The 144179-nt window shown below is 41.7% G+C and overlaps 1 protein-coding gene across 1 annotated transcript; it reads right to left on the bottom strand.

Annotated features, from left to right (window-relative positions):
- Positions 1 to 81397: 81397 nt before the first annotated feature.
- On the bottom strand, positions 81398 to 141378 carry OSTF1 (osteoclast stimulating factor 1). Its single transcript, XM_033926848.1, has 11 exons — positions 141230 to 141378; positions 132692 to 132838; positions 115287 to 115333; positions 111789 to 111839; positions 107132 to 107195; positions 105885 to 105938; positions 103760 to 103867; positions 100639 to 100688; positions 91932 to 92010; positions 86976 to 87074; positions 81398 to 82378 (listed from the first exon to the last, which is right to left on the bottom strand). The coding sequence occupies exons 2-11, from the start codon at positions 132723 to 132725 to the stop codon at positions 82320 to 82322; spliced, it is 645 nt and encodes a 214-aa protein (XP_033782739.1). The 5' UTR covers positions 132726 to 132838; positions 141230 to 141378; the 3' UTR covers positions 81398 to 82319.
- Between the last annotated feature and the right edge of the window lie 2801 nt (positions 141379 to 144179).

Here is a 144179-nt window from a genome sequence, read left to right as displayed (position 1 = left end):
CAAAACAACTCAAAAATCATTCGCAATCATGAGAAACCTGAGACAAGTACGGAAATTCTTTGAAAGCACACAATTCCTACTTATAGTACAATCCCTAATACTAGGAATACTGGACTACTGTAACATTCTCTTCCTCCCATGTCCGGCAACCACGATAAAACAACTCCAAACAATCCAAAATACAGCCTTAAGACTCGTCTATTCATTGAAAAAACACGACCACATCACTGAAGCCTACATCAACTCACACTGGCTCCCAATCCAAGAAAGAATCCAATTTAAATTTTACTGCATATTATTTAAAACACTACATGGAGACAGCCCATCATACCTGAACAATCGCCTCATCCAGGCAACCAGCACCAGACACAGAAAAACGCACTCCCCATTCATACCCCCCCCATCCAAAGAAGTGAAAAGAACAAAACTACATGACGGCCTCCTAGCCACACAAGCTGCAAGACTGGATAACCAAATCTCCAACCTTCTGATGACCACCCCAGACTACAAGACGTTCAGAAAAGAAATAAAAACCACACTTTTCAAGAAATTCCTAAAACAGAAATAACAACACGACCACTGAAAACCCTTAAGATCTTCATATTATCTCTCTAGCTATTCTCTACAATTCATATAAATCTGTCATTCAGTAACACTGTAATTCTTTATTCATTGTAATTCTTTATTCATTGTAATTCTTTATTCATTGTAATTCTGTCCTTAAACTAACCTTTTGTAATCCGCCTTGAACCGCAAGGTAATGGCGGAATAGAAATCGCTTTAAATACAGAAAACATAAAAAACTGGATAACAACAGAAAAACTCGACTGCTTATTCCTCACTGAAACCTGGCTAACCTCAGACACAGACCCTAGAATAAAAGAAGTATGCCCGTCGGGATACAAAATAACAGTAACCTGCAGAGAGAAAAAAAGAGGAGGAGGTCTAGCAATAATATTCAAGAACACCATAACTCTAAACATACTCGAGAAAGTATCCACTCCACAATTGGATTTCCTAGCGTGCCAACTCACAAACACAACACAAAAAAAACGCTCTAAACTGCCTGCTCTGCTACATAACACCAGGAAACTGGACCACAGTGAAGCCCGAATTTGAAAACTTCATCTACCAAAACTCACTAACAGCTGACTACAACCTCATACTAGGAGACCTAAACCTACACCTAGAAGATCAAACCTCCACACCAACAAACAACTGTCTATCCTTCCTCAATGCATTATCCTTCAAGATCCTAAACCCACAAACCACTCATGAAAAAGGTCATCAACTGGACATTGCAGCATTCATGACTCACCAACCAACCAATCAAGAAATCCAAACTCCTAACGGAACATGGTCCCCATCCCTATGGTCAGACCACTACGTCTTCAATTTCAACATCAACTGGACCAAAACCAAACACACACCTCAAACAAAAAAAACCACATATACCTCACGCAAACATATCGACCCAACCATCTTCTGGGCAAAGGTAGACGAAACCATCCAAGACTGCGACCCAAAAAATTTCATCTCCCACTGGAAAAATGCATCCACCAACATACTTGACAATCTGGCACCCCTACAAACCAAAACCAGAATCAGAAGGAAATCAGACCAATGGTTTGATAATGAATTACTCCAACTCAAAAGACAGTGTAGAAGATTAGAAAGAAAATGGAGAAAAAAGAATCAAGAACAAACAAAAACCGACTGGAAAAAAATCAACAAACAATACAAAAATCTACTAAAAGACAAGAGGAAAAGTTACTATACCAAGCTCATAGGCACAGAAACACAAGATTCCAAAAAAATCTTCCAAATACTAAAAGAACTAACAGACACCAAACCATACACTACCACCACCAACACACCTCCACCATCACCCACCATCTTAGCAGAACATTTCAAGAATAAAATCACCAACACCAGAGCCACACTCATACTCAACCCATCCAACCAAAATCCAATCACAATCCACCCCACAGGAAAAGAAGCAATCGCAGCAGACAGAACTTGGTCTCAATTCCCAAACATAACATGGCCAGAATTTAACAAATTATACAAAAAATACAGCCATGCCTCCTGTGACCTCAACCATTGCCCCTCATATCTCCTTACCACCTCTAGTATAAAGTTCCGCACCATAATTCTACAATGGATCCAATTCACACTCACAGAGGGCACATTCCCTGACAACCTCAGCGAAATTGTCATCACCCCAATCCAAAAAGACCCAAAGGCACCACAAAACCTCCCTTCCAACTATAGACCTATAGCCTCAATACCGCTATATGTCAAAATTACAGAAGGCCTAGTAGCCAAACTCCTCACCAATTACATAGAGGACCACAACCTACTACACCCCATGCAATCAGGATTCAGAACAAATTTCAGCACAGAGACATTACTAGGCTCCCTCATGGATACCGCCAGACAACAACTTAGTATAGGGAAAAAAATGCTACTCATACAACTGGACCTATCGGCAGCATTTGACCTAGTAGACCACAACATCCTTCTACAGATACTAGATGCAATAGGCATCTCAGACAAAGTATACGCCTGGTTCAAAGGATTCCTAAAACTCAGAACCTACAGTGTAAAATCAAACAAAGAAAAATCAGAATCCTGGTCAAACCCATGCGGCGTACCACAAGGATCTCCACTGTCCCCCACTCTCTTCAATCTATACACTGCCTCTCTAGGAACCCATCTGGATAATCTAGGCATAACATCCTATAGCTATGCAGATGACATCACCATCCTCATCCCATACGAGCATTCCAAACCTACCATGACAGAGGAACTTCACCAAACACTAGAAGCGGTCACAACCTGGATGGAAAATCACAAACTTAAACTCAATCAAGACAAAACCAAATTCATCCTCCTAGAAAACGACAGGATCCAAACCACAACCATCCTAGAAATAAACACAACCAAATATCCCATCCAAACAACCATAAAACTACTAGGCATGACCATAGATAGATGCTGCACAATGCAGCCACAAATAAACAAAACAACTCAAAAATCATTCGCAATCATGAGAAACCTGAGACAAGTACGGAAATTCTTTGAAAGCACACAATTCCTACTTATAGTACAATCCCTAATACTAGGAATACTGGACTACTGTAACATTCTCTTCCTCCCATGTCCGGCAACCACGATAAAACAACTCCAAACAATCCAAAATACAGCCTTAAGACTCGTCTATTCATTGAAAAAACACGACCACATCACTGAAGCCTACATCAACTCACACTGGCTCCCAATCCAAGAAAGAATCCAATTTAAATTTTACTGCATATTATTTAAAACACTACATGGAGACAGCCCATCATACCTGAACAATCGCCTCATCCAGGCAACCAGCACCAGACACAGAAAAACGCACTCCCCATTCATACCCCCCCCATCCAAAGAAGTGAAAAGAACAAAACTACATGACGGCCTCCTAGCCACACAAGCTGCAAGACTGGATAACCAAATCTCCAACCTTCTGATGACCACCCCAGACTACAAGACGTTCAGAAAAGAAATAAAAACCACACTTTTCAAGAAATTCCTAAAACAGAAATAACAACACGACCACTGAAAACCCTTAAGATCTTCATATTATCTCTCTAGCTATTCTCTACAATTCATATAAATCTGTCATTCAGTAACACTGTAATTCTTTATTCATTGTAATTCTTTATTCATTGTAATTCTTTATTCATTGTAATTCTGTCCTTAAACTAACCTTTTGTAATCCGCCTTGAACCGCAAGGTAATGGCGGAATAGAAATCCCTGATGTAATGTAATGTAATGTAATATAAATATTTACATTGGATACAATATTTTATTGGCAGCCAATACGATGCAATCAGAGCAGGGGTAATGTGTTCAAATTTTCTGATGCCACATATTATCTGGATAGCTGCATTCTGCACTATTTGTAAAGAATGTATCCACATAATAAGAAGCCCTAAATATATAACATTATGATTTTTTATTATTTTTTTAAAAAAAGGCAATTTCACTGATTGCCACTATTCTAAAATTCTCTAGCTCTGAAGCTGCTTTAAATAAAGAACTATTCTTAGTTCATAAAACACTGCCTGAAATCAAATAATAAATCTGCATCAAGGGTGACCCCCAAATTTCACTTCTGTAGTTATTCCTATATTTTCTTTTTCTTAAGTAGAATACAGTATTAGCTACAGCTTTTCTACATCTTAATGGCAAAACTCATCCAGCTGGTATATCACATCTCTTAAAATTCATGGCAAGTTTTTCATTGGAACCATTTGTAAGATTCATAACCATTCCAGCTACCAAGAAAAATATATTTCTACACTTCCTCTGATCTGTGACTTGCACACTTTCATGAATACAAGAACATATTGAATACAGTATTTGCAAATCCTGGAAAAAAAACTCATTTAATATTTCTGAAACTGCAACATACTAAAGATTTATTACACTATGGGCTCCTTTTATCAAGCCGCGCTAGCGGTTTAACGCGCCTAATACCGTGCGTTAAATCGCTGGCCGCGCTAGCCGCTAACGCCTCCCTTGAGCAGGTGGTAATTTTTAGGCCAGTGCGGGGGTTAACACTGATGAAAAGTCACGCGCGTTAACCCCGCTAGCGTGGCTTGATAAAAGGAGCCCTATATAACACTTTTTTTTTTTTCTGGGCAGTAATGTAATGTAATTTACTAATTGCTCATGCCTAAAATGTATAGAAAATTAGGAGCATAATCAAAAAATTAAAATGTCCCAAAAATCCGTCTAAGTCGACACTTGGATGTCCTAATCGCCAGGACATCCGAGTGCCATTAATCGAAATCGGTTTTCTGGACATCTAGCGGGACGTTTGTCCTGATGTGTGTCCAGAGTTTAAAGGGGCGTGTAGGGAGGTAGGCTATGGGCCAGCTTAGACTTGACCGTCCTGTATATATAATCAAACGTTTTGCAGGACTTTTTAGTTAACTAATCCTTCCAATAACTTCGTAAATAACGGTGACAGGTCTATACTTAGAATCACTAGTAATAGATTCTTTAGGGGTTTTTTTTTTATAATCGGTGTTACTAGGATATGACCTATCTTCTTTTGAAACAAACCCTCTTTCAAAGAAAAAGTGATCCATTTAAAAAGGTCTACTTTAAAGGTAAAAGAAGCATTCTTCAGGATGTTAGGTGGACAGTTATCCAATCGACAATTGGATTTTGTATATTTATTGAATAGTTTACAAAAAAGTAGCCAATCAGGAGCATTAAATTGTTGCCAACTCATGTCCACCCTGGCACCATCACCGAATTGTAGCATATTCATACAGAGGTCATTATCAATCGCATGACTAAAATTCAATCTCAGGTTAATGATCTTTTTTTTTTAACTCGGCAAGAACCTCAGAAGATGGTGGACTTTCAGTCTTTGGATGCTTTTTAGATTCAATATCAAATAAATTATTAAACAGTTCTTTACTATTAGTATTTGTCGCCCCAATTTTATGGGCATAAAATTTTAATTCATTTCTCCTTAATTAATTTCTTATAAACTTTCAACTTTAATCCCCAGTTTAACTTGTCTTCTATTTTACCCAATTTTACCCAACTTTTTTCTTGAGCTCTAATAATTCTTCATCATACCAAACATTTGAAACTCTATAATTCTTCATATATGTCTTTAAAGGCGCAATTGTGTCCAAAATCTGGTTACTAAAATTTTTCCATTCAATTATAAAATTTTCTTCAGTTGCAGATTAGTTTTTAATTCATAATGTGACCCAAATTCCACCTGATTTATAATTTCTCTACTAACATTATTAGCTTTCTGTTTCTGGTTTTTAAAATTCCCTATTTTACTTGGGTTTATTTTTCTGCCAGCTCAATTCTAAATTTACAGAGCCAGTGATCGGATCAGATTGAATCTGCCCATAATGCCTGCTGAAAATGTATTTTAGGATTAATCGTTTCCTTAGATGAAAAGGTGACTAAGTCAAGATGGTGACCTTCTTGGTGAGTTTTAACCGGGGCCGATTAAAAAAATCTTAACAAATTTTAAAATAAAAATAAATCTATAACCTCATGACTATCCTCTTGGTCTAAATGGATATTAATATCACCAATTAAAAGGCTATATGGACCAGCTGTTGTATTAAGCAAGAGGAATTTAAAAAACTCATCTTTCACCATATGCCATTTCTTAGGAGGAATATAAAATAATGTTACAATTAAAACATCATCCAAACAATTATGTGATAATCGACAAGTAAGAATTTCACAGTCCTTAGTAGATCTTAAATCCAACTTTGTAAAATTAAAGTAATCTTTTAAAATAATTGCCAACTCTCCTCCTCTCTTCCAACTTCTGGACACAGGTATAATTTTATAATCCTGTGGCAAAAAATAATTTATGACCACGTCATTATCTGTAATCAACCAAGTTTCGGTCAAAAAAACAAAATCCGACCTCAACTCCTCCAGCCAATCTCTTACCATGATGGCAGATAAAGGCCAAATGGCCCATCTAATCTGCCCATCCGCAGTAACCATTATCTCTTTCTCTCTCTGAGAGATCCCACGTGCCTATCCCAGGCCCTTTTGAATTCAGACACAGTCTCTGTCTCCACCTCCTCTTCTGGGAGACTGTTCCATGCATCTACCACCCTTTCTGTAAAAAAGTATTTACTTAGATTACTCCGGAACCTATCACCTCTTAACTTCATCCTATGCCCTCTTATTGTAGAGTTTCCTTTCAAATGAAAGAGACTTGACTCATGCGCATTTATATTAAGTAGGTATTTAAACATCTCTGAGCAAACAAACCAAAACTGCAGGCTTGTACACGATGCAGGCAAATTTTATTATGACAAATAAATCTTAACTAAAAACCTTTTACCAGGCAGGGGACCCAACACGGTCCGTGTTTCGGACAACCTTCATCAGGGGTCCATAGTGATAAAGGAAAAAAAAAAATTGTCAAAAAAAGCCTGGAAAAATAGCGTTTGGTGGCATGCCAAAAGAAACAGCCAAAGTGCAGTAAAAGTCCATCACAGTGTTGTCCGAAACACGGACCGTGTTGGGTCCCCTGTCTGGTAAAAGGTTTTTAGTTAAGATTTATTTGTCATAATAAAATTTGCCTGCATCGTGTACAAGCCTGCAGTTTTGGTTTGTTTGCTCTGGTCTGTTTCTTACTGCAGACGAAGTTGGACTTTTGGTTCTTTTTGTTCTGTTGATTTAAACATCTCTATCATATTTCCCCTTTCCTTATGATGAAGACCAGGTGTATGGGGACAGACTTAAATATCTCAATCTTTATACTTTGAAGAATGATTTTATGTGTGCCATGGACCACTAGAAGAATTAACAAATCGATTCTGGTAGAGATCAAACCTGCTATGTCACTCAAAGGCCAAATTATGAGGTTACAACTGTCTTATTTTGGTCATACTATCAGAAGAGAAAGATCACTGGAAAAGGACATCATGTTTGGGAAAATCGAAGGAACCAGGCAAAAAGGGAGACCTGCAATCATATGGCTGGATATGTTGAAAACAACCATGGGGATGACACTGGAGGACCTTACCAATACCAGACTAGCACAAAACCAATTTCTTTTTAGATCTATAACTCATCAAGTCGCTAGGACTCAAGCACGAATCAATGTCACCTAAAGAAGAATATAACAATCATTCTTCTATCAGACACTGTAAGTCTCTGTTACGTAAAACATAAATTCATCACTTAACCGAGAATAGTCATAATCAGGGAGTGTTTCCTGCAGATACTTAATGGTGATAACTCAAGAGTATATCCTGCTGCACGTCCAAACAAAGGGCCTCTTTGAAATGTTCTAATCGTTCTGATGTCAAGTCTAAAGTGGCTTAGATCCAAACATAATGGCTGAGCTGTCAATAAGCAAATGAATCTTGGAGTTGAATTTTATATAAGAACATAAGAATTGCCGCTGCTGGGTCAGTCCAGTGGTCCCTCAAGCCCAGCAGTCCGCTCTTGCGGTGGCCCGTAGATCAAAGACCAGTGCCCTAACTGAGTCTAGCCTTACCTGAGTACGTTCTGGTTCAGCAGGAACTTGTCTAACTTTGTCTTGAATCCCTGGAGGGTGTTTTCCCCTATAACAGCCTCCAGAAGAGTGTTCCAGATTTCTTCCACTCTCTGGGTGAAGAAGAACTTCCTTACATTTGTACGGAATCTATCCCCTTTTAGCTTTAGAGAGTGCCCTCTCGTTCTCTCTACCTTGGAGAGGGTAAACAACCTGTCTTTATCTACTAAGTCTATTCCCTTCATTATCTTGAATGTCTCGATCATGTCCCCTATCAGTCTCCTCTTTTCACGGGAGAAGAGGCCCAGTTTCTCTAATCTCTCAGTTTCTCTAATCTCTAATCACTCCTCCAGCCCCTTAACCATTTTAGTCGCTCTTCTCTGGATCCTTTTCGAGTAGTACTATGTCCTTATTTATGAACGGTGACCAGTATTGGACACAGTATTCCAGGTGAGAATGTATCATGGCCTGATACAGCGGCATGATAACCTTCGCCAATCTGTGAGCTCCTTCTTAATCATTCCTAGCATTCTGTTTGCCCTTTTCACCGCCTCCGCATATTGCACGGACGGTTTCATTGACTTGTCTACCAGTACTCCCAAGTCTCTTTTCTGGGGGGTCTCTCCGAGTACTGCACCGGACATCCTGTATTTGTGTATAAGATTTTTGTTACCGACATGCATCACCTTACACTTTTCCACGTTAAACCTCATTTGCCATGTCGCAGCCCATTTCTCGAGCGTGTTTATGTCACATTGCAGGTCTTTGCAATCCTTCTGTGTCTTCACTACTCTGAATAACTTTGTATCGTCTGCAAATTTAATCACCTTGCTCGTCGTACCAATTTCCAGGTCATTTATAAATATGTTGAAGAGCACGAGTCCAAGCACCGAACCCTGCGGCACTCCACTCAAAATGCTTTTCCAGTCTGAGTATTGTCCATTTACCCCCCACCCTCTGTTTCCTATCTGCCAACCAGTTTTTAATCCATATGAGTATTTCACCCTCAATTCCATGGCTTGCAATTTTTCAAAGTAGTCGTTCATGCGGGTTCTTATCAAATGCCTTCTGAAAATCCAGATATACAATGTCGACCGGGTCACCCTTGTCTATCTGCCTGTTTACTCCCTCAAAGAAGTGCAGTAAGGTAATCAAGCAAGATCTTCCTTTGCTGAAGCCGTGCTGGCTGGTCCTCATCAGATTGTGTCCATCAAGGTGATCAATGATGCGGTCCTTAATCAGCATCTCTACCATATTTCCCAGTACTGAGGTCAGACTCACCGGTCTGTAGTTTCCCGGATCTCCCCTCAAACCTTTCTTGAAGATCGGCGTAACATTCTTCCCTATTTGTTCGACAGATTGGCTATTAGTTGGAGCAATTCAGCTATAACCCCTTTCAGTTCCTTGATTACCCTCGGATGGATGCCTTCCGGTCCCAGTGATTTATCATTTTTAAGCCTATCAACCTGCCTGCATACCTCTTCTAGACTGACCGTCAGCCCTGTCAGTTTCCCGTCTTTGTTTCTTGCGTATAGCTTGTTGGCTTCTGGTATGTTGTGTATATCCTCTTCGGTATATCCTCTTCGGTGTCAGTGATGGCTTTGTCTTCCTTTAGTACTCCATTTATTCCATGGTCATCCAACGGCACCACCGCTTCCTTCGCAGATCGTTTCCCCATGATATATCGAAAGAACAGCGTGAAATTTTTTTGCCTCCTTGGCTATTTTTTCCTCATAGTCTCTTTTGACCCCTCTTACCGCCTTATGGCACCTGCTTTGATGTTGTTTGTGTTTTTTCCAGTTTTCATCCATTTTTGACCTTTTTCATTCCCTTAACAAAGTTTTCTTGTCTTGCCTTAAGCTCGGTAATGGACTTCACTACCCCATCCTCTTGTAACACCTGATGTAAATATATAAGGCTCACAGAAGCCCAGTGCTGAAATACCCACAATGTTCTAGCCGGCTCAAAATTGGGATTGCTGACTATGGTTAATAATGAGGATATAACAGAGCAGACTTGTATTAGTGAGCATACCCATTTCCAAGTCGACTGCACAGCCAAAAACACTGGATATGTCTGGCTAAGTGTACTGAACACTCAGGCCGGATTATGGAGGAAAGCATTACAATGGTATGGAGCTAATAAAGCCAGCTCTGCCTGGGTAAATGAAAATGTGGTGGTAGACTGAAACCAATCATTGATATGTCGTAGTTCATACACCATGGAAAATAGGTGTATATTCAAGAGTTCCAATCCCCCTCTATCCTGTGGAGTAGCAACCACTTTATAAGCCAATTTAGGCTTCTTGCCATTCCAGAGGAATCGATTTAAGGCCCGCACTAGTTGTTTATGTGTACTGGCTGTAAGTGTTACTGGTACCATTTAGAAAAAGTACAACCAGTATGTAACATATTGTAAAGTGCAATTTTCCCAATCAATGAGAGCGGGTATGCCCTCCAAATCAAGAGTTTTTGTTCTGTGAATTGTAACCTAGCGTGACGTTAAGTGTATAGAGCTGCTTTAGGTCTCTAGGGATCCACACCCCGAGATACTTAATGGCTTTCTTTGCCCAAGTAAAAGGAAAGTCGTCCCTCCAACGATCTGGCAGACCCGGATCCAGAGGCAATACCACAGATTTACTTTTGTTAAGTGTAAATTCAGAATACATAAGAACATAAGCAATGCCTCCACTGGGTCAGACCTGAGGTCCATCGTGCCCAGCAGTCCGCTCACGCGGCGGCCCAACAGGTCCAGGACCTGTGCAGTAATCCTCTATCTATAGCCCTCTATCCCTTTTTCAAGCAGGAAATTATCCAATCCTTTCTTGAACCCCAGTACCGTACTCTGTCCTATTATGCCTTCTGGAAGCGCATTCCAGGTGTCCACCACACGCTGGGTAAAGAAAAACTTCCTAGCATTCGTTTTGAATCTGTCCCCTTTCAACTTTTCTGAATGCCCTCTTGTTTTTTTATGTTTTGAAAGTTTGAATAATCTGTCCCTCTCTACGCCTTCATGATCTTGTAGGTTTCTATCATGTCTCCTCTGAGTCTCCGCTTTTCCAGGGAGAAGAGCCCCAGTCTCTCCAATCTTTCAGTGTATGAAAGGTTTTCCATGCCCTTAATCATTCGTGTTGCTCTCCTCTGGATCCTCTCAAGTATTGCCATATCCTTCTTAAGGTACAGTGACCAATACTGAACACAGTACTGCGGGCGCACCATTGCCCGATACAACGGCAGGATGACTTCTGTCGTTCTGGTCGTAATACCCTTCTTAATAATACCCAACATTCTGTTTGCCTTCTTCGCAGCTGCTGCACATTGTGCTGTTGACTTCATTGTTGTGTCCACCAGTACACACAAATCTCTTTCAAGGTTACTTCCCTCTAATACTAATCCCCCCATTTGGTAGCTGAACATCGGGTTCTTTTTCCCTATATGCATAACCTTGCATTTCCCTACATTGAAGTTCATCTGCCATTTATTTGCCCACTCCTCCAGTTTGTTTAGGTCCCTTTGTAGGTCCTCACACTCTTCCACAGTTCTAACCCTTCTACAGAGTTTAGTGTTATCCGCAAATTTTATAACTTCACACTTCGTCCCCGTTTCCAGGTCATTAATAAATACATTGAACAGTAGCGGTCCGACCCCTGCGGCACTCCGCTCGTGACCCTCCTCCAGTCCGAGTAGTGACCCTTCACTCCAAACCTCTGCCTTCTGTCTGCCAAACAGTGTTTGACCCATCTGTGTACATCCCCTTCCACCCCGTGGTTCCACAGCTTCCTAATTAACCGCTCATGGGGTACCTTCAGACTGAACTCTTCCACTGCTCCCATTAAAGCTGTGAGTGAGTGCTGTGGATTAGTGAGCACTAAGAGAATATCGTGCGTAAAGGCCAGTACCTTCACTTGCTGATGCATAGTTTTTATCATTGGTTGCTATTAAAGTGGGTTTTGAAGACCAGATTCACTCTGCACTCTTCTATTGGATTTTGCTGCTATTTGTGCAGAGGTCATCAATTTGCTGAAAATGCTGCAAAATCAACTTTGAATTATCCACTCAACATCATTTCTCGTCAGCATTCAAGCATTTGGGCACACACTTGGCTGACAGATTATATACCCAACATGTTCCCTGGATATGTGCAGTGTCTCAACAATTGTTTTAGCCTATATTCGCCAATCTACCATATTCAGGTCATGGACATGGTCAACAATTTCAGGAGCTGACACCATCAGAATGGTCCATGTCCATGACAATTGTTGAGACACTGCACATATCCAGGGAACATGTCCTGTCCTGTCCCCCCATTCCTGTAAGCTCTGCCTTAACCGCACAAGCCTCGAACACTTATGATTTTAAAGTATTTGAGACTTGTAAGATGACGACAGAGCTTGCAGAAATGGGGCAGGGACAGGAAAAGAACTTGCCGGGACGAGAAAATGAGTTCCCGCGGGGATGGGGAAGAATTTGTTCCCATGTCATTCTATATTTCAGTTCATAGACCATCCACCCTACTCACCAGATCTTGATCCATCTGACTATTATCTGTTTCCAAACCTTAAAAAGAGTTTGAAAGGGCGGCGATTTTAGAGTGATTCAGAGGTGATTGCAGCAGCGGAGCAGTATTTCATTGACCAGAGACATCAGAGAATTTTTTGGGAAGGATTATAGAAACTTCAGACATGATGTCCCAAGTGTGTTGAACTTAGGGGTGAATATTAATTGTAACCTGCTTCAAACTCACCTGATGAGGATTTGGCAGGATATAAGACCATCTACTTTTTTTGTCTTACTTTTCCTTGAACCTAAATCTGGTCCTGAAAGTTAAGTTCAAGTTCAATTTTTTTAATATACCACAAATATAAAACCAGGAAGTAAATCTAAGCGGTTTACAATAAAAGATTTAAAATTTAAAATAAACAAATTAGGGTAAAAATTAAATAGAGTAGAAAACAAAAAAGTAAAACAAAACGTAAAAAAGCAATTGAGAACACGAGGAAAGAGGGAATCAGCGGATTACAATAAAAATAAAAAGGTTGGGGGAAAGGAATGAACAATATGATAGGGGAGGAAACAGAGAATTTAGTTCTGCCCACACTAATTTCATATAGCCATCATATACCAGTAATACTGTTAATTATTATTTCAAAAAAGTCTGCTGTTCCTACACTTTTTCCTCTGTTCTGATTTCTTTAGTTATTAAACTTAAGTCATATGAATTTCAGTACAACTAGGACCTGGAGCAGGAGGAATAATTAACATAAATACTGTTCCTAGTGCCTTTAATACATGTAATGGTTGAGGTGCTTTGTGACGGATAACTCTCAAAGTGCAATGAAGGTACTGGTGCTTTGCCTTTGATTTTACAAACAAAGGGAGCCATTTATTAAAGATGTACATCAGTTTTGTTCTGATGGAGAAAAATATTGCTTCGCTGTTATAACAGTATTTCCCCTATTCTAAGTAATATGATTTATTTCAATGATAAGCTTGGTTTGATATAAATAGGAAAAATAATAATGACAACATACAGAATTCATTACTAGTTACATAATTCACTGCTAGATTGCAGAAGATAAAGTTCTTTGTAGTAATCAGAATTGTCTGTCTCTGCAGTACAGTAAACATTTTTCTGAACAGTGTGTAGGGACGGAGATCTGATAAGTTCTGATCCAGGGCATCAGAACACAGGCAGGGTCAACACACAGGCGATTCTGAATGCAGGCCAGGTTGGCACACCGACCTAGGCCCTGGGTGTGGATCTAGGCCTGTGTTTGGATCTGAGGCCCTGTTTCTCATTCCTTTTCCCTTCTTGCCATGCAGCCATTCTAGGTAAAGGAAAAATACTAGCATCTTGTCACAAGACTTTTGTCACTTATTAACCTGATACACATTTACCCTTTTTCCTTATCTTGTATAAGCATCCCTTATATGGGTAACAATCAGACTTTGCCTACAGCTTAAGGCTAAAGAGCATGCATTATAACCTTTGGACTGTCACATGTTTATCTTATTTGAGCTGTCCTTATTTGGTAAGGACATTGGCTGACAGGCATTGCACAGGCATTGCATATGTGCATAGACTCAGGCCCTGTCCACGTGTTAATCAGGCCCTTGTCTAAGTGCTGAGTTGGAGGATGATCACGAGGTAAAAGCATGAGGTAATCACGAGGTAAAAAGCATGTACCTATCTCCACCAATGTAAAACCATGTACCTTTGTACCCACCAATCATGAGATGTGTAAACGAGGGAGTTAAGACTGCATGTGTGTTTCTTTTGTGGAATTCCTACAAAAGTGTTGGATACCTGATTCAGACTTCTAGGGCAGGGGTAGGAAATTCCGGTCCTCGAGAGCCGGAGCCAGGTCAGATTTTCAGGATATCCACAATAAATATGCCTGAGATATATTTGCATCTCAAGGAGGCAGAGCATGCAAATCCATCTCATACATATTCATTGTGGATATCCTGAAAACCTGACCTGGCTCAACTCTCAAGGACTGGAATTGTCTACTCCTGTTCTAGGTTAAGTGGTAGGAGCCATAGGCAGCGGAATGCTTTTTTGTTTGGGGGGGGGGGCCCAAAGGCTTCACCCTAGCCTCAGCAGGATCCTATAGCATGACCTCTCTCTCCAGCTCTTGACTCTCCCACCTGCCTTCCCTGTCGCTGCAATTTTAAATCTTCGGGCAGCCGCCGCGTAGCGTCAATGAGCAAGCCTGCCCTGGAAGTCTTCATTCTGCAGCAATGCTGTGTGGCGGCTGCCCAAAGATTTAACATTATTAATAATAATAATAATAACTTTATTCTTGTATACCGCAAATACCATGGAAGTTCAATGCGGTTAACAATAGAAGAGACTGTACATTTACAGCAAAGTTACATATTACAGCGTTATTACATTTACAACGATGTTACATATATGGCAGTGAAAGGCATGAACTAAAGAAGAGACTGTACATTTACAGCGATGATACATATTATAACAGGGTTACATTTATAGCGAAGTTGAATATATGGCCAAGAAAAGGCATATACTATGGAGGCCTGAAGGGCCATTAGGTCAAAACAGAGATTGGGTAAGAGAGGCAATAAGTGGCTTGATAAGGAGGGCGAAGTCAGGGGAAAGGAGGCGTATCGAGGTCGGGAGGGTGCAGGGAAGGAGGGCAGGCAGAGTTAGCGGAATTTGTCTAGGAGGCTAGGAGGAGGTGGGTGGGGAGTAGAGCCATAATTGTCTGCCCCATTCCAAAACCTATGGATGGAGCCAACATACTATCAGATTTCAAACTTGTACCAGACTCAAATGGGTGGGGAGTAGAGCCATAATTGTCTGCCCCATTCCAAAACCTATGGATGGAGCCAACATACTATCAGATTTCAAACTTGTACCAGACTCAAATGGATCTTACTGGCAGGGGAATGAAGGAAAAGACCTTAAATTCAGTAGGTTCTGCAGTGGCCACCCGATAGTCCCAAATGGATTGATAGAGTATGTAACTGCCAGCACCATCAATGTTTCCATTTCTGCTTCATATAAAAAAAAATTATTAAATTCTATGATTAACATTTATGGAAGATGTGTACACTTTTCCTAAAATTCTATAAAGTCCACCTAAAAATAGGTGCCTAGTGACACTGTTCATTGTGACCGTGGGCAAGTCACTTAATCCCCCATTGCTCCAGGTACATTATATAGAGTGTGAGCCCACTGGAACAGATAAGGAAAACTGCTTGAGTACCTGAATGTAAACCACTTAGGCTATAAATGGTATATAAATACTAAATAAAAAAATTGATTAATAGACTTAATCTATGCCAATAAATGGCAATTAACAACTCCTAAATGATGATAACTGGACTTAATTGAAAGTTAGGGGTATAACTCTTAAGCACAATTCTATAAAAAGTATGCACCTAGTCCAAAGTATGTAGTTAAAAGTAGGTGTGTTTTTGAGTTAGGTGTATGCTTTTGACTTAGGCACTGTTGTGCGCCTAACTTAGACACAGGCTTTTAGGCCAAGAAAACCTTGACATAAATAGGGTGCACCTAAATGTTGAGACACCTAGCGATGCTTAGCAGCGCTTAGGTGACACTAGGAATGATTCTAGACAGAGTGAGGAAGGGCTGTGGCTCATTGGTTGAACTGCTGCCTCTGCCCCCCGGAGGCTGTGAGCTCAAATCCCAGCGCTGTTCCTTGTGACCCCGGGCAAGTCACTTAATCCTCCCATGCCCACCACTTTGAATGTCAGTTTTGAAATGCCAGAGCAACATAAAGGCAGTAAACAAGTCCCCGTTCCTTTTCCCTTTATAGAATCATGCTTAGCACCACATTAGTTAGCACTGAATTTTTAGGCAATATATATATCTATATATAGAGAGAGATTTTGGACCTTTATTTTTAGTGTATTTTAACTTGTTTAAAAGAAAATAACTCTCCTTATACAGTAAGACTTACTGGGAGCCCTAAACAGACTAGGACGGTTCTGAGCTAAGTGCTCGTAGAATGACTGACTCCAGTTTCAGAGTAAGTGGATGGAGAACTGGTTTTTATTGATTTAAATTTCTCTCTTTCATCTAGAGTTCCCTCTAGTGACCTGTGGCCCGCAATTCGGGAAAGTTGTTTATGCTCTCTTAGACCCACAAAAAAGGCCCTTAGATTTTTGAATATATAAGTGTATATCTATCATACTTGTATTCAGTGGTGATTTAGATGAATCATGTATAGCATATAGGCCCTGCTGGATGTTTCCCCCAGGTCTTCCTTCCAGCTGATCAAAAGCAGAGCATATTGAGTACCAACTAATTTGTGAAGTTTAGAAGAACTGACATTTAGGGGTCCTTTTATCAAGCCGCGCTAGCGGGGTTAGCGCGCCGGACATTTCATCACGCGCTAACCCCTGCGGCCGGCTAAAAAACGAATGCCTGCTCAATGCAGGCGTTAGCGGCTAGCGCGTTAAACCCTTACCGCAGCTTGATAAAAGGACCCCTTAGAGCAGGGGTCTCAAAGTCCCTCCTTGAGGGCCGCAATCCAGTCGGGTTTTCAGGATTTCCCTAATGAATATGCATGAGATCTATGTATATGCACTGCTTTCAATGCATATTCATTGGGGAAATCCTGAAAACCTGACTGGATTGCGGCCCTCAAGGAGGGACTTTGAGATCCCTGCCTTAGAGTGACTATGCAAAAAAAAAAAAAGTTTCCTTTTGGTCTATTCACTATCCAAATCCATCCTTCCCCTGTCCTCTCCTACTGAATACACTATCTATCTTTTACTCCTCCAGAGCCCCCACCACCACCATGCATGCCTGGAGCTGAGACATACTGTTATTTATACTGTTCAGCTCTGGAAATTAAACCTCAACAATTGATAAAGTATGGATAATGTGCGCACACTGAGGCAATTTTTCCAAAGAGATATTTACCTGCCTGTTTCATTTTATACTGCCGTCTTCTCTTGATGCTTGCGCGTAATTAGTTTCACTGGGATCACTTGTTAATTGTAAAGCACATTTTTAAAAAAAGAAATCCAGCAAGTTAGTTGGGCACAGATCATACTTTTAAAGCATCCATTATGCTCATCAAAGTTTCATTTCTAACTCCTTTTAACCATCTTTACATGTTCACAAGCCAACACAGTACTCTATTGTTATGTATGCATAGAGACTGCAAATGTTCCTGGAGGAATTGGGGATACAAGTGATTCCAATGGTTATGACCCACCATCTAGTTATGTTTCAAGAGTATCCCAAACAGCACAAAATTTGTTTAAATAAATCTAGGCTTACTTTGCACACACATCTTCTATCTTGAAATACTACCATATGGCATTGGCAAAGAAACAGTGACTTCTGGCTGTAATAAGCCATAACTGGCTGCAATAACTCCAACATCATGTTTCATGATGAAGTTGAAATTGGATTTGGCCGTTGAACAGGCAATTCCAAAGAGTTGAGTTCAACTTGTATATGAGGAAAAACTTTGTAGGTACCTGTGCATCTGCATTGTGAAAGTGAGCAAGTGTCCATTGTCACTGTTTTTGTCCATTGTCTGAGGTCCAGATACACTAAAGCCAGCGGTTTTGATAGCTTTAGAACACTCAGAACAAATCTATGGTTACCAGTGACCCCATCCCTAATGTTTTTCCCACTACTCATTCTTTTCTTATAAAAATTGTAGTTTTTCCCTTTTACATGTTTAAAGTCAGTCTATGATATGTTCCTATCACTTTGAAAATTTTATATAAGCGTTTTATCAAATTTTAAATAAAACTTGGAACTTGGAAACTTAGTGATGATCGCATTTGTCAACCCAATGCCAAAATGGCTCACCTTGTGTTTCTCCCCTTGATCGCCCATTTTCCAATTCGGCCATGCAAATTTGCTAAAACCCCATGCAAACTAGCCAAGCGATTGACCAGTTTCTAACCCAGATAGTGACTTTTTGGTCTAGACCAACATCATTTAGTTTATTTATCAGTTGCCTATGTGGAAAGAAGCAGGGAGATTGTGGATGCTTTTCAAGAGGCTCTGCTCAGACAAATGGTGAAGGAACCAATGAGGAAAAAAGCGATACTAGATCTGGTCCTCACAAATGGTTTGATATAACAGCTAAAGTGAAGGGCGGCCACACAAAACTCAAAGTCCCAGATTTCAAATGTACGGGCTGTAGTAAAATGGGAGCATACCTGAAGAAAGAACTATTAGGATGGGAGTACATAAGAGAAGTGGAAAAACAGTGGTCTAAGCTGAAAAGAGCATTAAAAATGGCTACTGACCTTTACGTGAGGAAAATAAATAAAAACAAGAGAAAAAGGAAACCGATATGGTTCTCCAAACTAGTGGCAGAAAAATAAAGGTAAAAAGAGCTGGCGTTCATGCCAGGGTCCCGATGCAGCCATACTTTGGGGCAAACTCCCGGAACACCCTGCGGGTACCGCCACACTCCCTGGTGTGCTCCCGTGCTATCCAACGCACCCCGGTGCCCACTTAAAGTTCCTTCTAGCCAATAAGACATATTTGGCCCACTTTCCATCTTTGGGACCTGGCCGCTACTGGACCAGGTCCCTGAAGACCCTCTGGTGCTGGTCCGGCCTAATTTTGCTCTTCCCGACCCTGTTACAAGCCTGTGGCCTATCTTCGACATGCCAGCAAGGCCCCCTTATTGACTTGCATTACTGGCGCGCCATGTGAGACTGCGTCCTCTTCTGCACATGCGCAGGCTGCCACATATGCGCCAACGGGCCTCCTCTTTTCTCCTAGCAGCTGACACTTTACTAAAACTATGCTGCTGTGATGAGAAAAATTGTGTGCGCATGTTGGACCCCGCTCCCAGCTCGCTCCTGCCCTGGGCCCTGCCTGAAAACCATGGCAGGACCCCGAAGATGTTCTGGGCCTTGCCTAGGCCCCACCATATAAAATAAACAAATTTTTTTAAAAACAACATGCCAAGGACTCGGGGCACGGCATCCCTGCACCTGCTTTGCAGGTGAGCAATATTTTAACCTGCTTTCATCTAGAACCTTTATTTTTGAATGAGCCCTCTCCACACCTGTCTTAATATTAAACCGCATGATGCGGTAATCACTGAATACCAGATGATCATCCACTGTGACACAAGAAACACTTTTCCCATTTGTAAGTACTAAGTCCAGTTTGGCCCCATCCCATGTGGGTTCCATTAACAACTGCTGGAACAGTTCTCCTTGCAGAGAATCCAAGATCTCCCTTCTTCTACAAGACCCCACAAAAGGATACCCCAATCAACATCTGGCATATTAAAATCACCTAGGGGAGTATGTGGTGCAGTGGATGGAGCCAGTGGCGTACCTAACATATGTGGCACCCGGGGCCCATCGTTTTTTGAACCCCCCCCCTCCATTTGTATGAAAAACATGATTTTTAGTAACAATCCAAACGTCACACAAGAGTATACCTAGGAAAAGGCAGCATCTTACATACTGCAGTGAGCAGTACATCAATACATCCATTGTAAAACTAAACAAGCCAGACTAATACAGATCAATCCTGCAGTAAATCCTAACAGAAAACCATGTCTTTTGAACACACAGAACACAGAAGATACATTCGCCTAGTATGGAATATATAATCACAAACTAACCCCTCCCCCCTTTACAAAACTATAGTGTGGTTTTTAGCCATGGTGATAGAATTCTGAGCATCAGAGTTGTTACCATCACGGCTGGCGCTAAAAAACGATCCACAGTTTTGTAAAAGGGGGGATAAGATAGAAATGCATAGACAAAGGTTCAATTGAACCAGCAAGAAGCTGGATTCTGCATACAATGACACGTGTCTCCTAAAGCAATAAATAAATAGAAAATTTTTGTTCTGCCTTTGTCTTCTCTGGTTTCAGCTTTCCTCATCTTCTTGTTACTCTCTTCCTTCCATCCACTGCCGTCTCTCTGCCCCTATATGGCATCTTCTCTCCTTCTATGCCCCTTCCAGAAACTGTATGCCTCCCCCTTCCATCTCTCCTTTCACCCCACATTGGTCTGGCATCTCTCTCCTCTCCTTCCCTCTCCCACACCTCTCCTCTGCAATCCTTTTCCCTTTTTTCCCCTCATTTTCCTTTCCAATTTATTTTCTGCATCCGTCTAGATTACGTTCTTACTACCCTCTCATCAATTTCCTTTTTTACTGTCTACCTACAGCTCGCTACCTCTTTTCCTCACCCCCTCCAGTATTTCACTAATTCAATCCTTTTACCCCATCATGTGCCCTCCTTTTATTTATCCCTCCTTCCATCATGTGCCTTCTTTCTCTACCTCTTCCATCTAGTACCTTCTCCTCTCTCTGTCCACTTCCATCCAGCATCTGCTCCCCTCTTTCTCTCCTCCCATTTCCTTCCTGCATTTGTTCCCTTATCTCTCCCATCTGCACTTCCATCTAGCATAGGCTCCCCATCTACCCTCCCCACTACCATCCAATGCCTGCCCTTTCTCTCTCCATCCACACTTCTTCAATTAGCATCTACCCCCTTTCTTTCCCTCCAATCCAATTCCATCCAGTATCCTTTCCCCTTATGCCTCTCTCCCCTTTCCCTGCACACCAATTCCATCAGTACCACCCTTCCCCCTTTCTCTCCCTCCACCACTCTTGAAGTCCTGCTACCTTCATGCAGCAAGGTCCCGCGATGAGTACGTCTGCCGGCTCTGCTCCGGAAGAAGTAAGTTACATTGGAGGAGGTGGACACAGCAGATGCAGTCATCACAACTCCTTGCTTCTGTCGGGTTCATCCCCTCTGACGTAACTTACTTCTTCCGGAGCAGAGCCGGCAGACGTACTCATGGTAGGACCTTCCTGCATCTCAGCGCGGATGCCGACTCTGCTCCAAAGCAAGTATATCAGAGGGGGTGCACCGGCAGCCGCGCTGAGGTGCAGGTCTTTCTGAACAGTAGGGCAGGACATCCCGGACCCGGACCGCTATGCATCCCCCAAGGGCATGCACCCGGGGTGAACTGCCCCCCCACCCCCCTCTAGGAATGCCACTGGGTGGAGCTACAGCTTCAGAACCCTGAGGTTGTGGGTTCAAATCTCATGCTGCTCCTTGTGACCCATTGCCCCAGTGTGAGAGTGAGCCAACCAGGACAGATAGGGAAAAATACTTGAGTACCTGAATGTAAACCACTTAGACTGTAAGTGGTATATAAATTCTTAAATAAATAGTTATCACTATTAGTAATACTCCCCTTTTACAGCTATAATCAGAATGTTTACTATTAAATTGCTGTCTACTTCTTCTGTACCTCAAATTACACTGGCTCCCCTGTGTAAATGTCTCCTCAAATTATGCACAATGATCTTCCTGATCTTTCATGGTGAATCCGCTGACTTCTTGACAAACCTAGTAGAACTACCACCAAACAAGAACTACAACGTGATAAGTAACCGTCTAATACTGAGATTCCCTAGCCACAGGAGCATTAAATACTACACAATACACTCAACAACTTTTCTGTACCAAGCAGCAAAATAGTGGAATTCTCTCCCCGTTCAGCTAAGAACCTCCCCTTCCTACAAACACTTCTGTAAAGACCTGAAAACCTACCTATCCATGAAATACCTAACGCAAGCAAAAGGACACAACAGAAGATAAAAGCACATCTTCAGGACCCCCCCCCCCCAAAAAAAAATAAAAAAGAACACATAATACAAAATCCTGTTCCCACATATCAAAAGGTCATGATCCCCACGTAAGACTGCAATCCCTATGCATGCACCGAAGGTAACAATGTAATTCCTGAGTATGGCCAGTTTCTTCTTTCTGTAAATTGCATAGAACTCCTCATGGGGAATATTAGCAATGCATAAATACTAATGTAATGGGGGGGGGGTTGTTAGGCCTATTAGCATTGAATTCTACATATAGAGTCGAGCTCCGATGGAAGATGACCCGGTATATAAACTGAAGACTAGATTAGATTAGCACTGAAAAAATGTTTAAGTGCTATTCTATAAACGGCGCCTAAAGTTAGGCATGATTTATAGATTAGTGCTTATGCCCGGGAGCCACGCCTAACTTTAGGCAGAACTTTAGGCAGAACCTAATGTTAGGTGTGGATGCCCCTTATTCTATAATTACTTGCGTAACTTTGAGGAAGACCCCTGCTCATGACTCTCCCATTTCCAGGCCCCCTTATTTTGGCGCTGCATATAAATTGAAATAAAAATTAATTCATGCTAATGTTTTGCTTGTTAAAAAAGCCAATTATCTGTGCTCATTGGCTCTTTTTTTTCAATTAAGTTGTGCGTGCAAGTTGGGCGCACACCCAAATTTGCACACGCAACCCAAAGTGCCATTTATAGAATTTGGGTGAGAATGTATGTACAACACTTCCAAATACTTTTTTAAAAGGCACTTCACTATTCAGCATCGCTCCAAACATCTAAGTGCTTATTAACAATGACTTGAATGAAAACAGACCAGAAACTGTATCAATATAAACCAAATGCCAGAAAGTGTAAACAACTCGCTGTCATAGATATTAGTTTTGTTTGAGGAAAGAAAGAAAAAGACATGAACACTTACAAGCTACATAAACATTGGACCATAACAGTAAATTCTCTGAGTATCCATTCGGACCCAATTGAAAGTAAGTTAATTATCGTTTAGTTGTTTCAAAAGCCTTATTGCCTTATTAGAAAACTAATGGAATATAATATCGTGTGAATATCAGTAAAATCAAAGTCATCTAGTCTCAAGGTCAGCATTGGTACTTTTGTGTTTTCCATATACAACAGTGATCTCAAACTCAAACCCTTTGCAGGGCCAGATTTTGGATTTGTAGATACTTGGAGGGCCTCAGAAAAAAATAATGTCTTATTAAAGAAATGATAATTTTGCATGAGGTAAAACTTTATAGTTTATAAATCTTTCCTTTTGGCTAAGTCTTAATAATAATATTGTACTTTATAGCTAAAGAGACATATGATCAAGAAACTATTTTATTTTACTTTTGTGATTATGATAAACATAACGAGGGCCTCAAAATAGAACCTGGAGGGCCGCATGTGGCCCCCGGGCCATAAGTTTGAGATCACTGATATACAACATCTTACAATTGTTTTCTACCAAGTTTTTTTTTACTTTTTTAAAAAATATTATACATATTAACATTCACAGGAGAATCTAGCAAAATAAGATGGCATACCACAGTGAGTACTTCTACACTAGGCTTACCCATCTAATTGCAATTCTTTGAGTTGAGTATAATTTTGATTTCAGTTAACCATGCCATAGCTTTGCTTTTTAAGCCCAGTCTGTAGAAACAGCTGTTTTGGAAGCTGAGCACATCCAGAAATGAGTTTTAAAATGTGTGGAGGGGAAGTGTTTCAGACTGCTAGTGAGCTCTGTTTTACTTGCACATCTTCTGTTCTTCCTGATCCCATATGTCTGGCTCTGGCTCTGCACAATAATTCAGTCAACTGGGCCAGATTTATGAGCCACCATTGTCTCTTTTCACTCAGAAGTGTGATAAACCATCTTTTCTTGCATGCCGAGCGTCAATTATTGCACTTAATGTACCAGCTAGATGAAAATAATAAAGTTTCTTTTTATGCCACACACACATTTTAGAATTATTTTCTTTTTCTTTAATGTAGAAAATAAAATAAATACGATCTATAAAATGTCTAAAAAAATATGAACTCACTATTAAGATTCATACTATAACTAGTTATCAAATTCTGCATAGACAGGGGTAATAAAACATAATAATCTTGTTATGCCCACATTCTTTTGTGTTGTTGTTTATTATTTTGTATATATAAATTTATAGTATAAAGACAAGTAAATACTTGTACAGCAATAACAGGTTATTTAGATAAGAAAATAGAACATAATATTAAATAAGGGGAAAGAAAGAAAGGCCATTGAAAATCTTCAAACATAAGAACATAAGAATTGCCGCTGCTAGGTCAGACCAGTGGTCCATCGTGCTCAGCAGTCCGCTCATGCGGCGGCCCTTAGGTCAAAGACCAGTGCCCTATTTGAGTCTAGCCTTACCTGCATATGTTCTGTTCCAGTAGGAACATATCTAACCTTGTCTTGAATCCCTGAAAGGTGTTTTCCCCTATAACAGCCTCCGGAAGAGCATTCCAGGTTTCTACCACTCTCTGGGTGAAGAAAAACTTCCTTACGTTTGTACGGAATCTTTTCCCTTCTAACTTCAGCGAGTGCCCTCTCGTTCTCTTCACCTTGGAGAGGGTGAATAGTCTCTTTCTCTACTAAGTCAATTCCCTTCAATATCTTGAATGTTTCGATCATGTCCTTTCTCAGTCTTCTCTTCTCAAGGGAGAAGAGGCCCGGTTTCTCTAGCCTCTCGTTGTACGGCAACTCCTCCAACCCCTTAACCATTTTTGTCGCTCTTCTCTGGACCCTTTCCAATAGTACTATGTCCTTTTTCATGTACGGCGACCAGTGTTGGACGCAATATTCCAGGTGGGGGCGTACCATGGCCCGGCATAAAGGCATGATAACCTTTTCAGATATGTTCGTGAACCCCTTCTTAATCATTCCTAGCATTCTGTTAGCCCTTTGTGCCACCGCCAAACATTGTACGGACGGTTTCATTGATTTGTCTACAAGTACTCCCAAGTCTCTTTCCTGGGGGCTCTCTCCGAGTATAGCTCTGGATATCCTGTATTCGTACATTTGATTTTTGTTACCGACATGCATCACCTTGCACTTATTCACGTTGAACCTCATTTGCCATTTCGCTACCCATTCCTCGAGCGTATTTATGTCTTTTTGTAGATCTTCACAATCCTTTTGTGTCTTCACTACTCTGAATAACTTTGTATCGTCCGCAAATTTAATCACCTCACTCGTCATGCCAAGTTCTAGGTCGTTTATAAATATGTTGAAGAGCACAGGCCCAAGCCCCGAACCCTGCGGCACTCCACTCGTGATGCTTTTCCAGTCCGAGTACTGCCCTTTCATCCCCACTCTCTGCTTCCTATCCGCCAACCAGTTTTTAATCCACGTGAGTATATCACCCTCGATTCCGTGGCTCGCAAACCCTTGATCTGGTCCATAAGTTAAGGAGGCCCAAGATTGAAAAAGAACAGGAAATCTTTTCATAATTAAGAAAAAGAGCAAAGCAAAAACACCTGTCACAGTCAACTATCTCAGCTTTCTAAGAAGATAAAACTAAGGCCCCCCTTTTATTAAACCACGATAGCGTTTTTTAGCGCCGGGAGCCACACTGAATGCTACACGCTGCTCCTGATGGTCATAGGAACTCTATGAGCGTTGGAAGCAGCGCAGAACATTCAGCGTGGCTCCCGGTGCTAAAAACTGCTAGCGCAGTTTAGTAAAAGAGGGTATAAGAGCCTACTGCAGGCCTCTCCGCTCTTTTTTAATTTTAATTTTCTTTTTGTTATTTTACCATCTTAAAGACAAGCATACTATACTTGAATACAGATCCATAATAATAAACTCACTAAATTTTTACAGTGAAACAATTCACCTAACAACAGAAAATTTATATCATTATTTTGTCCACAATTGGGACCAAGAAATGAAAGGAAAAATATAATTTGAAAAGGAGGAGCAAAGTAGAACAAGCATAACACATAATATAACATCAGATTTCTAAACCGCATAACCATAAGTTCAATGCGGTTAACAAAGGATTACATTATGAGAAAATACAGTGAGATACAGTTTTCAGCAGTTTTCTAAAATGTTCATATGAACAGGATGTGAGAAGCAATGATCCAAAATCTTTGTCTTAGAGAGCTGCTTGATATGAGAGAGTGTGCTCAAGATTTTGACAAACTTGACAGCTGGTTCATTTTAAGCTATTGAAGAGACTATTGGCCTTATCATTACTCCTCCCCCTTCCTTAGCCACAATAAAGTCTAGTAATTGCTTTGGTTCAAAAAAATAAGAAATTTTTTCCACCTATTGAAATACATTTTGCAGGAAATTTTAATATAAAGGATGCTCCCAAAGCAAGGACTCTAGACCTACCGTATAAACTTGAATATAAACTGGGATTTGGGGGCCAAAATATTGGCATTTTAGGTTAGGAGCACTTACAGGCCATGAGCCTGGGGGGCCACCGTGGGAGCGGACTGCCGGGCACGATGGACCCCTGGTCTGACCTGGCAGGGGCAATGCTTATGTTCTTATCAGGTCAATTTGACCACTATATTACATTAGAGACTTCTATTCCGCCTGTACCTTGCAGTTCTAAGCGGATTACAATTGCCTGTTACAAGCCTGTGTTTCTGTTATTTATAAGTTGTTTATGACTTTTAACTATAGCCTACTGTTATGTTATGCCTGACACATCCTACCTGCCCTGTCCATTATACCTCCTCTGCCGCTGGAATCCCTAGTGGTCCAGAGGTGTAGCAGGCAGGAATGAGCTTTCCGCTGCCCCGCTGCTAACCCAGTCAGTTGCTGCCGTGAGTTGCGGCTTCTGCTGCTGAGCGGTACAAGGTGCAGAGCCTAGCAGCCTGGTGGAGTCTGGGAGGGGATTGGGTTGGCAATGTCCCTTTACTTCTACCCTCTGCTTCTTGTCCGCCAGCCAATATTTGATCCATCTGTGCACGTCCCCAACCGTGGCTCCACAGTTTCTTCAGTAGGCGCTCATGGGGAACCTTGTCGAAGGCTTTTTGGAAATCCAGATATATGATGTCTATGGGGTCACCTTGGTCCAATTGTTTGCTTATCCTCTCAAAGAAATGCAGTAGATTCGTTTGGCATGATCGTCCTTTAAAGAAACCATGCTGGCTTGTTCCCATCAGATTATTTCTTTCTATATGCTCATTGATACCTTCCCTGATCAGTGATTCGGCCATCTTCCCCGGAACTAAGGTCAAGCTCACCAGTCTATAGTTCCCCGGATCGCCTCTCGATCCTTTTTTGAAGATCGGTGTAACATTCGCTATCCTCCAGTCCTCCGGGATTACCCCAGTTCTCAAAGATAGGTTGCAAATATGCCGCAGTAACTCCGCTATTTTGTCTCTGAGCTCTTTCAGTATTCTCAGGTGGATTTGTCAGCTTTTAATCTTTGACAAATCTTGGGAAGCAAAACTTATCTGTTTATATGAACTAACATATTTTTCACTTACCAAGTTAGGGGAAAATATTGATGAGCTTATAGTTATGAGATACCATGTGATTGTACTTAATGAAAATACATTGTTGAAGTATGCAATTTATAATTGGATGATATTTTTGAGCTTGTAATTTGATTGGAGGTTGCATTAACCATGTACTGTATGTTTACTAATGAATGACATGATGTCAGGATATCAATAAAAGGGATAATCCCCAAGGTCTGGAGTGGCTCTTAGTTGGAACACTGCCATTTCCTAAGAGCTCCCAATAAGGCCTTATTTCATTTGAACATATCTGTGTGTGGCTGTTATTCCTCAGTGTTTCTTAGAACTTGGAAGAAAAGGGCCGAGAGTTTCCTAGAGAGTCTCCTGTTCCAAACAGTTAAAACTCCTTCAACATCTTACAAAATAATCAAAATATTATCAAACCTGCAGTCACAAGAGGCTATGTAGTGATTATGAACACACAGAAATACATTCAAAAGGGACATAGACAGCTCTCAGACAACAAATACTATAAGAAACTGACTGAAGAACCCACTCAAAATTATACTAAACAGTTGAAAAACCTTATCAAACACTTCCAAAGCAAGTACAGCCATATTAAAACAAACTCATACATAACCGTTCTTCTGTGGGCACATTCTACATGCTACCTAAAATCCACAAACCTGGCAACCCTGGCAGACCTCTCAGATCTGGCAGTGGCATACTCTCAGAGGAAATATCTAAACATATAGAGGGGATTCTTAAACTTTTAGGGCTGGAGCCTGAAAAAAATTTTTGCAGAGAGCTAGGCACTAGCAAGTTCCTAGAATGCACTACTGATGCCCCAACTTAAGTGTTTTAATTGGTTTTAAGTGGTGCAATAATTGGTTGCACCATTAAAAACCAATTAAAAGCTCTCTTTAAAAAATTACGCATCGCTAGGCACCCTCCAGGACCATTGCCTAGTGCCATCGAAGCCTGAGCATATTTAGGGGCAGCACTGGACTTCAGCATCACCAGGAACCAATGGCCACAATTCTGTAAGAACCCTAGGTGCTGTAAATCTAGGCCTGTAAAAGCCTGGCCTACATTTCTGGCACTTGGGATCCTCGCTATCTGTGATTCTGTAAGCAATGCCCTGTCATTGACACATGACAGGGGCCCATTTTCTAGGTGCCTGCCATGGCAGGCACCGCTTACAGAATCAGTCCCTAAGTGCACAAGACAAAAAGCTTCATACAAAACACCACAGACTTCCTGAACAAATTAAATAACGTCAAGCAACTGCCACCAGATGTGCTTCTAGTTAGAATGGATATAGAATCACTATATAGCACATTCTTCACCCAAATTTCCTAAAAACATCCACCCTTGTCCACCAATACTCACCGAAAGTTATTACAACATTAAATCCATTCTAACTCACAACTATTTCCGCTTTAATAATGATATCCATCTGCAAATTATGGGCACCAGGATGGCACCATAATATGCAAATCTCTTCTTGGCAGAACTGGAAGAGACATTTCTGGGTACATATCAGACAAAACCTCCAAAATACTACCAATATATTGATGACATTTTAATGATTTGGACTGAGGAAGTAGAGACTCTCAAACAATTTTACAATTATTTCAATATACACCATCCTACAATCAAATTCAAAATTGACTACTCCTCAGAAAAAGTCAACTTTCTAGACACCAGAGTTTCCACCAACAATGGTTATATAGAAACATCTATATAAAGAAAACCTACCGACAGATACAATGATCTCCACAACTCCAGCTACCACCCCTCACATACAAAAAAAAATCCATTATAGACAGCCAAGCCACATACCACCGTATCTGCTCTGGCCCAAGAGACAGAGATAAACACCTCAAAACTCTGACTGAATATTTTAAACAAAAAAGATACAAATCCACAATAACCTCCAAGAATATTGCCTCCTCCCTTGAAATGCCCAGAGAAAACCTATTGCAGTACAAAGACAAGAAAACCACAGAAAGAATCCCCCTGACAGTGACATATAATAGGCATAACAGTAGCTTGAAAAACAGAAAAATTATAAAAGATCTATAACCGCTGCTCCAGGAGGATGAATTACTGAAAGAAATATTCCCAGCTCCACCTGTGCTGGTCTTGCAACAGCCACCTAATCTAAAACAAAAATGGGTGAAAAACACACTCCCAACACAAACTCACAAGGAAGAGAACGGCAGATATCGCTGCAATATACCAAACTGCAAACTGGACCCTTCCAGTTACTCACGTGGGAAAAACATTCCGCATAAAGGAATCCTTCACATGCTCATCTTTTAGTATATATCATTCAATGCAAAAAGTGTAAAGAAGGGTGCTACATTGGAGAAACAAGTCAGATGCTAAAGGCTAGGATTAATTTACACAGATATCATATCAAAAATAGAAATGCCAACAAGAATAACACCTCTGTGGGACAACACTTCAGAAAACCAGTACACCGCATCAATGATTTTATGGTGAGAATACTAAAATGAAATTTGAAGACAATTCAGGAATGAAAGACCTTTGAAATCAAAAGGATAAAATATTTTGACACCCACCAGGCAGGACTCAACAAAGACCTTTGTTTTCTAACACATTACAAATCATGAAATTGTACTGATTTGTTACTGTATCGCCTATCCATGGGCCAGATTCACTAAACTCTCCCTACTGATCCGATCCGGGTCCGATCCGTACCCGGGGGGCTGAGTCATGACACATCCTCATGCAAATGGGGATGATCGGAATCACGCCTCCAACCAACTGCACGGATCGCCGAATAGCGATCCCGACGTATGCGCAGACCATCTGTAGATGGTCTGCGCATGCTTACAGAGCAGCGACCTTTTTTTAACTTATACTTCGCGAGCCCGTGGTTATAACATGCTCTAAAACTGCGGGTTAAAACTATGGGATCGCACTGCAGGGAAGACAAGGAGAGTCGGGGCAGAAGCAGGGCGGCGATTGGGGCATAAGCAAGGCGGCGAGTCGGTGTAGAGATCAGGAAAGTCGAGGCAGAGAGCAGGAGATGCAGTTGGAAAGGATGTGAGCAACTGTCCCCAGCAGTCGCTTGTTTCTTGATCGGCCAGCCCAGTCAGTGTTCCAGTTTTTTATTAGTGAATCGCTGCCTGCCTACTTTACATGCCATTTCCTCTCATTTGCATACGCAGATCGGATTGAATCTGAGGATAATCGGCCACAGGGTGAGTGAATCGGGTCGTAGGAAAATCAGGTCACAAAGTGGTCGGGACACGATCGGTGTCCTCAGTGAATCTATCTTTTTGTCTCTCACCCACCCAGGCCTCTTTGTTTCCCACTTTGCCCACCCCTCCCTCCTCCTGTGAGACTGTCATTGGAATGCTTTTATGTTTCATTTATATATATATATATTTATTTCTGATCTGAAAAAGGGCTACCTTTGAAAGCTAATCAAACAATGCACTAACCCCCCTTTTACAAAACCGTATGAGCATCGGAGCTGTTACCACCACAGCCGGTGCTAAAAATCGCGCTTATGGTTTTGTAAAAGGAGGGGGGGGATAAGTTAGTCCCCGAAAAAGGTATCACCTTTATTCATTTGTTTTATTTTTATTTATTTCTACATAACATCTTATCAAAAGAGTACTGATGACCAGAAAGTATATGGCCAGAGCCGCATTTGACATATTTTCACAAACTTCTGCAGTGGCTATTGCAATGCACAGAATGGCTTGGCTCCAAATATCTGACCTGAAGCTTTCAGTGCAGGAACGTCTCACTAAAGTCCCCTGCAAAGCTGATGATCTCTTTGGGGACTGCATTGAAGAAGCTGCAAACAAGATTAAAAAAAAAAATACAATGACTGTATGTCTATATTGTATAAAGGCACACAACAAAAGCCCATTATTCCACAGTAAATAAGTGAAATCCAAGAAAAAGATGGACTGTGGAAACAATGTTCTTGATGTAAATGTTTATTGTAAACCATGCATAATATTGTAAACCATAGAAGGCAAAATCATCCACAATAGATTGCCACGAACCCAACACAGTCCATGTTTCAGTTTCCAGGCCTTCTTCAGGGGTCCAGGACTGTGTCCGCTCGATGGATAAATGCAAAAGTAGAGGTTAAAATAAAATTGGACCTACAGTAATTTTAAACAGTGATGGCGATAACCCACCAAACCATCGAGCGGACATAGTCCTGGACCCCTGAAAAAGGCCTGTGAAGCAACGGGAACTCACGGTAGCCATTTTGATGATGGCTCTGCACGGGGCAGGAGTGTAGGACGATCGATCTTGCCCTGCGTCGCCCGGATAAGGTCTGGGGAAGGTCCGATACAGAGTTTTGTAAAAAAATAAAAAAAAAATTGCGAATAACCGAATCCGCCAGTACTGAAACTGCAGATTCAGAGGGGGGTTACTGTAAACATATAAACATTTATCATTATAAAATGCTTTCACAAACCATTATAATTGTTATTGTAAAAAAGAGAAAATTTGAGCAAGTATGTTATATATTAAAAGATAAAAACGAAACACAATAAACCAAATAAATATAAATATAATCAAAAAATATATGACAGTAATGTGCAATGAACAACTGACCTTGATAAGAGTTCATACATAAAAAACCAATACAAGCAGCTTTGTGTGTCTAAGTGCTTTGAAAATGAGCCTCCTGATCTCCTAGCAGCTGGAATTTCCATCATATTTTGTTTGAGATAAATTGTATATCCAGCATAGCAGAAGCAGCTGAGGCTTAGGTTCTAGATCAGTGTAATTAAACGAGACATGAAAATACTAAACAGCGGTAGTGCTACAACTGAACCATAGCAGACCATTGTGCAGAGGTTGTAAGAAGGAAACGGAGGAATCGTAGTTATCTACCCTGTTTCCCCGATGGTAAGACACTGTCTTATTTTTTTTGGAAGGCCAAAATATGCTCTAGGGCTTATTTTCGGGGGGATGCCTTATTTACATTTTTTTCTAAAAAGGGGTGGCTGTCTTATTTGACGGCTGAAGAATCGGTCGGCCGAAAAATCGTACCGTGTATGGCCAGCTTTATCCATCATACCATATATTGTACCATTTAATGTCCCCAATGTTCTCCATCAGGGAAACACAGTAAAGAGATTATTCTGTAGTGCAGCATCAGAGGGGACTTGACAATGTGAAACCATTGTTTATATACCGTATGCATTTTAAACAGGTTTTATATACAGTAAGTGGTATTGCTCACAGCAAAAGAAACCTGTCTGCGTGTCTCACTTTTGGATGTTCTGGCCGTGAACAAACTCCTGCAGTCTCCGTTAGGGAGGGATGAGGGAAGCTGCCTGTGTTTCCTTGCGCTGAGTCACGTGCGCGCGCTGCAGTCCTGTCACTTCCTCCTCTTCACTTCATGACGAGGCGCGGCACGCAGCCATGGAGGCAAATACGGTAGATGGAGGGACCACACGGAGTCACCCACCGTACCACCCGATTCGGGTAAGCGCAGGTATCGGTGGGTGGCTTATTTGCGGGGGGGGGTGCCTTATTTTACATTTTTTTCTAAAAAGGGGGGGCTGTCTTATTTGATGGCCCTGCCTTATCATCAGGGAAACAGGGTATGAAGGTTTGATTTTTCAGGTAGGTAGCAAATAAACTAATGACAATATCACTGCTACCAACATTAGTCAGTCAAGCGATAAGTAATGAATGGACAGCTAAATTCAAGGAGGCACTGAGTTCTAAAAACCCTGCAATCATAATTTTTCCTGTATCAAAAGGCAGAAGGGCAGATTTACAAATATGATCCTAACAAAAGCCAGACTACCTGAGATAAAGGACTTGTGCTTTATCCAAAAATCAGCAAGTTGTCCTAAAACAGCTTTTTGAAATTAAATGGCAAATTAGAAAGTGGAACAAACAAACCACAGTGGAGAATTTTGAATGATGTTGGTGTGCAACTTTATTCTGTAATCTTGGAAATCTGTACAATGGCTCGACAAGCACGTGTTTCGGCCAATATGGCCTGCCTCAGGAGCCTCAGCCAAGCCGAGTATCTAAGGGATGTACTCAAAACACATACGAGAATCACCTCTTCCTCCTTCTTTCCGCTGGACCAGAAAAAAGTATAAGCTTCTTATTAGGGTGAATGACAGCTGACTTCAACCACTGAAGGACAAGACCTTGGTGAATCTGGAGTTATGAGTAACTAGCAACAAGAAAGATAATAACAGGAACAACCTGGAGTTCTTCAAAAATTGAACCAGCTTGGAAGTTGACAGTTTCAAGGCAGATAAAATGCTTTCAAGACTAGAGAAGGAAGGTGAAGAGATTGCCAGGAGCCTGGAAGAGGGGAAATCAACCAAGGAAGCAGAAGCATCAGAACATAAAGTGAGGAGAAAATCTTATATCGTCAATCTTATTAGAAATGTAGAAAGCAAAACTTCAGTACCGTGAAAAGATGAAGGGTGGGCATAGATAGAATGAGTAGATTCAGAAGGTCTGGTGACTATACTAAATTTTTCCTATTTAGGAAAAGTTTCATTGGACTGAATCAGCTTAGAATAAAAGTCTCTTTTTGCAAGCCACACAGCATTTTTATAGGCCTTGAGATGCTCCTTACAGATAAAAAGTTTACATCGAGTCTTACTTTTTTACACTACAGCCTTTCAACATGACAAACCTGCCTCTTTTAAAGGTAAAGGGCTTGGTAACGCCAAGGATAGTTCAAGATAATGGAAACATTATTTTTTTAGGGGGAGGCAATAGCCTCATGTACAAATGAATAGTTGTGGGTATCTAATAACAGCAGCTCAGTAGATTTACACACAAGGATCACATGAGCTCTCGCTGTGGCTGGTGTATCTGTTTTCAGAAGAAAAAATATAATGGTTCACTTGATAATTATTCTCCTAAGACAGCAATACAATGAGTCTCCTAACTGGTATCCCGCAGTGTCGCATCTCCCCCTTGCAATCTGTGCAAAACTCTGCCGCACAACTCATCTTCTACCAACCTCGCTACGCTCATGTCACCCCACTCCTTAAGTCACTTCACTGGCTCCCTATCTGCCATCGCACACAGTTCAAGATCTTATTGCTGACCTACAAGTGTGTTCATTCTGCAGACCCTCAATATCTCTCCTCGCTTCTCTCTCCTTATTCACCTCCCAGAGAAATCCGTTCCTAAGATAAGCTGCTCTTAATGTTACCCTTCTCCTCCACTGCCAATTCTAGACTTCGCTCCTTTCATCTAGCTTCCCCCTATGCCTGGAATAAATTACCTGAGTTTGTCCGTTAAGCCCCCTTCCCTTGTTTAAAAGCAGACTGAAAACCCACCTTTTTGATATAGCTTTCAATTCTTAACCCTACTCCTCTGCCCTCCAACCCAGCCAGCTGATTAACTGTTCCCCTAACTGTATCCATGACATCCTGTTTGTCTGTCTTGGCTGTTTAGATTGTAAGCTCTTTCGAGCAGGAACTGTTTTCTTCTTTGTGACTCTGCACAGCGTTGTGTACATCTGGTAGCGCTATAGAAATAATTAATAACAGTAGTAGTCTGAAGAGTTTCAGTCTTTGAGAAGCAGAGCTGAGACTGTGATGTCATAATGCCTCATTCCATCAATGCCTAAGAGCCAACCTCATCAGTGATGTCACAAAGGATTGATTGTCCTGTACTCCCCTCTGCCCTCCAACCCAGCCAGCTGATTAACTGTTCCCCTTAACTGTATTCATGACATCCTGTTTGTCTGTCTTGCCTGTTTAGATTGCAAGCTCTTTCGAGCAGGGACTGTTTTCTTATTCTTTGTGACTCTGTGCGGCGCTGCGTGTGTCTGGTAGCGCTATAGAAATAATTAATAGTAGTACGTAGTAGAGTCTCAGAGGTGAGTCACGTGGCCCACATTTTGTGTTCACTGCACAGTATATCACAGGTCATCTTACACATGTGTTTGAATCCAATCAAGCTGCTTGTTCTTAGACAGCAAACCTGAAAAGCAGTGGGTCCAACATTGTGCACGTGCAAAGGTTTTCTAAACATAAACCCCCCAGATCACATGACCCACCTATATAGGCCACTGTTACTGCCGGTAATTGGAAAGTTGCATCCGTTCTGGATTGTAATTAAAGCTGAGTAGTTCACCAGCCCATCTGTGGTTGCCATTTCATTTCAAAGTTACTTACGTTCCAGTGCAGGCTTTCACACTGTATTTCTAGCACCTTCCCAGCAGACCAGTTGCCAATGAATATGTTTATGCAGCAAAAACCTGGTGCAGTTACAAATGTCACGCTCTGCAAGTAGATGTTATTGCAGCAGTGTGTTACATATACGTTGCTTATCCATTTCTTAACGGGAGTTATCGTAAAAACAATTTATGGGAACCGATCCAAAACAAAGCACAGAAGCACGGACACAAACTATCCAGTATGCTACATTCTAGTCTTATAACACATAAAATTGAATTGACTTTTCAGTTTCAGAGTCTACCTACAATTTATGTAGAATGTGTTGCTGTTCGCGAGAGACAATCTAATTGCTTCGATAAGTCAATCGATCTAGATTTGATTTACATGTAGATAGCTGGGTGGATGGTGGACGTGAGGATCGCTTGGTCACTGGCCTGCATGGTGCAAAGTTGGCAGACAGCTGACCACTGACATAGGAAAATAATAATAATAATAGCTTTATTTATATCCCGTCATACCTTTTCAGTTCAAGACGGTGTACAATAAAGGAGAGGTACAATGTGGATACAGGCATTGATACATATGAATGGAATAAGGTAGATGAGAGTGGTGAAGCAGCAGGGTTGGTTAAGAGAGGGAGAGGGAGGGCCCTAGAGAGGTGAGAGGCAGGGGAGGGAAAGGAGGGGGACAAAGAGTGAATTAGTTTGGAAGGAGAGGTTGGAAGATCAGACAAATTTGTCGAATAAGTGGGTTTTCATGTTTTTTCTGAAAGATTGGTATGATGGTGAATTCAGGAAGAGATTGCTTAGGGTATTGTTCCAAATGCATGCTTGGAACGATAAGGTCCTGTCCAGGAATCTTTTGTAGTGGCATCCCTTGGGCATTGGGAATGAAAATAGTAGTGTTTTGTAGGAGAGGCAGGGGTTGACTTGTAGGACAAAGTGTTTCAGGAGGTAGGTAGGGGAGGCACCAAATACTATCTTGTAGCATAGGCAGCCGAATTTGAAGATGATTCTGACCTTGATCGGTAGCCAGTGGAGCTTTCTGAAGAATAGAGTGATGTGGTCAGATTTTTTCAGGCCAAAGATCATCCGAACTGCCTTGATGGGGAGGTTCTGGAAGCCAAACTTAGGTTCTTAGGTAGGAAGCTAAAATCCAGAACCTCCAGGATAGCATTTTCAGAAGTGCTCCCCATTCCACAGAGAGGGCCCAAGAGACAGGCAGAGTTCCAGAGTCCCAATGCGTGGATGAGGTGATGGTGCAGGGAAGAAGGTTTTTGATTTGCTAGTAACTGGGCAACATTCTAGGGGAGGGGGAGCCTATTCCACATAAATGGGCTCCACCTTCACCAGGGTGGAAACAGACTGCTGGCATCCAACATTTTAAAAAGGAGATAGAGCAGCTTTTAAACTAGAAACTGGGGGAAGGCCAACAGTTGCTCATAAGAGCTTAGTTCGGAACAAGGTATTTTTTTAAAGATATTATCATAATAAGGAAGATAGGACATCCTGATAGCAAGGTTTCAATAGAGACACCAGAGTAAATTGATTTTAAAGATTGCAAATGATTCGTGTCAACTGTTGAGCAAGGTGTAAATAGGAATGGCAAACATTGTTTGAAATGTCTGTATGGAAATGCCAGAAGCCTAAGAAACAAGATGGGAGAGTTAGAATATATTGCACTAAATGAAAAAGATAGATTTAATAGGCATCTCTGAGATCAATGGGACACTGTCATACCATGGTTCAAATTATTTTGCAGTGGAGGCGCTAGAGAGCCCGATGGGATAGGTCGCGCTTTGCACGAGCTCTGGCGATTCAGTATCAATATCTCCCCGAATAAACATCTTTACTTTTGAAATTTAAGATCTACATACGGCTGAACCACGCTGGAATGGCTTCAGGCAAACCTAATAAGAGGAAAAGCGCTAAGCCCTCCTCACCATTAAAATCTGATGCGGCGAAATCTGAAGACGCTGCTACAGCGGCCATCTTGCGAGAGCTCCGCTCTATCAGAGAGCTCCTTTTAGAGATATTAATGACTTGAAAACAGACGTCACGGCCATAAAAGTGGACGTTGCTGCAGTGTACTCCCGGGTCGATGTTATAGACGCTAGAACGGGCGCAGCGGAAGCCTCGATTAAGAAATTGCTCAAACAATCCACTCGAGTGGCAGCCTTGGAGCGCGTTCTTGAAGACGCAGACAATCACGCGCGGTGGACCAGCTTCCGTCTAATGGGTCTCCTGGAGGGGAGAGAGGCTTGTGATTTGGTGGACTTTCTTGTGGCTCTCCTTCCCCAAATCCTGAAAATGAACGACGACACTAAACTTGACTTCGACTTCCATCTGCCACAACCTGATACCATCCATAAAAAGTATCTGCGGCCCATACTAACCACGTTGCTGAGACACCAACAGGTATTAAAGATAATGCAACATGCCAAGCTACACTCGCTGATCACCTTTGAGGGAAATAAGATCTTACTCCTTCCTGATTTGGCTAAAGAAACAGCAAAAAAGAGAAAACTTTTACTTTCATACAGACCCCAGCTCAAGAACATGGGGGCCAAATTTGGTATGCTATATCCTGCACGGCTGAGGGTCACCTTTAACAACAGTACAAAACATTTACTCAACCCTGCTGATTTAACTGACTTCACTGAAAGTGTTAAACCCATTGCTATTGATAAAACCTGAAGGATTTTTTTACCTTTCATTCTAGTTTCTCTGCAAGCATTATGTTACTATTTACAAGTTAGGTGCCTGCAATTTCACTTAACTTGTAGCTGTTATCTCCAGCCGATATGTTTAACCTTTTATCTTGTATTGATGTTTATATATAATCTGGTCTGAGTTGCTGAGGCTCGTGGCTTAGGTCCTCCTCTCCTGTCAGCTTCCTGGCCCAAGGTGTTATTCTGTTGTTTACTACAGTTATGTGTGTTATTGCAGATCTTTTCACTATGTGCATTTATTACATTTCTTCTTTGGAGGAGTTTAGTAGCCTACTCCAGATCAGCTATGGTGCATGCTGCAATTTTTCCTATTATATTTGATATATTACTGATTACTCTTTTCTCCTTATTTACATGACACTAACTTGTTTTTCCTTAAATGTGAAAGGGTTTAACAATCCTGTGAAAAGGCTTAAACTTTTGCGCTATTCTGAACAGTACCATCCTGATATTGCCTTCTTTCAAGAGACGCACCTTAACGCCACTGAAGCCTTCAAGGTTGCCCCTACATGGGCCTGTATCCCACTGTTTTCTCCCTCCTTAGGGAAGAAGAATGGAGTCATTACCTTGATACGAAAACGCCCTGACATATGCATTGTCTCATCTTCACATGATACTGAAAGCCGATGGCTCAGAATCTCCCTGGCTATAGGTGACTTTTGTCTTCATGCTTACAATATATATGCTCCTAATTTGGATTGTCCTACTTTTTTTGAAACCCTGGCAGATGATATCAGCACTGTCAGTCCTCAGCCTGTTATCTTGGGAGGAGACTTTAACTTGATTTTGAATCCTGAGGTTGACCGGAAGTCCAAAGCCTCATTTAAAAAGTCTAAGTCCTGGCAATGCCTACAAGATATTCTATTCCAAATGAAGCTAATGGACCCGTGGAGACTTCTACATCAAGATGACCTAGCATTTACATTCTTCTCTTCTCCTCATTCTTCATATTCCCGAATAAACTTCTTTCTGATGAGTTACTCTCTGGTGCCGAAGCTTACTACCTCTGAAATTCAACCTATCACAGTCTCAGATCACTCCTCAATTACGCTCACTTTGGAAGATATCGCTTTGCGGAGACCACAGGGTGCCTGTAGATTCAATTCCACACTTCTAGCAGATCCTCTGTTCCTGGACTATATTAATATTCACATCCAAGAATATTTCGCTCTCAACAGAGTAGAAGAGACTTCATGGCAAGTTACCTGGGATGCATTCAAGTCGTTTATACGGGGAGTCATCATCTCTTATTCTTCCAGAAAGAAAAAGGTACATAAGCAACTTCTTCAATCATTGGAAGCTCAGATCTCGTCGTTGGAGTCATCATATTTTGCTGACTTATCCAACCTTGCTATTCAAACTAGCTTGAATAAGTTACGATATGAATACAATCTGCAACTAAGCACAGTTGCTGCTTCTGAAGTCTTACTCCAGGCATCTCATTACTATGCCACTTCCAACAAGGCTGGACATCAACTGGCTAATTACCTGAAGCTGAAATCAGAAAAGACGAATATTCCGGCTATCAAATCGGCTTCCAACGAGATTCTAACGACTGATCATGATATCTGTCGTCAATTTCATTCTTTTTATAAAGACCTCTACACCACGGAATCACCATCTCTCTCACAAATAGATGACTACCTGATGCATTTAGATGGTCCTAAATTGGACGATGATGATGACAAGATGCTTTCATCCCCATTGGACATAAGTGATCTTACTGAAGCTTTAAGATCAATGGCTAAAAACAAGGCTCCCGGCCCTGATGGCCTCTCTGCGGAATTCTACCTGGCCTTCCAGGAACATATTTTACCAGTGATGTTGAGCTACTTCACTCACCTTATGGACCAAGGCACTGCAACGGGATCTTTTACGGAAGCGGTGATCATAGTTTTGCTGAAGCCGGATAAGGATCCATTATATGTTCAACATTATCGTCCGCTCTCATTAATAAACATGGACGCTAAAATTTATGCGAAAATAATCGCTTCTAGATTACAATTAATCCTGCCTAAGTTAATCCATGCTTATCAAAATGGCTTCATGAAAGGCCGACTAGCCAGTGACAATTCCAGACTGTTTTCTCATATCATCTCACAAGCTTCTCGCGCTGACTCTTCGTATGTTGCCATGGCCTTAGATGCCGAGAAGGCCTTTGACCGAGTGGAATGGTCCTATATGTTTAAGGTCCTGTCTTGGTTTGGTTTCAGTAACACCTTCATCCGACTGACACGAGTTCTGTATTCCAATCCAGTCACTAGACTTCGCATCAATGGAGTTTTCTCTGAAAAGTTCTCACCATCAAGGGGCACCAGACAGGGTTGTCCATTATCACCTTTGCTCTTCAACCTAGCTTTGGAACCCCTGTTGATTGCCATTAGAGCTGACTCCTCCATCAGTGGATTTCGATTGAATGATGTAACTGTCAAATTGTCAGCTTATGCAGATGATATTCAAATCTACACTATGCTGGAGTCCCTTCCTGACGTCATCCAAACCATAGATGCCTACTCCTCCATCTCAGGGTACAAGCTCAATATGACGAAAACAGAAGTAATGCCTCTTTCTGGATGGCCTTGTGGAGATGTCATTGGTGCATTACACTTCAAATATGCCCCGACTAAGTTGAAGTATCTGGGAGTGTATTTTGGTCCGTCGCTTGAGGAAACTCAGGACTACAACATCACTTACATCATGGACATTATTCATTCTACTACTTCCAGATGGTCTCCTCTGAAACTATCTTGATGGGGTCAGTTGGATTCAATAAAGATGATCCTTGCACCCAAAGTTACCTATGTTCTCTCCATGTTGCCATTTCTCCTTCCAATTGTTGCTTACAAGAAATTTGAATCTTCTTTGGTCAAATTTCTCTGGAAAGAAAGAACTCCTTGCATCGCTCTCAAAAAATTGAAATGTACCAAAGTTAATGGTGGGGTTAACTTTCCTAGTTTTTATGATTACCATCTGGCCTTTCTGTGCAGACAAGGATCACATTGGCTTGAAACTTCAGTTCCCACCTTACTACCTGCCTGGTTGAAATTGGAACGCCCGCTGCTTCCAAATGATCATCTAATGTATGTCCCCTTCACTTCTACCAATAACGCTATCAGTACTAACATCATTTTGACTTCTACAAAACACGCCTTGAAAGAATTGGATAAAATTGCCCCTGTGCCTTGGAACTCTACTACTAATTCTTCTCTGTGGCGCAATCCACTTCTACAAATTCAGGGGCAATATATGGAGTGGAAATATTGGCGCAAGAAGGGTATTTGGTCCATAAGACAGTTGCTTTCCGATCGCACTTTTATTGACTATCCTGCCTTTTCTGCAACTTATGGATTAGATTCATCTCAGCTTTATAAATGGTTACAATTGCGGCACTACGTATCGACTTATCTCCGGAAATCCAAGTTGTCCTCGGATCTTCCCACTATCTTACAATGGTCGGCCACGATCAACTCTCACTCAGGTCAGGCCTCGGCCTGGTATAAATTGCTGCATAAGCAGAAATTTCCGCCGCCTACTGCTCTTTATGATATATGGGCCCGTGACACCTTAATGCCTGTTGAAGCCTGTGATTGGGAAAATACATGGTTAACCTCGTTTAAAGCCCTCAAATCGATCAACATTATGCACACAGTTTTATTTCTATATCACTGAGCATATTGGACACCGCTCAAGTTGTCGAAAATAGGAACTTCAGTTTCGAACAAATGTTGGTCATGCTTGCAAGAAGTGGATACTTTAGATCATATGGTCTTTAATTGCCCTCAATTGTCTTCATTCTGGACTGACGTCTGGTCTACTGTATGTCAAATACTCCCCATCTCTGAAAAGATTTATTTGTCAATTGTAATATATTGGGCTGCTGCTCTTCAAAAGAATCAATTGGACAAAAATGAATCTAGATTGCTCAAATGCCTATTACTCATTGCAATTAAATCCATTTTGTCCAGCTGGAAAGATTTTTCAACTTTACATCATAATTCTTGGTGGAACACAGTATGCTTATATTCAAAATATGAGCTCGTAGTTGCAGAAAAGACTAACTTCTATCATTCTTATTGTAAAGTGTGGTCATCCATTCTGTCATATTGTAGATCGGAATAGCTGTTTTACATTTCCTTTTGCCTCTTTAATTGCACCTTTCTTCATGATGCTTGAGTCTACTTGATTATTTGATTCAAAGCCTGCTATGTTTCCTGCTCCATGTACGCGTTACGAAGCACAATTTACATATCTGCTTGTATATCTGCAATGCACAGTTTGTTTTTCATTGTTTTTTCTATTCTGTATATTTCTAAAAATCAATAAAATTGATTGAACTAATTAAAAAAAAAAATTATTTTGCAGTGCTAGGGTGGTTCAAATTGATGAAGGCGTAGCACTATACGTTAAAGAGGGCCTAGAATTGAATAGACAAAAAATTCTACAGGAACCAAAATACTCCTTGGAATCGCTAAGGATAGAAACTCCATGTGTAAAATGGAAAAGGATATTGATAGGAATATACTACTGTCTGCCTGACCAGGATAAACAGACAGATGCTGAAATGTTTGTTCGACTAGGACTAAGCTCTCTCTATTGTTCACTTTAATTTAATGGCACCTTTATACAAGCATTTGATCTGGGTTCTTATGTTTTACTGGATCTGTTACAAAAGTTGGACAGCTGATGCATTATACACCATTCCTATCCCAGTCCTCACAAGGCCCCATCTTACCAATTCAGATCCTCTTAGAACAACAAACCGAGTTCTATATGATTATTCCAAATGGGGTCCCTTCCATATCCCGATTGTACCCCCTTCAAAAAAACATACCATTCTGATTAAGTGTTTGATGTCAATTGGTCTTTCAGGTAATGTATTAAAATGGTTTCAGGGCTTTTTGACTAAACGATCGTATCAAGTCTACAGTGATAATAAACAATCCAGTAGCTGGGTAAACTCTTGCGGAGTGCCGCAGGGCTCCCCCCTTTCCCCACATTGTTTAACATTTACCTCGCCTCACTGGGGAACTTACTGCAAAGCTTAAAAGTCAAATTCTACATCTATGCAGACATCACTATAGTAATCCCCCTTACATCCCTGTCGTCTGAAATAACAAATCACCTGTCATTTATTTTAAATCAGATCGGATTATGGATGACCAAATTCAAACTAAAACTCAACTCGGACAAAAACAAATTTTTCTTAGCAAGCCCAAATGACAAAATTAAAGACTCAACAATTCTTGTGAACGGTCAGGCCTTCCCTATTGAAGATTCCATAAAAATTCTGGGAGTGACCTTGGACCGACACCTTACCCTAAATGTACACACGGACTTTTTGGTTAGGAAATGCTTCTCGATCTTATGGAAACTCAGAACCATCAGAAAATATTTTGATGCAGTATCATTCCGCTTATTGGTTCAATCTTCCATTCTAAGCACACCTGACTATTGCAACATCATTTATTTGGGTACCTTCAAAAAAACCCTACACAGACTCCGAATCATTCAAAATTCAGCGGTTCGACTGATTTTTGGGTTGAGAAAATGGGAACACATCAGTCCCTACTATCATAAACTTCACTGGCTGCCCTTCGAAGCACGAGTTTTGTTTACATTTTTTTGCCTTTGCTATAAATCAATTTTTGGCCTGGCTCCTATGTATCTGCTTTCTCAAATTAATCTGGACAGTTCCATTAGGTCCACACGCAGAATTCATTTGTTCTCCTTTCCATCATTAAAGGACTGCCGCTACAAAAAGATTCTTGGACAGAACTCTTGCCTCCCAAGCAGGTAAATGGAACAACTGGCTGGCTAACATCATCAACCATTCCTCATCTTACCTCAAATTTAGAAAATCAATTATTTAACTAAGGAGGAAGATGGGTTGGAATTTTTAAATCTGATTGAGGGTCCTAAAATTCCCGAGCATGTGAAAGGAAAATTAGAAGCACCCATTTAACAAAAAGAAATACAATCTGCATTGACGTCCCTTAGAGTTGGATCCGCTCTAGGTGGTGATGGATATATGGTTGAATTCTATGCATCATTTCAAAACATTAATACCCCATCTATTAAATTTATATCAGGATCAACTGAATAATGGTTGTATAATTAACTATTGTTTTGTCAAAGCCAAATAAAGATCCCTTGTTGGTTGCTAATTATAGGCCGATTTCTTTGATTAATGTAGATGGGAAAATAGTAACGAAATTATTAGCTTTACGCTTGGCCAAGGCTCTTCCTTATATTATTGGTGTCCACCAAACAGGGTTCGTTGCTAGTAGACATTCTTCAAATAATACTAGATTGGCCTTTCATATGCTAAATTTGACAAAAAAAATGGATGATCCGGCCTTTTCTGTTTCTTTAGATGCAGAGAAGGCTTTTGATCGAGTAGAATAGTCCTTTATGTATCAGGCTATGGAATGGTTTGGTATTGGTTCTGGATTTATACAAATGATTCAAACCTTGTATTGCTCCCCTTTTGCTAGATTGTACATTAATAATACTTTTTCAGAGCGGTTTCGCTTGGAAAGGGGAGTGAGACAGGGATGTCCGTTATCTCTTTTGCTGTTTGATATTGTTTTGGAACCCTTACTGTTGGCTATTAAACAAGCAGAGGAGATTTGTGGTATTCCTTGGGCAGGTCGGGAATACAAAGTTTCTGCATATGCAGATGATATTTTGCTTCATTTGAGAAGTCCTGAAATTATCATACCATGTTTACTGGAACTGATTAATAAATTTGGAAAATTCTCTGGTTACAAAATAAACTGGAGTAAATCAGAAATTCTTCCATTGAATGTACATTGTACAAAAGGTATTTCCCATGCAGGCAAACTTGGGTCATCCCTCCCCTTTAGAATCACTGAGATCTGGAATAACCTCACCTCCCCACTCCGAACCTCAAGCTCCCTCCAACTCTTCCGCAAATACCTAAAAACCTGGCTATTCTCAAAACTGTAACACTTCCCCCCTCTTAGGCCTCTCACCTTCCCCTTTACACCTAACTCTTTAATCTCTCCACTGTAGTTCCTCTCTCATCCTTCTTCCTGTAAACCGTGCCGAGCTCCGCATTCGTGGAGATGGTGCGGTATATAAACCCAAGGTTTAGTTTAGTTTAGTTTAGTTTAGATTATTTGATGAATTTCCTTTTATTTGGAAGGAGGATGGTATTAAATACTTAGGTATATGGATTAAAAATACATTGGAAGAAACGATGAAAATAAATGAAAAATCATTATTATTAAAGGTCATGGAGATGTGTGAGCAATGGAACCCTTTACACTTGTCTTGGTGGGGGAGAGTTCAAACGGTCAAAATGATGATCTTGCCGGTAATTTGTTACCAACTGGGTATGTTACCAATTTATTTTCAAGGGTCCTTTTACAAAAAGATAAATATTATATTGACAAAATTTATTTGGCTAGGGAAGAAAGCAAGAATTGTTTTAGTATCTCTACAAAAACCAATTGCGGAGGGTGGGGTAAATTTTCCCCATTTTTATAGGTATCATCAAGCCTATATAATGCGTCAAGGTATGTATTGGATCCTCCCTGAGCTCTTAGAACATTACCCAGACTGGCTATATCTTGAGTGGAAAATCATGTCCCCAATGAGACTGTCTCATATATTAAGTATTAAAATACCTAGGTACGCTAAGGATAATGTGATTTTATTGGACACATGGAAAACAATTAAATTTATTGATAAGTTAACAGATGTTCCCATAATAAAGTCTACTTTGCAGTCCTTATGGTTAAACTCAAAGATTCAAATAGGCGCTGCTGGGATCGCTTGGAAGAATTGGATGCAGGCAGGTATTCGGACATTAGATGACGTTATGTCTAATGGAAATCTGCTTGATTTTTCACAATTGCAACAGTCATTTGGAATTTTAAAATCTCAACAATATAGGTGGTTGCAGTTGAAGCAGGCTATTCAGAGTGGGTTCCCTGAATGGAAAAATTTTAAAACGTATTTTAGCCTGCAAATCCTTTGCTACCAAATTGATTTAGTAGGTCATCAGTGGTACAAATTGATTTCTGGATTTTTGAATAAAAAGCCAAAAAATAGTCTTAGAGACATCTGGAGCATCAAGATAAAACAGTATATTTCTGTGTCTCATTGGCCACGAATTTGGACTTGGAGATTGAAATGTACAGCGTCAGCATCTATGAGACAAACATGGTTATTTTTGTTACAAAGGATTTTCTTGCCCCCAGTTCGATGAAATAAAATAGATAGTTCTAAGTCTAATAGATGCTGGCATTGTCATACTGGTATAGGGACTTTGGATTATCTGTTGTATTTTTGTCCGTTTGGGGACAAATAAATTTAGTACTAGATTCAAATGTTCCAATGTCATATGAGGCTATAATTTGTGGAACAATTTTACATGTGAAACCCACTCTAGATAAATATAAGAGTCGTCTATTTATGATCCTAACAGGTATAGCCATTCAATTGATCACAAGTAATTGGGAAAACCATGATAGAATTAATTATACATTTTGGTGGGTGAATGTGTGTACTACATACAGATACAAACGAATTAACGCAGAATGTAGGGGTTTTAGTGAGGTATTTAATAAAATTTGGAGCCTATTGACTAAATTTGTAAAAACATAATAGTGTATTTTCATCATATCTCTTCTTTTCTTTGGTTTATTTATCTTTACACATCCAGGGGGGTGGGGGGTTGGAGGGAGGGGAATAAATATTGATAGTGATATTTGGGTAATTTTATTCTTTATTTGTATTGTATATTAGGATATATTATGATATTATATGCAGGAAAATGAAATTATTGAATGATATTTATGTTACCTGTATAGATAATAGTGTAATATGTGGAATATCTTTTGTTCTTTCATTTATATGACACTATTTTTGATTAAAAATCAATAAAGAATAAAAAAAAAAAAAGAAAATCAATAAAAATGAATTTGTTTAACCGATTATAACCTATGAATCCAGTGTATCATGCCTCCCAACCTGTACCTTATTTTCGATGACTTTGTATTGTAACTACTTCAATGACTTTGTATTGTATCTACTTCGCTGATTGTCCAACGCCTCTTGTTGTAACCCGCCTCGAACTTTCATGGCCTTGGCGGTATATAAAAATAAAATTATTATATTATTAAATTAGGGAGACAAACTGGGCAACACAATAATAATGGGTGATTTCAATTACCCCCGATATTGACTGGAACATTGGGGTATACTAGGGAGGTAAAATTCCTTGATGAAATCAAGAACTGCTTTATGGAGCAGCTGGTTCAGGAACTGACAAGGCTGAAGCAATTCTAGACCTAGTTCTTAGTGGAGCGCATGAATTGGTGCAGGTGGCAATGGTACTGAAGCTGCTTGATAACAGTGATTATAACATGATCAGATTTGATATAATCTCTGACAGGAAATCCAATACAACAGCATTTAACTTTAAGAAGGGAGACTACATAACATAACATAACATAACATAACATAACTACAATAATATAAAGAGAATGGTTAAAAAGGAATTTAGAACAGCAGCTGCAAAGGTCAAAAATTTACATCAGGCATGGATGCTATTCAAAAATACCATCCTGGAAGCAAAGACCTGATATATTCCATGTATTAAAAAGGGAAAAAGGAAGACCAAACAGAAGCCAGCATAGTTGACAAGTGATGTGAATGAAGCTATTAGAGCTAAAACAAAATCCTTCAGAAAGTGGAAGAAGGATCTGACTGAACATAATTGTAAACAGCATAAAGAATGGCAAGTCAAATGCAGTGACGTAGCAAAGGTGAGAGGCGTCCAGGGCGGTGGCACCCCTCCCCGCCTTCTTCTCTACCCCACCCCATCCATCCACTCCTTTCCCACCCTGTCCTGCTGCGTACGCACTCCCCTACCCTTGTGCCTCTTTAGTGTGAGCAGTAACCCAAGCCTGCTGCTCGTGCCAGTCAGCTCTTTCTCTGATGTCACTTCCTAGGCACGGATGCCAGGAAGTGACATCAGAGGAAGTGCCGACGCTGACACGAGTAGCAGATTGGGGTTGCTGCTCGCACCATGAATGTTAAAGAGGTATTGGGGGGTGGGGAAGGAGCAGGGGGAGGGGGAGGGCAGGGCTAGGGTTACCAGACGTCTGGATTTCCTTGTCCAGGGATCCGGATGCCTTTTCATAACCCAACACTTTGTCCAGATTTTGAAAAGCCTCCCTCAAAAGTCACCATCAGGCAGGAGGGCACCGCATGTGCAGATGTCCTCCTACCTGACCAGAGCAGGCAGCAGGGGCGGGGTGGTGGCAGGGCGGGACTGGGGTGTGATGGGGCGGGGATGGGTGGAACTAGGCGGGCCTGAGAGCGGGTCTAAGGGGTCCGGATTTTCCGAATGGAAAATCTGGTAACCCTAGTCAGGGCAGACTGCCTCCCCCTGCCCCTCCTTACTATGCCACTGGTCAAATGCAAGGTGCTGATAAGTCAAAGAGAGACCTTGAAAATAAGATTGTGTTGGAGGCAAAACCACATAGAAAAACGTTTTTAGGTATATTAAAAGCAGGAAGCCAGGTAAAGAATTAGTTGGACTGTTAGATGACTGAGGGATAAAAGGAACACTCAGAAAATACAAGGCCATAGCAGAGAGATTAAATGAATTCTGTCCTTTGTCTTTGCCTAGGAAGATGTAGAGGAGATACCGGTGCCAATAATGGTATTCAATGCTGATGATTCAGAGAAAGTGAAACAAATCTCTGCAACACTGAAAGATGTAATAGAGCAATTTGACAAATTAAACAGTAGCAAATCATATGGACTTGATGGTATATATCCCAGAGTACTAATAGAATTGAAAAATAAACTTGCAGAGCTATTGCAATTTGTAATTTATCTTTAAAATCCAGCATGGTACCAAAGATTGGAGGGTGACCAATGTAATGTCAGTTCTTAAAAAGGCTTCCAGAGGTGATCCAGGAAATTATAGACCAGTGAATCTGACACTGTTGCCAGGGAAAATAGTATAGACTAGAGGTGCCTGATTTCCGATTCGAATCGATTCAACAATTTATTTCGGGTAAATCGATTCGTTTCCAGAAAAAAATAGACATACTAATTCTTGAGCCCCCTTGCTGCCAATCTATTTTGCATTACCTCTGCCGGAGTCCTTCCATCTAATGTAACTTCCTGTTTCGCGAAGCAGGAAGTTACTTCTGAAAGAAAGGACTTCGGCAAAGGGAGCACCTGAGCAGGCCTGTGTGCACAGATTCTAAATTGAGTTTTGACTTTTATATTTTACTAGCTGGCTCTCTCTTTCCTGGAATCGATCCTATCACCAACAGCATTTATCTAATTCCTCCCCCCCCCCTCCATCCCCGCATCTACCTTTAAGTCAGTACAAAAGTTGTTGCCAAGTGGCGGTAGTGAATGCGATTCACAGAGCTACCCTGCCACTAATTCAGGCGTCTTCTCTCCATTGTGGTAGGAAGTGATGTCAGAGAGAGCATCATAAAGGTACGGGGGAAGGCAAGGGGGTGCACCGCGTGTTGCGGGGGTAGGGGTGCCACCGCCCCAGGTGCCCCTCACCCTTACTATGCCACTATGAACACTCCCTCATAGCAGATCATGCCAGTAACAATGGCTCTACCACACACACATCAAAAGTGTAAAAAACCTTCAATGCTCCTTATGAAATATTGTGCTTAACCTATATGCTTTTGCAACCTCCCCCCTTCCCTTTTTTTTTTTTTTTAATTTAGTGTTTGTGTTAGGTCTCCTCCACTCCTTAATATTGCTTTTTTTTTCTAAACATGTTATTTAACCACATCCCTTTAAAACACACCTTGATTTCAAAACTGTAAATATATTTGGCCATACATATCTCTGGAAAAAACCTTGTTGCTATCATGCAGCTCCTATGCTACTCTAAGGGAGCAATTTTGACAACAACAAATCTAATTCAAACGCATAATTTACAATTGTGTATAAGTAGCATGCTTCATGTTGGAAGACAAAGATTCATGGGGCATATAGAACAAGTTTATTATTTTGCTGGGACCAGAAGGAACCAGAAGACTCTTTCTCCCAGGTCCTACATGCATCCCCATATAATAACCCATTTCTAATCAGTAGCATAGCCAGACTGCAAATTTTGAGTGGGCCTATGGGAAAAATGGGTAGATGCAAAATGTCCTCTCTGTCCCTCTACCACAAGCACCACCACCAGGCTCTTCCAACTCAAAATATACTTACCTGATCTGGAAGGGATCCCCATTCCTCAATCAATTGAAGATCTCCTTCAAACGTATTTCGAATTCCCTGCTGCTAAGCTCAGCAGCTGATGGCAGAATTCCTATACTGTAATGTCGGCACCCCTACACAGGCTCAATTTTCGTGAGACTACCACTAGAGGTTGTAGGCCCTACCGGTGCCACCGTTAAGAGAAGAACGCTGTTTAAAAGTGCTTTTAAAATATATTTCCAGGCACTTTATAATGCATGGCTAATGCCGGAAGTGGCATTAGGTGCCGCAAAGCGTCTCCATAGGCGTGATTCATATCAAAGGTAGGTGCCAGAAATGTAGGCCTTGAAAAATCCCTGGCCTACATTTCCAGTGCCAGAGGTGCAATTCTCGAAATGGCACTGCTGCATGATTGGCACGCGGTCGGAAGCCGCTTTTAAGGCAGCCACCAACAACGGTGTCGTTTAGAGAATCTAGGCCCAACCGGTTAAGCGCCATTGAATATCGGCATATAATTCTGCACAAGTGTTTTAATCAGTCGGGAGCCTCTCCAGCCTACTTAAATTGTTTTGAATATCAAGCCCTCCGCTGTTATTTTCAGTTTATTATTGGAGCTTAGGAATTTAAGATTTTCCTCCATTAATTCAGCATGCTTCAGTTTTGATGTTTTGGATCTCTCTCATTATCTTTGATGATCTCGATCCTTTCAGATACTTCTAGACTCACTAACCTTACCAAAGCCATCCGATCCATGGCCAATCCAATCCCGGCCAACCAATTCACAAAAGATTCCCCATGCAAATGCTCTAATCGCAAACACGCCCACAAGCGATCCTGACGCATGCGCAGACCATCTTCTTTGCCTGTAGTCCTTTGCCTAACTTCCTTCTCGCTCTCCGTTAGAGTGCAAACTGACCAACTTTACCTGCCACCTCTGCAGCCCAGAAGTAAAGAGAAGGGAAAGACAGCCTTTAGTAGTTACTTCTGTTTGGAATGCTGAGCTCGACTTCCATCCTGAAGCCTGACATTTGCAAACAGGCTTTCAGAGCACCGGGGGGAGGAAGAGGGGGGGAACGCATGCAGTCTCGCCCTGTAGGTAAACGACAAGGCTCAATCCCCTGAGCACATAAGAATCACAGAGAGAGCTCAGTGACTGACTCACATCCACAGGATATGAGGTGAAAAGATGCAGAAGGAAGGCTGCATACAAGAGCAGGGCGGCAGAGAGCAGAGCAGTCGGAAAGGACGTCACTGATGGGTCCCCAGCAGTCGCTTCTTTGTTGATCGGCCAGCCCAGTCGGTGTTCCACATTTTGGTTAGTGAATCGCTGCCTTCCTACTTTGCATGCCATTTCCCCTCATTTGCATGCGTGGATCGGATCAGAGGTTGATCGGCACAGAGGTTAGTGAATCGGATCGGAGGAAAATCGGGTCTGTACACGATCGCAAGCACGATCGGTGGGCTTAGTGAATCTAGCCCTAATTTATCAAGGGCATCTCTGCTTGCAATGATTTTATTTTTCCTGCAATATGATTTTTTTTCATGGATAAACCTTTTTCCTCTGGTCCTGTATCCTCATTGATAAAACTCTTTTGGTAATAATTTTGCTTACATAGTATTGTATTTGGTTAATTTTAGGTTGTCCCTTTATAGCTGCTAGCTCTCCCTTATTCATTGCCCAATATCATGGTATTGGTTATCGTAGTGCTCGCTCGACATTTTAACTTCTTGCTAGTGATATTTTCATTCTTGACCTTTTGCTCCTTGATACAGATATATATAGCTCGATAATTACAGCTGGCACGTTTGTGACTTGAAAACAAATTGGAAAACACAATTCCTTTCTAGTGTTTTAGCTGAAATTAGGATGTTGCTAATTTAAAATGTTTGTTGCTAATTTAAAATGTTTTTTCTTTTTCTTAGCAGGAGTTCGGATATGTACATAGCCATCCCAGATCAGTTTTGGCACAGATATTTCTAATGTTTTCCAAGGGTCCTCTTTATCACTGCAGAGATAGAGATGCTCCAAAGAGACATTAGCTTTATGCCTTTTTCCAAATATGAGATGGTTATGATATACATTATTGTTTCTTTGTTTTGGTTTTTTATATCAATGTGTTTATTTGCAGAGTTAAATTCAGCCCTGCACACTTGACAGATGGAGTAATAGCTTCACGCTTAAAACTTTATGTTTTGTCTGTGTCATGTCTACTTGTTTTAGTTTAGTGGGTACCCCAGGATACATAACATTGGCCATTTCTAGAGCTCTTTTTCCCACTTCTTACTAGCCTAACTGCGCAATGTTCTTTTACTTATAGCTTTCATATTCTAAATGAGGTTTAGTTAGGGGTTATATGTTTAAGAAAAAGTTTTACTTTATACAGCGTTTATTTCGTGATGTTCCCTACATATGATCCATTCAGTATACATTTCTGAATACATTCAGTACATCAGTATGGTCTCTCTGAAGTGCATAATAGTTATATGCAGCATGCAAAAAACATATCTTTTTGGAGGATCTGCAAAAGTTAGAGGAATGGTCTAATGCCTGGCAACTAAAATTCAATGCAAAGAAATGCAGAGTTATACATTTGGGGATTAATAATAGGAAGGAACCGTATATGCTGGGAGGAGAGAAGCTGATATGCACAGACGGGGAGAGGGACCTTGGGGTGATAGTGTCCGAAGATCTAAAGGTGAAAAAACAGTGTGATAAGGCAGTGGCTGCTGCCAGAAGGATGCTGGGCTGTATAAAGAGAGGCGTAGTCAGTAGAAGGAAGAAGGTGTTGATGCCCCTGTACAGGTCATTGGTAAGGCCGCACTTGGAGTATTGTGTTCAATTTTGGAGACCGTATCTGGCGAAGGACGTAAGAAGACTTGAGGCGGTCCAGAGGAGGGCAACGAAAATGATAGGAGGCTTGCGCCAGAAGACGTATGAGGAGAGACTGGAAGCCCTGAATATGTATACCCTAGACTAGAGGAAAGGAGAGACAGGGGAGATATGATTCAGACGTTCAAATACTTGAAGGGTATTAACGTAGAACAAAATCTTTTCCAGAGAAAGGAAAATGGTAAAACCAGAGGACATAATTTGAGGTTAAGGGGTGGTAGATTCAAGAGCAATGTTAGGAAATTCTACTTTACGGAGAGGGTAGTGGATGCCTGGAATGCGCTCCCGAGAGAGGTGGTGGAGAGTAAAACTGTGACTGAGTTCAAAGAAGCGTGGGATGAACACAGAGAATTTAGAATCAGAAAATAATATTAAATATTGAACTAAGGCCAGTACTGGGCAGACTTGCACTGTCTGTGTCTGTATATGGCCGTTTGGTGGAGGATGGGCTGGGGAGGGCTTCAGTGGCTGGGAGGGTGTAGATGGGCTGGAGTAAGTCTTAACAGAGATTTCGGCAGTTGTAACCCAAGCACAGTGCAGGGTAAAGCTTTGGATTCTTGCCCAGAAATAGCTAAGAAGAAAAAATTTAAAATTTAAATTGAATCAGATTGGGCAGACTGGATGGACCATTTGGGTCTTTATCTGCCGTCATCTACTATGTTACTGTTACTATATTATAAAAATGATTGGCCTTAAAGCGTGCAAAAAAAAAATTGCTATTAGGAATGCTGAACTTTCTCTCACTTTGATCAAAGAACAAAAGCAATCTGTACCCAGACCTGTCTACTAAACCAGAAATATATTTCATTTTGAGCAAAAAACACCTGGCAAAAATGATATTATCTTTGCTTGGTACAAAGTTAGGCTTGAGAAAGGGAACAAAATGTAAAGTTTTGGCCTCTTTTTAAAATAGCTTCCTAACTCCGTTACACACCCTAAGAGCAGGTGTTAGGAAAACATTGTTTAAATGTTAGGAGCTTAGCAAGTTCATATAACTGGCTTTCAAAGATCAAAGCTTACCAGAATCTTTTGCCCATGGGAGCCTGCTCTGATAGTGAGCAAACTTCTTGACAGCGTCCACGGAGGGGTAATTTCCGTTGGGTTTAGCACCCCCAATCAAGTTGGCTCCTTTGCTTTTTCCATATTCATAATAGAAAACTTATAGGATTCAATTAATAACTAAGGTCCAGATTCTCAAAACTTTAACGTGGTCGCTAAACTGGTTTCCGACGGTTTAGCCTGCACTCATTTTAGCGGTGGATTATCAAACCGGCTTATCTTGGCCTTTAGTGAGCTTTCTAGCAGTCTCCGACACTGCCATGCAAATGGGCTCTTCAATATTGAAATGAGCACTCCGGTGGATTCTTCAAAATCGCTGAGCCATTCTTCAAGAGTGGCATCAGCTTTTGGCGACAAAAATCAGCGACTGGTCTGGGGGTGCCGGTACAGTGACAGCACTGTTAAAAAGTGCATCTTGTGGCATGTATTTTGACTGCATTATAGCCCCCTATGGCAGCGGGAGAGGTGCTGTCTCTGCCACTGCCAACTGCCATACACCACTGGCAGCAGCAGAGATGCCCTATGAATCCCACTGCCAAACACCCCCCAATTCCTCTCGGCAGAAGGATAGATGCCCAATCTCTCCCGCCCAACTGACACCCCCCCAACTCCCCTCGGCAGTGGGAGAGTTGCCCATGCTCTCCCATTGCCACGCAACCCCCTCCTCATGCTTCCGATGACCTCCCCCTTTACCTTATTTTCAGATGCCTGGCCGGAGGAATGTCTACTCCCTCCGGTCAGCTGGCCTGCCTCTTCAAAACAGCAGGCCTTCCCCTCCCTGGTGCATCCTGGGATGCACCAGGGAGGAGCCTGAGGCTCTGATTGACCCAAGCTGTTTAAGGCCCCTCCTATGGGTGGGGCTTTATGCATCTGGGCCAATCAGGTTGGTCTGGCAAATACATTCATCTGGTCATGTTTGTGTGTGTGTGTGTGTATGTTTTCTGTTAAATTTTGAATAGGTTTTTGGCTCATTTTATTATTCTAATATGGCATGGTATATATTTGTATGTTTTTCTCATGACATACTGAGGCTTCCCAAACTTCAGAGCAAGCTTCGATATGCACAATGAGCATGCATTAGATCAATTTACATCTGCTGATTAGGGGGGGGTTCATGTTATGCAAAACCTGATTTCCTGTGTAGTCTTTGGGAAGCCTTGATATATATATGCAACTATTTAAGAAAAAGAGGTTCAAACTTCTGTGGTCTTCTTTAAGGTCTCTTGCCATTTATCTGGCGCTGTGGTTAAAGCTACAGCCTCAGCACCCTGAGGTTGTGGGTTCAAATCCACACTACTCCTTGTGACCCTGGTCAAGTCACTTAATCCCCCCCAGTTGCCCCAGGTACATTAGATAGATTATTAGGTCACAGGGACAGACAAGGAGAAATGCTTGAGTACCTGAAATTCATGTACATTGTTCTGAGGTCCCTTGGGAGAATGGTAAAGAAAATTGAATACAGTACATAAATAAATAACTCTCCTAAAAAATCAACCAAGATGTGAAAGTACACACAATGCCAAGAATTCATGTTCTCTTACATAACATCAACGTAGGCATGTTCTGTGGTGGAGTTTGGGTGGAACAGTTGCAATTTATAAGCATACTGCTCATAGCTGGGACTGATTGGTGGTAGTTTGAGTCAAAGAGATAGTTTTAGGGGGGGAGACACTCATTGGGGCTTGGGGTAGTTTTGGACAGTAGATTAAGTCATAGAGTTCCTATGAGCGTCGGGAGCAGCGTGGGCCATTAAGCGCAGCTCTCTGTGCTAAAAACTGATAGCGCAGTTTAATAGAAGAGAGGGTATGCTTATCCCTGGGAGTGAACAAGATAAAAATGGCAAGATCCTGGATATGATAGGTGGTGATTTGCCTTTCAGCATGGTAGATCTTTTTTCAAGCTTTCATGAATCAAAATGATTTTACCTTTGTTTTGGGGAGGGTTTTATGTGTTTGTTAAAAAGTGTGTTTCTTGGCAAAAAAAATTATTTGGGTTCACTCAAATATGCAAAGTTACTGAAAACAAAAAGAAGCAATTTCCAGTTGCACACAAAGAAGCTTTAACTGTTGGCAGCTGCACTATTTATCTGATTCTTGTATACATGCATTGTGAAATGTTTTTTGAAGCTCTCATCAGTGCAATTTTATCTTGGACTCTGGAAAGTTCTTCAGTGATGAGCTCATGTAGCAATCAACAACGGGTGTCACATCTTTCATATTCTGGCAGTGTCAGGTTGTCTTTTTTCCTCTTTTTCTGGTTTTCAATCTCACCCTTCTGGACATTCCCTTACTGGATCTCTTCATATTGGAAGACTTCTTTGGAAATACTGTATGCCTTAAATATTTCTATATGATTCTCAGTTCATATGGGGTGGGGGGGGGAGAGAGCGGAGTTCGCTTTTTCTTGAAGTTGCATATTTAATTCCATTATCAGGAAATGCTTGAGTTTATGTATTTTGAAATGATAAAGTAGATCAATAAAGCCAAGTGTGGGAGGAAGAAGAATCCTTGATGTCTTACAACAAATGTTGCTGCCCATTATCTTTTTCTTTCACAGCAGTTCTGCTGCGTTACGAATTTGAAACAGCTGGAATAGGTGCAGGGCAGTACCTGCTTTCAAAGTCCATGCAGAAGAAACTTAAGATACTTTAAATAAATTCCCTAAGGCTTATGATGTCTGATAAATTGTTTTGTTTTTTTTTGGGGGGGGAGGAATTGTTGGGGGGTTTAAAAATATTTTTTTTGCTTTAAAACAGAGGATCCATTTCTGTTTTTTTGAATGAGCAGACGACCAGGAAGAAAATAGGTCAAGGTCAATACTGCCATCTAGCGTAACAAAAGAAAACTGCATCTCAACCCAGTGAATCTGGGCAGCTTTCACTGCATAAGGATGCTCTTGCTCTTCGCTCTGGAATTGCAGCTGTGTTCTGTAGGGTGACAGTGTTTGCTTTCATACGTACATGACCTTTATCAGGCAGGTCAACTTAAAAATATTAACCCTTTCTTTCAAAATTCTCTTACTACATTGATCGATGTTTCTGCTCTAAGCAGACGTACCCAAATTTTTTTATTATTATTTCTGGTTTGATTTTGATGGGAAAGGTGAAGAACTTTGTGCACGAAAGAGGAGCAGAACTTGGATGTGAAAGTATGTGATGATCTTAAGGTGGCCAAACAGGTTGAAAAGGCAACAGCGAAAGCCAGAAGGATGCTAGAGTGCATAGGGAGAGGTATGGCCTGTAAGAAAAAGGAGGTATTGATGCCCCTGTATAAGACTTTAGTGAGACCTCATTTAGAATGTTGTGTACAATTCTGAAGGCTGCACCTTCAAAAAGATATAAACAAGATGGAGTTGGTCCAGAGGAAGGCTACTAAAATAGTTGATGGTCTTTGTCATAAGGCGTATGGGGACAGACTTAAAGATCTCAATCTGTATACTTTGGAGGAAGGGCGGGGGAGGGGTGGTATGCTAGAAATATTTAAAAGCTATGTTGCATAAATGCGCATGAGGCAAGTGTTCCATTTGAAAGGAAATTCCGGAATGAGAGGGCATAAGATGAAGTTAAGAGGTGATAGACTCAGGAGTAATTTAAGGAAATACTTTTTTTCCAGAAAGGGTGGTAGATGAGTAGAATAGTCTCCCGGTAGAGGTGGTGCAGACAAAGACGTATCTGAATTCAGAGAGCATGGGGCAGGCATGTGGGATCTCTTAGGGAGAGTGGGAGATAGTGGATGCTGCGGATGGGCAGGTTAGATGGGCTATTTGGCCTTTATCTGCTGTCATGTTTCTATGTTTCTTTCTCTTTTTATTTTTTATTAATTTTAAAAACAACACAAAGTGCAATAGAATATACAAACAATTGGTACAATAAACAGCACTTATATCTAACAAATAATAATATAAGTACATATCACCCCCTTCCCTCCCTCCCACCCTCCCTGGATGTGTGTGAAACTCATTCAGAAATTAAAGGCTTATACAGTGGAACCTTGATTTATGAGCATAATTCGTTCCAGAAGTATGCTCGTAAACCAAATTGTTCGTATATCAAAGCGAGTTTCCCCATAGGAAGTAAGGGAAACTCGCTTTGATTCATTCCATTTCTTTCCCCCCCCCCAAGGCTACCAGCGCTGCTCCATCCCCCCCCCCCTTGAGGCCACCAATGCTGCTCCATACCCCCCCTGTGATCTGGCATCCCCCCTGTGAACCAGCATGCTCCCCTCCCCGCTCACATCGCCCCCCCCTCCCCTGCGATCCCACATTCCCCCTGAGCACCGAAATGACATCCCTTACCCCGATTGGGCACCAGCACCAACGCACAGGACATGCCGGTGTCGGTGCCTGAAGATCCTCCCTCTTCTGTGCTGGGCTGGGCAGTGTGTCGGAGATCCTCCCTCTTGCCTGTGCTGAGCTGGATTGGGCCTTGAGCATTTGCGCATGCTCAAGGCCTTCTGGTCTCGCTCTCTCCGAGATTCTAGCTAGATCCCAAGTAGTAAAACAGATTTTATGCTGCTTATCCAGGAATAAGCAGTGGCTTTCCCCAAGCCATCTCAATAATGGCCTTTGGATTTCTCTTTTAGGAAATTATCCAAACCTTTTTTAAACCCCACTAAGCTAACTGATTTCACCACCTCTAAAGATCCATCATTGGCCAAAAAAAAAAAATTGTATGTTATTTGCATAAGTGTAATTAGTGAGACGTACATTTTTCAATAATTATTCCTCAAAGGTTGAAAGCCCATATTAAGCATGACAGAGGAAAGTGGTGAGCTCTGTGAGAAACCTCATAGTCATAGTCCTTTCCATGGCTTGAAAATCCTTTTAACTCTTTACTGCCTGTCTGATAGCAACCAAAGAAATCATTCTACAGTTCCGGCCTTTGATATCCAGCTTAACCAATCTGTTGATCAAGAGGGGCAAGAGAAAGCCTTTTTGTTTAAGGGGAGAGCTCTGCTTCCAGCTCCATCATCAGTTATTGGTCAAAGTGGTTAAAATTACCCAGAATTGTTTCTAATTGGTGTATTAATGCCCTTAGATGCAATAACTTAGAAGAGACAATAACTATTGTGTAAAAAAAATATAATGAATGTTTATAGCATAAGTAGCTTTTAAAAGTTTGGTAAAAAAGCAAGTTCTACAACCTAGGGCTCCTTTTACTAAGCTGCAATAGCGGTTTTAGCGCGCACTTAGCGCACGCCGAATTGCCGCACGCACTAGACGCTAAAGCCAGCATTGAGCTGGCGTTAGTTCTAGCTGCATAGCGCGGGTTTAGCATGCGCTAAAATTCTACGCACACTAAAAACGCTATCGCAGCTTAGTAAAAGGAGCCCATAGTCTCCATCGAGGGCTATGCACTTGCGGCTCCTTTTACTAAGCTGCGATAGCGTTTTTAGCGCGTGCAGAATTTTGGCAGCGCTAAACCCACGCTACGCGGCAAGAACTAACGCCAGCTCAATGCTGGTGTTTGCATCTAGCGCGCATGGCAATTTAGCGTGTGTTAAGCGCGTGCTAAAACCACTATCGCAACTTAGTAAAAGGAGCCCTTAGTCTAGCGAGTTTCCAGTTTTTTTCATAAACTATTTTTCCTGCAACATGAAAAAACTAGAAACTCACTGGATTAAGTGTATAGCCCCCTCCCTGTTTGCGATTCTGGTGGCTGGTGAGGAGTCCAGGCCTAGGGGGTAGAAGCTGCCGCCGGAGCTGCTGCTTTGCCATGCCCGCCCTCTACCTTCAACTAGCAAATCACAGCAAGGAACTTGGAAATGTGTTGTTGGGTTTTTTTCCTACAGGTGGCCAGCTCCAAGAGACACAGATAGACTGACTGGAGAATAGATGTGGAAAGTGGGAGGATGAGAGAGAGAGAGAGATAGAGTGAAGGGTTTGGTTTATTTATTTATATCCCGCCCTTACCCAGGGCGGGTTACAAACTAACTTACAAAAATACAAAATTACATACAAGATCGACAATAAATACACCCACAAAACAGAGCAAAAATACAAACAATAAAATACATAGGCAACCAGCACCTTACTGTCATCATCTCTTCCTCAGGGTTATATGTGGTAGAGATTCTACAGATAATTGAATTATGGATGTCAGAATTTAAATTGAAAATTAATACGGAAAAACTAAGTTTTTCTTTGCATCACCAAATCTAAATGAAGATGTTACATCAATTATTGTAAATGATACAATCTATAGCATCCAGTCAACCATAAAGATACTTGGTGTAATTCTAGATCATACCCTTACAATGAAAAATCAGGTTGACTCGGTTTGAAAGGGTTTCTATATTTTATGGAAACTAAGAACTTTTAGAGCATATTTTGATATTAACTCCTTTCGATTGCTGGTTCAATCACTTGTCCTTAGCCAGTTGGACTACTGTAACATTGTTCATCTTGCTGGAACCTTCATAGACTAAGCATAATTCAGAATGCAGCAGTCATACTGATTTTCAATTTAAGGAAGTATGATCATATTACTGATTTTTATCATCGACTGCACTGGCTTCCAGTTGAGGCACGGGTTAAATTTAAGCTCGGCTGCATTTGTTTTAAGGCACTGACAGGCTCAATTCCTGAGAATCTTATGGAATCTTTTATTGTTACAAACTCTAAACATTCTAGAAAATCTCATTCATTGTTTTCATTCCCCTCTGTAAAGGGATGTAAATATAAGAAATTTCAGGTACGATTAATATCTTTTCAGGCAGCCTCATGGACTAGGGATTTAACTCATATTCACATTTCCAATTTCATATCAACAATTTTGACGTGCCTTAAAAACGTATCTTTTTAGGGAATCCTTCGGAAGTTAGAAATTGGATATCTATTCATTTGTATTACTAATCTTTCTAAACTGCATAGAACTTAATGTTATTTGCGGTATATGAGTGAGTTTTATGTTATGTTTATGTTATGAGAGAAATTGGGTATCTCCCCTGCCCCGCAACAATGATAAAACAACTACAAACAGTACAAAACACAACCCTGAGACTAATCTATTCACTATGAAAACACGACCACATCACCGAGGCATACCTTGACTCACACAGGCTCCCAATGCAAGCAAGAATACTATTTAAATTCTACTGTCTACTATTTAAATCCATAAATGGTGACAGGCCAGGCTACTTGAACAACCGCCTAATCCAAACTACCACAACCAGACACAGGAGAACCCAGACATCTTTCACATACCCTCCAAACAGAGACGTCAAACGGAAAAAACTGTACGATGGCCTTCTAGCCACACAGGCAGCAAAACTAGACCATCAGCTCTCTAATCTACTAATCGCGACCCCAGACTACAAAACTTTCAGAAAAGAAATAAAAACCTTGCTATTCAAGAAATCCATGAAGACTAACTAACACTGAATGAAACATTTCAATCCTCTGAAGCAACCCGTTCTACTCTGTAACACCTCTGGATATGTCAAGAAATCCTCTTCTGTAATCCGCCTTGAACTGCAAGGTAATGGCGGAATAAAAATCAGTAATGTAATGAGATGATTCATGGCCATTTCATTGCAGCCGTGCTCAAATATTCCACGATGAAATAGCTGCAATGAATTGTCCCATTCTGAACTTAAAGTAATGCCCCTGATCCACCTAATATTTGCCCATTTCCATGCCTCCTTGTTTGATTCGCACATAAAATTTAGCCATGGATCCCATGCCTAAATTTACACATGTAACTTGTAATTGATTTTAATTAGCAAAACTAATTGTTTGTTGAAAAGCCCCATTATTTGCGCTAATTGTCTTGTAATTCTGTTAAATTGTGCACACAATGTGGGTATGTGATCAAAATTGTATGCACAATTTTTAGCACTTTTTATAGAATTGGGAGGAAAAATCTATATCAGAACACCAAGGTAAAAAAAAAAAATCCTAATCAAAATCAGACAGTTTGCCATGCTATCTTCTACCATACTATGTCTGATTGTGGCACAGGGCTTAGAGCTACAGCCTCAGCACCCAGAGGTTGTGGGTTTGAACCCATGCTGGTCTTTGTGGCCCTGAGCAAGTCACTTGGTCCCCCATTGCTCCAAGTATATTATATAGATTACTAGTGTTGAAGCCCGTTACATTAATGGGTGCTAGAGTACATGTCTGTCTGGGTTTTTTTTATTTGTCTCTCTCTCCTTGGATGCTGTCTGTCTGTCATTCTTTCTGTCTGTCTCTCCCTGGCCCCCTGTCTGTCTATCTTTATTTCTAACTCTATCCTCTTCCTTCAATCCTGCATGTGCCCTTTTTTCTTTCTCTTCCCCACTTCCTTCCAACATCTGCTCCCCCTGTCCCTCAGACTTCCATTCAGTGTCTGTCTCCCTCTCTCTACCCCTTGTATCTACTGTTCACCCTCTGTCTTGCCCCTTCCATTCACTGCCCTCTCTTCTCTTTCCATCCAGTGTCCGCCCTCTCTCTCTCTCTGTTCCATATGGTATCTCCTCCTTCCTTTCCCCCTTCCTTTTCCCTTGGTCTGGCATACATTCCTCCTTCCCTCCATGCCCTGACATCTCTTCTTCCCTCCAAGCCATTCTCTCCCTCTCTGCTCCCTTTCCTCCTTGAACTTCATCGGGCAGCAGCAGCAGCATTCACAATTCATTGCTGTTGCCGGCTTCAGGTCTTCCTCTCTGTTTGGTCGTCTTCCTGAAACAGAAAGTAGGCAGGACCCCCCAGAGAGGAAGGCCTGAAGCCGGCAACAGCAGTAAATTGTAAACGCTGCTGCTGCCCGAAGAAGCCAGGCCTTGAAAAACCCGAGGCAGACCGCTTCTCTTCCCTCCCAGCCAAACCCCCGTTGACTCGGCTCCCTTACCCTTACCCTGCGTCACGGAAGCATGAAGACTGAACGCCGGCAATCGGGGTGGCGAGGACGCAGTTCAGGAGACTGTGAGGTGTTGGCGTGCGGCAGCACTCCACGAAGCCCTCCTCCTGGCAGCCGCCGCCAGCACCAATCGGGACCAAGCTTGCCTGCGCTTCCTCCAGCGGTTGGTGAGTGAGGGCGGGAGGAGGGGAGTGGCTAGAGTGATCCCTGCCTGCCTCTAAAATGGAACGCGGCCACGGATCAGAAATCACAGAGGCAAGGATCACGACATTTCAAGAGCGCATGCGCACTCTAGGGTTTTATTATATAGGATGAACCCGACAGGGAAAAATGCTTGAGGACCTGCATAAATTCATGTAAACTATTCTGAGCTCCCCTGGGATAACAGTATAGAAAACTGAATAAATAAAAACATTCTTTTAAAATCACCACTATTTTAATGTAGCATTGTACAATAGAAAATAGATGGCTTTTGGAGATCAATATGGGGACAAATAATCTGATTTTGGAATCTTCAATTCCGCTACAAATTATATTCAATTCTACAAATTATACAAATTATACAAAATACAGCTATAAAATTAATAACTAAGTCTAAAAAATTTGATCATGTAACACCTCTCCTCAAAAAGGCTCATTGGCTCCCTGTTATTCATAGAATCACTTATAAGTTATGCATAATTATTTTTAAAACTCTAAACAATAAGACCCCTGCATTTTTATTTAGGTTACTTATTCCATATTCTGCAAAGAGAATTCTACGATCTAGCGAACAAAATCTGCTATCTATTCCTTCATTAAAAATTATTAATACGAGGAGACAATTTATTTTTTCATGTACAGCACCACAGACTTGGAACGCCCTCCCTATTTTTTTACGGGAGGAGAAAGAGTTTGGAAAATTTAAAACCGAGTTAAAAACCTTCCTTTTTAAAGATGCCTTTACAACATAATTTTATTATTGGAGTATTATATTTTACTTTGTTATACCTGTGTTACCTATTTCCCTTTTGTATTTTCCCTCAATGTTTCTTCTTTACTTTATGAATTGTATTTCATCCCTCCTTACCCTATGTTTAGTAATGTTAAAATTAAGAGCAATTTACCATTATTTAAGTATTTGTACGTATTGTATTGTTTTCTAATAATTGTAAATTTTATAGTGTACATCGCTTAGAATGTTTGATTAAGCGATTAATCAAGTCACCTAATAAACTTGAAACTTGAAACTTGCTGGATTATGAGGTGGTTATTTGTAGTACATTGTTGTCATCCAAACCTCCTTTGGACAAATATAAAAGTAGTTTATTTTCCATCATGACTGGGATAGCCATGCAAATGGTTACCAAAAACTGGAAAAATTAGGATCGACTTAATTTCTCATTTTGGTGGGACTCTTTATGTTTATGCTACAAATATGAGAAATGAATTTAAAAATGTGTAATAATAAATTATTTAAATTAACATGGAGTGCATTGACAAATTTTGTAAATGATATGTAGTTGGATTATTGTCCTGATTTCTTATTTGATTAACACATCCAGGGAGGGTGGGTGGGCAGAGGGGTATTATATTTTGAGATTATCATTGACCAATAAGTTCAATATGATTTTTATTATATGTCTGAAATAATACATTTTGTTTTTGTTCTTGTATTGGGTTGGGAGGGAGGAGGGAATGTTTTTGAAGTATTTCTATGATTGATGTAAATGCAATTCCGAAGTTTATAAGTATATGTATATTTTAATGCATTGTTTTTGAATGAAAAATTAATAAAGATTTATTAATAAAATAAAATAAAAAGATGCCTTTGTTCCTTTATACAGTAGAAAAGGCTCTATAGTATCACATGTTCTCAGGGCACCTATAGGGAGACACCCAGTTAGAGAAATGCCCCCTTTGTATATTTCAATGGAGTTTATACCTACTTGTGTTTAAACACCTGGTATGTCCCTGGTGCTTCGTGGATATTGAAGATTGCAGATGTCTGGGGAAAAGTGAGCCACTGAATGAAAATAAAGGCATTAGAAGAAAATAACGCTGGTCTCTGAAAGTTTTAGGGCATATGTTGGTTCCCAGCTCTCTAGTAGCTATTCAGAGCAGGTCACACACTGTGTGACACATACATAAAGAGACAAAAATAAAAATGATTTCTTTCAAGAAATAAAGAAAAAGGATTATAGGATACAAACATGCCAGTATCCAGCAGGCTTCAATAAAGTACCAGAAGACAGAATTTTCCACTGAATGGAAAGTTTGGGAACAAGATGCCATCATGTGAAGCTGAAAGGCTGAAAAGAATATGAGAAAATGCTTCATTACTGAAAGGCTAAAAAACGCCTGGAACGGACTTCCAGCAGAGGTGGTAAGAGCTGTGATATAAGTGAAAGCATGATTAAAGCGTGCTTGGGACGGATATAAAAGTACATTGTGTTCTTGTGTGGTGAGAGGGGGGGATAAAGGGCGCAGAAAAACATAAACAAGATCTGAAATAGGAAAATAAGCAGACACGAATGAAAAACTAGGGGCTCCTTTTATCAAGCCGCGTTAGCGGAGTTAGGGCGCGTGACTTTTAATCACACACCAACCCCTCCGCAGGCCAAAAAACTACCGCCTGCTGGAGGCAGGCATTAGCGGTTAGCGCAGTCGGCGGTTAAACACGCGCGTTAAATCGCTAGCGCGGCTTGATAAAAGGAGCCCTAGGTGGCTCTTTTTTGGCAATATCGTCTATGTCTTATGAAGATGCAGATTGAAAATTCCACTAAACCATTAGTGGTGTTTTAAGAATTATTTTTTTTTTTTTAACTTTCCCTTTCTCTCTCCCTAAAAAGTGCAATGGGGCAATCCAAAAGCTACATGGAAGGGAACAGATTTCAGTAAAAGCTCATCCAGGCCATAAGTTTAGTCCTGTTAAAGTAGGGTTACCATATTTTTCTCCGGGATACCCTGGACACATGGCCCCGCCCCCCATTCCGCCCCATGCTCCAGCCGTGCATGCTCAGAGGCCCTTCAGATGCGGCCAGAGCTCGCCGGGGCTTTCCAAAATCCAGACAAATGCCGGATTTTGGAAAGTCTGTCCAGGAGTCCGGACAGTCCTCTAAAAAGAGGAAATGTCCGGGTTTTCCCACACGTCTGTTAACCCTACATTAGAGCCTGTGGAGAAAAAGAAAAGCCGGGGTAGATACCATGGGAAGGGACTAGACCGCCTCTCCCCAGACAAAACGTTGATTTGCCCCATTTGACTCAGAGAGCAGGAGAGAAAGAGAGAGAGAAGGGGGAAGCAATATGTTATGCCAGTGGTTCCCAACCCTGTCCTGGAGGACCACCAAGCCAATCGGGTTTTCAGGCTAGCCCTAATGAATATGCATGGAGCAGATTTGCATGCTTGTCACGTCCATTATATGCAAATCTCTCTCATGCATATTCATTAGGGCTAGCCTGAAAACCCGATTGGCCTGGTGGTCCTCTAGGACAGGGTTGGGAACCACTGTGTTATGCCTCTCAGGGGAAGTTGGAGGGAGTTGCCATATCCAGAGCACCTTCAAACAGACCCAGGGGAGCTGCAAAAGCACACATCACTGGAATAGAGTGAGGACTTCCAAAAGAAACCAGAAGCTATGGACTATATAGAAGTGGGAATACCTAGTCCTGAAGGGGGAGAGGCGATGGAAAGTGACACCCAAAACACGCACCAGACATTAAAGGAAAAAATGTGTGGCCACTAGCCACAATGACAAATAACAAAACTGTGAATAGGAGGTGGGCTGCAAACACCTATAGGAGTGGGCACTGGAACAGTACAACTGGTTGAATTGAAAAGTTAAATGCTAAAACTTTGTGAACTCAACAGGGTACATGAACTTGAGACTATTAATTGCTGTCTGTGGGAAAAGTGGTTTGCTTTGGTGAAAATAAATGCAGAAAACCCAGACTGGCTCAGTTTGAGACTTTGTACTGAACTTTGGAGCACCAAAAAAGCCTGTGGGTTTCCAATTGCAGAAAAGAGGTAGAGAAGGACCAGCCCTGAAGTTTATCACAAGAGCCATTAGTATTTGTAAGCATTAAGCTGAGGGGGAGTCAGGTGGATGTTGGTGCTTTAATATTCTGTTTTCAATTAATAGAGGCAGGCAGGATCTCTGGAGTCCTACAGAGCTTGCACGTCCCTTACTTTTGAAAATGTGACAATGAAACAAAGCCTCCCACTGTCAGGGCTGTAGGTGAAAGACCCCTGCTCAGCTTAGAGCAGTGGTCTCAAACTCAAAGCCTTTGCAGGGCCACATTTTGGATTTGTAGGTACTTGGAGGGCCGCAGAAAAAAAAATGGTTAATGTCTTATTAAAGAAATTACAATTTTGCATGAGGTAAAACTCTTTATAGTTTATAAATCTTTCCTTTTGGCTAAGTCTTAATAATAATATTGTAATTTATAGCTAAAGAGACTTATGATCAAGAAACTGTTTTATTTTACTTTTGTGATTATGATAAATAAACCGAGAGCCTCAAAATAGTACCTGGCGGGCCGCGAGTTTGAGACCACTGGCTTAGAGGGAACATTGTTTGTGACTGAGTATGTGTGAGGCTAATATGGTCTGAGTATAAAGCATGTTTGTAAGATTGAGATTGTGTATCTGCATGTGGTCTCTAGGGAAGTGAACACTGGTAAAGGGTTGTTTCGTTTTAGGCCATTTTTGAGAGGGAGGGATTCGGTTTTTTTTGTAGTTTGCCCTATATTAAGAATAATTTGCACTAAAATTAGCAAAACTGCCTGCTTAAATTGCTTTAAATATCAGGTCTCTAGTCAAGTTTCAAAAACTTTAATCTATTTGGCTAAATCCTTTCTTAACTAGCTAGATCTTTTGCAGTAATGGCCTAATTCAAACAAAAATAGAACTAAAAATGTTAGATCTTAAGATACATTAAAACATCTTTATGCATAGAATTGTAGTGTATCTGTACAAAACCATCTAAAATGGTGGGAGTGGATAATAAATTACAATAAATAGGAATACTCCACTTATTTAATGTAGGAGCACTATCCCCAACGGAAGAAAAAGCCTCAGGTATTATCACGGCAGAGCAAGAAATGCTCAAACCTCCTCCACCCACATCATCAGCAAAAAACTTCCGAAGAGAATGTGCAAAAACCATAAGAACATAAGAACATAAGCATTGCCTCTGCCGGGTCAGACCAGGGGTCCATCGCGCCCGGCAGTCCGCTCCCGCGGCGGCCCTCCAGGTCCATGACCTGAAAATGTTCCCTACCTAACCTAAAAAGTCCATACCCTATTTGCTCAGTGTCCTGTGAGGTAAACCTCTATCTGTACCCCGTTATTCCCTTCGCTTCCAGGAAGTCATCCAGTCCCTTTTTGAACCCCAGAATTGTACTCTGGCTTATCACCTCTCCGGGAAGCGCGTTCCAGGTGTCTACCACCCGTTGAGTGAAGAAGAACTTTCTTGCATTCGTTTTGAATCTGTCTCCTCTCAGTTTTTCTGAGTGACCTCTTATTTTAGTTGCCCCTGCTAGTTTAAAGAATCTGTCCCTCTCCACCTTCTCTATGCCTTTCATGATTTTATAAGTCTGTATCATGTCCCCTCTCAATCTCCGCTTTTCCAGGGTAAAAAGCCCCAGCCTGTCTAACCGTTCGGCATATGAGAGGTTCTCCATACCCTTTATCATCCTCGTTGCTCTCCTCTGGACCCTCTCGAGTATTGCCATGTCCTTCTTGAGGTATGGCGACCAGTATTGGACGCAGTATTCCAGATGTGGGCGCACTAATCTATTTTTGCAGGACTGAGTTCATTAGCAGACCAATCAGAGAAGAGTAGCCAACGTCTCCCACGTGAGTGACGTGGAGCAGACTGATTGGCGAAGCTCTCGATAAAATGGAGTAAAAAAAACATTCCATTGACAGGACGCTGGTAAGAGCAGAAAAGCAAGCAACGCAGTGAGTATCATAGCGGGTCACATTTGGCACTGCTTAAGATAGCATAATTAGATACATAAGACGACTGTGTATGTGTTCACGGATAAATGTGGGGAAGTGACATTTGACAAAGCCCTGAAGAAATGGCTACACACGGTGAAACGTTGACTTATATGTTGTATCACTTACATCTTCACAATTAGAAAAGGCAGCTAATGAATTCAGTCCTGCAAAAATAAAGTAGTGGTTTTTGCACATTCTCTTCAGAAGTTTTTTGCTGATGATGTGGGTGGAGAAGGTTTGAGCGTTTCTTGCTTTGCCGTGATAATACCTGAGGCTTTTTCTTCCATTGGGGATAGTGCTCCTACATTAAATAAGTGGAGTATTCCTATTTATTGTATACAAAACCATAACATTATATAAATATGCACAAACTCAGATTCTTATACACATATAGAACATAAGTGAAACACTATCAACTTTTTAAAAAAATCTTATCACTATCCATCCAGGTGACACAGAGTTAATATAATTTTCTCTTCCTCTGCTCTTTCTGAGCTGCTAAAAACATACCACAACTATCACTTCCTGTTCTATAGCTATCATAGGCAAGACACACAATAGATATTTTATACCTCAGTCCAGACAAGCAGGAAATAGAATAATAATGGTAGTTGTGGGGAATAAGGATCTTTTGAGCCATCAGGTTTATCTGGCTGCTACTGCCTATAGCATGATTGGGTTATCACAGACCATTTTGCTCTTTATCCATATTAACACAACTGAGGTTTTCTGTGCATGTAATTGGTTTAGTAACAGCCATTGATCCACCACCCTTTTGCTAAATAAACACAGTAACTTAAAATAAAGACACTGAGCTTACCTATGTAACTCTTAAGTCTACCTTTTCCCAAGTTTCAAAAGCAATTTCTCAGCAGATAAAATACCCCCAGTGAAGTTTACTTCCTCTTTGGAAATCCTGTCGCAGTACCTCTTCTGGACTAAGAACAAAAGAGCTCTGGTTATGTGGCTCCAGAAAAAGGAGGGCGGATTGAGATATCCGAGATTTACTTCTATTGCATTCATGTCTCAATCTGTTCTCCTTACTTCCATTGCAACCATATGGTAACCCTAGCTCTGGTTTACTTATGTGTCTCTGCTTTTTTGATGAATCACACTATAATCGGTGTGCTTGTAGGGCCCTTTCTAACTTTTCTCTTTAATCAGTCACTGTGGCTTGATTGACAGATAACTGAACACTATCGCTGTTTTTCTTACTCCCTAATGAAAAGATGAACGCTGATATGCTGGGGCACAAGTTATTTAAATTAGTGTGGGGTCCATTGACGTCTTTTGTGGCTTCGTTATAGTTTTTATTTTTCGTTGTTTAGCTCACACACATCCAGGGTAGGGTGGCAGGGAGGGAGGGTTTGTTTCTGTTCCCTAATGGAAGAATTGGATGGGAATGGGGGTTTATTTTCTGTATTTTTTACCTTTACCTTGTGTGTCTTTTGTTCGTTCGTCCACAACAACTTTGTATGTATTATAGTTCGTCTGTAGTTTTCTTTTTTTCTTTAAAAAAAGTATGTATTAATTGTAATATTGTTTGTCTAAAGGAAAAATTTTTTTTACTCTGTACAACGCTTTGTAGAATCGATAAGGCGTTTAATCAAATAATTAAAATAAACAATAATAAACAATAAACAATATTGTTATTGATTGATTATAAGTGCTTATTATGATTGTTATTATATGTATGTATATTGTTTTGTACTGTTGTTGGCTTTGAAAAATTAATAAAGATTAATTAAAAAAAAAAAAAGTTAAACTGAACTGCCAAGGAGCCAGACTCTGTATTCAGTGCAATGCCACAGAAACAGTGATGCACGCCCTCTAATAATGAGCAAAATATAAAGATAGTAGATGTAAATTTGAAAAAAAAAGACAAATTACAACCTCTACTTTATAAATTAATAGAAATAATACAAAAGATGGAAAATAAGATAATACCATTTTATTGGACTAGTGTGTGTATGCCTTTGAGCTGACCACTGACCCATGGCTCATGCAGTGAGGAATCCTTCCTGTGATGTTTCAAGGCAGAGCACGATGTGTGGCTCCACTATGTTGCTGCTGTCCTACATAGGGCCCAGCAGCCTAAGGCAGTGTTTCTCAACTCGGTCCTGGAGTACCCCCTTGCCAGTCAGGTTTTGAGGATATCCACAATGAATACGCATAAATTTGATTTGCATCATGAATATGCATAAATTTGACTCCATTATATGCAAATTTCTTTCATGCATATTCATTGTGGATATCCTGACTGGGGATACTCCAGGACTGAGTTGAGAAACACTGGCCTAAGGCACCTGGTACTCCCCAGTGGCCCCCCATCTAGGTACTAGCCAGTAGTGCTGCCCGATTCAGGAAAAAAAAAATTTGATTCGATTCGATTTGATTCAGCCTATTGAATCGATTTTTCGATTCGATTCAATTTTCCTGCCCAATTGGGTGTTTTTTTAAAACATCCTGGTGGGTTTATTTTATAGCCTCTTCACCCCCTTTGCCTTCTCCTAACCACACTGGTGCTGTGGTGTAAACAAACAAAAAAGACTTGTCCTCTCTCTGTTAAATCCTAGTTCACATTTGCAGTCTAACACCAGCTCTGGCAGGATACACGTTTCAAATCTGACATATTGTAATCACAAAACAGAAAATAAAATTATTTTTCTACCTTTTGTTGTCTGGTCATTATTCAAATCTTGTTGGTCCCAGGCTCTGGTTGTCTTCTGATAACTTGCTTGCCAGGGTCTCCTTCTTTCTTCTTTCTCCGTGCTAACCATCCAACTGCCATCTCTGTCCTCCCCTTCCGTTTCCCTTCCCTCTCTAGGAGGTCTGGCATCTTTCCTTTTTTTGTCTCCATCCACAGATCCACATTTTTTCAACTACCCTTTCATCCAGCATCTCTCCCTCCTTCCCCACCACCCCAGGGTTCAACTTCTCTCCCTTTCTGTTCCTTCCCTCCCTAAATCCCATTGTCCATCATCTCTATCACTCTCCACTATTTTTAGACCCATTATTTATTCCCCCAAAGTCTGGCATATGCACGTCTCTTTGAACCCCCCCCTTCCCTCCCTCCCTCCGTCTACTTCTACACCAGGGCCCCCTCCCCTGAAGGTCTGTCCCCCCTTGTAGGTCTGTCTCCCCCTGAAGGCCTGCCTGTCTGTCCCCCTGAAGGCCTGTACAACCACCCCCCCCCCCGAAGGACTGCACCCCCCTCACCCCTCCCCCCGGAAGGCCTGCATGTTCCCCCTTGCCTCCCGCCATCAATTTACCTAATTTTTAGTGCTAGCGATCTTTGCAAGCTGCCATGACAGAGGAGGGGTGGGACTGCGGTACAGAGAAGGCAACTCGGAAGACCTATGGCAGCTTGCAAAGATCGCTAGCACTAGCGATCTTATGCAGGCTGCTGATATTAGGTAAATTGATGCCAGGAGGCCAGGGGGGAAGCCGGACAGAAGCACTTCCCGAATGACACTCCCTACTCACCCTCTAAAGTAGGAGCAGCAGCAGCCGGCTAGCAAGAGGCAGTGCTGCCGATCTTGCTTTAGGGGGTGAGGGGGGAGGGTCAGTTGCCGAATTGGGAGGCTGATATTTTTTTGTTTTGAATCGATTCGAACCGATTCACCCGAAATGAATTGGTGAATCGATTTGAATTGTGAATCAGGCAGCACTACTAGCCAGGCCTGACCCTACTTAGTTTCCATAAGCAACAGCAGGCCTACCCAAGGCAGCCAGACCATAGGCATTGGACTAGTACATTTTTCAATTAGTTTTCAGATGCCAAAAACACCTTCTTCAGGTCAGTACAGTATACTGCAGTTATGGTATCCTGTCCTGACCTGAGGAAGGGGGTTTTTGGTCTCCAAAAGTCAGTCAAAAATATAGTTTGAGAGACAGGCATCCATTGGGTTGGAAAGAATAATAAAGATACAAGAGGTGATCTGAGGATTAGCCAATCTTAGCTTGAGTAAAACAGATATCCTCCTTGGAGCGGCTGGGGCACGGGCAGTGTGTCTGGGAGGGAATGCATGGATGGGAGAACATCGCAGGGGAGGAGACATAGGCATCCTGGGACTGTCTGCCAAGTCTCTTCCCTGAAGAAGCCCTTTCTGGAAACGTCAATCGCTCCTCCTAAACTTACTTGCTCCACTTCATCACTGACGCTGAAACCGTGGATTGAAGACAAAGTTTTATTTTATTTTTCTTTCCAGCTTATGATTTATCTTTAATCTTATCTATTGTTTTGCCTTTTGTCTTTGTTTTGTTCTATTTCTATCATTTAAATTTCTCCAGAATTCTACTGTTCAACGGCTCCCCCTTCTGCTTCTATTCCTTTCTCTCCTCTCTTCTACCTTCCAAAGTATTTAGATCAATGCTGTCTTGTTAAAATGTTTATTTTATTTTTATTTTTCCTCTAAGTCTACTTTTCACTTCTCTATTACCCTCCAGGTACTTTAGTTAGATTGTGAGCCTTCGGGACAGTAAGGGAATTTTTCAAGTACCTTTCTTATTTCTAATGTTAATGTATATTTTCTGTAAACCGCTTAGAACCTAACGGATGTAGCGGTATATAAGAAATAAATTACATTACATTACATTACATTAGTTCCTCATTTATTAGTAACAATTAGACTTGCAACTATAGTGTAATCATTATGGATTCTCTAATCTTATTATCAGTATTTCCTTTAGTGTATTTCCAAACAATGACCAAACATAAGGATGTGCTTGTGTTTGCCTCAGAAAAAGAAAAAAAAAAGGAGTCCTGATGTTTATATCTTAGAAAGTCAGAGTACAAAGCATAATCATTCATATTTTTTTATTTTCATTTCTTCATTTTAGGTGGGAAAAAGCTGTGGATGTGGTATATAGTGTGATGCAAATACATTGTCAGCAAGTTGCTAGCAATGTCTAAAGCTAGGGTTTATATAGCATATGTTAACCACAAACTGTAAGAGTATGACCAACCGTCATCTTTGAGCAAGTTAGCAGAACAACTTTCTGATCTATCTATCTGTCCATTCTCCAAAAAATGTCTAAAGTTTTTTTTTTTTTTAATTGTCCATCTGTACATCCAGGCGTTTGATCGTCCAGACCACCACTACGTCTATCTTTATACTACATTCTCGTCTAAATATTTGTCCAAGTCCCAAATGCCCAGAACAAAACCTTTTGGATGTGGGAGGGGCCAGCAATGTGATAGACTGGCCACCTAGACATGGCAACAGTAGGGCAGCTTGCAGGGCACTGCTGTAAACTTCACAAAAAGGGTGCCACATAAACATTTTATTTATTTATTTATTATTTATTTAATTATTTATATACCACTTATATCCTAAGGAACTTTATCATATTTCCCTATCTGTCCCAGAACTCCCATATAAGTAATGCTGAGCCCCCAAAACCCACTATACCCACCTGTCTAAACCCCAATAGCCCTTATGACTGCAGGTGGCACCTATATGGCAGTACAGTAGGGTTTGGGTGGTTTTGGTGGGATCACATTTTCCATGAATGTAGTAGTTAGAGTGGCTTATGGGCCTGGATCCACCTCTCTATGGTTCACTAGCCCACCCCCCAGGCATCTTAAGCCACCTCTGTGCAGCTCTAGTAGGCTTTCCTATAGCAGGTGCTGATGTTACAGAGACAGGTATATACGTTTTTATTCTGATTTTTATGGCGGTGTGAGGGGGGTCAGTGATCACTGGGGGGAGTGTGTGGGGGTCTGTACTTTGTGTCTGCAGTGGTTAATCTGGTCGCTTTGGATAACTTCTGGACACTTAGACCTGGTTTTAGATCGCCTGTGTCACAACATATAAGTTCCGTCTAGGCAGTCTCTTCAAACTTTCGATTATCCCTGCAGTACGACTAAGTCTAGGTTGGTCCACGTCCCACTCAAATCCCACCCTCACCACTCCTCCAAAAATGCCCCTTTCAGCTCCGGGTGCACAGCAGCATTCAGAGGCCTAAAATGTCCCTGAATATGTCTAAAAAACCTTTTCAATTATCGGCACTTGGACAACCTGTCTTTTAAGTTGTCCAAGTGCCGACTTGGGCGGATTTTTAGACATATTTCCATTTTGATTATGAGCCCCATAATATACAGTTAACAGGTTACGATTTGCACTGGATTTGCCATAATTTCAGTGCAAGTTTACAAGTTTATATCATAACATAACACATACTAGGGACTAATAATAATATACATAATATACAGTTAAAGTATAATATACAGTAAGTTACAGTATAATATACAGTTATCCTTACAGTGCAAGTTTTTTAGTACAAGTTTTATCTAACTTGACACACAGAGACAGTTTACAGGTTAGATCTGCCATAGTTACAGTGCCAGCCTTTTCAATACTAGTTTTCCTTACATTAAGCACATTTCACAACAAGCAAGAGACCTATAGTTGAGAATTATCTGTCCTGCCTTACATATCTGGAACCAGGGGCATATGTGCAGCTGTAGGCCCATAGTCAAAGGCATCTGCACCCAGGCACATAAGGATGAACAGATGTGATGACGGACTGTTTCTGCTCTCCTGTATGCAGGTACACATTGTGACAGGGAAGCCCTCACTGGTTTAAAATCTGCTTTAAACCCTGCCACTAAAGCAAATGTGCCTATTCCTAAGCCAAGGAATAGGCCCATTCATTCTGATCCCAATGCTACGATCAGACAGGCAGGGCAGACCAGAGAAGGGATGACAGAGAAGAACAGAATACCTGTTCCAAGCCACTATAATCTCTTTTATAAACAATTCTGTTAATTCTCCAGTTAAACCTCTGGTCAGGCTATCTGACACAGCAAGGATTAAGGAAAGGGGTGGAGCTGACAGGCAGAACATGGTTAGAACACCAGTGAGAGTTTCACAGGAGGATAAATCAAGGCCAGCTGAGAACACACACAGGCACCTGTAGGGAAGGATGTTCCTCACAGAACAGGGAACTGAAGGCTAGAAACTCTGTCTTACTGCCTTCTGCTAAGAAACCTGTCCCACAGCACTGCCATGCTGGAAAAACTTTGCTTTCCAAGCAGAGGATAATTGGAAGGGAAAAGCTCTATGAGCAGGGATGGCCAAATGCTGCTCCGGAGGATAGCTTGTACCCAGCTTCAGAGAGTGAGGAGTCCCTTATGGAAGTAGAGGGATATGTCTCTGAGGGGAATGAAATGGACTGCAGCCCAGAAGCCTTTGACTATATGTCTGAATGTAGCGTAAGTCAGTAAAGTGCTGGGGAGGGGGGGGGGAAAAGGAATGAAAGTTTGTTCTATAACAATGGTCTAAAGTACTTAAAAGAAACATTTCTATCCTTATGAGGGACTGTATAATGAATGAGAGTTTGATGTGGGAATGTGAGGATTGGTTAGCAACAGAAATTAAACCAGAATCCCTATATGTAAGCAAAGCATAATGAGTGGGGAGGATGGGCTAATGCCCGGAGTGGATTCACTGTAAAGGAGAACTGTGTTTGTGATAAATCTTTTCCAAGCATCATCAGCTGGTGGGGCTGGATTAGAACCAGTGCAAATTGAACTGGATAATAAAACTTAGAACTGGAAATTATTGGTGGAAAGATTTTTTTTTCTCTTTTCTTTTTCTCTGCTGTGCTTATTCCAGAGTGGTCCTCCAAAGAGCACTAATATTTGTGCCTGGGGCGGGAGCCGGGTTGCCAGCACTAGGCTTACCCCTGGCCCCGTCACAACATGCATGACCTTAGCTAATGGGGCAATAGCTGTATTTATGCCCATTCTCCCAGGAACCGCAGCCTTTTGAGATATAAAACTTCCACTTTACTTGTCTCCCTGCCACTGCTGCCTTCACTCCCCACAGCAGTTTGAGGATGGGGAGAAGTTGTTGGTACTTCTGTTCTCCTCTGGACTTGTTTGTACATGCTTCAACAAACTGGATCTATATTTTTATTTATTTAACATTTATGGCCTGGCTATTAACTATAGATGACAAAAAGATCTCCAAAAAGAATTTAAAATCGAACGTTACAAACACTTAAATTTCTAGTGAAATTCACATACACTCAGAATTGTGTAATTCGGCCAAGACCCTGAGCTCCTATAGCCAAACCCACCACCCAATCACTGTAACGTTGATTTAAATTCTTTTTGGAGATCTTTATTTCATCTATATTCAATTCAATTCGATCTCCTGTTCTCTGGTATTAGCCTTAGTACATGGCTCCCCTACTTGTCTTTTTGACTGTCTATTAACTAGGCAGGTAACATTTTACATACAAAATATATTAAAACATACAATAAAACAAAAATACAGCTACATTCAAAATGCTTGTCCATCCTGGTTCCTGAAACTATGGCATGATGGGCATGTGCTGGACAAAGATGCTATTCTCATTTTCATCCGTTTTAACCACCAGTTGCTTAGGTTATTATGATGTTCTTTATAATGGGGTTCAACAACTTGCACTCAAAAGAATTCAAATTGTGCAATCTACTCCTATTACATCATACTAAACCTAATGATCATAAGTCTTCTGTTCAAACAATCTCATTGGCTCCCAATAGCCTACAGAGTTAAGTTCAAGATCTTGGTTCTGGTATTTAATGTTATGTATGTTGGTCAGCTTGCCTGTTTATTGCATTCATAATAATGATAAACCTTGACTATTTCATCTCCTTCCTGAGCACAACCCACTGCCGTCTACTCACAATTCAGTATTCTATATTTTGGCCCTGTAACTTTGGAATTCAGTCACAAAAATCTCTGAGCGGAGTCGTCCTTACCCATGTTTAAGATGAACCTCAGGGCATTTAAAAATATTACCGAATGAGGACTTACCACCACCTATTTTGAAGGTGTACAGCCATACATAGATATGTTGACTGGCACACAAATGCCCCCTCTCTGATAAAAATATTTTTTAGCACGTGGTTTGCATGCTTTTATTGGGAAATTATCACATGTCCAGCAGTAAGCTATTTTAAGTTGCAGTAAGCAAATGGTAGCAACGAAGCTAATAAAAGGTATGGAGAACTTGGAATAAGAGGAACGACTTAAGAGACTGGGATTGTTCTCCCTTGAGAAAAGGAGACTGCGAGGAGATATGATCAAGACTTTCAAAAATACTGAAAAGAATCGACAAAATAGAGCAGGAAAAAAAATTATTTACAATGTCCAATGTGACACGGACAAGAGGACATGGATAGAAGCTAAGTCCAGGACAAATATCAGGAAGTTCTGCTTCACGCAGAGTGGTGGACACCTGGAATGCTCTCCCAGAGGAGGTTATTGCGGAATCCACCGTTCTAAGATTTAAAAGCAAACTAGATGCACATCTCCTTACGAGAGGCATAGAGGGATATGGGTGACTAAAATTACGCCAGGTGTACACCAGGCTGGGCCTCTGCGTGTGCGGATCGCCGGACTTGATGGACCGAAGATCTGATCCGGAGATGGCAGTTCTTATGTTCATTTACAGCAGCTCAGCTGATCGGGGGAAATTCCTCTGCCACGGCAGGAGGGATGCCCATTCCCTGATGCCTGAGGATATCAAACTGACACCCCCACACACCAAAAGATTGCACATGATCCTCCCTTCACCTAAAGGAACCAAGTACATATGCATCTGCAATTTGTTGTTTACCTGCGTTGCTATCGGTACATGGAACAACCTGCCATTGGATACTAGAAAGGAAAATTCAGAAGGAATCTAAAAACAATTCTATATGATAAGCATCCAGAACCGATCCAGCATCAACTGTCTTAGACTCTTCCAGTGGAGCATATGGAACATCCATTCATTAATTCTGACACTATCACACAAACAGGCCTTATTGTACTCTGTTGATGTATTCAAAACTAGTTTGCTTTAACCATCATTTGTATTCTCTCTGAGTTCACTGCATACTGTAAAGTTCATTGTGTTTTGATAACTTTCTTCCTTTTAGCTCCCCTGTGATATGCACGGGTTCTTAATTTTGTAAATTGCCTTGATCCTTTATAGTCATAGAGCGATCCACAAATCCTAGATTGGATTAGATAAGCAATTTGAAAGCATTTGGAAGATGGTAAAATGCTGATAATATAGATTTTCTTTACAAAAGCAAAAGAGATGTGACATCACAGCTAATTTTAGCTAGTTTAGCCATAGAATAGGTTTTCAACGCAGTCCTTAGAAAACACCAGCCAATTTGGTTTTCAGGATATCCACAATAAATCTGAATGCAATGCCTTCTTTATATGCAAATCTAGCCCATGCATATTTTAGGGGATATCCTGAAAGTCTGATTGGCTAGGTATGTTCTGAGAACTAAGTTAAGACTGTTCTAAATAAAACAGTGCAAAGTAAATTTGGTAGCATGATAAATGTTTGTATAGTATGAACGTGTTATATGGGAGAATGTTCAATGTCTGCAGTCTTTAACCCACTTCCTTCTCCTTAGTGGTTTCACGTATACCACTAAACTGTGAAACTGTATTCAAAGAGACTCTTCAAAAGTAAACTCTTTTCTTTCAAGAACCAGATCCCAGGCTCCTGAAAGCCATTGAGATAAGAAACAGGTAGATTCAGTCACTTTTAGACTTGGTTAGATGATAAATCCCTGCTTTGTATTTTTCTTCCATAACTGTGTGATAACTCATGTAACCTTCATGCAGATGTCTAACAAAAGAAAAAAAAAAATCTTTTTTTTATATTTTACCACATTTCTTTTAAGATTTCTTTTTATAATTTCTTCTTGTACTCACAGTTCCCCTGTGTATGTTTTTAAAACAGAATGCTTAAATACTGGTTGGATATTTTGCTTCCCTCTTTCCCCTCTCCCTATCAAGAGAGACAATGCCCCCCCCCACCTTTTAGCAGTGCTCTAGAACAGTGTTCTTCAACCTTTTGACACCTATGGACAGGCGGAAATAAAATACTAGTTATTTTGTGGACCGGCAGTTGAAGAACACTGGGCTAAGTCCACCCACTCTCCGTCCCCATAATACTACTAATTGCAAAACCATTTTTTCCATTCATTTTTCATATATACACACACACAATATAATCATATTAACAACACATAATGGTTAACCACAAAATTAAAATACACAAAACACTGTATGCTTTTCAACATTCATTCCTACCAGAAAACAGATAACCCCATGCAAATGCAGGACCAAAAACTTAAAGTACTAAGATTTACAAACAAACCCTAAGATGCAAGACTCTGCAAGCAGTACAACCCCAGAGGAAAACAAACAAATGCATTTCTTCCTGAACAGACAAATCAATCACTAAATAAAAAAATAAAAGCATTCCCCCTACCGTTGTTGTCTCTCTCCCTCCATGCTATGCCTTGCCTTCCGGCCTGCCCCCCAGTGTTATCTTCGGGCCGGTCCATTGTGTGATTAACACGGCGTCTTCAATCAACAAGGCACCCTGAATGCTGCAGTGCACAAAGCTATGGGCAGTGGGCATCCTGTGCTTCATCTGGAAGCCTTCTCTCTGACATTGCAATGTCAGAGATAAGGCTTCCGGTTCAGGCGCAGGATGCGCGTAGGAGCATTTTCCCATGGCTTTGTGCACTGCAGCATTCAGGGAGCCAGCCCGAAGATGCCTTGTTGATCGCACCGTGGACCAGCAGCTGAAGAACACTGTCTTCTGCCCGATGGATGTGCCGGCCCTGTGGACCGGCGGAAAATTTCTATGGACCGGCGGTTGAAAAACACTGCTCTAGAATATTTCTGAACTGGTTGTGACCTTTTTCACTTTCAATAAACATATGTTAAAAAAATTAAAAAAAAATCTGTCTATATAAATGAACTGTGTTTGTTCATTCCCTCATCATCCTGCTTACTTATTCACAGAAGCGAAAGACATGACGAAATGAAACACAAAACAAATTTTCTTTAAAATATTTATTTAGATTTTGATAGTCAAATTAAGAACATAAAATATTCTTTGGTTTATTTAAAACAAATTTTCCAGACATCCATCGAAATTAAAAACACGTCACTGTGAGGTAAAGCAAGTATAAAAAAGTGAACCGTAAAGAAGAAAAATAACAGGTTCATTTAGAAAGGATAAATAGAATTAAAAATAAATGTACTTTTAAAAGGCTTTTACAACAGGTTAGCAATACTTTGGGTCTTTTTTTACAAGTTTTTATTTGATAGGCACAGAGACGGAAACCCTTAACTCATTAAACAAGGCACTGCTTACTAAAGGCCAAACTGAAATTTATGAGGAAATGTTTGGTCAAAAAGATACTAAAAACCTGTAAGTCACTTTCCTTGCATAGTACCGTACAAATATATCTGTTGCCATAAATTTTAGGCATCTTGTGAACTCTGGAAGCAAAATCCCTGTGCCCTAAATTTATAACTTTTAGGAAAAAGGCCCACAATGCTTTTTGCCCTGCTGAATTTTATAGAATTTTAAACACTACTGTTTAGCATTTCCGTAGCAATACCAGAGATACACAGTGCTGGACACGTACACACACGAGATGATCTCTTCCCCCTATGGGCCTTAAAATCTGTTCAGGTTTTTATTTATCTTATTCTCAGGAAGATGCTCTGTTTCAGATCTGATCAGGCACATGAAGACTTGTAGGCTTTTCACACTTTTTTGTCTTTACTTTTAACCCATCCGTAAATCTGGCTATTAGTGCAAGAATGTAATTAGATGAGTTGAGCTTTACAGCTTCATTACATTGGGACACTTGTGCATGCCATTATTATCATTTCAAAATGAACAAACCCATTCAAGCAAAGAGAAGATTTCTGGAATGACAAAGGCAAAAACACTCTAGTTCAAAGGCAGTTAGTCAGAATCTTCATCATCAAGGTATTCCTCTGCATTGCTTAAGGTTCGCATTATATCTATTAAAAAAAAGGAAGAGAAAATAGCATCAGTACATCAAAGTTTACAGCAAACGTTGATACCAATTCTATAAGCTGATAACTACAATTTTGGCCCAATTATAAGCCAACCCTCTTAGATTTGGACCAATATAGAAAATACATCTTAAGTGATTAATTTTGATGCCAGTGCTTCCTTATAAGAACAGCCTTACTGGGTCAGACCATCAAGCCCAGTAGCCTGTTCTCAAGGTGGCCAATCCAGGTCCCTAGTACCTTGCTGAAACTCAAGGCATAGCAACATTCCATGCTACTGTTTCAAGACAAGCAGTGGTTTACCCCATGTCTTTCTCAAAAACAGACTATAGACTTTCCTCCTGGAAATTGTCCAAACCTTTCTCAACACCAGCTACGCTATCCGCTCTTACCACAACTTCTGGCAATGCGTTCCAGAGCTTAACTATTCTCTGAGTGAAAAAAAATTTCCTCCTATTGGTTTTAAAAGTATTTCCCTGTAACTTCATCGAGGGTCCCCAAGTCTTTGTAATTTTTGACAGAGTACTTGTACCCATTCTACTCCACTCAGGATTTTGTAGACTTCAATCATATCTCCCCTCAGCTGTCTCTTTTCCAGGCTGAAGAGCCCTAACCTTTTTAGTCTTTCCTCATACAACAGGAGTCCCATCCCCTTTATCATCTTGGTCGCTCTTCTTTGAACCTTTTCTAGTGCCACTATATCTTTCTTGAGATAAGGAGACCAGAATTGAGCACATACATAATGGTAACCACAAAATTAAAAAAACACAAAGCACACTCTATGCAGAGAAAATGTTATCATTTATATTCAGGGCTTTTTTCAAAGAGGTCAAGGCAGATGACTATAAAATATGCAATGTCACCTCAGTAACAACTATAGAAAAATAGACAAATATAGTGCAAAATATAGACAGCAGATATAAATTCTCAAAACTGATACATTACTCCAGATGAGGTTGCACCATGGAGCGATATAGGGGCATTTTAACATTCTTAGTCTTGTTAACCATCCCTTTTTTAATAATTCCTAGCATTCTGTTTGCTTTTTGGCTGCTGCCGCACATTGAGCGGAAGGTTCCATCGTATTGTCTACGATGATACCCAGATCCTTTTCTTGGGTGCTAACCTCCAAGGTGGACTCTAGCATCCAGTAACTGTGATTCGGGTTATTCTTTCCAATGTGCATCACTTTGCATTTGTCCACATTAAATTTCATCTGCCAATTATCTATGATGCCTGGTGAAGCACTGCTGTTTCCTTTTCTTGCCAGACTCAATTAACAGCAGTTTCTGCAGGTATAAAGGGGGAGCCCAATTTGGGCATCAGAAAGCTAGCAGGAAGGTACAGAAAGTTAAGAAAAAAATCTCTGTCTTATACATCAGCCCAGTATGGTGTTTTACAGATATCTGATCAATTACTGCTATCTGTCTCAGCCGCTACTGACCACTCTTGACCTAGCTCTGAAAATAAAGTTAGTGCCAGTGAAAATCTGCTTTCCTCACAACATTTTCTTTTCACTGAACCTCTGATCCAGAAAATTTGTTACAGCCCATCCAATGATATGAAAATCTCAAAATGGTAGACCTTGGTTCATCTGCATCCATTGGCGTACCTTCACTGCCTCCAGAAACGTTCTACCTGGTTGCACACTGCAGTATAATCAGCAAGTTAGCCAGCATTGGGGTTTGCTGGCAAATGTATCCGTACTATGAGGCAGTGAGGGTAGAAACAACAGCAGAATTCAGGAAAGGCTGGGATAAGCATAGAGGATCACTAATCGCAAAGAAATAAGGAGTAAGCTATAGACAGAATGGAGTCAGCCAAGTAAACTGGAGAGATGAGATACGTGAAGTTCCAAACTTGTCCATAAAAATCTAATCTAATACACAATTTATTAATTGCACTACACCAAAAAGGTTCAGTGATTTACATCCAAAGAAGCTGTAAAATCTACAGAATACAAACGCAATCATTAATTAAAATATTATCATATCATGACTATTACAACAAATCATAGAAAATAATTTTCAATTTTTTACAAAATCTTAAATAATTAATATCAGTCCTAATGTGAATAGGTAGATTATTCCAAATTGTAATAGCAGCGTAAGCAAAAGAGGAGTTGAACCATCATTTATACCAGTGTTTCTCAACTTCAAGCCAAGTACCCCCTAAATCTAACAAATATCAACCAAGTACCCCTGCCCAAGCTCCGCCGGTGGCCCCACTCCCATAATCTATAATAATAAAACCCTAAGCGTGCATGCGAGTTCCATGATCAGTAGGTCCCTGGCAGGTAGGAGTGCGCATGTGTGCCTAAGGTTCTGTTTTCCAGTAAGCCAGTTTGTCGTCGTCACCCCCCCCCCGCCGCACCCGAACCCCCATTGACCCTCCCACCGCGAGATGGCCACAAACCTCAAGCCTCCAGCAGCGTGCGCAGCACTACAAACACGCTGCCTCGTGGCCCTCCACCGCCCTGATTTCCTCTACCGCATCCATGATGACATCATCAGAGATGCGGCAGAGGAAATCAGGGCAGCAGAAGGCACTGAGGGCACTAAGGACATAGGATGGGACACTATGGACATAGGAAGGGGGCCAGGGAGAGAAAGGCAGGCATGGTACAACAGAGAAATACAGGCAGGCAGGGGGCCAGGGAGACAGAGACGGAAAGAAAGACAGACAGACAGCATCCAAGAAGAGAGAGAGACAAAGAAAAAAAACCCAGACAGACATCTACTCTAGCACCCGTTAATGTAACGGTCTTAAACACTAGTAATAGTACTAATTGTAATGCAATTTCTTCCATTCATTTTTCATATAGACACAATATAATCTTATTAATGCATAATGGTAACCACAAAATTAAAAAAACACAAAGCACACTCTATGCAGAGAAAATGTTATCATTTATATTCAGGGATATTTTCAAAGAGGTCAAGGCAGATGACTATAAAATATGCAATGTCACCTCAGTAACAACTATAGAAAAATAGACAAATATAGTGCAAAATATAGACAGCAGATATAAATTCTCAAAACGGATACATTTCGATCACAATTGAAAATAAAATCATTTTTTCTACTTTTGTTGTCTGATGATTTCATGAGTCTCTAGTTGCACTTCCTTTTGATTGTGCATCCAGTATTTATTTATTTCTGCCTCCTGCACACTTCCTCTCCTCCGGACCCCATTCCTTTCCCCAACCAACATCTCTCTCTGTCCCTCCATGATTTCAACTTTTCTTCCTTTCTCCTCAATCCCCATTGGCAACATATCTCTCTCTCTCACTGTCTATCTGTCTTTCTTTCATTTCCTCCCTTGCTGTAAAGGGCGTGGGGAAAGAGAGAGAGATCCAGGGTGCATCTCTCCTAGCCCCTCTACTACCACATCCAACATTTCTCCCTCTCTCATCTCCCGTATCATGTGCAACAATTTTCACCACTGTCCACCAGCCCTATGCCTACTTCACATTCTATCACCCCTCTCCAGCACCATGCCACATATCTCCCTACATCACTCTCCCTACATTCCTCCCCCTTGCATCTCCTTCAATCTGTCCCTCTGTTGCCTCTTCACCACCATATCCAATATTTCTCCCTCTCATCCTTCTCTTCACCATGCATCTCTACCTCAATCCTCTCTCTCTATACCCAACAATTTTCCTCTTTCTTCCTTTCCCCATGTGCATCTTTCCTTCTTACACACTCATGCCCAACAATTCTCCCAAGTTAGTGCTTCCTTCCTCCCTCCCTTCTGTGTCCCATGTTCATGCCCCCTCCCTCCCTTCTGTGACCCATTTTCATGCCCCCTTCCTTCCTTCAGTGTCCCAAGTTAGTGCCCCTCTCCTTTCCTTCTGTGCCCCAATTTCATGCCCCCCTCCATGCCTTCCAGCCTTTGTCCCAAATTCCCCCCTCCTTTCTCACTTTGTCCCACAGTCATGTTGCCTCTCTCCCTTATTTGCTACAATACGTTCACGCCCTTCAGGGCATGCCTTATCAGGTTCTTGAAGACTATGTAAAAATCTGAAATCTATTAAAGCATTACTGAAAACTCATTTTTTGTGAAGGCATTCCATTAGGCCAGAGGATTTTCCGAACTAGAATTGTATGATAGATCATCTGAGAAGGGATGTAATTTTGTGGTGGTCTGATATTTGTGATGTACTGATGTCCTGTTAATTGGATTTTTGTATGCTTTACTGTAATTTTCTAAGGTTTTAAGCGGAATAGAAATTTTTAAAAATAAATAATAAATTTTTGGTGTTTTGAGAGCACCTATGTGTCTATAAAATAGTGCATAAGTAGAAACCTCTTAACCTAAGTGCCCTGTTATAAAATTGCTCTCAGCATGTCTCTTCTTAAGCAGATAGCAGTCCAACATCCTGGTGGCTAAATGCAAGGAGGACTAGATAAGCAGAAGGTGTTCAAATCTAGCTCCGGAAGGTCCCAAATCACTCAAGACTTCATGACCTTTGCAGTGCCCATGTATGAAAAACATAGGATTGTTCTTGAACTTGGATGCATAAGATTTACATACAAACCAATGAGTATCACAGTGAATTATAAACGAGTGGAATACCTTGGTCTGGTCTCTTTTTGAGCAAAGAAGCACACTGAGCATTGGTGGCCATGTCCACAGCTAGTTTCTTCTCATTATTCCTTAAATCTGTTCTAGCACCTTTGAGGGGGGAAAAAAACAGCATGGAATTAAATGTACTTTTATATACATGAAATGCTTCCTTGTCAAAGCTTTTCTTCTCCTGAAACCCCTTTCATCCCTGAATAAGAGCCTCTGGTCAAGCACTTTAATAACACTGTTTAAAAGCTTTTGCACAAGGCAAGAGTCACAGGAAGGACTGCGGCATTCAGTCTTAAAACACTGTCCCTCAATCCAAGGCTAGGCTCAGACTTCCTCAAGGGCCCACATCCCTACTCCCACTCTGCCTCCTTGAAGATGAGAACTGAAACATTCTCCCCAGGATTCTAAATATGGAGCTCACATTTGGGCGCACTTCCGAGATGCACACGCAATTTAATTGGCTAATGAGCTCTTAAGTATCAATAATTGACTACTAACAACCAATTAATGACAGGTGGCACCAATTAGGATCTCCAAGTTTATTTAAAATTTACTTCGCATTATGCATTATGGTAAAAACCTCCAGAGTAGCTTACAATACTAAAATTAGGGGAAAGGGAAATGTGATTTCAAAATAAAAAACAAAACGTGAAAAGTGAGGGAAAAAGGAGGAGAACTACAAATGTTAGAAAGGAAAGATGGGAAGGGAAGTACATGTAAGTGACAGGGAGACTAGCTGTATTCACAAAATCGTTTCTGAGATACTCTAAAATGTATAGTTCAAGGCTTAATGAATAAGACGTCAAGGGTAGGCAACAAAGAAATGTTTTTAATTTAGATTTAAATCGATCTACAGTAATGACGTTTGCATTCTCATAGATGTAGGAAGAGCATTCCATAACTGAGGGCTGTGTACAGAGAAAATTGCCTGGCGGATATGTTCATGGACTACTAACACGATGTAAAGGGACAATAAGTAGATTTTGATTAATAGATCTGAGAGCTGTAGCAGGAGTGTACGGAATGAGATGTCTGGCAAGATATTGTCGTTCGCCAGATGTGCATCTTGGTGCACAATAGCGCTGGGCGCCTACGTCACATACTGTGCATCTCAAAAGGGGGCGTGGCCACAGGTATTTCAGGGGCTTCCAAAACACTGTGCACATTGTTACTGAATACTGGCTCAGTACGCCCAGCATGGGCACCAGCGCTTACACCAGGTTTCAGCAGGTGTAAGTCTGACACCAAAAGTTAGGGTGTGGGAACCGGTGCTAAGCACTATTCTAGAAAAATATTTATTTTGGGAAAAATAGAGAGAAAAAAAATATATATTTATGACCTTTTGGAGATCATATAGATATATAGATATATTTATATCTATATGATTTCCAAAAGGTCATATACTATTTTACACATCCAAAAGGTCATGTGCTATTTTACACATCTTCCCCATCATCTATGCACACAAATAGAAAGGTGTAAGGTAGGAAGACATTTTAGTGCCCATATTTTGCAGCTGTATTGAGAGCTCCTCTTAGAAAGTTAGTTGCTACTAGTTACAGAAAAAGTATTTTGCAACTCCAAATAGCCTCTAAACATTAAGGAGGTCTTTTACAAAGATGCGGTAGTGATGCTTACTTGGTAAATGCACCGAAGCCCATAGGAACTGAACGAGCTTACACAACGGTTGTTTCATAAATCACGGCAACTATTTTTTTCTCTCAAAATGCACCAACACTGCATTTTTCCCTGTCTGTCCTGATGGGCTCACACTTTATCTAATGTACCTGGGGAAATGGGGGATTAAGTTGACTTGCCCAGGGAGCAGCATGGGAAATCTAATATATACATTTGAAAGTGTGTGACACATACTTCTTAATGTTGCCACCAGATAAGAGATGAGTGGTAGGGAAGAAGCAAAAAAAAACACATGACATTTGAAATTATCATTTTATTAGGTCATACAGCAGCGGTCTCAAACTCAAACCCTTTACAGGGCCACATTTTGGATTTGTAGGTACTTGGAGGGCCGCAGAAAAAATAGTTAATATCTTTGCATGAGGTAAAACTCGTTATAGTTTATAAATCTTTCCTTAATTGCTTCTGATATTTTCAGCTAGACACAGATGAAAGCAATGTAACATGCAGAAAGTGAAGTTTAGACAGTATGCGACTGTCCTCTCCACTCTACCTCACAATCGCGTACAGACGCAGGAAAGCGCTTGCGTGAGGTTACAGCAGTGAGGCGGACAACATTCCAGAACAATGGAATCATACCGAAGGCCTCAAAATAGTACCTGGGGGGCCGCGCGTTTGAGACCACTGTCATACAGTTTACAACATGAACAACAAAGTACAAATACAAACTGTTTAACTGTTAACATCCGTCAAAGTAGTCTCCCAGGTTAACCAAGGTTCAATGCATTTGATTTGCCGCAATGGCTTCTTCACTTTAGGAATCAGATGACAACACTACAGCAGACACGGTTAAATGTTATTTACAGCTTTTGGGATAGGAGATCTTGCAACACCCTCCCTATTATTCCGGATCCCAGTTCATGTGACTTTGATCTGATTCCTATAGTGAAGAAGCCATTACATAAGAAACGCTTTGCCAACAAAAAGGATATTTTAGAGAATCAAATGCAACTGATGGTATTCACTGCCTTCCCCATCGATGGCAACGAACTGTGGAAAACCTGGGAGACTACTTTGAAGAATGTTAACAGAATGCCGCAGCCAGATTAATAACTGGAACATCAAGATATGAGCATATTACTCCATATTTTGACAACTCCACTGGTTGCCAGTTGCGTTTTGAATTCAGTGCCAGGCAATTATGTTATGTCATCAATTTTTATATGGTACGATGCCTGAAATTTTTAAGAATATGATGTTTCGTTATCAACCACAAAGATCTGTACGTTCTGCAGGTGCTGCATTGTTGAAAACAAAGGCCAACCCTAAACATGTAGATACGAACGCTATGACTTTTACATGTGCAGGAGTTAAGCTTTGGAACGGCCTTGTTGGCCAGATTCGAAAATGTAGAGAGAGGAATTCTTTTAGGAAAATGTTCACGACTCAACTATTTGTTAATGCATTTTTCTGAGCAATTGATTTATGCTACACTGAATTTATGCTACACTGAATATGTCTATTTTATCTTCTCATTTTGTATAGACTTTTAACATTTTATGTATGTAACCCCTTGTAAACCATTTTTAAAAAAACAATTTGTACTTTGTTGTTCATGTTGAACACTATATGACATAATAAAATGATGATTTCAAATGTCATGTTTTTTGCTTCTCCCCTACCAGAAACGCCTGCACTAATTTCTTATCTGGTGGCAACATTAAGAAGTATATGTCACACATTTTCAAAAGTATATATTAGATTTCAAGTGTTGGCGCATTTTTCAAGAGCAAAAAATAGTTGCCATGACTTATGAATCAACCCTCGAGTGTGTGTGTGTGTGTGTATATGTATATAAATATAAATATATATATATATATATATATATATATATATATATATATATACATACACGTGATCAGCTGATGTAACTTCCTGTTCCGGTTTAGCAGGAACTGAAGAGACTACGAGAGAATGGAGCTGGCTAGCTTGCTTTAATCACTAGCACTGCCAGCAAGCTATGAAAGGTTAGAGGGAAAGAGGGATATAGTGGACCACAGCAGCTGAGGTGGAAGAAAGTGGTGGGCAGTGGCAAGGCAGTTCTCTGGGGAGGAGGGGAGATGGCAGTGACGGCAAAGGCTCTGGTTGAAGTATATCGCCTTATGGTGGGTTGAGTGCTGGGGCCCAATTCCAGCCCAATCTCTCCTCCCTTTGGAACGTTTAGGGTGGGGACCCTCCAGCAGCAGAAAAAGAAATATCTCTCTCACACACACTGGAAGGAAATAGCAGGCTGCCCCTCTGCATGCTGCCACTGTTGGGCCTAAACACAGGAAGCTACAACCCTGATATAACTTCCTGTTTTGGGGGTTCAGCAAAGCCAGCGGTAGCACACAGAGGGAAACAATTCTGCACCTGCAAATTCAGCTGCGGTGAAAACAAGGAGCAGACTGGTAGAAAATTTGTGAGCCAACAGAAGAGGGAGAGGGGCAGAGAGACAAAATGGTGCAATTTAGAATGTGGAGAAAGGGGAGAGAGCGATGCTGGATAGGCGGGGGAGAGACATTTGCATTAATTGTGTTAAAACTTTTAAATGCAGTTAAGCATTTAACACGACGTCAAACGTATAGCCCTAATATATATAAATTACATTTCATTGTGATTAAGACTCACGATTTATTGTGTGACAAGGCAATCCACAAGAAAAAGAAGAACAACCCCACGTCAAACAGACCAGAACAAGAAAGCAAGTGGGGAAGAGACTGTACACATCAGCCTTAGAAACAACAAGGTTTTTTTTTATATATAATTATACATCAAAACACATCACATGTATAAATACAAAGTCCGTTTCCTTTATTGCTGAACCCAACACGGTCCATGTTTTGGCTTCAAATGAAAAGCCTTCCTCAGGGGTGAATGTGTCAATCTCTGGGCTCGTATTAAAATGCACATGAGCTGGGAACAGCGCTTAAAAACATAAAATTCTCACTACAAAAGCCCTGTTGCTGTGCAGGTGCAGGCAGCGTTAAAGCTAAAAGGCAACCATGAAAAAGGACCATTAGGAATTCATTCTAACAATATTTTACCTGCACTAAATCCTAACATACAGATTCTGCACCATGGATTCTGCACCAGTATGTATAAATTACTATGCAGCCTGCAGAGTTCTCTATACTGCAACTTCTCCCCCTCCCCATGGAAAAATATATCATTTCATAAGCAGTTCAGATTCAAGTTTAAAAGAGAATTTAACACTATGATAAAGTTTATAAAGCATTTTGCTGAACCGAGTATTGGTGACTTTATTGCGCTTCTTACCCTTTGCCAGCAAGAGTTCCACAATGTCTCCGTACCCTTTCCACGAGGCAGCATGTAACGCTGTGTCTCCTAACTTGTTCTGTGTGATTGGAACAGATAACACACTGAGAGCTAGACACACACGTGTGCATTCCAGTTCTATTCAGGCACATATACATTTTCTAAAGTCTAACTTCTTCCAGTACACTTTCTTTGGATCCCATGTACAAAATCTAACAGGGTTGGTATGTGTCATTCTGTACGAGCTCATTAGAAAACGGCCCTAAATTATACTTAACTTAATTATACTTTCTGCTGGGCAAACTTATATTCTAGTTACAAATATGAAAGAATGAACGCTGAAATGTTAGGGCATAGTAATATTTAACTTGGTGTGGGGCCCATTGGCATCTTTTATTGCTTCTATATAGTTGTCATTTCTCTTTAATATTTGTCTGATTTCCTCACATCCAGAGTGGGAGGGATGGGGAATGTGGTATTATTTTAAATAAGAATGGGCGATTGGAAGAATAATTGCATTTATATTATTGATTAAATAAAGGGGTAGGAGAAAATATTACTTTCAATAATTTGTAAGTTCAAAGTGCTTTTCTTGATTTGTTATATGTTCGGTTTCATATGTATTGCACTGTTAATACTTGAAATTCAATAAAGATTTATAAAAAAAAAAAGAAAATGGCCCTAAAGTGAGTGTTAGTACTCTTGACACAACAGTGTTAAACCACTCGCGCAAATAAAAGTATAAAAAATATTACAACACCCTCCTCGGGCTCAGTTAATTTTCCTTCACAAGATGGCTATTTTACAGCATGGCAAAGGGGCTTGAGAAGGCCTCTCTTGCCACCTGCCCCCCCCCCAAAAAAAAAATAAAAAAATAAACCACAACAAAAAAAAACAACATTCAGTTTAAAGAATAAGAAGACACAGCCACGTTCTATAGAGGCCTTATGACGTGGCAGAGGCAAGCCAAGCTGCACTTCCTCTCTTTGGTCCTAGAGGAGAGTGTGAGTGCGGGTCAGACATTTGGGGATGGACAGGACTGAAAACTTGAGAGGTGGGGAGAGGGATCAAATAACAAAGAGGCTAAGCATTGATAATCTCCCTACTCCAACTAGCAGCGCCCATTAAAGTGGCCCACATCTAGCCCCTAGAGGTATTTCTCAGTATTTTCTAAGTGATCTCAGTTAACCCCAAGGCCTATCTGGGCTCACAACGTGGAAGTGATGTCACAAAAACGTGGTGACACCACTGGAACACAAAAGAAGAAAAAAAGTGTTTCAGCTTTATTTTATGATATTAAACTCTAAGATGTTATGCCATTTCATTCAATTCCATTCTGTTTTGTTCAATCACTTAATTCATTTCCTAACATCATGCATTAAAACCTCAGATGCACCACTCCACTGCCCAATGTGTATTTTTCTTAGCAGGGAATTTTTTGGTGTTGAATCCTCATAGGTTTGAGCATTTAACTTAATTTAAATAATTTGTAACATTTAAAAAAAAATTTTTGAAACCATTTAACTTATCTGAATGATTGTAGATCTTATTTAAGCAGTTCATGCGGCTTGTCCCGACATGTTTCACAATAGCTTCGTCAGGGATCCGTTCACTGCCACTGTCATCCAACTTCCATATACAATTGTTGAAATAATGTATATGGAAGTCGGATGACAGCGGCAGTGAGCGGATCCCTGACGAAGCTATTGTGAAACATGTCGAGACAAGCTGCATGAACTGCTTAAATAAGATCTACAATCATTCAGATAAGTTAAATGGTTCCAAAAAATTTTTAAAAAATGTTACAAATTATTTAAATTAAGTTAAATGCTCAAACCTATGAGGATTCAACACCAAAAATTCCAAGCTAAGAAAAATACACATTGGGCAGTGGAGTGGTGCATCTGAGGTTTTGATGCATGATGTTAGGAAATGAATTAAGTGATTGAACGGAATGGAACGGAATTGAATGAAATGGCATAACATCTTAGAGTTTAATATCACAAAATTCATATTTATTGCTCTAAGAATAAATAATACTTTAAACCAGCTTTATTTTAAGCATTTTTAGAGCCCAAATGTTTGAAATGTCCATTGATTTTGATAAAATTGTCTATAGGAATATCTCAGTATTCTTTTTTGAGTTTTTAAGAATTTTTTACATTTTCCATCCACCCAATTCCTACAGTAGTGCACAGTGACTCAAAACAATTTATAAAGGGACAATGATCCTCCGTAATCAACACAAAATGTGATTTATGGAACAGTATTATAGTTCTTTTTTTTTGTCTGGTAATTTTATTCTTCTTTTTTTTTTGTAATTCTTTATTCATTTTTATAACTTATATCAAGTGCATCAAAAGGTATCAACCATTTTAACTTAAATATATCACTTGAAATTCTACAATTCTTCATATTAAATAGAATTATCCCTTTCCCTCCCATCCTTTCAACATCTCATAATGCTTATACCATATAATAAAATCCCCCTCCCCCCAACCCCATTCTTACATTTGTACAAATCAGAGAAAATAATACTTATTCATTGCAATAATTTGTTAATGGCCCCAACACATCTTGAAAGTTATTAAAATTTCCTTTCTGAATAGCTAGTGTTCTTTCCATTTTATAAATATGACACACTGAATTCCACCAAAAACTTGAAATGATGGTTCTTAAATTGTTTTGTTAAGTTTGGCAGTGCGTCTTTGTATGTTAATGGAAATTACAAATCTCCAGGAACAATAAAAGTGGGCTTGCTACCAAATTTGTCAGATTCACTATATTACAAGTTAGGTTGGAGACGCTGGTAAGTGTAGCTTTCATTATTAAAAACAAACCTGTTTAACCGATTTGTATCCTAAGACCTCTTATGCCCGACCTCTTGTTTCCCAAGATCCCTTATGCCTTCCTCTGTATCCTGCTCACCTATATATATTGTACCTATATATTGTACCTGTATCCTGCTTACCTATATAAATTGTATCTATATTTACTGATTGTACCTATTCGCTGACTGTCCAGCCCTTCTTTGTTGTAAACCGCCTCGAACTACTACAGCTTTGGCGGTATATAAGAATAAAATTATTATTATTATTTTATACGTCTGATTGTTATTTTAATTTTTTTGTGATCGGTTCAATATATGTGGTTTTTATTTTTTAATATTAGACTTCACCAGTCGGTGAAAGTTTTATTCTAAGCACCAATTGGGTGACACTTTTTTTTTCTTTTTATTGTTTATTTAGTGCTTGTAATTCTTGTTTATTTAGTGCTTTTAATTCTACAGTAGTGGTTTTAAAGTATGTCCATGCTTATTGTTTAGTTTTTAGTTTAGTATTTATTGATTATCTTGCTAATCTTTACAGATTATTTATCTGACCTTCTTGATATGATTATTTCAAGTGTGGTTTTATGACTATACTAATGCCCATTACTACTCTATTACGGATCTACTCAAACCACCATCAAAAAAATGCCAATTGCCTGACTGCCTGGGCAACCAACATTTCATCCCTGTTGCCTGCCTGGATCAATAGAGGGAGGAAGACACTGCCATGGCCTGAAACAGCTTCTGTACTGAAGCTGTGCAAGAAAGGAGACACTGCCATGGCCTGAGGTAGCTCCTGTCACTGGGTCACACAACCAAACAGCCCTGCTGACAAATTGCACAAGATAAATCAGGCCACAGATGAAGGGATAGATGTTTCTATGGCCTAAGGTTTCTCCCTAGCTGACGCCACACAACAGCAAATGATGACACAGCCACTTGCAGTTCCTGTACCCATTCCACCTTCGTGTGCTGGAAGGACAGTATTATGGTATGAAAAACTGGGAGAAGAAGGGGAGCAAAGATTTGCAGAGAGCAAAAACTATATAGAGCAACCAGCCAAAAATGCACAAAAAATTCAAAACTCACTCCCTTACCTCCCTCCATCCCAAAAAAAGGTGTCAGGTCAAAACCGCGGAAGACAAAGGCGCGCGCCGACAACTGAGTGCAGCGCAGAGGCATGCGCCGAAGAAAATAACTGTTTTTAGGGGCTCCGACGGGGGTGTGGGGGGGGGACCCCCCCACTTTACTTTATACAGATCGCCCCGTGTTGTGGGTGGTTTGGGTGGTTGTAACCCCCCACATTTTACTGAAAACTTCACTTTTTCCCTAAAAACAGGGAAAAAGTTAAGTTTACAGTATAATGATGGGGGTTACAACCCCCCACAACGCCCCCACAACGCGGCGCGATCTGTATAAAGTAAAGTGGGGGGGTTCCCCCCACACACCCCGTCGGAGCCCCTAAAAACAGTTATTTTCTTCAGCGCGCGCCTCCACGCTGTGCTCAGTTGTCGGCGTGCGCCTTTGTCTTCCGCAATTTTGTCTATGAACCCAAAAAAAGGGTACGAGACTAAAATGGCTATACAAAATAAAATCAGAAAAAAACCCATAAAGTTTAATTCAAAAATATTTGATGCCTAAAGTTATTCTCATCGGGCCCAAAGCCTCCCTCTCTCTAGTGTCAGAAACAGGAAGTTCTGCCTCATGGAACTTCCTGTTTCCAATGATACAGAGAGGCTTTGGGCTCAATGAAAAGCAGCTTGCTTTCAGTGTAGTGGTGGTCAAGGCAAGTTCCGGAGAAGTAGCGAGCAGGGAAGGGGGAGCTGCCAGAGTGCACGGTAAGTGTAGAAAAAAGAGGAGAGAAAGAGAGGAGAAAAGATGCCAATTGTGAGGAGAGGAACAGGGGAGGGTTGAGGAGGGGAAGAAATGAGATGCCCATGGAAGGGAGGAGAGGAGAAATGGTGCCCATGGAGAGAAGAGGATGGGAAGAGATGGTGCCCTTGAAGGGAAGAGGAGAGAAATGGAAAGAGATGGTGTCCATGGAGGGGGAGGGAGATGATTATAAAAATAAAATCACTACATTTCATTTTTAGCAGGGTTGTACACGTTGAATTTATTTCAGCTCATTTGGGTCATGTGATTAAACATGTTAATCAATGTACAGCCCTAGTTTGTATGTATCTCCCCTGTTCCTCCTCTCCTCTAAAGTATACTTATTCAGGTATTCAAGTCTCTTATGTATTTTAACACAAACCTCATACCATTTTGGTAGAGTTGTCCAGAAAAAACTAAAGTTGGAAAAACTGTGCAAATTGAAGTTTTTCCCATGAATTTAATTATGCTTGTTTTTTTTAATGCCCATCCTAGAGTCCCTCAAAGCCACAGATTATATAAAGCTCTGTTTTTCTTAAAATTTGCTATTATTTTGCTTAATTAGGCAAATTTCTTGATATTATAGCTATAATGTTAATGTTTTCACACTTAGCAATGATACATTGATAAAAAGACATTTTGGGCCTGATTCTGTATAGTCTCAGCAGCCACCTAAGCATCATTTGAGAATTGCACATGGACATCCTGTATAGAATCGCGTTTGTCCTAACGAACAGATACCTAACCCCGCCAAACCACCCTGATTCTCTAACCGGCGTCTATGTCACAAACACTGTTTAGAGAACTGCATTGCCGCTGAGCTGATCTCAGCAAGGGAATCTCCCTTCCATGATAAACTGAGTTGCAGCGGCAGGGAACCCCCAACCCATACTGTCCGTGGCAGAAGGGATGCCCACTTCCTCCTGTCGCAAACCATGAAACAATCCCCGGCAGGAGGGATGCCCACTCCCTGAGCCAGAACCCCCCCTAAATCCATGTCCCTCCAAACCCCCACCCCCCAAAGCCCACCTGGACCCCTCTCCCCATACCTTTAAAAGTAAGGCCGGCTAGAGGGATGCTTCTAGCTGGCAGGCCTACCTCTTCAGAATGGTAGGCCTTCCCCTTCCCGGTGCATCCTGGGATGCATCAGGGAGGGGCCTAAGGCCTTAATTGGCCCAGGTGCCTAAGGTCCCTCCCATAGGATGCACTGGGAGTAGTCTAAGACTCTGATTGGACAGATACCTAAAGCCACTCCTATGGGCTTTAATAATCCATGGGTTATAAACGTTTTGAAGACTCTAGTGTTATTTCTGTATTGATTTATTGTTCTTTTTCAATAAAACAGACTTCACATAAAATGTCTTTATCAATGTATCATTGCTGAGCATGAAAACATAAATGTTATAGCTATAATACCAAGAAATTTGCTCCATTAAGCAATCCCAGAAGTACCTAAATTTGCAATGCATTTCTAATCTGAATGGAAATTAAAATAACTCAGAAGAAAACAACAATTGTCATTTTGGGACAGAACGAAGGTCCATCAAGCCCAGTATCCTGTTTCCAATAGTGGCCAACTTAGGTCCCAAGTACCCCTAGATCCCAAGGAGTAAAACAGATTTTATGCTGCTTATCCTAGGAATAAGCCTATAGACTTCTCTTTTAGGAAATTATCCAAACCTTTTTTAAACCCTGCTAAGCTAACTGATTTCACCACATTCTTCGGCAATGAATTCCAAAGTTTAATTACACATTTGGCTCCTTTTACTAAACTGCGATAGCGGTTTTAGCGCACACTTAGGCCCTGATTCTACAAACTGCGTCCCGATTTTAGGCAGCTGTAGGCGTCCTACAGCTGTCTAATCAGCCAATCGGGATGCACGTTTTTTAAAAAAATGCTTCCCAGGCAGGCCGCCTATATTGGAGGCGCCTCCAGGAGCCTAGGGAGGCCCGCAAGACGCCTAAGCTCGCCTAAGGGCCTTAGGCGAACCTAGGCGGCCCTACGCGTCTCCCTAGTAGAGGAAGAGATGCTTACAATGTAGGCCAACAAATGCTGGTCTACATTGTAAGTAGACGCGGCCGCTATACTTATTGCGGCAAGGGATCTCTCTGCCGCTATAAGTATAGCAGGCCGCGGCCGCCTGTCCGATCGCTGGCAGGAGGGTGCCCAAAGCCTCCTGCCAGAAGATGCCCCCCCCAACAATATCGATCGCTAGCAGGAGGGTGCCCAATCCCTCCTGCCCGAAGAAGCACCCCCTACGCACCCTCCCTCCCCCCCCGCGCTAACAGCCCCCAAACCTCCACCCCACCAAACTAACCTTTTCTTTTGGCCAGACGGGTCTTGCCCGTCCAGCCGGCAGGCCCGCTTGGTCGAAATGAGGTGGGCCCGCCCCTTCCCGGCCCATCCCGCCGAAGCCTAAGGCCTGATTGACCCATGCTCTAGAAGCCTGGACCAATCAGGCCTTAGGCATAGCGGGTCCGCCCATCCCCACTAAGTCTAAGGCCTGATCGGCCCAGGCGCCTAGAGCTATACTTATAGCAGCAGAGAGATCCCTTGCCGCGATGTGTAGTGGGCCGTGTCTAATCTAACCCGATTCTCTAACCAGCGTCTGTAACATGGACGCCGGTTACAGAATCGGGGTTTAGTGTAGGCCTGATTCTGAATAGGACACCTCTCCCGGGCGTCCTATACAGAATCAGGGCCTTAGTGCGCACTGAATTGCCACGTGCGCTAGACCTTAACGCCAGCATTGAGCTGGTGTTAGTTCTAGCCGCTTAGTGCGAGTTTAGTGCGCGCTAAAATCCTGCGTGCACTAAAAACGCTATCGCAGCTTAGTAAAAGGAGCCCATTGTGTGAAGAAATATTTTCCTCAACTTTTTAAAAAAATCTACTATTTAGTAGCTTCATCGCATGTCCCCTAGTCCTAGAATTTTTGGAAAGAGTGAACAAGCTTTTCACATCTACCCTTTCCACTCCACTCAGTATTTTATAGATCTCTAGCATATCACCACTGAACCGTCTCTTCTCCAAGCTGAAGAGCCCTAGCCGTTTTAGCCTTTCCTCATAGGGAAGTCATCCCAACCCTTTTATCATTTTCGTCACCCTTTTCTGTACCTTTTCTAATTCTGTTATATTTTTTTGGAGATACGGCAACCAGAATTATACACAGTATTTGAGGTGCAGCCATATCATAGAACGATACAAGGGCATTATAACATTTTCACCATTCCTTTCCTGATAATTCCTAACATTCTATTTGCTTTCTTAGCCGCCACCGCACATTGAGTTGAGGGTTTCAATATATCCTCAACGATGGCACCTAGATCCTTTTTCTGGGCAGTGACTCCTAATGTGGAACCCTGCATCATCTAGTTATAGTTTTGGCTTCTCTTTCCCACATGCATCACTTTGTACTTGTTCACATTAAACATCATCTGCCATTTTGGTGCCCAGTTTCACAAGGTCCTTTTGCAATTTTTCACAATCCTCTTGTGATTTAACAACTTTGTGTCATCGACAAATTTAATTATTTCACTAGTTATTCCCATCTCTAGATCATTGATAAATATGTTAAAAAGCAGCGGTCCCAGCACAGACCCCTGAGGAAACCCACTACTCTTCACTGTTTTCTGTCTTTCAACCAGTTCTCAATCCATAAAAGGATATTTCCTCCTATCCCATGACTTTCTAATTTCCTCAGAAGTCTTTCATAAGGTACTTTGTCAAATGCCTTTTGATAATCCAAATACACAACATCAACTAAAGGCACAACTTAATTAAAGGCTTATCATGATTTAACAAATACTCTTGGCATGAGGCATTTTTGTGCTTTCACCCTTCAACAAGTAAGGTGATCACAACTTTAAACACATGATGAGTGCCTTTAAAATTCATCAAATTCCTTAGCACACCACAGTGTGAAGTCTGTGCATGCACACTTTAGAAGGTGGAAGGATCGAAAAGTATTTAGATGTGAGTCATGCCATTCCCATGTACACACCTACCTGTTGGTTTAGTTCAATATTTGGCTGTGCAAGCAAGACTTCCACTATATCTAAATAAAAAGAATAAAAATACAATACAATATAAATGTTTCTATATTGCATCAACCAAAACAAAATTATTTCAGCTCAGCACAGTTTAAGAAAAGATTTTGACCAGCCATTTCTGGGAACCTAAAATATTTAAAATAGAAAATTATACACAATAAGTATTAAAAAAAAATTATATCCCTCGACAGAGCACAATTGCGCTTGCACTTGGGGGCCAGGTTGCGGGAGTTGTTTGCTCGGGAGGAGGGGGTGTCCCTCTCAGTGTCTAGCATTCATGCTAGTTTGCAAGAGTTACAACCAGCCAAGGACTACCAGAACATCTGGGGTAAATGGGAGGGGGAATTGCAGATTAATTTGGGACATTGGGATGTAGCCCATACCTTGAGGGCGATGCCGGGGGTGACCCCGTGTGCTTGGTTGAGGGAAAGGTATTATAGGGTGACCTTGCATGCCTATTACACTCGTACACAGTTGTATTACAGTGGAGGTCTCCCTAAACCACTGTGTCATAAATGTGGAACGGGAGGACACACTTTAGGACATGCCTTTTGGACCTGCCCCATTATACAGCGCTTTTGGAGGCGTATAATCTCTTACATGTCAGGGTTAATTGGGAGGGCCTTGCGCCGTACCCCGGCCCACTTTGTCTTGGATTTGCCAGAGGCTTTTGGCCATTTGCCTAGGGGGCATCGGGCTCTGTGCAGGAAGATGAGCTTACTGGCCAGGAAATGTATTCTTTAGTGCTGGACAGTCCCGGACCCTCCGGTGTTTTGGCACTGGCAGAACCAGTTGCATCAGTTGGCCATCTGGGAGGCGCGAGATGCCAGAGGGGCTAGGAAGTGAAAGATGTTGTTCTTGAATATCTGGGAGCCATACCTGCAAGCCTTATATCTGAAGGGCCGCAGTGCAGTCTTAAGATGGGTGTCCTAATCAGGGCGCTCAGTTAGTCGAGCTGGGAGAGTCATGGCGAGTACTGGTGGGGCAGGGTGGAGAGTACCATGGGAGGGGGGATTGTGGAGGGGAGGTGGGGGGTATTGAAAGGTTCTGGCACTTAGTCACGGATAAGATTAGTGGGCTTAGGTGGTGGGAGGAGTGGTGCGGCATCTTTGGGGCTCATAAGAGTCCAGGGCCTCAGAGTGCATTTCCACCCTCATTAATCTCGCTCGCCCTATGTAGAGTAGGATGGGGGGGGGGGGTTTGGTTGATGTTATTCTTCTTTTGTCCATGCTTGTTATATTATTGTATATAATGCATCATTGTTTGTACTGTGCACCTTTGGGATGCCCTGGTGTTGTATTTGCTGTTGTTTGCATCAATAAAAATTGTTTGAACCTAAAAATTATTTCTAAAAAATTTACCTTTTTCAGTAAAGAGAAATGTTTTTAACATATGAAGGAAATACAAATAATTAGGTTCTATCTAAGGAAAGGGAGCAATGATTTCTATAAATTTACAGATTGAAAGGGAAATGTGGATGAAAAAGAGACACTTAAGAACATAAGAACATAAGCAATGCCTCCACTGGGTCAGACCTGAGGTCCATCGCGCCCAGCAGTCCGCTCACGCGGCAACCCAACAGGTCCAGGACCTGTGCAGTAATCCTCTATTTATACCCCTCTATCCCCTTTTCCAGCAGGAAATTGGCCAATCCTTTCTTTGTATTTTAAATTTTTAATTCATGGAAAATAATCCAGGTAATTTTGCTGTCTAGACTTTATAAAGATTTACAATTAGTAGAACATATGATAAATTGGTTCACATAAGATGGAACAGAACCAAACAGGATTCTATGGATAAATAAACAGCATTTAATTCAATTAATAATAGAGACATGTTCAAAGTTTCTAGCTGAATATATCAATCTCGTAGTAGTATTTTAAATTTGCAATTCTCTAAGCATTGAGTTAAAACAGCAGACCATCTCAGCATTATCCACACAGCGCCACAGCGGAGCTTAAGCAGTCCTGGAACTTCTCCAGATAACATCATTATTTAGCCCACTGTCCAAATAACTTATTGGATAAATCTGTTTTCAACTCCTAACTCCCACTCACTCCTGTCAGATACCTAGACCCACTGTATCATTTCCTCTACCATAATCTCCCCAACCCCGAAATGTCCTGTCTAAATTAGATTGTAAGCTCTTCTGAGCAGGGACCGTCTATTGTATGTTAAAATGTACAGTGCTGCTTACGCCTTTCAGCGCTTTAGAGATAATAAATAGTAGGATAACTTAGGACAGCAAAAAGGCTTCCCTGTATTATAGGAATAAGCTGTCCAGAGAGCAACTGAATATTGACATTAACCAGATAATTTCCATGTTATCTAGATGTTCAGCAGCAGCCACTATTTGGATAAGGTCACCAAATACTGACCCAGGTAAGTTTTATTTTTATTACTACTACGACTACTTTGGCTGAAACACAGCACCAAAGACTCCTTCTGAAATCAAAAGAAACTTAAATGCATGAATCTTAGCATACCAAGTCTGGCAGTGCCTAAAATGGCAACTGTAAAAGGTAGGGCCATATAAAAGTAATAGAGAAAAAATTCTAACAGTAAAAATATTTTAATTTGCTGCCCATCCTACTGGCCAGTTGCAAGAGTTCAAAGCATTGCATTACACTGTAAAGGAGACTCAGGGCTCCTTTTACAAAGTCGCTCTAGCGGTTTTAACGCACGCACCGGATTAGCGTGCGCTATAGCCCGTTCTAGCCAGAAATCTACCACCTGCTCAAAAGGAGGCGGTAGCGGCTAGCGCGTGCGGCAATTTTAGCACACGTTATTCCACGCGTTAAGGCCCTAGCGCGGCTCTGTAAAAGGCGCCCTCAGTCCATGAGCCCTGGCCAAAAGACTGTCACGGCAATAGTTAGGGTAAAGTGGAGGAAGAGAAACTGATGAAAAAAACGGGGAAAAGTTTTTAAGCAGTTAAAAATTAATATTTTATAAACTTTGTTTGGGCTTTGATATTTGATTTTGTGCAAATTTGAGATGAATGTATAAATTGATATAACGCAACGAGTGCTTGAGTGTTAACAGTCAGCGGCTGAAAGATCAAAATAATTAAATGTACCTCTGTGTCCACCATGGCATGCCCAGTACAAGGCTGTACTTCCAGCTTTGTCCAAGCCATTAACACCAACCCGGTTTTCCAAACATTCTCTCAGCCAGCTTAAGTTCCCTGAAAAAAGTGTACAAACAGCAGAAGCAGAATGGAAAACTCCATTTTAAAAACTATAGCAGTTGTTTTAGGTTATAATGTATACTACAGAAGGATTTTTCTTGATGATCCCAGGACAAAGCCTTGAGGTATACAAATTGATAGTGTGATAGCAGTGGGGGAGGATCCATACACTGAAAGTGTGATGGGAGAGATAGGAAGAAAACCAGGAGAAAACAGAACCCTAGAATCCCAGCGAGGACAGCATATCAAAGAGCAAAGGTGGTGAGCAACAGTAAAGCAGCAGATAGATCAAGAAGGATGAGGGTAGAGCAGAGGCCTTTGGATTTGGACAGGAACAGGTAATTAGTAAGGGCAGTTTCTGTGGAATGAAGTGGGCAAAAAGCCTGATTGAACTTGGTCAAGAATAGCTCGAGATGAAAGAAAGTCCAGGCAATGACAGTCAGCAGCATGTTCACGTAGCTTGGATAAGAAAGGAAGGAGAGAGATTGGACAATAGATGGAGGGGCATGTGTGGTCCAGTGAGGATTTTTTGAGGAAAGGTGTAACTGTGGCGTGTTTGAAGACCTTGGGAACAGTTGCAGTGGAGAGTGATCGGTTGAGGATGTGACAGATAGGGATGACAGTGGGAGAGAGAGTGATGAGTAGGTGGGTGGGAATTGGATCGGAGGAGCAGGTAGTGGGTTTGGAGGAGGAGAGAAGATGTGCAGTTTCCTCTTCAGTGATTTCAGAAAAGGTGACAGGGGTTGAAGGGAGTTTGACAGCGTGTCCAGTGACAGCCAGCCATTTCACAAAAACATATGTTAAAAATAAAACAATTTTCAATCAATGGCTTTAAGTTTAATACCCATTAAGGATCTTCAAATGCACTTCAATCAAAATTTCCTTAGCACGTTAATGAAATTAACCTCAGCTATCAGCTTTTACTTCTGCCAATGAGACTTACACTCCACCTTCGTCATCAGTTCAAAATCATTAGTATATTATCTTTTCCCAACTTCTCATTATCCATAAATTATTTTTTTTATCTTCCATTTTGAAGAATCAAAAAGGCACTAGTCCAAATGGAAAGAACCCATTAGTTCAGGACTCCTGTCCCTCTTGCACTGTAAATTGCAGTATGTGCAATTTACAGGGATCTATAAGGTGCATAAGTAGGACATACACCCAGGTCCCACCCCTGCTCCACCCACACATATGCCTCCCATGCAGTTCTGCGCTACAGCTCTTACCAATTAAGGCACAACTTATGTGTGCAACACATATGTAACTGCAGGCACCCAGTTATAGAACTGCCTTGTATATCTACATTGGGTCTGGATCAGGGGGTGGGCAATTCAGGTCCTCGAGAGCCACAGGCAGGTCAGGTTTTCAGGATATCCACAATGTGATAGATTTGCATCTTAAGGAGGCAGTGCATGCAAATCCATCACAACATCACACTTACATTTTGGTTGAGAGGCCAAAAGTCTATTTTTAGTTAACATTATGCTTAGTTTCAGGATCTCTTATTTTTTATTCTAAGTTTACTGTATAGTAACACAGTAAATGACAGCATATAAAGACCAGCATGGTCTATCCAGTCTGCCCATCAGTCACATTCATTTGAAGCAACAATCAAGTAATTATTCATTTTACTTGCTAGGTTTCTCTATAAGATGTCTTCCCTGCCCCCGAGATAGGCAAGACCTGTTCTCAGATGATATGAATGTGCTATAAGATACACATGCTTGTGCTGATCCGTCTTGCCGCATATGGATGCAGACCATAGAAGTCCATAGAAACACAACGGCAGGCAAAGGTCAAATGGCCCATCCAGTCTGCCCATCCGCAGCATCCACTACCTCCTCCCCTCCCTAAAAGATCCCACATGCCTGTCCCACACTTCCTTGATTTCAAACACAGTCTTTATCTCCACCACCTCTATTCGTTCCTTTATGTTTAACAAAATTGCTTCAGGACACTTACAGATGCCAAAAAAAAAGCACTCCCGAGCAAACGACACACATGCTCTCACCTCTCTTGGCGGCTTCATGCAATGGATTATCAATTGATTCAGCCTGCTCAGCCACTACAATATTAGAAATATGATTAGTGAATGATCTAATGTACTTCAAACAAACAATAAAAAAAAAACAATTGTCTCAGATGGTCTCTATAATATTATGTTAATTGTATGTCATATCTATTTTATGCTTTTCTTTTCAGTACTGGATATAGTTTTACATCCTATGATAGAATTTATGGGGAATACATTGTCCCAGTAGCATTTAAGGGGTATAGTTGTCAATCACTGTTAAGATGTGTTATTTTACCACTAACTGATGCCATTTTAGCACAGGTCCTCTTTTATGAAGCGAGACCTAGTTACTAATAACTGGGGTTAACAGTAAAATAACACTTCTTAATGGTAGTCCACTTAATACCTCCCCCCCTTAAATGTTTCATTATATGCTATTAAAACCATGACTATGCTATATAGTAATAGAGTACAAGAGGTAGGTGGCCAGCCAGTATGTGGTACCCAGAGTGCCATTCACCAAACAGACTGCCCGTTATTCAAAGTGATCTAATTAGCCAGGAGAGGCACCTGGAAATTTAAATTGCTTCTCTGAGGCTAACTGCAAATATTCAGTGGCATTTAACCAGAGAATGCTGCTGAATAACCATGGTTAGCACCTAAACCAAAACTGCCTAATCTGTGGGCGGTCCAGGGGCAGAGATAGTACTTATGAGATTAAATAGTACTCCCCCGGTCATTCGCGGTCGGAGATTCACGATCCCTGTCATTTGTGTTGTTTTCTGACTGCAAATGACCGGGCAGGGGAGGGCAGCCAGAGAGGCAGGAGAGGGCAACTGCAGCACCGGCGAGTGACAGAAATCACTCGCGGTATGCTCTGACCGCCTCTGCCTGCACTAAAGTCGGGCCTCACCAATCAGGAGCTGCATGTCAAAGCAGCTCCTGATTGGTGAGGCCCGACAATGGACCCCAAACTAATTTGAATATCTTATTATGCCCCAGCATTTCAGCATTCATTTTCTCATATTTATAAGTTAAACATAAGCTCGCCTACCAAAAAGGAAAACTAAGGTGATTTTACCTGTCCTTCTTTAACCTGCTTTATCCTTGTCTCTTTCTTACATTTGAAACTACAGTTATCTCAACAGTACATGTCCACATTTAAACTACCTAAAAACTTTCAGTTTTACCAAATCAACATTAGCAAAATGATTTAAAGAGAACCATAAACTGCCCAAACTTACCATAGTTGCTGGGAACAAGTCCAGTTCTTCCTTTGCAGGTCCCTTTCCACCAATTTGTATCACTCTGTGTGGGTGACATGCTTACATTTTATAAAAAATCATTCATTAAATTATCATATTAATTATTTATATCTAGAATAGCAGTAAGACCATAGGTAGGAATTTTAGATTTAGCTGGTGCCTTTTTCATTAATAATTAAAAGTGAGTTATGGTCAGGCAACTCTCCCCTCCAAGCAGATAACAGTAGATTACCAGCACAACAAGCCAATAGGTTTCAGAAGTGCATCTGAGCACACATCTGTACCCCACCCCATAGACGTAGGAACGGAGGAGGCCACAGGGGCCATGGCCTCCCCAAAAATTGCCAGTAGTAATAGGGCTGAAAGGGATCCTGGGGGCAGAGAAACACCCTTGGCACTCTCAAGGGAGCGGCATCTTGCTGCCAGCCAGCAAACCTGCAGGTCGCCTGTCTCTGCCGCATCGCTTCCCCAATATCTACTTCCCCCTCACCCCCCACGCATCTATCCTGAATTTCTTGTAACACTTGCTGGGTGGCGGAACTGATTCACAGTGTCGCTGTGCCGCCGGCTCCGGCATCTTCTCTCTACTGACATCCCAATGGGAATAGAAAGTTGTCAGAGAGGGTGGACCGCAGTGGAGATAAGATGCCGGAGTCAGTGGTAGAGTGAGGCTGTGAATTGGTTCTGCCGCCCAATAAGTGTTACAAGAAATTCAGGATAGATGCACCAGGGGATGGGGGGAGGAGTAGATGTCAGGGAAGGGACGTGACAGAAAGTGCTGACAGCAAGATGCCGCTTCTACCGGAGTGCTGCCTAGAAATAAGGCCCCTCCAGAAACATTTCAGATTTGGGGAAGGGGTAGAAGTTAGAGAGGGAGCAATATAGGTCTTGGGGAAGGGAGAGATTGAACTCTAATGAGGGAAGGAGGGAGAGATATGAGACTCAAGAATAGGTAAGGAAAGGAGAGGGGGACGGAAAGATGTCAGATTTGTGAGGGACAGGGAGAGATGGTCTTGGGGATGGCAAAAGGGGAAAAGTGAAATAGATTTGGAGGAGGACATAGGGAGCATGAGGGAGGAGATGGATATGGAAGAAGGCTGAGGGAGTCAGGGAGAGATGGAAGAAGTAGGTGAAAGGGAGAGATGGATGTGAAGGGGCAAAATGGGGAGAGGGAGAGATGGATTTGGTAGAGAGGGAAAGAGATTCAGGAGAGGGGTCATAAGGGGGAGGGAGAGATGGACAACTCAGGAAAAGCAGATGAGGGAGAGGAGAGATGGACAGGGAAAGGAGGGGATATGGACTGGGGGATGGAAGGGGAGAGGGAGGAGAGATGGAGAGATGTTGCACTTGTGGAAGGGAGAGAGAAAGAGAGGAAGGAAATGAAGGTGGAGTAAGTCATACGGAGGGGAGATGCTTGAAATGGTGGATCCGTGTGAGAGAGTTGTCAAGGAGATGAGTGAGCAGCATAATGAATATACAAAGGTAGAAATGTGATAATGGGAAGCAGATAAAAGGGAATAAGAGGATGAGAAATGTAAAAGCTAGGGGGATGAGAGAAGGAGAAAAAAAGTGAAAAGGCTTTGTTTCTCAAACAGCATTTGCTCATGAGTAATACTGCACCATCAGTCAGAAGCAACAGTAACATGGCCCTGTGAGCAGGAAGACAGCATGGTCTAGATATCATGCAGTCACAATAACAAAAAAACAAAGGATATGAAAGATGAGAAGAGCTGACTGGGGAAGGTCTACAGCCTCTGAAGTAGAAGTGGGGAAAGCAGTACCATATGGATCAAAATTGGGATGTTGAACATGAGAGTTGGAAAGATTTTGCCAAGGTCAAGCTGGAACAGTTGGTGGGAAAGAGTGTCCCTGGATTGGCTTAGAGAATAGAGAGCAGAGTTCCTGGGTTAGGCTGGGCAAGCACCTGGATTGGCATGGGAAGAATGCAGCTGTCTCATAAAGGAGGTAATTTAAAAAAAAAAAAAAAAAGACTGTCTGGTTTGAGGGTGGGGTAGAAAGAGTGCCAAACTGGGATGGGAGAGTGTGGAAGCAAATAAGAATACGAGGTGTGATAAATAAATATGGTGGATGTTTAAATAAAAATATATTTATTATAGTAAAAGACACATTGTCATTAATCTCCCTCAAAATACTCCCCCTTGCTTCGAACACACTTGTCCCATTGTTCTTGCCATTTTTTGAAGCAGTTCTGAAAGTCCTGTTTAGTGAGTGTCTTTAATTGCGCTAAGGTGGCTGCCTCGATGTCCTAAATCAGTTCAAAACTTTTACCTTTCATAGTCATTTTGATTTTGGGGACGAGCCAGAGGTTTCACGGTGCCAGATCCAGTGAATAAGGTGGATGAGGATACACCGTAATGTTTTTATTTGACAGAAATTGCCTTACCAGAAGCAATGTGTGACACAGAGCGTTGACATGATGGAGGATGAAACCATTTGCCCATGTCTCAGGTCACACTCGCTCGCCTCATGTTCAAATCTACTGTTAAAATGTTTTGAACAGAACCATAAGAGATGATCAGATCCTCAGAAATTTCCCTAATATTCAATCACCTGTTTGATCAAATCATTTCACTTACTTTTTCAACATTCTCTTGGGTTTTTGATGTTAAAGGATGTCTTGATGTCTCCTTGTCTTCAGTTGATTCACAACCATTATGAAATTATTCGAACCACTTGTAAACCATCTTCATGGTCACTGCAGCATCACAAGAGCTTCGACCCTCCAATTCCATCCTTGACCCATGCCCATCCAACCTCCTTCTGTCCTCCAAAGATGCTTTTGCAAAATCAGTCCTCCCCATCATCAACACCTCACTGTCAACTGGAAATCGGCCATCATCAAACCCACCCTCAAGAAACCATCCCTTGACCCAAATGATCCAAGCAACTACCACCCTGTTTTCAACCTCCCCTTCATCTCCAAACTACTCGAGAAGATAGTGCTCCACCAACTGCAACCTTTCATTGAACAACAAGAAGCCCTATCTCCACTCCAGTCAGGCTTCCGAACAGGACATAGTACAGAATCAGTCCTCATTGACATCACTGACAACAGCTGGTTAATGCTGGATAAAGGAAATGATGCCTTACTGGTCCTGCTTGACCTTAGTGCCACCTTCGACATTATAGATCATCAACTTCTACTAGACCGACTCGCTGACATAGGAATCAAGAACCACTGCAATGGTTCACCTCCTTCCTGGATCAAAGAACACAATCCGTGCTACTAGGGACAGCTAAATCAAACCTCAAATCAATTAAATACGGAGTTCCCCAAGGTGCCTTGCTGTCCCCTCTCCTCTTCAAGCAGTATATCAGGCCAGTCATCGACATTGCACACAAATACAACATTAAGATTCACTCCTATGCCGATGACCTTCAACTATTGCTCCCTCTAGGTGACAATCAGCCAACCCAACTAACTAACCTCCTACACTGCCTCTCTGACATGAAAAACTAGATGACAGTCAATAAACTCCAGCTGCATGCCTCACAGACTGAACTACTCTGGATCAGGAAAAAGAACACTACTTTCACCCATCCGACACTATCCTGGAAATCCACCCCCTAATAGCAAAAGACCAGGTACAAAGTCTTGGAATAATACTGGATGGCCACCTGTCCCTCTCCGCCCATGTCTCACAGGTAGTTTCCACATCTTTTTACTACCTACGCCAACTGCGAAGGATCAAACCCTACCTCCCAGAAACAGACTTAGCCCAACTGATATATGCCTACGTGCTCTCTAGACTAGACTACTGCAACTCCCTATTCAATGGCATCACTGCAAAAGATCTAAAACGCCTCCAAAAAGTCCAGAACTCAGCAATTCGACTCCTATACAACCTCAGCTACCGTGACCCTATTACTCCAGTCAAAAAGCGATGCATCTTCAAAGCCCTGGCCATGACCCACAAGAGATTCCACCCAAAAAAACCCAGCCTATATAGCATCCAAGCTACGCCTATACACCCCTAACCGCCCCCTATGCTCCAAAGCAGAACATGGAGATCTCTCTGAATGAGTACGGCACGTAAACGATCCTATAGCCATTTCCTACCTCAGCTAACGCACCGCTTCCCATATTGAAGATCCCTGTCTTTCCATTGAGTGGCACTTGGCACCAGCATTCATTGTATTTTTTGATCACACCTCTTAAGTGATGTGATCAAGATGGGGGTGGGGAAGGACTGAAGGAGAAGAACTGGGGCTTGGGAAGTTGAGAGGAGAATAGAGAAATACGATTCGAGTTTTGGGGCTGAAAGGAGAAAATGGGAAGATATCAAGCCTGAGGAAAATGGTTTCAAGGTAGGAAGACACAGAAGGAGATTGATGGGATGTAGGCAATGGGTGGGAGGATTGAACAGTTTTAAAGTGAACCTGGATGGTGGGCCTTGGCTAGATAAAAGGCTAAGGCATACAACCAAAATACAACCAATAAAATGACTGATGTGGAGAGCTGGTAGAAAAAGTGAGAGATTGTTGCTATGGTCAGAGTTGCAGGGAGTGGGGTGGGGGGAGGGGGAATGGGGGGGGGCAATTTATGAGCCTCTAGAGAATATCAACAGATGTCAGCTAGTAATACATATATAATCAGTACTTGCCATAATCTTACCATATCTGATATGTAGAGAATGTCACCTTCTTCAAAATATAATTCATCAGGCTAGAAGGAAGAACATACCTGTCATTATAGATCATCTAAATTGTCTTGCTGAAAAGTTTAGCAAGCACGAATTTCAATGTGAATACAATCCACCAGAAATCACCACTTTTAATATGCGCTCGCGCAAGACAAGTTAATATAAAAGATACCGCTTGCTCTCCCTCCTTGGGTTCTGCATCCCCAACCCTCTATGCTATGTCATGTCTGTTCAAGTTAGATTGCAAGCTCTTCCGAGTAGGGACTGTCTATTTAATGTCAAAATATACAGCACTGCGTATGCACTTCAGCGCTATAGGAGTGTTAAATCGATGACAAAATTTTCAATAAAATTTCATGGTAAAAAAAAAGGAGTGTTAAATCATAGTAGTAGTAATGTCAATGGCAAAATGGATTCTACTGTGCAAACTAAAAACCACAGCTCATTATGAATTCACTGTAAATTTGACTCTTACCAGTCTTTGAGCCTTATTATTTATCACCTTCCAGTTCTTAAAATGTCACGTCTCATATAATGGAAAAAGCTGTTTAAAAGCATTAGATAGCAAGGTTTTTTACATCTCAGAACCTACCTAGAAACGTGACCTAAGTGAAGCTGCAGAGATGTAATTAAACCAATTGTTTAATTTCTAAATTTTACGGTGAATGGTGCAGCAGCAAAAAATAAGTGAATTAGAGCTTCAGGATTTTTCAGTCCCTCAGACAGTTCTCTAGAGAAGACAAGTTGGAAATTAAAGGGTTGAAGAAAAACCAGAAACTGGAGCATAAAATGGTAGGAAGTGCCATAGTAAATTGATAAGAGGCTTGAGAGGACATCATACATTAGATATATGAAACTTTACTCTTATAGGAATGGAGATTCTAAATAAGCTGTCAAGTATGTTATTCTGCTACAGCGGTTCTCACACCTGTCCTGGAGGACCACCAGCCAGTAGGGTTTTGAGGATATCCCTAATTAATATGCATCACAGTAAACAATTTGGGGATTTATAATATCAATTCAATAGCTCTAATATACTAAAATAAATTTTATAAACACAAAGAGATATATTTGTTACAAATTTATAAACTAAAATTCCCACACATTCATTAATCACTTCTTTTTATTTTATACTTTTAAAAAAAGAAAATTTTGACACCCCACACATGTGTTAATACTTCATATCATATAAATATACACATAAATAACTTACTAAAACCTTAACAACCAACCCACTAACAGTTTGTTTCAAAACTACTCTGTTGCATTACTGTCCATTACATTACTGTTGCATTACTGTCCATTACTGGCCAGAAAAGTTCTTGATATTGTGCAAACTTATCACTTCATAAGTATGTTATTCCAATAGATTTTCTCTTCATATTCCTTGTATCGCTGTTCACCATAAACTGAGCACAAACGCCCAACACAAATCTGTGTTTCGCCCATCGGCGGCGTCAGGGGCTATGGGCTGATCTCGGCTTCAGTAATGAATCTTAGTTCTTGTTATTCATTATACAATGTATATGTGTGCCACACACCAGTGGGAAAAAAACCAGACCAGGACCTTTCACTTCCTGTTCAGCTTGTATATTTTGTATGTAAATGTGTAACTCACCCTGGATAAGGGCGGGGTTTAAATAAACAAACAAACAAACATTAAACTACTGGGCCATGTGGTATAGTAACATAGTAAATGAGGGCAGATAAAAACCTGCATGGTCCATCCAATCTGCCCAAGTATATCTACAGGTGTGTGAATAGAGGGTGGCAGAGTGCCAGGAAGTGACTGCCAGGAACAGCCATCTGTGGCTCGGTGACCTGATGATCCGTGGCAGTTAAAGAACTCAGATAAAAGCTGAGATTATCCTATCATTTTAAGACCGTAATGTGACTTGGTGTGCACCTGATGTTCATGGTTCTTATGTAATAATGAGCTGCTTTATATACGTGCTCAGAAAGGAGAGGCTGGATTTTAGCATAGTTATAGAGAAAGAAACAAGTTTTGATGGTCTGTTCGATATGTGAAGAGAAGGAGTGGGAGTGGCCTAAGACTCCAATTGACCAGATACCAAAGGCCACTCCTATGAAAGAGGCCTTAGGTACCTGGGCCAATCATAGCCTTAAGCCCTTCCCCGCTGCATCCCAGAACACATCGGGAAGGGAAAGCCTGCCAGAAGGAGGGAATGGGCATTCCTCTTGCCGGCCATCTCCTAAAGGTATGGTGGTGTTTGGGAGGTGTCAGGGGGGATGTTGAGGTGTGAGGGAGTGTCGGGTGGGTGTTGGGGAATGTCGGGCGAGTGTCGGGGGTGTTGGGGAATGTCAGGTGAGTGTTGGGTGGGTGTTGGGGAGTGTCGGGGGTTAGCTTGATCAACGGGGTCGACAGCAGGAGGGAGTGGGCATCCTTCCTGCCAGGGGACTTTGAGCAGGGTTCAGGGGTTGCAGCAGGAGGGTTTGGTCATCTCTCCTGCTGCAGACAGTAGTGGGTGGGTATTTAGGGGTAGCAGCAGGAGAAATTGGGCATCCCTCCTGCCAGCCAAGTTCACCAGGGGGGTCCCTGCCACAGCCGTTCAGCTGATTGCGGTAGGGGGATTCCCTTGCCACGATCAGTTGATGGGAAGGGATCAAGCACGATTCTCTAACCGGTGCCTGTGACATGGGCGTTAGTTAGAGAATGGGGCCAGTTAGGAAGGATTGGGCATCTGTCCCTTAGGGCACACGTGATTCTGTATAGGATGCCAGTGTGTGATTCTCAGCCGCTACTTAGGCGACTGAAGAAACAGGTATTCTATACAGAATTTCCCCCTTGGGGTACATTTTCCTAATGTCTAAATGTGGGCACCCATTACAGAACCTATATTTACTCTATAAAAGGCTCTGTGTACACCAAGGGGCTCATTTTCAAAGAACTTCGATACACAAAGTACCATAGAATTCTAGAACAGCTTTGGAAATGAGCCCCCAAGCCTTTTATAAAACACTAGATGTCATTTTTCTAATTAACTCTCCCCTCGTGCGTACTTTTCAAGCAAAATTCTACTTGCTTAAAAAAACAGGTGCAAGTGATTATACACACTTTCAAATGGCAGAAATTTCTTTGCAAAATCACCTGCATACTGCCTATATTTCTGCTATAGTTCTTTATAGAACTGACCCTTATTTGCCTAAGTTTCTTTGCCAATTAAATTACATCCCCAAAAATGCCTCTTTTAAGTGCAGTTAGAAGCTTGTGAATAGTCAAACTACACACAGTTTAAATTTAGTCAGCCGAAAATCCACTTAGGAAGATTCAGTCATTCTGCCCATGTATCACCTAAATTTTCCCAAACAGTTAACAGACTAAGGGGGGGAACTCATCAAGCAGCGTTAAGGCCCTAACACCGCTTAATGAATTCTCTCCTAAGTCTTTGGAAGTTTACCACTTATACTGACAAGAAAGGAGAATTTTAGAATTTAGAAAGAAAACTTACTGTTCTGGGTTCAAAACTGTACAGAGCTCTGAAGACCTTGACTTGTCCTAATGAGCGAGTGAGAGATAAAAAGTTTGTCAAGGATATGTGGTTGCTGAACTAAGCTTTATTCATTTTATCAAGAGCACCTGCCCATTGAATACATCTGAACATAAATTCCCTAAAGTCAAAACATAGCCTTTTCATTTCACTCCCCTACCTTGCCATTCTTGAAAGGGGGGTGGGGAGTTAGATGCATATTACCACATGTAACCTATGCTTTATAAATAATCAGGGTCCAATATTCAGACTACAGGAGAGAGCCTATCTCCCGTGGTCGGCAGTGAACCCAGAAATTCAAAGCCAGGCCATATCCGGTGACTGGCATCAAATTTCTGAGGTTTATTGGCCACTAAAAACATAGCTGGTTAAGCCGATATTCATCAGCTGACTAGCTAAGTCAGGGGGAAGCAACCTTTTTAAAGTAAAGAGCCATTTTCTCCTAAAATGTTTGACCCAAGATTTACAAGAGCCGCAATGGGCAGAGAAGGGGGTTTGAAATATGATTTTTAATGTGATATGGGTATATATTCATACTAGTGTTTAAGCCCGTTAGATTAACGGGTGCTAGAATAGATGTGTGTGTCTGTTTTTTTTTCTTTCTCTCTCTCCCCTTGACCGCTGTCTGTCTGTCTATGTTTATTTGTTTTTCTCTCCTTGGACACTGGCTGTCTCTCCTTGGACGCTGCCTGAATGTCTTCCTTTCTGTCTGTCTCACTGGCCCCTGTGTGTCATTCTTTGTGTCTGTGTCCTTGTATCATTGCCCCACCCCCCAGAGCAAAGTTGTCAGCCCCCAGCATACCCCTTCCCCTCTCCCTGGCTGTCTCTCCATGGCCCCCTTCTGTCTTCCCCTTCCCCCCCCTCCGAGCAAAGCTGTCTGGCCCCCAGCAAACCTCTCCAACAAAAGCATCCCCCTGTACCTGCAGCATCGGCACGACACCCTTCAGCCAATCGTGAGTGCTCAGAGCGCGAGAGGGAGCGGGGCCTGCAACTTCTTCAGCGTCGGTGAGGAAGGAGAGGTTGGCCCTTTCAGGCTGCTGTCCACCTCAGTAGCATGTTCCCTCTGACACGATCGCGTCAGAGGGAACGTGCTACCATGTGGAGAGCGGCCTGAGAGGTTCGCTACAGCCGGCCGCGAACCTCAGCAGGCCGCTTTGAACATGAGCGGTAGCGGCTGTTGCGGGAGGATGGGGGGGGGGAGTCGTCGACGTGCAGGCCGCTGTGAACAGGAGCGGCGGCAGGACCATGAGGCGGGAGTGAGCTGTTCGGCTTCCCCTATCTGGGGAAACCGGGGAAATCACCGTGCCGAACTCAGCAGCGCGTGGGGCCGTAGTAAGCGCGGGGCATGCTGCACTCTTGGCGGCCACGGACCTACGGATCATGGAAGCACGCCGATAAGACTGCGCATGCGCCGCCTACGGTTTTATTATATAGATTTTGAAATCTCTTTAGCAAGGTAAAAAAAGCCTGAGATTTGGGGGGAGGGGGGTGTCAGAAAAAATTTTCATCTCTCCCCTTATTACTCATTGGCTGAAAATCCTCCCTTTTTTATATTTTACTTTCCAGTCAAGCACCAGTGTTTAATGGCAGTTATTTAACATATTTTTTCATATCCACTTTCAGAAAAGATGTGTGAAATTCATAGTCCAAAAACTTTAAACAAAACCATCTGGTATAGTAAAAAGCACTTATCTTTTGTAATGTCTTGTTGTAGCTTAACTTAAGTTTAATGGCAAACAGTCCAAATGAATCCAATCCAATGCAGCCAGCATTTCATGGCAATACCACCGCTGCATCAGAGCAAATAAGGATCAGCTGCTCAATGTCTGCATTTTGAAGCATTAGCGTCAAACAGTGCCAGTGACTGAGAAGAGGTCGAAAAATGTCCTCCCTCCACCCTTCTAGCTCAGCATCTGCTCCTTCGTCCTCTCTGCCCTCCTAACTTGACATCACCCTGTCCCTTCTCTCTTCCCTCCTGCCCTCTCCCATTCCTTACTCCCATTGTTCAGCATCTGTCCTTCACTCCATTCTGCTCCAGGATCCAACATATCCCTCTTTCTCACCTCTCCATCTGCTATCTCTCTCTTCCTCCCTCTCATACACCCCAATGGCCAACATGTGTCCATCTCTCTCTCCCTCCCTTGTTCCCTAGATCCAAGATCTCTCTTCCTCTCCCCCCCGCACCATAACACCTTTCCCTACATCCTTATGTCCATTTCTCCCTCTCTTCCCATGCACCATCTCTCCTTCCCCTCCACCCCATGTCCATATCTCCCTCTATTCCTTTGTACCATCTCTCCTTCCCCTCTACCCTTATGTCCATTTTTCACACTCTCATCACTCCTGCAACATATTTCCTTCCCCCCCAACCCCACTCACAAATATGTTCTTCCTTTCTTCCACAGCTGCCTGCCAGTAACACAGAGGCCTCTCCTCTATCGCATCCTGCCCAGGCAGAAACAAGAAGTTCTGATGTGGCAGAGGAGAAGCTTCCAGGTTAGTGGCAGGTAGGAGTTGTCGCTGACCCACTGAAGCAAGAAAAATAAATGTGACCGCGTTAGCTCAACGTGGTGCATGTGGCTAATGAGCTGCAGGTTGCCGACCCCTGAGCTAAGTTATAGTGGCCAAAGATAGACCTGCTATTTATGTGGGTCTATCTAGTTGCTCAACTTAGCCGGTGACCAGGCTAGCTGTTAAGCACTAATATTTAGCAGCCGTCTTGCGTCTTGCGCAGGAATTTCTCATTTTTCAAAACATTTTCAGCAAATATGTATATGTTTACATCACATATGAGGGTCCCAATAGCTTTCAAGTAATTTCATTAAACCTTTTCATCAAATAATCACTGCACCAGACTTCCAAGATGTATTATACAGCAGAGATTGGGGTGGGGGGAGATTGTTGCATTCTCGAACTGGAAAACAGTCTCTGGCAGCCTAATGTCATAGATGTTACAGTTTCAGTCACTTTTATAGCACAAAAGTAACCCAATCATTACATCTCACACCTGAAACTGCTATGCTAAGTGTCATCCTACTATTTTTCAACAAAATAAAACTAACTGGCATAGAGTAAATACAAGTGTCTTCATCAGGTGTAGCATATAAGGGAGGGAGGGTGATCCATAACTAGCTTGATATTTTTTTTTTTCATTGGTATTATAGAAACGCCATCCATCATAATAATCAGCAAGAAAATAGAGCTGTGTATTATGCTCCAAGGCAAATAGTCACAATGCTTGAACATGGCTCAGGATTATGTTGGAGACTGTGTGGTTCGACAGGGGACGTGTATGCCCCATAGTACAAGTTGTTTGGAAGGAAATAATATAAGTGGCTCCATGGTTGCTTCAGGTGCCTTACCCAATTAAATCTGAGCACTGCTTGCTGCATTTCATATCTTATGGAATGAAAGCTGACACCTCTAAATTAACAATACATCTTTTAACAGCAAGCTAGCTAGAGTGATGGCTTGGAAACAGCCTAATCTACTCCAATATCAATGGTACTGTGCAAATTGGACTATGTATTTCAGATGACAAAACTGACTGCACTCCGGAATGGACATCTTATTAAATTCCATAGATTATGGGCTATTTATCAAGAATGGACATCATGAGATGGTAAAGACAAAAGACTCAAGGTTGCTGATACTCCTTCTCTTTTAGTAAGCAGCGGTAGAGGTTTCTACCGCAGTCCGGAGTGCTAAATGCCCCGACACTGCTCTGATGCTCATAGAATTCCTATCAAAAGCAGGGAGAGCTCTTCCAAAACAAACTAGCTAAAAAAGTTGTGTTCCACCGTAGAGCTAGACGTTGGCCAGCCTTGGATTTTGATCCGTTTTCTTGTGACCATAAGAGGTAAAGAGAAGCAAGTACTGACTTGCAAGTATTATAAAAGCAAGTTTACAGTTTCTGAAAAAAAGAGGAAATGTAATCTGAAAAAAAAAACCCTGCAAATAATTCTCCTCTCTTTACAAAGACAGAAAAATTTGTTCTTTATCCCATCAGCAGTGAAAAAAAAAACCAGGCAAAGCATGGATCATGAAATTCTTGCCAACCCCTCTGCAAATAAATACATTAAGTGTGGGATGTTGGGATGTGTCTGTCTCTACGCGGGTGTGCACTTTCTGTATATCTGATCAGCAAAGGGGAGGATAGGGTAACTGGAATAATGTTACAGTTGATCACTTTGTGCATAAAAATGTTTAGATATATTACTTTCTGGACATTAATGTAAAACTTTTCTAAAGAAAGAAAGGCCAATGTCCTAATCTCCTGAGCCCTGAAGACATCCCATAGGGTGTGTGCAAGTTTATCAATCACTTAATCTGGCCCTGCCCACAGCAGATAGGGGTAGTGGTCAGAACTAGTTTTAGACAAGGCTGACCGAACAATCAGACAAGTCTAGGTGGTCGCCTAGGGCAGCAGCTTGTTGAAGGCAGCAAAGGGCAGCTGCAGTCAAAGCAAAATAATAGATCCTAATAGCCACACAAACTCAGAAAACCATCAGCACATAATTTAACCACTTTTTTATGGGATGTTTGTATGATGGTCATGATTGTTGAATTTCTTGGTGGGGGGGGGCTGCAGGCTAGGGGCTTAAAAGTTAGGCTGAAAGTCACATAGGGTGTCCACTACTCTAGTATTATTAGTGGAGCAGTTTGATGGGTATGGCAGTTGTGGAGGTCTGGTTTTTTTGGGATGAGGCAGTTGCAGGGGGAGTGATTAGGGTATGGCAGGGGCAGTATGGGAAACTGGGGAATTCCACCTTTTTAAACTTCTTTTCCCTGTTCTTTAATTGCTACATTTCATTCTATCAAAGTCCCTGTACTACAGAAGCTACAATTCTTGTTTCCAGTTTTCCCCTCATGTCAAGTTTTATCCCATTCTGTTAAATTTTTGGTCATTTATTTTGCAACCAGACTGCGGTTATCAGGTGTCTGGGAAAACCTGGACACGTCCTCTTTTTCATAGAATTGTTCAGGTGCCCGGGATTTCCAAAACCTGGCAGTTGTCCAGGTTTTAGAAGGCCCCAAACTCAGGGCCGTGCCTGGAGGCCTCTGCGCATGTGCATAATGTCATCATGTTGGCATCCACTCAAGCGCAGAAGCCCTCCAGACGCAGCCCTGAGCTTGGGGAAGGAGACACGAGGTGTGGGGACAAGACCTGGGGTGAAGCAGGGCAGGGCTGGGATAGGGCAGGGCTAGGGGTAGAGTGGGGCGGGGCCAGGTGTCCTCTTTTTTTTTTAAGAGGAAATTTGGTAACAGATGGACAGAGACAGACATTCTGAACGGGGTTTTTTTTTGTATAATTTTTTTCAACTTCAGTTGGGTTACAAAGAACAAAAAAAAAAAAGAAAAGAAAATATTGAATAAATGCGAGGACCTGGACCCTCAAACAAAATTAGAAGAGGCACAGACAACTATTTCTCAGCATGAGAAAAAGCAAAAGGTCCATGCTTATGATCCTTCAGCAGAGCAGCTAGAGCTCTACTCAACAAAAGCCACTGAGGATCACAAATTAAATAGTGTGAGCAATCTAATACCAGATCAACCCAAGAACAGACCCTAGGTTTCATCCCGAACACCACCTCTCCAGCCCATCAGTGTTCAGTAATAGACTGTGAATAAATATACATTGTTAAGTAGAAAATTTGCAAAATACAATCTACAGGTCATTGGCCAAGGTTCCAGAACATGTTTAAGCCATCTATTCTAGATCACACAATGTCCCCTTTAACATCAGGGTATACAAGCTGGAAAATAAAATGTATGAGTAGAGCATTGACTTCATGAGAACAGCAAAATCTTCTCAATTTAACCACTTTCAGTTATATTAAGTGTCCATTTTTTTTGTCTGCAATGTGAAAACTTAATAAAGATAAAAAATAAAAAAAAGACAGCACACAGGCTCTTCAGAGGATAAATGTACACGTGCTATTACACTTCTAGCTATGCAGGGGCTGACCTGTGTTTAGAAACCTACTGTACATACATATAAACATTACCCTCATGAGAAAGGTAAAAAATTGCCATCTTTAGACTTCCTATGATAAAATATTTTTTTGCTGTTGTTGTTGTTTCTGTTTTGAGAAATAAATTTTACTGAACTTTTAATACAGTATAAAACATAATAGAACCTGAACCAGTTCAGAGACATGCAAGAGTTTTTTAGGTACTTGTTTTGGCCAGGGTATTACATGGGGAATTCTGGGAGTAATTCTCCTTAATCCATATTATTTCCTCCTCTAAAATGGGAAAAAAATGCAGCATCACTCCTTAAGTGGTAACTCTTACAGGAATCGCTTTGTAAACTGGACTGGCTATAAAAAGGAGCTGGTGAGTTCAGGCTGCTCATTTTAGGTGTATATTTAGAAAACCATTGGGTGTGCCAGAAAATACAAAAGGCTCTGCTGAACACAGGTGTAAAATAATGTCAGAATTGAGTGCGTGCCAACCTGAATGTCTCGATTCTGGTCTCAGCTTTTTATGTAAAACAGGCCTTTATGTATCCCACAAAAGCACAGTATGGGTTTTGAAGCATCAACACACAAATGTAGCAAGTTTCATAGTGTGAAAGTTTCCTAAAATCCTATCTAAAAATAGTTTTGCACGTGTCTTTCTGTCACATGCAATTAAGAAATCCTGCCCAATGTAATTGAGCTGTTTCTTGTCTTACAATTTGCTTCATGTGCTGCAGTATTCATTAAGGGCTTTTCCCCAAGTATTGGTTTCATGCAAGGAAACAGTGAAATACTGTTTTAAGCTGCCTGAAGAGGATCTGTAATTACAGCTCCCCACCTCTCTAATCTGAATATTCCAATAGTCCCTGAAACTAGAAAGCAGAACCCAAAACTAGTTGACCAGGCCAAGAATGTATTTCAAATCCATCTAAAGCTGAGTCAGTCTTTCCTCTCTTTAAAAAAGTCAAATTGATAATTAATAAATCAGGTTACACCATTGTAAAAATGGCTACCTTTCTATGAAGCAGTGAAGGCAATTTTTGGGTAAGCCAACAGGTAGAATGGGTGGGCACTGGGGATGTCAAATGTCAACTTTTAAAAGGCAAAACCCCACCACCTGACACACCCATGTGCCCCAACAACTACAGTGAAGGTAGCAGTACAGACTTTAGTGTCTTTTGAGGAGGGCTAGGGGAAATACAAGACATCGCACTCTTCAGCCTCCCAACATACCTATGTTTCCCCCAGATAAAATAAAAGCCATATAAATTCTGCGCCCCTGACCCTCCCCAAAAATGAAAGCAGAGCAGAGCTAAGACATGACCCCCCTTAAAAACCATACAATGAAGTTTCTGCTTCTACTGTAATCTCAGTAAGGGCAAACTGAAACCCTCTCAGTACCAGGCTTATTATAAAGTACAATGGTACCTCGGTTTATGAGTGCACCTGTTTGCGAGGGTTTTGCAAGACGAGCAAAACATTCGTTAAATCGGCGCCTCAGAAACCGAGCATGGCTCGATTTATGAGCGCACCCCCCCCCCCCCGTGATCCGGCACCCTCCCCCCTCGATCCGGCACTCTCCCTTCCGCAATCCGGCACACTCCCCCCCCCCGCCGCGATTGGGCACCCCCCCCCCCGCCGCTGCTTACTGTCATCTGGGCACCGGCATGTCCTGTGCGTTGGTGCCGGTGCCCGAAGATCGGCCTCCTCTTCTTGCTGGGCCTTGAGCATCTGCGCATCTCAAGGCCTGCGAGAGAGAACGTGAACTCGCAGGCCTTGAGCATGCGCAGATGCTCAAGGCCCAGCAAGAAGAGGAGGCCGATCTTCGGGCACCGGCACCAACGCACAGGACATGCCGGTGCCGGTGCCCAGATGACAGTAAGCAGCGGCAGGGGGGTGCCGGTTCGCAGGGGGGGGGGTGCCAGATCGCAGGGGGGCCTTCAGGGGGAGCAATGCTGGTTCTCGTGGGGGGGGGATGGGGGTGGAAACGTATCAAAGCAAGTTTCCATTATTTCCTATGGGGAAACTCGCTTTGATAAACAAGCATTTTGGATTACGAGCATGCTCCTGGAACGGATTATGCTCGTAATCCAAGGTACCACTGTAATTAAAAAAATCTATAAAATGGAACTCGGAACCTAGAGCAAATCTATCATGCCACCACCAAGAGCTCCTTTTACAAGGCTGCGATAGCGGTTTTAGTGCGCACTTAGCGTGTGCTAAATTGCCCCAGGCACTAGATGCTAACGCCAGCACTGAGCTGGCGTTAGTTCTAGCCACATAGCGTGGGTTTAGTGCACGCTAAAATTCTGCACGCGCTAAAAACGCTATCACAGCTTAGTAAAAGGAGCCCTAAATATCAAATCAAGTATCCTACCTATGAAAAGACAGTGCCCTAAATATTACAGTAGAGCCCTAAAATCAATATATCTATGGCAAAACTAATCAAGACAATTTAATACAGAATGCTACACAGAAAATTCATGTTAACTGAATAGTTGACTTCGGTCTTACACAAAACACAAATGCAAAATACAGAATAAATGATCATAAACTAGAACCCCAAGATCCTAAGCCAGATCTTGCATGTAGTAAGCTACCCCCCCCAAAAAAAAAAATAGAAAAATGCATTTAATTCAGTACTGTGCATAATATAAAGATGGGGATGGCATTAGGGAGATGCAACTAGAGTAGGGATCTCAAAGTCTCTCCTCGAGGGCCGCAATCCAGTCGGGTTTTCAGGATTTCCCCAATGAATATGCATTGAAAGCAGTGCATGCGCATAGATCTCATGCATATTCATTGGGGAAATCCTGAAAACCCGACTGGATTACGGCCCTCAAGGAGGGACTTTGAGACCCCTGAAGTAGAATAATGGTCCTTGGCCCCTAGCTAAAGAGGGTCCTAAGCCTTGCAGAAGCTGAAGTTGGCGCAGCCTGGTAATGGGTTTTGGGGTCATCTTTCTAAATGTCTGCCCTGGGACCCAATCATGTGTTACACTAGGTCTGACAGACGTACAAAATCTGATATTCTAATCACAAAATAGAAAATTAAATTATTTTCTATCCTTTATCTGGTTATTTTATTTTTCTATTGAGGTTGTTCCCAATCTTTTCTGCTTCTTTGTCTTTTCTTAACTCTCTTGCAGATCTCCTGTCCATTTGACATTTCTTCTCCCCTTTGATCTTCCCCCATTGTTCAGCATCTCCCCTCTGCATCCTTATACCCCCCCATGTCTTCTGCATCCATATGCCCCATGTCCAGCACTGATCGTGTGTCCCTTCATCAAGCACAAAAAAAATCAAACTCACATTGGCCAAGCTAAACCGCTCGTACCATTAGGAAATTAATTAAATCCTGTAACACAAGACCACTGTGTTAATGGGGAACAAGCCATTCACAAGCATTACAGTATTAAAAAAGGAAGCAAATTAGCCAAGCATAACCTTCTGTACACTCTTATGCAATGCTTCATAGCCATTACTGCCAGAAAGTAACAAAACAATTGTACCCACTGGTCTATTTGCAGCCAAAAACATTGTTAATTGTACAAACAGAAAATATTTAACTGGCCTAAATTACTAAACATAAATTTACACAGGAATTTTTAAAAAAAAGGACCCTTCTCTGAAAACCTCCAGGTCTAAGTAACAAAACTCCTATCTCTACTTTTGGGTCTGCTGTGTCACATCTGGAAATATATTAAACTTTTCATTTAGAAACAGTATCTCTCCATACTTAAAAAAAAAATAGAGAACCAAGTCTCGATCCAATTTTAAGGCAAAAGTAACAATCAACATAGCTGGTGTAACCATATCAGAGTCAAATGTTTCAAGAATATCTGAAATATTCAAATGAAGGGAGGCTGCGAGGGGACATGATCGAGACGTTCAAAATGCTGAAAGGCATCGATAAAATAGAGCAGGAAAATAAATTATTTACATTGTCCAACACGACACGGACAAGAGGACATGGTTTGAAGCTAAGGGGGGACAAGTCCAGGACAAATGCCAGGAAGTTCTGCTTCACGCAGCGAGTGGTAGACGCCTGGAATGCTCTCCCAAAGGAGGTTATTAAGGAATCCACTGTGCTAGGATTCAAAGGCAAATTAGATGCACATCTCCTTACGAGAGGCATAGAGGGATATGGGTGACTAAAACTACATCAGGTGTATACCTGACTGGGCCTCCGCGTGTGCGGATCGCCGGACTCGATGGACCATGGGTCTGATCCGGAGATGGCAGTTCTTATGTTCTTATGAACCTTCTTTGCTTTTGGCAGGAAATAAGCTGGAATAATTGATGGCAATTTTTCGGAAGGAAATTTCAAAATCTTTGTCATATTGAGCAAAAACCTTTCTTACCGATCTTAAAAGAACCCTAGAGAAATTAATCAGATGCAGGTTTGTTTCTCTTAGTTGGTTTTCCAAGGCTTCTTTCTATTTTTGTTTTCATAATAATATTAATTTTAAAGATAGCACTAACATTTACTAGAGCTCTGACAGGGTGTCTCATCTCGCTCCAACCCCTACCTTCAGATGATGTCATAGGGGACCCATCTCAGTTTTTCTGCCCAGGGCCTATTAAGTCCTAGCTATGCCATTGGTAAGGTGGGAAATAAAAAGAAGGGTTATAAGAGTATAACATTCCCAGAAAAAAATGTCATCACATGGGCTGAAGATCAAATTCCACCTACACACAATGAAGTACTTAGAATTATTCAGAGAGAGGTAGGAAGGATAAAAACAGTGCAGAGCTGAATGCACATGTTATAGGAGCTATGCCTAGATCAGAAGAGAATTCTATAACTGCAGCTCTAATGGGTTTGATGAAATCTTGAATGAAAGGAGTGGAAGGAGGACCAATACTTTAAAGCCAGCTATTTAAAAATGAAATTTGTGGCATGAACACTATGGGGGTACTCCTATAAGGTGAAACCTAGTTTAAAGACACCAACACTGCAATACAATCAGAAAAGGATTTTCTTAACATAACAGAAATTTTGGAGGAATCCATCTCTCAAGTTAAAGAAAGAGCAACCTTAGTAGTCAACTTTGTCTTTGAACAGGACTTGAACTCAATTATGAGGATATATTTTTAAAATTCTACTTCTCTCTATTGTGGTCAGAGGTTATGGCTACACTAAAGAATGACACGGTGGCCGTTACCTGAGGCTAGCCGCAGGTAGCCGCAGGTAACCCGCCAAAATGGTGGGGGGGGGGAAAGTGCTCACTGCGGGCATGGGGACAAGGCCATCCAACGTCCCGTGGAGCGGTGAATGGCCTTGTCCCCGCAGTTAAGGGAGGGAAGGCACGCAGTCACCGATCACGCTCGGCCCCCTTCCTACCTACGGCCAAATCTATCTCCATCCCTCCCTCCCCCTTACCTTCGCGGCGCTTTAGTAAAGAAATTTACTGAAGCCGGCAAAGCCTGCCTGCCTGCAGTCGCGTGAGTGTGGGCGGAAGCTTCTACTCTGACGCAACTTCCAATTGCGTCAGAGGAGAAGCAACTGCCAACACACACACACGACTGCAGACACAGGCAGGCAGTCTCCGCCGGCTTCAGTAAGTTTCTTTATTAAAGCGCCGCAAAGGTGAGGGAGATTCTCGGGCCGCTGAAGGGCGCTGAGGTGGCGAGAGGGAAGGGTGAATGCAACGGGGATGGGACGGTGAAGGGGAGTGGATGAGGCGGTGAAGGGGACGGTGGTCCGGTGACGGGGGACAGAAGTTTTCCCCGCGTCATTCTCTAGGCTATCCCCTGACGTTACTAAATCTACTCAAGACAGAAGTTTCTAGTAATAAAAGAGGTAACAAAGAAGCTAGGTGCCAGTTACCTCTTTGCATATCTTTGTAAATGTGTGACTAACCCCCTCTTCTACGAAACCGCGCTAGCGGTTTTTAGCACAGAGAGCCAGGCTGAATGGCCCGTGCTGCTCCCGACACTCATAGGAACTCAAGAGGGGGTAAATATCTGGGACTGAGGTATGTCTTTTTTCAACCAGAACATCTGAGGTCTTTCCTGGACCTCAAGAAGATAACAACAATTGACACTACTAAATGAATGATAAGAAAAGGATACAGCCCGAGTTATCCGTTTTTGCTATCTTCTTTTTATTAATCTTGATGTATAAAAGGTTCTCCCATTACCTTTATTATGATTCTCCCCCACTGGTATTATAGTAGTCAGAGGAAGTGCATTTTTCTTGATCTTCAAAAATTAATTCCTTTAATATATATACATATATTTTTGCACTGTATTTCATTAACAAGTGGTGTAACTTGTAAATTGTTTAAAATAATTTTAAAAAATTAAAAAATAAATAAATATCCAGTCAGTAAGGGGTTCATAATCGAAAGAGAAAAACGTCCAAAAACCGGCCTATGTCGGCACTTGGACGATCATCAGTCAAAAACGTCCAAGTGCCGATAATAAAACCGGGTTTTGGACGTATTTAAAAACAACCTAGGCCTTTACAGTGCCACTAAACAACCATAGCTAAATGGGGCATTTCAGGAGGAGTGTCGAGGGCAGGATTTGGGTGGGACGTGGGCAGGCTTAGATTTAGTCGTACTGCATGTCATACAGCACAGCATAGACGGTACTTGGACGTTGTGACTTAGATCATTTAAAACATGGTCTAAGTCACAAAAACCCACCTAAAGTCACCAGATAAGCACTGCAGACACAAACTACAGACCCACATACACTACCCCAGTGATCACCGACCCCCTCCCCCAACCCCATAAAAATCATAATCACACCTTTAAAATTCAGCCTCCAGACCATCATCACCTGGCAGCCTAGTCGACCTGCACAGAGGCAGCTTAAGTTGTCTTGGGGGTGGGTTAGGGACCCATGGAGAGGAGGACCCATGCCCATAAGTCCCTGTAATCACTACATTGATATTGAAACATGTGCACTCGCCTATACACCCCCAAAACCCTTTTGTACTGGCATATAAGTGGCTCCTGCAGCCATAAGGGCTATTGGGGTGGTAGATAAGTGGGTCTAGGGGTTTCTGGAGGTGGTTGGGGGGCTCACCATCACCTATAAGGGAGCTGTAGTGAGACATGGTACCCTTTTTGTAAAGTTCACAGCAGTGCCCTGTAAGGTACCCCACTATTTAGGTGCCATGTCTGGATGTTCAGTCCATCACTTTGCAGACCCCTCCCACGTCCAACAGGGCTTGTTCTAGGCGTTTTTGACTTGGACGAAAATGTGGTATAAAAATGGACGATTTAGTGGCTTGGACAATCAGATCGGCAGGACGTATAGTTAGACAATTTTTGAAAAAATTTGAATGTATTTTTCGAAAATGTGTCTTACGCTGTTCTTTACTTTGGACGACTTGCTACTTAGACGAAAACGGACTTTGACGTTCCTTTCGATTATGCCCCTCCACGTGCATAAGTAGCCACTTATGTGCTTAAATCACCTTTTAAAATAAATCAACCAGCGTAAAAGCATGCACATTGTTTGCATAGGATGTACTTGACAGTAGATGTGTATACTGTATACATTATCCAATATTAGTTTAAAACATTTTATTATAGACTCAGGGGGACTATAAGAGCCTCGGCATGCAGGGGATTCTATGTTACTTGCTTGGTTAATCAAGTAGAGTGAGTGAGTGAGTGAGTAGGGGAATAGCTGGGGGGATGGGAGGATGAGAAGTTGTGCTCATGTTTTAATTATTGATGTCTTAAAACTTCGTACACATATATTTCTAAACATTGGAAACACATTAAGGTAAATACAAAACCATACCAGATAAAATAACAACCAAACACAATAAACCAGATAAAAAATTTCAAAAAATTCTCTCAAGAATCATTTAATACATAGGGCCTCTTTTATGAAGCCACACGTAAAATACACCAAAACCCTTTACAACCCTATAGTTTTCAGTGCATTTGCTGAGCTGACTTGCACTATTTTGTTTAATAAAAGAGGCCCATAATGATCCAATAACTCCAACTTACTTTTCCTTTTAGGATCATAAGGCCCCTGTCTTCAAGTATATTTTCATACTTCCTAAATGGGCAGACTCAATGCCACCATAAATTGTCACAATTGTTCTTCCAATGCCTTGGGCCAGGGGTGTCAAAGTCCCTCCTCGAGGGCCGCAATCCAGGATTTCCCCAATGAATATGCATGAGATCTATTTGCATGCACTGCTTTCATTGTATGCTAATAGATCTCATGCATATTCATTGGGGGAAATCCTGAAAACCCGACTGGATTGCGGCCCTCGAGGAAGGACTTTGACATCCCTGCATTAGGCGGATATAAGTGATCACATTTTAATGTATATTTTCAGCCAGTTGCATGAGTACGCACCTACTTTTCTTTATATAACAAAGCCCTAATTAAGGCTCCCTGTTATAGATTTGGCTTCTATTCTTAGGTATACATAAATTTTAAGTTTGGGTAATTATTTTTCAGAGCCAACTACTTACTAAACTATTATAAATATTATATAGAGGAAAAGGATCTCAGCAACCTTGCAAGACCGATTTCTTATAAAATATGGCCCCCTTTTACTAAGAAGAAAATCCAGAGAAAACCAAAAAAACTCTGTGGAGTGACGATGTTCCTAAATGGACTTTATTTGAAAGTATCAAAGTTCCAAAGGTACACTAAAATCATCCACATAAAATAATTCCATCCACATAAAAGTAAATCATCCACATAAGAGCCTTAAAGGACCTAGTCCGCTAGGGATACAGGACCCAACACGGTCCACGTTTCAACAAAAAGTCTTCTTCAGGGGTCCCTGGGGGTCCTATAAAGGTGTGTACGTGGGAAACAATTGTGTGGTGAACCGGAAGTGAGCAAGCAGTGTCTCACTTCTGGTTCACCACACAATTGTCTCCCACGTACACACCTTTATAGGACCCCCAGGGACCCCTGAAGAAGACTTTTTGTCGAAACGCGGACCGTGTTGGGTCCTGTATCCCTAGCGGACTAGGTCCTTTAAGGCTCTTATGTGGATGATTTACTTTTATGTGGATGGAATTATTTTATGTGGATGATTTTAGTGTACCTTTGGAACTTTGATACTTTCAAATAAAGTCCATTTGGGAACATCGTCACTCCACAGAGTTTTTTTGGGGGTTTTTTGGTTTTCCCCTTTTACTAATCCACAGTAGAATTTCTACTGTGGCTCGGATCACTACATGCTCTGAAGCTCATAGGAATTCTACCGCGGCTTAGTATAAGGAGGGTATATTTGTTCTTTAGATCAGGGTGGATAAAAAAAATCAGATTTTTAAAATTTAAATTAGATTTTTTAAAATAAAATGCTTTTTTGAGGAAAAATCTAAAGATAGTATTCTATTTAAGATACATTATAGTCCAAAAGTTATTTCTCATTAAACAAGGATTAGTTTTTAATTATGTAGTATGAGGCTGTATATTCATGCAATGTTTAACCCCACCTTTTACAAAACCGTAACGTGTTTTAGCATCAGCCGCAGCAGTACAGCTCCAACGCTCATAGACTTCCTATAAGCATCAGAGCTGTGACTACTGAGGCCGGCACTAAAAAATATACTATGGTTTCATAAAAAAAGGGGTGTACATTTTTGGGTAAATAAATTCCATTAATCCATTCATCATGTCACGGACAATTTTTTCTATCTAGAAGATATGATCACGGATATATGATTTTGCATTTCTCAAAAACTGTGAATTTGTATCTCCAGAGATAACATGCTTCTTCACAGCAAAACTGTTATAAAATATAGAGTTGAGAAAAATACCTTAGCCTCATTGTTCCTTTGCAAATCAATGTACACAGAATCAACCCCTTACCTCTTAAGTGCTAAGCTTATATATCTGCACAAGGAGCTAAGTGTGAGGAGGGAGGGGCAAGCAGTAAAAATGCGCAGGGAGCCTAAGGCCCCGATTGGCTCAGACACCTAAGGCCCCTCCCCTGGGAGGGGCCTTAGGTGTCTGAGCCAATCTGGGTCTTAGGCCCCTTCCTGTGCATCCAAGGATGCACCAGGAAGGGGAAGGCCCACCATTTCGGAATGGCGGGCCTGTGAGCATGAAGGACTCAGCATTCCTCCTACCATCATCTATTTTTGAGGTACAAAGAGAGTCAGGAGAGATTAAGGGTGGTTGGGGGGCATCCAGTGGCAGGAGGGAGTGGGCATCCCTCCTGCTGATTTTTTTTTTTTTAGGAAGGGGAGTGAGGGAGGAGTCAGTTGGGGGGGACGGTGGAGGGGTTCAGTATGGGGGGTTGGTTCACAGTGGCAGGAGGGAGTGGGCATCCCTTCTGCTGATTTTTGGGGAAGAGGAGGGGTCAGTTTGGTACTTCTTGCAGAGGAGGTTTTCAGGGTGGCATTCATTGGTGGGGGGGATGGGGGCACATTACAGAACAACATCTGTGCCCATAGAAAGAAAATGAAAAAAAACAGGCAGGTAACACAGTTAACGACAGGTCTAGTGGGTGTTCTGGATCAGTAATACCGATTTGATTCTGGCATGCAAGGTTAGGGCATCAATCAGATACCTGATTTTAATATTAATGACCTCATTTGCATGCCAAAATCGGAGAATGTAGGACCGCACAGAAAACCACACGGTGAGCCATTTTTGTGCACAGGGTCGGCAAATCGGATCGGTCGTTAAACCAGTCAAACTGGTTTAGTGACGATTGGAGACTTTAGTGCACCTAGCTCTCAGTCATCTGCCATTCACACTATAGTTCTTGTAAGGCAATATTGACTCACAGCTTTAAAATAAACTGTGCATTGCTTTTCAGTTACTTCTTCAGGCAATTATCACTCCTCTGCTGATGGCAGAAGTTTTCTTCTTTTGCTTTAGGCTCCAGCCTTTGTCCTTTAACAACTCCTATGAGCTTTCCTTTTCTCAACAAGATTTTTATTTTTTAGGCACATTAGTTTCAGTTCATTCACCTTCCACACACCAATCCACTCAATCTTTTCCTTTACGGCATAATTTCTCAGCTCACAATTAGAACATTCAAGCAAAAAAATCCCCCCATACTTCATTTCCTCAACAAAGTGACACCCAGCTGCTTCTTAACCCTTTGCTGCTAGGCCCCAACTGCTGCAGATATTCTAACTCTGCATAGTGCGGTGCAAGTTTTGCTTGAACAACAAATTTGATATTGCTTGGTTTAATATGTAACCATTGATGATCCATCAGATGAAATGCAGCAGAAAGATCTAACTGTGTAAAGATCCCTTAATCTCCTTATCAATTGGTAAATATATTTCATGGAGCAGAGCAGTTAATGAATTCTCTGACATAATGGAGGAATGAAAGCTTCCACAGACAAATCCCGCTTCCCTTCCCAGCAGAGCTGCAGTATCAGGAAGCCTCCCTGTCCCTGCAGCTCCCCCCACCCCATCCCAATGCAATCTTCCCTTACCTGGCTTGGCTGGTTTAGGTGGCGGCTTGGACATTTTTCTCACTTTGGGTCACAGGAAGCAGGAATGGAGAAAAATCTTTTTTGGGGTTTTTTATTCTGCTCCTTTCTGAGTCAAAGTTTCCTTTTTGAGTTTCTTTTGCGAAAGAACTGCAGGAAAAAAATAAGAAAAAGTCTGAACAAGGGCAAGAAGGGAGATGAAAAGTAAGGGGTGCAGCTGGACTTGAATAAGGAAATTAGCAATGCCTTCTCCTGATTCCTGACCCTGGGGAGAGAAGGGGAGCTGAGCTGCAGCTGGGTGTCAGTGCTCTGGGCCAGCCTGGTTTGGGGATTGACGCAGGTCTCAGTGCAGTAGCAATTAGATGCCTGCAAGTTTGGGAGCTGCTGGGCAGTGGAAGCGCAGCAATTACAGTAGAACTGTTTCTCACCCCGCAAAGTTGACTGGCAGGAGGGATGCCCACTCCCTCCTGCTGGAACCCCCAAAGGCCCCCCCCAGCATGGGAGTGGCCTAAGAGATCTGGCCAATTTGAATGCACTGGGAGAGGAACCTAAGACTCCAGTTGCACCAGGATGCACCGGGAAGGGGATGGCCCGCCATTCTGGGGAGGCAGGTCTGCCCGCAGGAGGGAGCAGGCATCTCTCTTTCCAGTCATCAGAGAAAGGTGCAGGGGGTTCGGGGGATGATGGGGCCAGCAGCAGGAGGGAGTGGCATCCCTTCTGCCGGAGTATGCCTCGGAAGTGGTGGCAGGAAGGAGTGGGCATCCCTCCTGCCAAGGGATGTCTCGGTGACGACAGGAGGAATTGGACACTCCTCCTGCAGTGGACATTCAGGGGAGGCTTCCAGCAGGAGAAAGTGGGCATCCCTCCTGCTGGCCAACTTCATGGGGGGGGGAAACGGGTTCCCTGACACGGCCACTAAACTGATCACGGCAGGGAGATTCCCTTGCCGTGATCAGCTTAGCAGCTGCGTCTATTTGAAATGTAGACCATTTTTTTGCTGGACTACATTTCAGATGCCTAGGGCCACCTAAGCTCGCCTAAGGCCACTTCCAGGTGAAACCATTCCCATGCCTAGCCTTGGGCGAGCTTAAGCAGCCTTACACATCTCCCTAGGTTCACAAAAACACCTACAATGTATGCTACCTGCCTCGAGGATGTTATTTTAAAAACATGCATCCCGATTGGCTGGTTAAACAGTGGTATGACGCCTATCGCCACCTACAATCAGGATTCCATTTATAGAATTTGCCTCTAAGTCAAGTCCCTTTGCAACACAATGAAGAATGCACCACAGCCTTCTAAGGCTGCAAAGGTGGAAAAATTGAGACAAAGGGGTAACGGCATCCAGATGGCTTCCTAGGCCCTATATACAATGTTAAGGGGCCAGATTTAGGCAAGGGCCAAAAGTTAAACAATTCTTGCCCTAGCAGAGGAGGTTGTCAGCAGTACATAGCTACCACATTACTCCTGTTTTATATGGCTCATACTAGCTACTTTTTTCTCAGCATATAAATTTTAAATTGCTATGCATAGTATTTAAAGTGTGGCATTGCCCAAGGTGCATTATATAGATTTTGAGCCCATCAGGATAGAGGGAAAAATGTTTTGAGTACCTAAATAAATTCATGTAAACCATCTGAGCTCCCCGGGAGCATGGTATAGAAAATTGAATGAATGAACATTTTTGTTCCGGGATGCCTTTGGATGATAACTGTCCTTTTAAGGACAAAAAACAAACAAATTTTATTGCTTTTTACCCTTACCTATTGTATTTTCCTTTTTTGATTGTAGTTCTTCCCTTTTTTTCCTATTGTTTGAAGTAAGTCCATCTGTCATATTATGTGTTTTATTAAATTGTTTTGGTTTTATCTAGTATCCCTGACTTTTAATCTGTTTTTATGTAAATTTTATATTGTACACCACTTAGAAATTTGATTAAGCGGTTTAAAATTTTTTTTTTTTATAAACTTGAACTAAATAAAGTTATGATTTCCTGAGTATTTATCAAAGAAATTGTTTAGATATTCCCTGTCAAGATCATTGTGCTCCTTTCAAAAGGACTACTTCCAGCTACCCAGGCCTTAAAAAGATCAAACTTGCATCGACCAGAGGTAGAGCTTTTCCCTTCAAGGGCCCTACTTTCTGGAACACTTTGGGCTCTTTTTACAAAGGTGTGTTAGGGCCTTAATGCGCAGAATAGCACATGCTAAAATGCCCTGTGCGCTAGCCACTACCTTTTGAGCAGGCGGTAATTTTTCAGCTAGCGCGTGCTACAGCGCGCGCTAATCTTGTGCACATGCTAAAAACGCTAGCGCACTTTAGTAAAAGGAGCCCTTTATTTGATCATTTTTGTGATGATTTGTCTTAGCCTGCTTTTGGGAAGATACTTAAGATAATTTTGTTCCAACAATACTATGGATCTATAAACCACTGATAATATTGGGCATATATGAACTATTAATGGTGGTGGGGGGGGGGAAATTTTCCAGATTTTTATAGATATCATCAAGCCTTCATTTTGCATCAGAGTATATATTGGATCCTTCCTGAACTCATGGAGAGTCTTCTGGACTGGCTGTTATTAGAGAGTCATCTCTTGTCACCATTACGTCTGAGCCATATCTTGAGTATTAAGTTGCCTAGAATATACAAGGATAATAGTATTCTTTTTTCCACCTAGAATACATTAACACCTACTCCAATACAACAATCCACGTGTCAATCTCTATGGTTAAACTCCCAAGATACATTGGCTGCAAGCAGGTATACGTACTTTAGACCAGTGGTTCCCAACCCTGTCCTGGAGGACCGCCAGGCCAGTCAGGTTTTCAGGATAGCCCTAATGAATATGCATGAGAGAGATCTGCATATAATGGAGGTGCCAGGCATGCAAATCGCTATGCATATGCATTAGGGCTATCCTGAAAACCCGACTGGCCTGGTGTTCCTCCAGGACAGGGTTGGGAACCACTGCTTTAGACGATTTGATCTCAAATGGGAAAATGCTAAATTTATTACAACTGCAACAATCATTCGACATATCAAAGTCTCAAGCTTATAAATGGTTGCAGTTGAAACAGGCCATTCAGAAAGGGTTCCCTGATTGGCGTAATTTAAAAAACTAGTATAGCCTACTGGGCCTATGTTTCCAGACAGAATTGCTAGGGCATCAGGCCACTAAGTGGTATAAATTAATATCTGAATATTTGAATAAAAAACTCAACACAAGCCTAAAAGACATTTGGAGCATTGAGCTAAAGCAGCAAATTTATGCTACTCGATGGCCATGGATTTGGACTTGGAGGATGAGATGTACAACGCCAACATCTATGAGACAAACTTGATTCTTTTTGTTACATAGAAGTTTGCAAAAGTTGGATGGTTCAGAGTCTAGTCGATGCTGGCATTGTCATCTTGAAGTAGGGACACTGGATCATTTGTTGTTCTATTGTCCCTTGCTACTCAATTTTTGGAACTCAATATGAGGACAAATTAATATGATACTGGAAACATCAATTCTGTTGTCCTACGATGTGGTCATTTGTGGGACATCGTTGAAAGCTAAAAATCCATTATATAGATATAAAAGCAGACTTTTTATAATTATGATAGGGATAGTCGTGCAAATGATCCCCAGGAATTAGAAGGCCTGGGACAGGCTAAATTTTTCCTTTTGGTGGGAATCTTTGTGTCAGTGTTTTAGATATGAAAAAATGAACTCGGAAATGTTGGGACATAATAAAATATTTAAAACAACATGGGATCCTTTAACGGAATTTATCAAATCAGATTGATTGTATAAGGTTTTAATTCCTATTTGTTTTTGCACACATCCAGGAAGGGTGGGAGAGGGGGGGAGATAAGTTTTGTATTGTATTATTTGATTGGATGAAAGTGCTGTTCATTGTATTATTTGTTTGCATAATTTTTTGCACTTTTATTCAAATTGAAAATCAATAAAGAATTACAAAAAAAAAAAGAAGTCTTATTTTAATTTTATTGCTGTTTTTTTGTTTTGAATTTTATTTTATTATAATGACATATTGTAATTTATATATTTTTGGTATTGTACACTGCTAATACTCATGTCAATAGCAGTTTATTAAAAATAACCAATCCAATCCTACTCTGTGCAATCACACCAGATCACCTCTAAGGGTCCAGCCCACCAGCTTTTGTGACTTTGGCAGAGAAGCCAGGTGCTTGTCACAGGCTCCTCTAGTACCTCTGTGCCCGCAGTCAGTCTGTGCAGGAATGCTCCTCCGTAACAAGCAGCACAGTCACCACCAGCTGACTCACCAATAAGGTTCTGCCCTGGAAAGATACTGGTCAAGGCAAATCTGACAATGACCTCAAGTGGCTCTCCCTCAGCTTTTGTAAGTCTATATGGTGCCAGAACAAAACTATCACGAATTCTGCTGCAAAGCACACTCTGGACTTTACACTGCAGCATAACTAGTTGCCTGTGCAAAGAATTAAAAAAAAAACAATGGTTCTTTGTTTTCTTGCCATGGATGGGCAAGAAAGCAGGTGCCATGAGACCTTTTCAGCCTTGAACCTTGCCCAAGAATTTGAAGATGCAAGTGTTACCACTATCTCATGAAATGATTAGTTCACCAACTTCCAAATCTGCATCCAGTCTCTCATCATTGAATACATGTGCAAGTTACATGCACAGTGACAGAAGATACCTGCTTTGCTCTGCTTACATCAGTGAGCTTCAATACAACTAAGGGCTCCTTTTATCAAGGCGCGCCACGGGGGTTAGCACGTCGGACATTTCATCACGCGCTAACCCCCGTGGCAGCCTAAAATCCTAACGCCTCGTCAATGGAGGCGTTAGGTACTAGCGCGGCAGGCGGTTTAACGCGCGGTATTCCACGCGTTAAACCGCTACCGCGCCTTTGTAAAAGGACCCCTAAATCACATACTACTTCCAGTTTGCAGATATACCATGGATAGGGCATCCAGTGCCCCTGATTGCAGGGTCAGGCTGATCAAACTGACCACCTTGCTAGATCCAACGAGGGTGTGAATTTAGGAAGATCTTGGTGCCCCACTCCAAAAGCCAAGAAGTAGCAGCCTCTGAAGTGTGATGGGTTTTCTTTAAAAAAAAATAAATAAATATATAGAGCATCCATTATCTTTAAAGTTAAGAGCAGCCTATGAAGACTGTCCTGCAGCTGTTGACATTAAGTACCTGATTCTCTAAAGCACAGGTGTCAAAGTCGGTCCTCGAGGTCCGCAATCCAGTCGGGTTTTCAGGATTTCCCCAATGACTATGCATTGAAAGCAGTGCGTGCACATAGATCTCATGCATATTCATTGGGGAAATCCTGAAAACCCGACTGGATTGCGGCCCTCGAGGACCGACTTTGACACCCCTGCTCTAAAGGACACTGATCTCGGCAGCCGACTAAGAAGCGGCCGCCAATTGCGTGTCACTCATGCATCAGCGTCCTTTAGAGAATCACATCTTTTTTTTCTAATAGACACCTTAAATGTAGGCCAGCATTTTACAGGCCTATGTTTAAGGCGTCTGAATTGTGCCTATAGAGATGCATAGGGATGCTCACGGACGCCCAAGACAACTTCCAGTGTAAACCATGCCCAGGCCAGCCTTGGGCATCTGTAAGCATCTCTGTAGGTGCAAGACAGACGCCTACAATGTAGGTATTGTTCAGCACAACCATTTTTTTTTAAACATGTGTCCTTTATGGCTGGTGAGATGGCGGTAGGACCCCTACCACTGCCTACAATTGGGACACTATTTATATAATCAGTCCCACAGAGTACAGAATTGGTCTGCCTAATGAAATTTCAAGCATGCACCAGCACTGCCCCATAACTGACCTACTCAGTGCCCATTTTTAAGGTTCCAAGGAGGTGCATGGGGGCAGCCCTCTGCAGATGGATTCCCCCTCTCACAAGCCCTAAAGTCGTCTTCATTACATCATTTTTAGACTCATCATATCATAGCAGAGGTAGAGGTCAAAAGGCCAGAGAGCTCCATACTCAATCCTGGCCTTCCTTCCTCAACCTCAATCTCTTTTTCCCCTCCATATATGCATCTCTAAGAACTGGTGCCCACCCCAAGACAGGAAACTTTCCAGCTCTGAACCCAAGTAGGATCCTTCTCCTCCCCCTTATTAAGGTTGAAAGGCTTTTTGAGTACTGATACTGACTAGTCATGGTGGTGGGGTATGGCACTATCCACCTCTAGGTCTTCAGTAAGCTCATCCTTTTCTACCTCTTGAGCAAGGACACCTCCCTTGACTCTAGGTGTCTTTTAGACACTGAGGGGCCCTACTAACTTTCTCTTCAGAATCTTCAGTCCCCATAAACCCCCTTCTAAAGGCTCGGGAAAGAGGGAGAGGAGCTGCCCATGACTCCCACCCTGATCCAACAGGACATGGTACCAAAAATCTGACCTCTTTCCTCATGACCTTTAGATTCTGCTGCTCCTGAGGGAATAATATTCCTCAGCCACTTCTTGGCCAGAGTTAAAAAGAGGGGGTTGCTAAAGGGCAGCACAGAGGTAGGAGGGCCAGCTCAAATTTTTACCTCTCTGGTACAAGTATTTCCTGACTCCAAGATACTAGCCTCTCCTCTATTTACCCACGGTACCAACTTGGGTTCCCCTCGCTGTCACTCATCTCTTGACCCCTCTTGCTGGACCAGTAGAATCTTCCCCTTTCTACTTGCCCAAATTGGCAAGAGAGAGGTCAGAGAGATAGGGGAAAGGAGGAACTCATGCCTTATGCCTCTCCTGCATTCTTTTGAGATAGTGTGTGCCTCGCAAGGCTCATTTAAGGTGATGGGCAAGGTGGCGTCACCTTGTGGCTGCCTCAGGGGCCGATGCAGAAAACTATTGAAATCAGAAGCATGCTGTTACCATGAGCTGTATGCACACATTAATGGGGGACAGAATGCAGAAAAGGGTTCAACACAGGAGCTAATCTGCAGACTACATGAGTGCACAGTATATTAAAATGCATGGTAATGAGGTCTTTAGGTATTCTGCCACAATGCACATAGATAAACAGGTGATTCTCTTCCTGAAGCACCTTTGAAGAATGAGATAGTGCCCTCTCAGAATCCACTATGTGGCTGGGAGTTACCATCTTCCCTTCCTTCTCCCACATCCTCCACTCCTAGCAGAGCTGTCCTGATTGGGAGGCTGGACAGCTCAGCAGCAGACCTGGCAAGCAGTGAGAGGAGAGGGAGAACAGGGATAAATGTGAGTTCCTGCCCCCAAGGCTTCACATCTCAACTCTACAGTGGGGAAATCTTAAGGCCCACTTTTTTTCTGTTTTCTTGTTATGCTGTGAGGTAGCTGGGGGAGAATAAAAGAAAAAAGACCCAGAACTAAGAGTGAAATAAAGGTATCAACTTAGGATGGGCTACATACAACTCCATCCTCTTAGGGGCTGCTTGCTTGCTGTCTGTAAGATAAGGGAATAATCATCCCACTCAGCATTTTTACCAAAGTGTCATAGTAGGAAGCAAAATCTGTTCTTGGGGGAGAGAGAAAAAAGTAACGAGTGGAGGCTTATATTATGATTTGACCAATGAAAGCTGAACCTCTGGACTCAAGAATGAAAACTATAAACCTCTCCCAAGGAACCTTTCCTGGTGTGGAAGAGAAAGGAAAACACACACTAGTGGTTAACAAGCATGTCAAACACAAAAGAGTTAAAAACAAACAAACAAAAAAAAACACCTCTCACACGGTCGTTTTTCTGATGCGGGGAGGAAAGAGTATAGAAAAAAAAAAGGTAAAAAAACAATCAGAGCCCATTCTGCCAAAATAAGGGGGAAAGGAAAGCAATCAACTGAAACCAGATCCAAGCAATACCATCTTAAATTGGATCCACAGATTGGTGGATCGTCCCGATCTGTTATCTCCTCCAGCACCTGGACCGATCGCTTGAGTGAGTCATTGCTCAAGCATGGTCAGGGAGGATGCGAGCAGAACGAGCGCATCACCCCCGAGGAGATACCGCGGCGGTACTGGTGCGTAATCTTGCAGGCTTCTCTTGCCGAGTGAAAAATAGGTCAAGTGAGATCTATTGGATCCGGAAGTGATCTCTCTCTCTCTACCCCCCTCGGATCTGAGCAATGGAAAAAGCAGAGACAAGTCTGCCTAGTCAAAGCAAAAAAGCTGCAGGTCTGACAGAACAGCCCTGCAAACAAGTTTGCGCAGGTCCCGTAGATCGCATGCAAGGTAGCAATGACAGCGCCGGAGGATCCGGATTTTACCTATTTCCGGAGAGCTCGGACAACCAACATAGCAGCACCCCTTTGGGAAAAAGTGTGCGTTGGGGGAGGGGGGGGGACTCGGAGCAGCTTCTCCGCTTGACAGCATGAAATTGCATCTGGGGGTGGCTATTAAAGAGGTCTATCGCGGGAGGCGGGAGAAATACAAAAAAGAAATAACGCCGCTGAGACTGTCACTCTCTGCAGCCATTCCGATGCTGAAGGAGAGAGGGGAAGGGACCACCTGCAAATAAACAAGAGGATAGAAAAGGCCCCGCTTACCTTAGCCTCACAGCTGCTCTCCCCCCTCTCCCGAGCAGGCAGGCATGGGCGGGTGGCCGAGCTTCCTGGACTGGAGCAGAGAGAGCCGACACACCCTTCCCGTACTGCCTGCAGGAGGAGGGACCTGCTGGGGACAGAATGAGAAGCAGAAACCGGAGTGGGAGGCGAAAAGGACAAACTAAGGGAAAGCGAACAAAACCCGCGCTGAAAGAAGGGAAGTAACAAACAGAGACCTTCGGGGGGGGGACAGGCAGGCAGGCCTTCAAGGGGGGGGACAGGCCTACAAGGGGGGGAGGACAGGCCTTCGGGGGGGTGCAGGCCTTCGGGGGGGGGGTGCAGACCTTCAAGGGGGGGACAGGCCTTCAAGGAGGTGGGACAGGCCTTCAAGGGCTCAGTTTGGCTCCGCTGAGCTCCTCGAGGCGGGAAGCAGCACCGGGAGACTCAGGCGCTCGGAAAGACTTTCTCTGCTCTCCTCCCAGCGCACCCCATCCCCACCTCTGCAAAGGATGTCCAATCTTGTGAAAGAAAAGTGTTTCTGCCTTTTATTCCGAGCTTTTCCCAACATGTGCAAGTTTAAAATGCAAAAAATAAAATGGGCTTAAAAAAATAAAAAATCTAATGAGACGAGACATTTACAGGCGTCAAAAACACAGGGATCTTTTTCCAAAGCTAGTTAGATTAGCGTTCGTGGGGCTCAGCTGCCCAACCAGCGCTTCTGTTTTGAAAGCTGATCCCAAGGCTGACTGCTCTGACACTTCCTGATCCCCATGATTTGGAGTGTCAGGAAGCCTCCCTGCCCCCAGGGCTCATGTGCATAGCCTGCTCTCTGGCTCAAACCTTTCTTACTGCTTAAACATTTTGCACTTTTATGGAGTTTAGCAAATATTTCTCAGAAACTAGAAACTACTTCCAACTGAACACAGCACACCTTTCTCTTCCAGGATCCTAGGCAGTGTTATGCTACATACATAAGACTCATAGATGTCAACAGTTAACCACTCTAAGGCAGATGACTTTAAAATATGCAATGCCACCTCAGTAACAACTATACAAAAATGGAGACATATACCCCCTCCCCTTTTACTAAACCACGACAGCGGTTTTTAGCGCAGGGAGCTGTGCTGAATGCCCCTCATAGGCTCCCTGCGCTAAAAACCACTATCGCAATTTAGTAAAAGGGGACCATAGTGCAAAATATAGACAGCAGATATAGATTCTCAAAACAGACACATTTTGATCACTAAACTGAAAATAAAATCATTTTTCCTACCTTTTTGTCTGGTGATTTCATGAGTCTCTGGTTGCACTTCCTTCTTCTGTAAATCCAATATTTCTTTCTTTCTGCCCCCTCCCCTTTTCTTTCTGTCTCTCTTTCTTTCTCTCTCCCCTGCCCCCCCCCCCTCTTTATTTCTGCCTTTCTCTCTCTCTCCCCCTGCCCCCCCAGCCACCACGTTGATTTCTCCCTGCTTCCCTGAGCCAGGCCTGCCGCGTACAAGCGCCGGGCCCAAAAGACTTCACCTCCGACGTCAATTCTAACATCGGAGAGGAAGTTCCAAACCAGTCAGGCAGCGATTGGCTAGCTCAGAACTTCCGCTCCGACGTCAGAATTGACATCAGAGGTGAAGTCTTGTGGGTCTGGCACTTGTACACACTTAGCCTGGCTTGGGGAAGCAGGAAGAAAAAGATCGCAAAGGCAATGCGATCAACTCACGTTGCCTTTGCGATCTATTGGTCGACCACGATCGACCATTTAGGCACCCCTGCACTAGATGATATTGCTCCTGAATGGATAGTTGTTTCCTCAGTTAGTACACCTCATTCATGGCACACAGAAATTTTACAGGAGTTGAGACAAGAAGTAAGAAAATATGAACGATTGTAGAAGAAAACTAAAGATATGGATGATTATGAGTCAACTATCTGTGAGAAGTAACAAACTTCTCTTTATATTGACAGGGGTTGCCATACAGCTTATTTTTAAAAATTGGAAAAATTTGGATAGACTAAATTATACATTCTGGTGGGAATCCCTTTGTTATATTTTTTAAATGGAGCGGTTTATGGCCATTCAGCAGGGAAATTACAAGAAATTTATAGATGTTTGGAAACCGTTAACTAAATACTGTAAGGATTGATCTCTAGATGTCCCTTTAAACATACACATCCAGGGTGGGAGGGGGGTATGTTCTGGATTTGGTTTAAAGGGTATGTACTGATTGTTCTTGAAAATATTTATTTATTTTTTAATAGGTGAAAGGGTGGGGGGAAATAATTTTCCTTTTTATAATTTATTGTAAGTTTAATGTGCCTTAATTTTAATATCATATGTAAGTGTATTGATTATTGTGCACTTCTGTAGTTTAAAAATTGAATAAAGAATTTTTTTAAAAAAGTCTTGCAGTTAATAGACCATGATAATTATTTGATACAGTGGAATTTCTGATTGAAGGTAACGTTGTTAAGGATAATGCTGTAGGTCCAGACGCTGATGATTATTTAGAGTTTCTCTTGGAGAAAGTATCTAAATTACAGACTAGGTTTATTAATATTATTAATTATTAATGGAAGCACCTGTTGCTGGAAATAGGCATGTTAAATGGGAGAGCTTTACAAATGTAGATGAACAAGAGGTAGGTAGAATTTTGAACTCTTTGAACTCAACGAGTTCATATGATGATTCATGTTCCCTCGCAGTAGTGCAGGAACTAGAAAGTAAAGTTCTTCCATCTATTATGATGATTGTGAATAAATCTCTGGATACTGGTGTGCCTGCCTGATATATTGGTGTGTCTGCCTGATACATTGAAAGTTGCTACAGTAAAACCTAAGTTGAAAAACCCACAGTTAGATGGATCTGTAATGAGTAATTAAAGACCCGTAGCAGTAGTTCATTTTATGAGAAAAATAATTGAAAAAATAGTACGTCAACAATTGGAGGGTTTTGTAGAAA

Source organism: Geotrypetes seraphini, chromosome 1 (genome assembly GCF_902459505.1).
Source record: "Geotrypetes seraphini chromosome 1, aGeoSer1.1, whole genome shotgun sequence".
NCBI classification, from domain to species: Eukaryota; Metazoa; Chordata; class Amphibia; order Gymnophiona; family Dermophiidae; genus Geotrypetes; species Geotrypetes seraphini.
The sequence above is the reverse complement of the archived record's forward strand: the minus strand, read 5'-3'. Positions and strand labels throughout refer to the sequence as shown.

Coding starts and splice junctions, on each gene's coding strand:
- OSTF1 (XM_033926848.1), bottom strand. CDS start 132,725: ATGTCCAAGCCGCCACCTAAACCAGCCAAGCCAG. Junction 111,840..115,286: donor ACAGTTTTGAACCCAGAACA/GTAAGTTTTCTT, acceptor TCTTCCTTCTAG/CCTGATGAATTATATTTTGA. Junction 105,939..107,131: donor ACTTGTTCCCAGCAACTATG/GTAAGTTTGGGC, acceptor CTAATATTGTAG/TGGCTGAGCAGGCTGAATCA.